Here is a 144179-nt window from a genome sequence, read left to right on the forward strand (position 1 = left end):
TTTTTTATATACCTTTATTCTTTTCTTTCTTTTTTTAAAAACATGAATCTTTCATCACATCACAAAATAACATAGTAACATAATAAAACATGTTCCATATTACTGCTATAAAAAATATTATGATTTGTCACCCAAACACCCACCCGCCACCCCGAGGAAGAGAGGGGGAGAGAGAGGAAGGACAAAAAAAAAAAAAAAAAATGCACCTAGTATGGCCATTTATTCCAAATCTCATCAAGTCCCGCTGGATTTTTAGTGTGGCACCCAGAAACCCGGTGGATTTTAATAAGATTTTCTACTGCTGCCCACCACTGTCCCACTGTAGACGGATCTTCTTTTATCCATTTCCTGAGTATAAGAAGTCTAGCCTGGAAAAGTACTTTACCCAAAACCAGTCGTACTTCCTTCTTTAATTTCAAATGTTCCATTGCTCCCAGTATACATATTACTGGATCTTCAATCCCCTGAACCTCCAAGAATACCGTAACAATGTCTGCAATCTCCTTCCAATATCTAAAAAGTCTGGGACATCTCCAAAAACAGTGAATTAGATCTGCCTCCCTTTCCCCACATTTTGGGCAATTATCCGACCTTCTGACCCCCATTCTCTTTAAGATCTTGGGGGAACTATGTAGTCTGTGTACTATAAAGAACTGTGATATTTTGTGTGAACCCCTATCTGAGACCGTTGGATAATTTCTGAGGGCATCTTGCCATTTCTCCTCGGAGAAAATAGGTTGGAGTTCTTCTTCCCATTTTTTGGGGGCCAATATTGTAATCCGTTCTTTCTTTCCTTCCATCAATATCCTATATCTTTTTTTGTCATACCACTTTTTTCTCCACTCCCAGTAAATTTATCTATTCGATCTGATTGTTCCTTTCTATATTTATCCAAATGTACCCCTGTCCTTAAAGCGTTCCTAAACTGGAAATATTTATAAATATCCTTTTGAGGGATCCCAAACTCCCTAACCAGTGTATTAAAATCCTTCAGTTTATCATCTTCAAATACTTGTGCTAGATATTTTATCCCCTTTTTTTCCCAATCAATGTAACTCCTGATCGTTTGTAACTCTTTCAAGTTTAAATTTTTCCAAATAGGTGTATATTGAAGAAAACCTTTTATCCCAAGTAATTTTTTAATCTGCCCCCAAATGTAATCCATTATATTCATAATATTATTTCCTATATTATTTTTGTCAAGTGTACCCGATTCCATTATTTCTAAGTGATTTAATTCCCCTCCCAAACCCATTTTATTTAATACGTGTCTTCCAACTAAACTGTTCAAACTATCTCTTATCTGACTATATTGTGTTATCAAATAATACATAAACCAGTTAGGAACCGCCAACCCACCCTCTCTCACTGGGAGCTGGAGCACTTCCATTTTTATCCTGGGGATGGAGCCCTTCCTTATAAATTCCCCCATTAGGCGATCAAGTAACTTAAATATCTTCTGCGGGAGTCTTATTGGGGCATTTTGTAACACATACAGTACTTTTGGTAGAAAGATCATTTTTATTAGATTTACCTGACCTTGAATAGAGAGTGGAAGTCTTTTCCAAATATGTATTTTGGTTCTAAGTTCTTTTATTACACGGAGTACGTTTAATTTTTCATAATCATCTATGTTACCGGAGAATTGTATACCCAAGTATTTAAAACTCTCATGTTTCTCAAGTACTTGAACTCTTAGATCTCTCCCTGGCTGCCCCTCCCCCAATACCATCATATGAGATTTTGCCCAGTTAATATTTAATCCAGAAAAAAAACCAAACTTATCTATTTTATCTAATACTCTACTAAACTGATCCCCTGTATTATGCATAAATAGCAAAATATCATAAGCGTACATTAATAATTTTTCATCTCCTCCCGAATATTGAAAACCTTTTATCTCCCTATCATTTCTTATTATGTTTGCTAATGGCTCAATCGCTATAGCAAATAATAGTGGAGAGAGAGGGCATCCCTGCCTGGTGCCCCGGTAAAGGGCAAGAGGCAGGGACAAGCTCCCATCCACCATCACTCTAGCCCTTGGGTTGGAATATATTAGCTGAATCCATTTTATAAATCCATCCCCTATACCGACCCTTTTTAAGACTGCCCATAGGTAGTCCCACTCGATGCAATCAAAAGCCTTTTGGGCATCCAATGAAAGTATTGCTTTATCACCGGGTTCTATTCGATTAGCCTCAATATTCAAGTACAACCTTCTTATATTTGAATATATTGTTCTACCTGGTATAAAACCGGTCTGATCTTCATGAATTATACCTTTAATCACCTTGGAGAGCCTCCCTGCCAAGACCTTTGCCAGGATTTTAACATCTGCATTCAGCAGAGATATTCGTCTATAGGAACCGGGGTATAATGGTTCTTTACCCTTCTTTGGAATCAATGTAATAATTGCCTCTTTCATAGAGTCTGGTAACTCCCCTGTCCTTTGCGCCTCCTTCAGTGTTGTTATTAATTCCGGTATTAAAACCCAGGCAAAGGTCTTATATATTTCAAAAGGAAGGCCGTCACACCCTGGTGTTTTTGCAGGTTTTACATTGCCCAAAACTTCGTAAATTTCGACAGTTGATATTTCTCTATCCAAATATTCCTTTTGGGCCTGGGATATCTTTCTCCAGGCAACCTGATCTAGATATAAATCCAGCTCTGGTCTTGAATATCGGACCCTAGTTGCATATAGTTCCTGGAAGTACTCCTTAAAAACCTTTTTAACACCTTCCGAGGAAGTAATTATTCTATCGTTGTTATCTCTAATCGCCCCCATCCAAGCTTTACCTCTTTGGTTTTTTACAATTCCTGCCAAAAATTTTCCCACTTTTTCTCCCTCTGATGCCAATCTGAACCCTTGGAAGAACAGTTCTTTCCTACTTTTCTCGAGCTGGTATATTTTTAGTTTTTCCTGTTCTTCCTCCCATTCCTTCCTTTTTTGTTCAGTGGGGTTAATCATATATGCCCTTCTTACTTCTTGTATTTTATTTTCCAGTAAGTTAACACTTTCCTTATTACACTTTTTCCAATAATTTACCTTTTTGAACAAAAGTCCTCTCAAGACTGCCTTGGCTGTGTCCCAAACTATTAATCTACTGGCAGAATTATTGTTCTCCTGGAAAAAAAGGATTATTTCCTCCATTATACTATCTGTATCTGGAATAAATGACAGCCAGTGGGCATTGAACTTAAACAAGGGAAAATTGTTCTTTCTACTCAATTCTAGTTCCATTACCACTGCACTGTGGTCTGACAGAACCATAGGTATGTACTTTATCTTAATCCTATTTTGAAGCATTAGGTTTTTATTCCCCAACACCATATCTATTCTTGACCAGGATTGGTGGGTTTTAGAATAGCAGGAATACATAATTTCCTCCGGGTTCTGCTGGCGCCACACATCTGTCCAGTTAAATTCCAAGGCCAGTTTAGACAAGTCCACGTTCTGTATTCTTCCCCCTCTGCTAGAGAGCCTATCCCTTAGTGGGTCCATTACCGCGTTGTAATCTCCTATCGCTATCATTATACATTCTTGTCTGTTCACCATAAATCTATGTAGTTCATACAAAACATCTGGCTTATATGGTGGTGGAATATATATATTTGCAATTACTACCTTAAAGGGCTTCTGTCACCCCACTAAAGTGATTTTTTTTTTTTGGGCTAGTGAAATTAGTTATATTGCGATATATGACAATATAATTGTGTTACTTACTTTGATCCAGCAGTTTCTGCAAAAAACGAAGTTTTAATATATGTAAATTCGGTCTCTACCAGCAAGTAGGGCGGCTACTTGCTGGTAGCTGCTGCAGAAATCCGCCCCCTCGTCGTGTTGATTGACAGGGCCAGCCGGGATCTCCTCCTCCGTCCAGCCCTGTCGGCATTTCAAAAATCGCGCGCCAGTGTTGATTCGGCGCAGGCGCTCTGAGATGAGGAGGCTCGTCTCCTCAGAACTCCCTCAGTGCGCCTGCGCCGATGACATCACCGAAATAGAAGACGTCATCGGCGCAGGCGCACTGAGGGAGTGCTGAGGAGACGAGCCTCCTCATCTCAGAGCGCCTGCGCCGAATCAACACAGGCGCGCGATTTTTGAAATGCCGACAGGGCTGGCCGGAGGAGGAGATCCCGGCTGGCCCTGTCAATCAACACGACTAGGGGGCGGATTTCTGCAGCAGCTACCAGCAAATAGCCGTCCTACTTGCTGGTAGAGACCGAATTTACATATATTAAAACTTCGTTTTTTGCAGAAACTGCTGGATCAAAGTAAGTAACACAATTATATTGTCATATATCGCAATATAACTAATTTCACTAGCCCAAAAAAAAAAATAATCACTTTAGTGGGGTGACAGAAGCCCTTTAACCCCATCTATATTACACTGCAAAAAGAGGTACCTGCCGCTGCCGTCTGCCTCATACGAAACACACTCAAATCTAATCCCGCGATGTACCAAAATTGACACCCCTCTAGAAAAGGTAGTGTATACCGAATGGTACCCAACGACTATCCATCGTTTCTCTAACCACCTTAACGATTCTGTATCCAAATGTGTTTCTTGGAGGCACACGACAGCCGGCAAGAACCTCTTCATCCACTCGAGGATAGCATATCTCTTTACTCTATCTCTTAAACCTCTCACATTCAATGAAAGGATCCTAACCATCTAGCAGAGAGGGAAGAGATAAAAAAAAGAAAAAGGGCCCTTTTTAGCCGTCCTCTCTCTCCCTCCCCTCCTACCTACCTCCCACCATCCCCCCCCCACCTGAGATAGCCCCCCTGACCGCACTTCGGCGGTTGGGGCGACTCCATTACTTTGCATATTGCTCCTTAACTCCCCCCCCCCCACACCTTGCCCTCTTAGACCCATCCCATCATTCATTAGCCTCCGATGGTGTCTGAAAAAATTCCAGCTTTCCTTTATGTTCAACCCTTAATTTTGCCGGAAAGAGTAAGCTATACTTCACGCCTACCTCCCTTAATCTCTTTTTGACACTTATATACTCTTTCCTACGAGCATTCGTATCGGCTGAGTAATCCGGGAAGAGTCTTATCTTTTCACCGTGCATCCGATATTTTTCGGAAGTACAGGCATCCGACAATATTCTATCCCGTTCCTTAGCCAGTAGGAATTTGATCAAAATGTGTCTAGGATATCCCCCTGGTGGCCCTTTTTTGTGGGAACCCTATGTGCTCTCTCCATGGCGAACAAGGGAGAAAGGGTGCCCTCTCTAACGTTGTCCCTTATCCATTTCTCCATGAAATCGATACAATTATCCCCTTCTGCCTGCGCTGGGATCCCAACACATCTTATATTCGTTCTCCTTGCTCTATCTTCTTGATTTGTCAATTTCTGTTCCATCTTAATATTCATCTGTTTTAGGGATAGGACCTGTTTCTCTAAATCATGAACTGAAACCTCCAGGGCGGGGATCCTTTTTTCCATCTCGTGCAATCTCTGCCTTATTTTCTCCATCTCATCCCTTATTAAACTAACATCCGTTTGCACTGCCCCGATCTGTACCACCATATTCCCCATTAATTTTTCCATCCTCGAGACAGTGCAAAATATGTCCTTTATCATTTTTGTATCTATTTCTGTGTTAACCCCCATTGCTCCCTGATCACCTACCGCACCCGGGGATCCGTTTTCTTGTGTTGCAACTTGAGACTCTACCACTGTATTTTTCTGCTTCTGTAGGGGGCTAGAACATGGAGAACTTGGGGCCAGAAATTTACTTAATCCCTGTTGTTTCGACCCAACCTCTAATCCTGTCCCTGACCTCCTACTGTTCGCTCCTGTAGGGGCACGTTGTTCGTCCTTTTTCTTTGGGGGCATCCTTCCTCCCGCTACTCCCCCCCCCCCCTCACTAACAGGTCTCTACCTCTACCCCCCACAACCGTTACACAAAAATACAAATAAATACAAATATGGGATCAAAACCTAGATACACAGTAAATAGAATCAGTAACCAGCAGATTCAACGGCCCCAAGTATCCTTGCAAAAGGAATGACCCCCTCGGGAGCAAATACGTCAATACCTAGTGAATACACAAGGGGGGAAGAGAGGGGCGGAAGGAAAAAAAAGACACAAGCTTCCCAAGTAACACATTGTAAGAATTATCAAAGAACCCAATATTTTTAAACATTAGATCCCATGCAGCAGTCTCCGGTCTCCAGGCGTCCAATTAACATTAACGTACGTCCGGGTTAGTTAGGGAAAGTTCAATAATATCATACAGGGTTATTCTTGTTAATATTCTATATGAGGAAAAAAAAAATCCACTCCAGTTATTATTCTTAAAATTCTCACAGACCACAAATATTGAAGCAGGATCTTATCTGGTACCGTTCTCTTGATATTAATCAGCAGGGGAAAAAAAGAAGGGGAGGGAAAGAAGGAAAAGACCCAGCTCCACCACAATGCAATCGCGCAACAGGTGCGGGGGAGGGTTATCATGCAGAGAGTTAATACTTAGTTAGTCCGCAACATAGGAGTTAGTTAGGGGAGTTAACCCCCAAAGGGCAATCCAGAAAACTTATGCCGGAATCAAAATCATATTGTAAGGCGATCTGCTGAATATTAGGCATTTTAATTAAGGTATACAATCACCAGCCACCAATCTTCACTCCTTATTCCTGATTCCTGCTTTTCCTTCCTCTCTGATTATTTCAGTTTCAACAAAGGTCACCACGTTGTAATTACATCTGATAGTTCAAGGCAACGCATCAACTCCAGTCTCTGCCCTTCAAACCCCCTCCTACCCACCATATACAATGGTAGCACAGCAGTAGCGGAACTTCTGCACTGTAAGACAACTTTGCCGCTCCAACACCCCGAGCTCACACCAGCAGTGGACTCATAGGAACGTAATTTAACAGCCCAGGAATCTCCGCAAGACCATTCGGACTCCAAACTTATTTTACACTCCTGAGAGTATCGTGCCAGAGGACAATGTAGACACTAGACCGTATCACGCTGCACAAGGTCGGCGCTCCGGTTCTCCTCTAGTCGAGGGCTCTCACCACTCCAGCGTCGATGTCGTCGTCCTCCTCGACTGATAGCGATCTTCCATTAGGCGGGCAGGAGCGTCCTCCATCGTAGTTCGCCGGTCACAGCGCGGCAGACAAGCCGGGGCTACACCGGACACAGCACGGCTGGCGGGCAGAGGCTGCACACCCCCACAGCGAGCGAGCGGGCCTAGAGGGCAGCGGGAGACGAGGGGGAAGGGCGGAGCATAGTGTCCTACGTCAGACGCTCAGACGCTCCCATGCTCCCTCAGTTGTGCTAGCGTCAGATGGAAGAGTCAAGAGATAATTAGTTACAGAGGAAAAATACGTGAGGATAGGTTACTACCTTCGTTTGTTTATACGATACCGATCCAGGGTTTCTGTCTTTAGCTAAAACCTTGGTATCTCTTCACTCCTCATCATCCGGTAATCCTTCCATTTGGCGAAGTTGTGACCTAGGGTGACAAACACGTAATTGTTTAATATGCACCCATTTCTCTATAAATCCATCCCCCTTAGGAATTTTGATCTTGTAGACGACAGGTGACAACTTGTCAATGACGAAATAGGGTCCCTTCCAGGAAGGCAGAAATTTCCTTTCCTTCACCTGATCCCGGGAAAAGTTCGAGATAAACCTTATCGGAAATCTGGTACTCATTTTGAGTAGCCTTCAGATCATAGTAGGTTTTGGCGCTTACTGCTGCTTTCTCTATATTCTTCTGGTCAGAAGCATGTTGAAGGTGCTTGCGTAGATTCTCCATATATTGATGAGCCGTTGAAGCATTTATCAAATTGTGGTCTGTTGTCCGGTAAAATAAATGCTGGGGTAACACCATCTTCCTGCCTGTGATCATTTTGAAGGGAGAAAGTTTTTTAAATCAGATAGTTTTTATTGTAACAGAAAGCGCCACATTTTGTATAATATCCAACATGTATCACACAGTAAAGTGCTATATAACAGTGTATAATCACCCATAATGTCTTAAATATTACAAAAGTTGACTTACAGGTGCATAGAATCATTCCAAATTAGATATAATAAACAATTTTATACCCCAATCTCCACCCTTCTACCCCTCCCTCCCCTGCCCCCTCTCCCCACCGGTTTCAGGAGCCAACAGCACTCCCGAGGGGAGAAAGTTTAGTTGCTGCGCTTGGGGTAGCCCTGATGGCCATGAGAATCAAAGGAAACTTTACAGTCTTTACCGGATTCATTGACAAATTTCTTTAGAATGTTGACAATTGTTTGGTTGTATAGCGTTCTACTCCACAACTAGAAGCTGGCCGATAAGCTATATGTAGATTTCTCTTTACCCCCAGCATCTCCCACATTTTCTCACTAGTGAAATGAATTCTGCGATCGGACTCGAAACGTTGGGGAAGATCAAACCTGGAAAATACGTGGTTAATGAGTAGAGACGTGCACACACTTGAACTGCATGTTCTGCAGGGCAAACATTCCACCCACTTTGTGAACCATCAAGTCACAGTTCACATATATCTGTTGCCTTTTGATGAAGTTGTTACTGGTCCAATAAAGCCAATCTGGATGTCTGACCATGGCATGGACATCCCCCTTTTCATCAGCAGTGCCAGATGAGTGGGTGCTTGTGGCTGGAATTGACGACAGATTAAACATCCTTAACAATATGTGCGAATGTCTTGCAACATATGAGGCCAATAAGCGTAATCCCGTAATAATTCATACATTAACTTCTCACCTCTATGACCAGCCTTTGGGGCGTCATGGGCGTGCTGTAGCATCAAACCTCAGAATGCCACGGGTACCACCCATTGTGAGATACCATTCTTCGAGGTTCTTACCAACAATCCATACTGTAACGAGTATTGGGACTTACCCTTCATCAAAATCAGTAACTATTCATTGTCTACACAGTCTCCCACAGTTATGGGACAATTCTGTGAATCTTCAATGTGTTTGTAAACAATACCAATGACTGGATCCCCCTTTTGACTCGCGATGAGATCCTCACTAGAGGAATCTTGGTTCCATTGCATAACATTGGCTTCGGCCTCCTTTTGGGCCTGTCTTCTTATCGTTGCCTCCACTTGAACAGTTCCCATAAGGTCATCAACATTCAGAAATTCTCCATTAATGGCTCCTTGTATGTGTCAAGGTCCCTCAGGTGACTGATGTCAGTAAATCAAGGAGATTGGCTGAGCGTGGAGAAATCTAACAGCCTCCTTGATTTCTCTTGATTTAGTGTTGATAGGGTTAATGACCACTTCCCTATTCTCAGCTGTTGCTCAGTGGTCATCACTTCTACCCTTAATAGTCTGACCTTACCCTTCTGACTATACAGTAGATAGCTTCGTTTGGGTTTGGCTGAGCTGGTGTGAGTTTGTCTCTGGTGTTCCTGCTCATCCGTCTCTACAGAAGTTAAGTGTCATGTTTATTTGTGTTTGTTATATTCCCTGTTCTTTGTATCTGGGCCTGAGACAGAGACTTCCATTCATCCATCTAGGGAGGAAAGGGTTGTATCTGGTCCTAACCTTTTCCAGGGCCTAATAGGGATATAAAGGTCTAGGTATCCTGCATATAAATATTCCTACCTTCCCTCCTGTGTTCAGTGTGGAGTTTCACCCCCAAACTGATCATGACATTATCTACCGCCAAATAAACCACCATTTCGTTCAGGTCATTGCAGCTATAGATCCTATGTATGTACAGGTCGAACAGCTGCTGGGACTGTCTTTGGAGGTAGCTGACCTCTGCGTGACAGTCTTACGGATTAAGAGACCAGAGGCGGATGGTTCAAATGGTGGGTACCAGGCCTGCCCTGAACCTAAGGTTGCCCTCCCGGACAGATTTTCTGGGGGTAGTGACCATTTCATTCGGTTCAGGGAATCGTGTAAGTTGTACTTTAAGCTGTGTCCATACTCTTCTGGGGATGAGTGTCAACGTGTGGGTATGATCATTTCTTTGCTTAAGGATGATGCAAAGTCTTGGGCTTTTTCTCTGCCGACTGAATCACCATCCCTCCAGTCGGTAGATTAATGTTTTAGAGCCATGGGTCTTATTTATGATGACCTGGATAGGATCTCTCAGGCTGAGACCAAGTTATGTGGTTTACGGCAGGGAGAACGCTCCGCGGGAATCTATTGTTCTGAATTTAGGAGTTGGGCTATGGATACAGAGTGGAATGATCCTGCTCTCCGTAGCCAGTTCTGTCAGGGTCTATCTGAGAGACTGCAGGACTCGTTGGCCTTTCAAGAAAAACCGGAGTCATTGGAAGCAGCTATGTCCCTTGCTGTATGTCTGGATAGATGCTTGAGGGGGAGATCTAAGGGTCCTCACCCTAAGGACATACTGTCAAATAAGGTGGCGGCTTCCTTTGACACTTATTGTAAAGAGACACCAGTGGTTACGCCTTGTGAGGAACCTATGCAGTTGTGGGGAGCTACAGTCCAAAACTGTGGAAATCGAAGTATTTATCGACAGTGGGGCTGGGGTAACCTGATTGATGGACAATTTGTTCATATTCATGGGTTGACTACTAGTGCACTAGAGAGAAGCATTTCTGTCTTTGCAATTCATTCTGCACCTCTTACCCAAAAATGCCTGTCGCAAGTGGTAAATGACATCCATTTCAGAGTGGGTGATTTCCATCAGGAATCTGTCTCATGTTATGTATTGGAGGGTCTGCCTGCTCCGATGGTTTTGGACTTACCATGGTTAAGCAAACATAACCCTACCATCGACTGGCAAGCGAGATAGATTCTTGATTGGAATGATTTTTGCATGGACAACTGTCTTAATGCGTCTTTCTCTGTGGTAACCACTAAAACTGTACCCTCGTACATTTCTGAATTTTCTGATGTGTTTTCTGAGAGTGGTAACCAGGAGTTACCCCCGCATGGGGAGTAGGATTGTCCCGTCAACCTTATTCCTGGAGCCAAACTGCCCAAATCTTTGTTGTATAATCTTTTGGAGCCCGAAAGAAAGTCTATGCGAGAGTATATCACCAAGAGTTTGGTTAAGGGTCATATCAGACCATCCAAATCCCCAGTGCCCAGTGGCTGCTGGGTTGTTCTTTGTAAAAAAAAAAAAAAAAAAAAGATGATACCCTTAGACCATGTCTGGACTTTCATGAGCTCAACCGTATTTCTTTCCATGATCCTTACCCCCTTCCTTTGATTCCGGATATGTTTAGTCAGATTGGTGGTGACAAGATATTCTCTAAATTGAATCTGAGGGGGGCATATAATCTGGTAAGGATCAGGGAGGGGGATGAGTGGAAGACCGCATTTAATACCCCTGAGGGTCATTTTGAAAACCTGGTCATGCCCTTTAGGTTAAACAATGCTCCAGCAGTTTTTCAACACTTTATCAATGACATCTTTCATTATCTGGTGGAGAGATTTGTTATTGTATATCTGGATGACATACAAATTTATTCTCCAGACATGGAGACTCATAAGGATCATGAGAGACAGGTGTTACAGATCCTAAGAGAGACTAAATTGTATGCAAAGATGGAAACATTTGTTTTTGCTGTTCAGGAAATGCAATTCCTGGGTTACCTGCTCTCGCCCACAGGTTTTTGTATGGATTCCGAGAAAGTCTGTGCGGTGTTGGACTGGGATGGACCCGAAAATCTGAAAGCGCTTATGCGTTTTTTGGGATTCACCAACTATTACTGTAAATTCATCTTGAACTTTTCAACTGTGGTTAAACCTTTAACAGACATGACTAGGAAGGGGGTTGATTTCTCTGTTTGGTCAGAGGCGGCATTACAAGCCTTTTCTGCTATGAAGGAATGTTTTGCTTCAGCCCCTATTCTGGTGCAACCGGACGTGTCTCAGCCATTCATTGTAGATGTTGACGCCTCCGAGGTAGGGGTGGGAGCAGTTTTTTCGCAAGGTCCTTCACCTAGTAAATGGCGCCCATTTGCTTTTTTTCTCTCAAAAAAACTGTTGACTGCTAAAAGAAATTATGACGTGGGTAATAGGGAATTGCTGGCCATTAAGTTGGCTTTTGAAGAATGGCGCCATTGGTTGAAAGGAGCAATTCATTCTATTATGGTAATTACTGATCACAAAAATATGGCTTAACTTGAGTCGGCTAATCGACTGAATCCAAGGCAGGCCAGATGGTCGCTGTTTTTCACCAGATTTAACTTCATTGTCACCTACCGCCCCGGGGTTAAAGGGAACCTGTCATGTGGATATTTGATTATAATCTAACTAATTATATACAATCATTAACTACTAAAAAGTACCTTAGATGTATTCACTTACTGGTGTGACAGATGGTTGCCTCATAATATACACACAAAGATGCCACATGCCGCATGCTAATGAGCTGATTTGAGTCCAGCGTGATGTCAGTGAGTCCAGCATTTATTTAATTCAGAGATATAGCCACTCCCCTGCCCACCTGCTGCTGATTCATATGGAAAAAAACTGTCAATCAGCAGCAGGTAGGCGGGAAGAGTCAGGAGCTCATAAATATTCATGACTCATCATTATCAGCTGGAGCTTTTCAATACAAAATGTTGGCAGATTCACTGGGTCAATTAAAGAAAGTGACCCAGCATTTTGCTAAGAGAATCAGTCACTTATTTATGTTGCCCTTAGTTAGGACACCATAAAACTGCTGACAGGTTCCCTTTAAGAACGCCAAGGCGGATGCTTTGTCGCGCAGCTTTCCTGGGGAGGTGATTATAAAGATCCTAGTCCTATTTTGTCTGAAGGGGTAGTTGAATCTGCCCTATATCCTGATCTAGAGGCTAAGGTGTTGGAGGCCCAAGAGGATGCACCAGACTCTTGTCCTCCAGGGAAATTGTTTGTTCCTTCAGACTTACGTCATAAGGTATTTGAGGAACATCACTGTACTGTCTTGGCTGGACACCCTGGGAGTAGATCCACTGTCGATCTCATCTCACGCAGATTTTGGTGGCCAGGGCTGCATAGGCCTTCTGGATCTCTTCTTCAGTTACATATCCCGTCCAGAAGTTGGACGCATTTATCCATGGACTTTATCGCAAATTTATCAAATTCTTTGGGAAAAAACGTGATCCTGGTGATAGTTGATCGGTTTAGCAAAATGGCGCATTTTATAGCATTGCATGCTCTATCTAATGCCAAATCTCTTGCACAGGTGTTTGTCGATAACATTGTGAAACTACATTGCATTCCCTTTGATGTGGTGTCTGATCGGGGGACTCAGTTTGTTTTCAAATTTTGGAAAGTGTTCTGTACTCGACTGGGGGTACAATTGTCCTTTTCTTCGGCTTTTTATCCTCAATCGATTGGACAGACGGAGGGCACCAATCCGAATCTGGAGACTTACTTAAGATGTTTTGTTTTGGAGATCCAGAAGGAGTGGTTTTCATTCTTGTCGTTAGCTGAATTTGCCATTAATAACCGTAGACAGGAGTCCACTGATAAGTCGCCATTTTTTGGGGCATATGGATTCCAGCCGAGGTTTGGCACATTTTCTGGTTCTCAAACTTCCGGCATTCCTGAGGAGGAACAATTTTCCTCTTCTTTGTCTTCGATCTGGTGGAAAATTCAAAATAACCTGAAAAAGATGGGCAACAGGTATAAGCGTGTGGATGACAGGAGACGTATGAATGGTCCGGACCTGAGAGTGGGTGACCACTTGCTGTCCACAAGAAAAATTAAGCTTAACGTACCTTCTTGGAAGTTGGGCCCAAGATTTATTGGTCCATAAAAGATCACTGCCATTGTTAACCCTGTAGCCTTCCGTCTTGAGCTTCCTCAAGATTTCAAAATTCATAACGTATTTCATAAGTCGCTGTTGAAGAACTCTGTCGAACCTGTTGAGCCATCCTCCTTGCCTCCTGGTCCTTCTTCTTTTTTATCATAGCAATTTGTAAATTTTATCTTATTTTTCTATGTCTTTTGGCATGTTGTAATTACTATGCATTCTATCTGTGAAGGATGTCATCAGGAGGTGTGTCCTGTACCTGATTGTGATCACCTGTGTTTGGTGGTTCACTATTTAGTCTCGACCTCACCTCCTACTGATGCACATCATGACTAAGGATCCGCATCTACAGTGATCCGAAACCGGTCGATTTTCTGCATTGCTGTATGTTGGTTTTTATCTGCGCGGGATTGAATAAAGCCTCAAGTATTTTTCAGTGAAGCTGGACCATCTTTCTTTCTTTTGGGATCCGTTGTGCGCCCAAGGTTCAGGGCGAGGTCCGGGCTCCTGGTTTTCTGTGGAAGAGCGCGGCATTTTCCAGTGTTGCTCCATAGTCTGTTTGAACCAGGTCAGTGCTCCCAAGGAGATTTACTAGGCGAACTATATCCCTCTATGTGCAGCAGGATTTTATAATACCAACTAAGCTAAAATGCAGCATTCTTCACTTAAAGCCATTGACGATTGCCAAGACAGATTGCTTAAAATGAATACTATATTTGATATGGATAACAAAGATATGCAGGATACTCTGAATTTGAGGATCCAAATGTCATCCTTTGAAAAATTGCTTACCAAGGAGATGAGAACCTGGTGGGATTTAACCAGCCTAACAAAGTATCTGGACAAACAGATGATACCGCGCGGCTTGCGCCTACGGAAAAAACCTACTACCATCTACTTTGATGACTTCACCAGCAAGTGGCAACTTATTTTATATGACTGTTCATTTAAACTTTTGGAACTTATTATTTCTCATGAGGAACAATCACTATCCACTTTGCGTGAGGAAATCAAGGTTACACAGGAATTGATAACCCCTCTGGCTAATACTGAGACATTCATAGAATTGGATCAGAAACTCCAAGAGAGTTTAAATACAGTGGAGGACCGTTTAATTCACATTAAGCAAGAGAAATACAATCGTGACATGCAGGACTACAGGTCTAATAATGTGTATAATTGGACTGATACGCATACCTATACACCTCGTTCTATCATGAAGCGACGCCAGCATTACAAAAAGAACAGCGGTATCAAAGTGGACTTTAGCTCCACTGATGCTGAATCCTCTGATTCTGCCCCAGAATCATCTGTGCTATTTTCTGCTAATCATTCGGGTATTGCACATGACACCAATCCCAACCCAAATACTATTACAAGGCCGACAAAAAACGCAGTGCAGGGCGGAAGCACACAAGGAGGAGGTCGCTATCCGTCACGTCACAGAAAGACTTAAGTAACATTCAAGTCATAGTATGTAGGATATGGTGGCTCTCTACCGCCTGTAACTATGAATGGGTGCTGCTAAGCCTATTTGACTCACCCAGTCAAGAAAAGGAAAATGCAAAATAGATAGAAAGGCTGAGCACTCTCTCAATGGACCACACAAAGACTATTCAAAAATATATTAAATTTATTACACCAATATATAGATCCAAACAATAAAAATATATATCCAAACAATAAGAATATATCAAAAATACACAATAAAATTAGCAATAAAATTTTCAATGTTAAAATCATTCAAACTGAGAGCATAAATGTTTAAATATGCAATGGCGTGCAAAACGACAAACTTTGTGCAACTTGGATAGGAAAATATGTCCTGATTAAAAGTAAAATCGATGACAATTCGATGTTAAAATAATCGGCAGTATAAGAATAAATCTTCGAATAATTGTCCGGACTGGAATTTGATATTTGCTTTCGATTATTTTATCGATTATAACAATATTCGGTCAATGTCCCCTGTATGGCAAAGCGAAAAAATACACTTGCAATTGCCGTTTGACTATAGCACACGGTGGAGTCCCACGTGGCTGATGGAGTCAGATTCGGCTGTACCTGTTAGTGACGGTTTCAACAGGAGCAGTGCGAACAATGTAGCCCTCCGTGTAGAGTTTCTTCGATGTAGAAGTTTTGAATGTAACTCTCTCAGTGTAAGGGTCAGAAGTATTCGCTATATGCCAAGAAAATTCATCAGGGTAAAAGCATCGATTTAAGTTGTTAAAGTCGGAACTTCCATTAGCTGATGTGCGGGTCTTTTGAAACCAGACGCGTTTCGGGGTCTTTTCCTAGCCCCTTCCCCAGGATGACAAATTTTCCGAAAAAGACCCAATACCCGAAACTATAGGGCGCATGGGGGGAGGGAATCTCTCTTTATGTATCTTGGGGAGGGAATGGAAGATGGGGACCACTGGATAAGAGACAAAAATATAATCAAATTGTTTTTGGTCCAAGTAACCACTATACAGTCCCTCCTCCAAGATACTCCTCAAAAGGGTTTGGAAAGGAGCGGTGGGATCCTGTGTCAACCTGGTATAGGTGGCGGAATCAGAGTGCATAAGCTCATTTTGTGCGGCATACACGGGTCTGTCCAGGATGACCACCGCTCCCCCCTTATCAGCTTTTCTCACAATTATATCAGACATACTCTTCAGTTCTTTTAACGCTTTGCGTTCACTGGCCATGAGATTATTTTTATTTTTACTGTCATTTATATCCGTACTCTGAAGCACCCTATCAAGTTCAACCAAATCACGTTCTACACTGTCTTGGAATTGATCGAGAGCGGGGGTGCGTGACTGGATGGGATAAAAGTCTCTGTTATAGGTGCGAAAATTGTTCGCAAAATCACTGTGCATCTGCAGCTCTGGATCAGTCCCAGAGAGAAAACGCATGGTCTGCATAGAGGCAATATGTGATAGTTCCTGAAAGGAAAAAGAAGACATCTGGTCAACAGAAAAATTTGACTGGATTGTATCAGCCTCTGCAGAACCTATACCAACATTATCTGTATCAGAAAATAGTTTTTTAATGGTAAGATTGCGTGCAAAACGGTTGACATCAAGTAAGGTGCGATATACATCAAAGTGCACTGTGGGAGAAAAAGATAAACCCTTGGCAAGTACATTAATTTGCAATTGTGAGAAGACCTTAGCTGATAGGTTTATGACTTGAATGTCCCAATGGACCACACAAGGACTATTCAAAAATATATTACATTTATTACACCAATATATAGATCCAAACAATAAAAATATATATCCAAACAATAAGAATATATCAAAAATACACAATAAAATTTTCAATAAAATTTTCAATGTTAAAATCATTCAAATTGAGAGCATAAATGTTTAAATATGCAATGGCGTGCAAAACGACAAACTTTGTGCAACTTGGATAGGAAAATATGTCCTGATTAAATTGCGATGGTTAATATTGTTATTACCTTTGCCAGAGATGAATTAAATGTGGCTGAAGCGCTGTGGCTTTGCTATTATACTTGGTTAGGCAATGCTGTGTAATAAAATACAGTTTAGGGTAATTAAAAAGGCAGTTTGTATATGATAAGAAAGTTATGATCATCTAATTAGATTAATATTCTTGTTACCTGTTGCGGTGGTGAGGCTGATGTAGCTGGGGTATTGAGACCCGGCTACTGCATGTGGTGCATGCTGTAAGGACACAGGGAGCAGTGAAGCGCTTGCTGGAGAGGGGGAGGCTATCGGAGTGTGGTGGGCGTGGCCAAGTAAGATGGGCATAGCCAAGTAAGGTGGGCGTGGCCAAGTAGTGCTAGTGTGCCGATTGCTCCACTGGGGATTCAGCAGCCCATACAATATTATGAATGGATTGAGGGCTGGTGGGCGGTTGTTTGAACAGGTGGTGGAGGAGTGAAGTAGTACGGGCTTGGGAGTGTGGTGGCATTATGGGGAGGGTAATGATTGTGTAAATGTGTTTATGGGGCCGGCTGGTTGATGGTCCTGATCTGAGATGATACTGCAAGAGGGGGAGGATTGAAATAACTCTGGGCCAGAAAGTATGTGAGAGATGAACAATGGAGGGGGGATAAAACAGCTGAAATTAATATCCAAGGGGCTAAGAGGGGGAGTTAAATATACATGTGAATTATATGAGGAGGGAACTGTAGAAAGGGGGAGGAGAAAAAAAAATATAATAAAAAAATGAATAAATAATAAATAAAATAAAAAAATAATAAATATATATAAAAAAAATAATAAATAAAAGAGGGGGTTGTTTGTGAGAGGAGATGGTGTGGGCCTCAAAAACATTTGTTCTCTAAGCTTACATTGAGCCCGTGTGGTTCCAATGTCTGTAATTTGAAAATCCAGAACATCTCCCTTCTCTGGAGTGTTCTATATCTATCCGAGCTGTTTTCTTCTCGCTCGCTAAAGAACATACTGGCCCCTAGCAAACTTAAACAAAAGACCTCTACCTCACTCTCAAAGGCCGGTTGGTACCCGGACCATGCGGGCAGTTATAAATGCAGCCATAGTCTATGCAAATGCTGTAATAACTCGTATCAAAACCTTCAAAAGCAACACCACAAATGAAGAATTTCGGATTAAGAACTTCGTCAACTGCTCTTCATCTTATGTACTTTACCTCTTGGAGTGTGGATGTGGACTACAATATGTTGGCCGCACCATCCAAGCACTTAGAGAGCGTTTGAACAAGCACCGGTCAAATATTGCAAAAGGCTATATCAAACATAGTGTTTCCTGGCACTTTCTTACCGCTCACGACAAAGATTCCAATAGGCTGACCATTACTCCTATCGAACAAATCGAAGAAAACTGCTCAGATAGATATAGAACTCTCCAGAGAAGGGAGATGTTCTGGATTTTCAAATTACAGACATTGGAACCACACGGGCTCAATGAAAGCTTAGAGAACAAATGTTTTTGAGGCCCACACCATCTCCACTCACAAACAACCCCCTATTTTATATATATATATATATATATATATATATACTAGGAAAAATGAGCGGCACTCCAGAAGTAAAAGTGGTGAACCCTTTATTCACACCAGTGGTGCAACGTTTCGGCTCAGATCGCGAGCCTTCCTCAAGCAAAGAAACAACTCAAATGACAGTGATTATATAAGGGATACAAGACATGTGATCACAACTAAGTGGGTGTGTCCAACAATTCATGAGATACATAAAAGATGATTAAATACACATCATATTGATCAATATAGCAAAAGTGGGAGGGCTGATCATCATTGGAGACAGTGATGAAGGTGAAATATAGAGCTATGCACGGATCAAGTACATAAACATAATCAAGTAATGTGCCAACATGTGATGTGAACATTATACATAAATATCTGGGGGAGGAGCAGGGGAGTAATGATGCAGAACATACCGATACAGTAAGGAGGCTCATGATGTGCCGTGGAGTCGGCGTTGTGAATGTCTTCATGCGCAGGCGTGGCTATACACCAATAGCAGGCGCTCAGCTGACCAGAGATGCTGTACGTCAGCACGATGCGCCGGCTGCCCCACGTCATTGCGGACGTCATCCAGAAGGCACACGATGTGTGATCCTGTGCGCATGCTCAGTAGAGAATCGAGCTGAATGCGCCATCTTGGTTGTTGGAGAGCTGCCCACAAAGCCACACTTTGCGAATCACACCCAACCAAAGACAAGAACGGGCATAAGGGGTTGAACAAGGGCACTGGGGATCCCAATTATACAGGATACCCATATACCGCCTCCTGGCAGTAAATCCATCGCAACTGCGGTAACCGCAGTATCTGCGAGGATAACGCCAGGTGTCTCTACCCCCCAACCTGCCCGAGAGGGATCTCCTCTGTATGGTTCACAGGTGCTGCAAAGGCGCGTGCAGACCAGCTCCCAATACCAAAAAAAAAAAAAGGGGGGGGGATAATGATGGGGTGTCAAAAATACGGTGTCTGCCATGCCTGCCAGTAACAAAACCAAACAAAACATAAACATAAAATATAAATATCATGAAGTGAACCCCTTCCGTGGTATGCTGCATATACTCCAACCATATGTTCCAGACCCCATAGTGCAGAGTAAAAGTGATCTAGAAAAAAGAGAAAAAATATTAGAATGAGAGAATCATGAGTTGTATAACTCTCAACGTGTGTACACAATGATGCATGACAATATCAGGCAATGGCGAGAGGGCAAACCAACCTCACATAACATCCCCAAAGTTGTAATCAGCGTTCAGGCCCTTAGGCTTCAAGCTATCCAGCTTGTGGATCCAACTCAATTCTCTGCGTTTCAGTATCCTGGATCTATCCCCCCCTCGCCGAGGCTGGGGTATATGATCCAGGATCCAACACCTCAAGTCTCCTTCTTTGTGTTTAGCCTCAGTGAAGTGTTTCGCTAAAGGCAAATCCAGCCGTTTTTTGCGTATACTGAGGCGGTGATTGTTGAGGCGGGTCTTCAATTCAGTTGTTGTCTCACCCACATACAGTAACTTGCATGGGCAAGACAACACATAGATGACATGATTAGAGTCATCTATGTGTTGTCTTGCCCATGCAAGTTACTGTATGTGGGTGAGACAACAACTGAATTGAAGACCCGCCTCAACAATCACCGCCTCAGTATACGCAAAAAACGGCTGGATTTGCCTTTAGCGAAACACTTCACTGAGGCTAAACACAAAGAAGGAGACTTGAGGTGTTGGATCCTGGATCATATACCCCAGCCTCGGCGAGGGGGGGATAGATCCAGGATACTGAAACGCAGAGAATTGAGTTGGATCCACAAGCTGGATAGCTTGAAGCCTAAGGGCCTGAACGCTGATTACAACTTTGGGGATGTTATGTGAGGTTGGTTTGCCCTCTCGCCATTGCCTGATATTGTCATGCATCATTGTGTACACACGTTGAGAGTTATACAACTCATGATTCTCTCATTCTAATATTTTTTCTCTTTTTTCTAGATCACTTTTACTCTGCACTATGGGGTCTGGAACATATGGTTGGAGTATATGCAGCATACCACGGAAGGGGTTCACTTCATGATATTTATATTTTATGTTTATGTTTTGTTTGGTTTTGTTACTGGCAGGCATGGCAGACACCGTATTTTTGACACCCCATCATTATCCCCCCCCCTTTTTTTTTTTTTGGTATTGGGAGCTGGTCTGCACGCGCCTTTGCAGCACCTGTGAACCATACAGAGGAGATCCCTCTCGGGCAGGTTGGGGGGTAGAGACACCTGGCGTTATCCTCGCAGATACTGCGGTTACCGCAGTTGCGATGGATTTACTGCCAGGAGGCGGTATATGGGTATCCTGTATAATTGGGATCCCCAGTGCCCTTGTTCAACCCCTTATGCCCGTTCTTGTCTTTGGTTGGGTGTGATTCGCAAAGTGTGGCTTTGTGGGCAGCTCTCCAACAACCAAGATGGCGCATTCAGCTCGATTCTCTACTGAGCATGCGCACAGGATCACACATCGTGTGCCTTCTGGATGACGTCCGCAATGACGTGGGGCAGCCGGCGCATCGTGCTGACGTACAGCATCTCTGGTCAGCTGAGCGCCTGCTATTGGTGTATAGCCACGCCTGCGCATGAAGACATTCACAACGCCGACTCCACGGCACATCATGAGCCTCCTTACTGTATCGGTATGTTCTGCATCATTACTCCCCTGCTCCTCCCCCAGATATTTATGTATAATGTTCACATCACATGTTGGCACATTACTTGATTATGTTTATGTACTTGATCCGTGCATAGCTCTATATTTCACCTTCATCACTGTCTCCAATGATGATCAGCCCTCCCACTTTTGCTATATTGATCAATATGATGTGTATTTAATCATCTTTTATGTATCTCATGAATTGTTGGACACACCCACTTAGTTGTGATCACATGTCTTGTATCCCTTATATAATCACTGTCATTTGAGTTGTTTCTTTGCTTGAGGAAGGCTCGCGATCTGAGCCGAAACGTTGCACCACTGGTGTGAATAAAGGGTTCACCACTTTTACTTCTGGAGTGCCGCTCATTTTTCCTAGAATATTCATCAGGGAAGTCAGTCCATTCCCTTTGGGACGTGCACCCGTTTTCTCACTTGGGAGCCAGTGCCGCCATTTTTCTTCATTTATATATATATATATATATACACATTCAATGAATGAAGAGGCAGCATTTCCAGCTTTTGGTGATAGGGTAACGACCCCAAACTTTATTCCCAGCAACGCTTCAGCCTTCTCAATGAGGCCTATGTCAGCTTGACAAAGGCCTCATTGAGAAGGCTGAAACGTTGCTGGGAATAAAGTTTGGGGTCGTTTCCCTATCACCAAAAGCTGGAAGTGCTGCCTCTTCAATCGTTGAATATATATCTTGGAGGAGAAGCCTGCCTCTGTGAGGAATTTTTGCACCCAGTACACGACTTCTGACTGTGCTGCTGCAATATTTGTGGTATTATATATATTTATTTATTTTTTCAATTATTATTATTATTTATTTATTTTATTATATTATTTTTATTTTTTATTATTTTTGTATTATTATTATTATTTTTTTTTCATTCTGTTTTTTATTGTTTATTTTATCCTTTTTTTTCCTCCTCCCCCTTTCTACAGTTCCCTCCTCATATAATTCACATGTATATTTAACTCCCCCTCTTAGCCCCTTGGATATTCATTTCAGCAGTTTTATCCCCCCTCCATTGTTCATCTCTCACATACTTTCTGGCCCAGAGTTATTTTAATCCTCCCCCTCTTGCAGTATCATCTCAGATCAGGACCATCAACCAGCCGGCCCCATAAACACATTTACACAATCATTACCCTCCCCACAATGCCACCACACTCCCAAGCCCGTACTACTTCACTCCTCCACCAGCTGTTCAAACAACCCCCCACCAGCCCTCAATCCATTCATAATATTGTATGGGCTGCTGAATCCCCAGTGGAGTGATCGGCACACTAGCACAACTTGGCCACGCCCACCTTACTTGGTCATGCCCACCTCACTCCGACATCCTCCCCACACTGTCACTACTTTCCCAAGCCCTTACGACTCCACTCCTCCACCAGCTGTTCTAACAAAATCCCCCCCAGCCCTCAGTCCTACTTGCAACGGACTAGATTAAAACAATTAATGAGCCGTTGGGGTATAAGGTACCTAGTGATTATGTAGAGCAAAAATTTGAATAATGGTCACCTTCAATAATTAACTTTTAATAATATTTATAATAAAATAGTTGCCCTAAGATGAGGTGCAGAAAAGCAAAAGAGAGGGGCGGGGATCCACCCTACTCGTGGTGAATGTACAATAATTCTAGGGAGGGAGGGAGGAAAGGGGGAAGGGGGGTGCTGGGTCTCAGCCTCTATTGTTACCCTGATGAAAGGGCCCTATTCCTACACTCCGCAACCTCCTAACAGAAACCCTCAATTATCCCTAAGCAGTGCTCTGACTGCCCAGCTTCGTCCTGAAAGGGGGAAAAGTGGGGGGGGAGGGATTCCCTAGAAGCAGATGAGGTGCACCACCTACAGATGCGCTCCCAGATCCCTGGTAGCGACTGTAAATAGTACACTAGACCTGTAAGGATCAGTGTCCTGAGAGAAATGGTGTGTGTGGGTGTCACAGGTTGATCACCCCACACATATACAATAATTCGTGCTGAGATGCTCAGTAACCATGATATGGCCCGACGCGTTTCTCTGTTGTGCTACAGTTCGTCAGGGGCCCAAAGGAATTGATGTCAGCAACAGTGGCGGCGGCCTGCCCTCTGGTTAGGACAGGTCACCAGATTACAACTAAACTGTGCTCAGCAATGGTTAATAACAACAGCTGATATGTATCATATCTCCTTCATACATCTCCCATAGTGTGGCAGTATAACATAAGCCGCAATCACAAGTGGGGGTGGAAGGAATACTACTTAGCTCGTCAGGAGTGACCGGTCAGTGGACCTGTTCCTACGATGCAGACTGGTTCCAGTTCCTCACCAGTCTGTGTGCTGGATCCCGCGTGTGGCAGTACAGCAAGAGACGCCGGCACCGCTGCACCATTTAAGCCGTCTGCGTCATCTGTGCTAAGATGGGGAGAATTTGACAGGGGGGTTATTGTGGTAAACGGGTGTGCTTGCAATATTCAAGTCACAGCCGCTAGCCCCCTATACTGGAGTCTCATTGGGGTAACTACAGTGTTGAGTCCCCATAGGACTGGAGCGGAGATATTGTGTGGGGATGCCCTACAGGGATAGGGGAGCCCCACACCGTAGTGGGATGAATGAAATTCCATATTCATTCGGATGGATGGTGCACCGCTGTCATCCACAAACCAAGTGGCGCAGCGTCACCTATTAGAGTATTTTGGCCGGTAGAGATCAGGGGGAAAAGACAAGAGATGCATACTTAGACTTAGTCACCTATGCACTTCAGGTACTGTTGCTTGATTCGCAGCAATGTCCCTGAAGTGTGTGATGTTATATTAAAAAAAAGTCACTAATGGCAGTACCTGACCCTAATTAAACCTAGGGTATGTTGCTGCGCAGGAGGTAGGGGATACACTCAGATAAAACAGCTGAATGAGAGTTGTTCATTTAGTCCCTGTGGGTGAACAGTTTTTAATTGGAAGATCCACCAGGTCTCTCTTTGTAGGATCTTTTGGTCCCAATTGCCTCCCCTATTTGGGGGTGGGACAGCCTCAATACCCATGAATCCGACTTGTGAGTAATCCCCGCCATGGAACATTGTCACATGGCGTGCCAGGGGGGTATCCTTATGATGACGTAGGTCCCCCAGATGTTCTCCTATCCTCCTGCGCAGCTCCCCGCTTGGTTTTGCCAATATATTCAAGGCCGCATATACATTGTGCACGATAAATCACACCTCTGCTGCCACAATTTATAAACTGTTTGATGGTATATGTGTGATTTGTCACATGACCAGTGAAGCTATGCCCCTGTTTGATGTAAGGGCAGGCAACGCACCCACTGCAGTGGTAGGAGCCATGTGGTGCTCTCAGCCATGCAGTCGACGCGGTGCCAGCACCCGAGTAATGGCTATGCACCACATGATCTTTGATGTTACGCCCCCTTCGATACGTGACTTGGGCATATGGGGCCACCATTTTTTCAATGTCTGGATCGAGCAGGAGAGTTCCCCAGTTTTTCTTCAGAATCTCCTTTAGCAGCGGTCAAATATTGCAAAAGGCTATATCAAACATAGTGTTTCCCGACACTTCCTTACCGCTCACGACAAAGATTCCAATAGGCTGACCATTACTCCTATCGAACAAATCGAAGAAAACTGTTATGATAGATATAGAACACTCCAGAGAAGGGAGATGTTCTGGATTTTCAAATTACAGACATTGGAACCACACGGGCTCAATGAAAGCTTAGAGAACAAATGTTTTTGAGGCCCACACCATCTCCACTCACAAACAACCCCCTCTTATATATATATATATATATATATATGTATATATATTCAGCGAATGAAGAGGCAGCATTTCCAGCTTTTGGTGATAGGGTAACGACCCCAAACTTTATTCCCAGCAACGTTTCAGCCTTCTCAATGAGGCCTATGTCAGCTTGACAAAGGCCTCATTGAGAAGGCTGAAACGTTGCTGGGAATAAAGTTTGGGGTCGTTTCCCTATCACCAAAAGCTGGAAGTGCTGCCTCTTCAATCATTGAATATATATCTTGGAGGAGAAGCCTGCCTCTGTGAGGAATTTTTGCACCCAGTACACGACTTCTGACTGTGCTGCTGCAATATTTGTGGTATTATATATATTTTTTTTATTTATTTAGTATTATTATTATTTATTTTATTATATTATTTTATTTTATTATTTTTGTATTATTATTTTTTCATTCTGTTTTTTATTGTTTATTTTATCCTTTTTTTTCCCTCCTCCCCCTTTCTACAGTTCCCTCCTCATATAATTCACATATATATTTAACTCCCCTTCTTAGCCCCTTGGATATTAATTTCAGCAGTTTTATCCCCCCTCCATTGTTCATCTCTCACATACTTTCTGGCCCAGAGTTATTTTAATCCTCCCCCTCTTGCAGTATCATCTCAGATCAGGACCATAAACCAGCCGGCCCCATAAACACATTTACACAATCATTACCCTCCCCACAATGCCACCACACTCCCAAGCCCATACTACTTCACTTCTCCACCAGCTGTTCAAACAACCCCCCACCAGCCCTCAATCCATTCATAATATTGTATGGGCTGCTGAATCCCCAGTGGAGCGATCGGCACACTAGCACAACTTGGCCACGCCCACCTTACTTGGTCATGCCCACCTCACTCCGACATCCTCCCCACACTGTCACTACTTTCCCAAGCCCTTACGACTCCACTCCTCCACCAGCTGTTCTAACAAAATCCCCAGTGGAGCAATCGGCACACTAGCACTACTTGGCCACGCCCACCTTATTTGGCTATGCCCATCTTACTTGGCCACGCCCACCACACTCCGAAATCCTCCCCCTCTCCAGCGTGAGCTTCTCTGCTCCCTGTGTCCTCACAGCACGCACCACATGCAGTAGCCGGGTCTCAATACCCCAGCTACATCAGCCTCACCACCGCAACAGGTAACAAGAATATTAATCTAATTAGATGATCATAACTTTCTTATCATATACAAACTGCCTTTTTAATTACCCTAAACTGTATTTTATTACACAGCATTGCCTAACCAAGTATAATAGCAAAGCCACAGCGCTTCAGCCACATCTAATTCATCTCTGGCAAAGGTAATAACAATATTAACCATTTCCCAACCACTACTCCTTTATCACTCACCCTTCACTTTTTAATAACTCCTAAACCATTTCTGCTACATTGTACTACATTGTCAGTAAAAGTGACCAGGGAGCATTAAACGAACAGCAAACATCCAGCTGCACCTGCAGCTGCAGCACACCAGGTAACAAACCCCCCCATCCAAAGTCCATACCCAGAGCCACATACATTTATTGCCATTTCCTCCAACCACCAAAATAATGCACTGACATCTACGTATGATGTCACCATTCATCACATACCGACCAATCACGTTCATCCACAGGAACTAGGTACCGCTCTTGACTCCATTATCTAATGTTATAAATCTATTTATCTTTTAAAAAAATATATAATATATATATATATAAAAAAAAATTGAAACACCAATTTTTATATTTTATTTTTTTCTTAAGAGATCATTTTATTCATTTATGTATTTATCTACCTAACAACTGATAACCACATCCAATCTTACCCATGTAATTTAACATGGCAATAAATGAGTTGACCGATGTCTTCTTTTTTTTATTTATTTATATATTTATGTATGAATTCAGGCTTAAATACACAATTTTATATGACGACATATGAGAACTGAATCTTTTTATCAAATTGTTGTGCTTTTGTGAACCATTAACGATACGCCTACACATTCATTTTCTTTGATGCCTATTCGTTATAGGCCTCTTCGATATAGTCTTTATCCAGAAGGCCATTATATATATATATATATATATATATATATATATTTATTTTTTGTTGTATTTTTCTCCTTTTCTAGATTTTGTCTTTTGAACATAGCACTTCTTATTCCATTCTACCAACTTAATTGAAAGATATTTTCACTCTTTATATTATTCTTATCCCTTACTTTCGACTATCGTTATTATGAATTTTATCAAACCTTCGCTTTTAATACCTACAAAAATCCCCCCCCCTTTGAGTACAAATTGTACATGTATATACTTTTTTGTTATTATTTATGTTTCTTGTAGACTTGATAAAGGGGTCATGCGCACCCCGAAACGCGTTGTCTCTCAATAAACCTGTACTTGTCAAAACTGGTTGTGATTTGCGCCTCACGTCCACGAGCTCGCCAGACCACAAAGGTCGTGACGGGCACTGTCAGTATTTCTAGTAATTAACGAAGTGGCGACTTGGCCCTCGCCCTTGGTTCCTTTGGACGCGGCAGCTCCAACCTGATACCTAGCTAATCCAGCGGACCTTCATCATGGTTGCACCTAATCGGTGCAACCTAAACAGGTGAGCAGCACATACTCATCTTAAATTGAAGAACGCTGTTTCATCTTTACCTATTTACCCTATGAGTGCCTTTCTCATCCTGTGGCCACATATCTCTTAAAAGGGGGAGGTGTCAGGAAAAAGCACTGCCTTATTCCTAGTTATGTTTGCTGTCATATTATATGTTTTATGGGTATATGTTGTAGTGCAACATAGTCCAGTGTGAATCATATTCATATACAGTATGTATTTATGTATTTGTATTGCCAAGCCAGCTGCCATTGATGAATTGGTTGAAGGCTGTATCTAGTGCTGAGATGTCTGCCTCATACCTGTGAAAACAAGAAAACTGCTCCACGGGGAGTTAGTTAGCAAATAGATGCTAACAAGGATGGGCTTGTTTGCTTGTCACACTTGGGACAGGGGGAAAAGCAGCCTTGTCTCAGCATGGGGGATTCCTAACCAGAGAGTGAACAATAATTAGTAATCCCTCATAAATTGTTCAGGAGGGATCGGATATTCCCAAAATTTTGCTTATCACCTCTGGTATGATGGGGGCATCGCATGGACATCAGACATGACATATCAACTCGCCTTTATCTTCTTAAAATAAGGATCTCATCTTCCGAGCGTCCTAAACGTGTCTCGTTTGATATGCTAGGACTCGAAACGATGAGATATGAATTATGAAGAAGGTCTGGGGTCTGTATACTAACCAGGGCAACTGGGAGAATATATTTTTGATATTTTCTTACCTGTTCCCTATATGGCCAGTGGGCCGGCTGCATGGGTAATGAAGCCCGGCCAGAGGGGCTGAGTCAAGGGTGGGAGGGAAAATCCCCCTCAGGCATAAACAGGCAATCCCTGGTTATTTGGGTGTCACAAAGTGGGAGATTTAATCAAATTGGTTTGTGCACCAGGATGGTTATGGTATAAGCGGTACCATAGACATCTTCCCCAGGCTTACCATTTTTCAGGATCGTGACATCCAGCGTCCGGTTGTTCCTAAAACGAACTTCGACAGAGTTAAGCCTTTCTTCAATCACATGACAACTATGTTGGAGTTGTGCATTGCAAGAATATTTATAGGCAATAGGTGCCTTTACCTGAGTCCAGATTGCTTCATTGATGAAGTCTACTATGGAACTCAATCTTTTCAGGAGGTCGATTCCTATGATCAGCCGATCATAGGGAAGGTCTACAATGAGTGTGGGATGTCTAATTACTTTCTTGCCTATTTTTTTTAACCATGTTGTACCTCTTACCTCTATCAACCCCTAATTGGACCGATAAGTTCATCTTGGAGATAAGAATCTACAAAATATATCGGCCTTCAACCTGAAACAAATCACATAAGAAACTTGAGGATTCAATCCTTTTGCAGCGGTGCGACTTCTGGAGAAACCCGGACATTCTTACTGCACGCGACAGCAGCCCCCACCCTTGAGGAAAACTGGATTATATCACAGCTCAAAGACGGCGGCTCACAGATTGACGCTGAGATGACAAGATCACTCATTGGAGAAGACACATTAGCGCACGCATCTACCTGGTTAGACTGCAAGATAGACACCTCCTCTTTGGCCTCAATTTTAGGGTCAAGAACGCTGCAAGGCAATATAGGATTAGGAATCACATTAGATTGCGTTGGCCTGATCTCTGACCTCGCCATGCCTGCTTTATAGGGCTGAGCTGGGGCCTGCAGCCACCCCTAAAAAAGGTTCAGGTTGTTTTTCTATGGACACCTGGGGCATCTTATTAACTATTTCAGTTAATTTAGCCACTTGATTTGACAAGTGATCAAACGATCATTTGATTTGTGCACAGTTTGGTTTTGTGGTGTACCCTTACTAGAGGTGGGAGACCGACTTCTAGGTGAAGTAGAGGGTTTAGGCCTACCTTCCTTCTGTTGTCTGGGCCTGTTATTGCAGCGCCTGTATCCCGGGGGACTTCTATTGTAATATTGGGGATGGTAGTTATTATTATCCCCCTCTGACCCGTTGGGGCTATGAGGCTTTGTTTGCTTGGGTCCTTCCTGTTGTCGCTAGGTTCATTGGAAAGGTCCTATAGACGGAGGGTACGTGTGTGGCTGAGTTTCAAATCTCAGGTTCGGGTTTATTTTAGCTTCTGCTATGTTTTGTTCTCGGTACCTTTTGGATCTTTTCTCACCTGTAGCATGGCACTCACTGATATTATACAGTGAAGTGGCAGCCGTCACAAATCTGTCCAAGGGAGCATTAAGATCGAAATCTCTAGCTAGGCTAAATTTAATTTGTATACGCATTGCATCATAGAACAGTTGTATGAATTACCCAGATTCCAAATTTGGGGACCTACTGTATACGCTAACACATAAGCATTTTTAAGGATAGAGAGAAATTCCCGGTGACTTTGATTGGGTCTACATGTGAGTTTATAAATATCACGTTTTGCAGCAGTAATCGTCCGGTAAGGACCGAATTCTAATTTCACCTCATGCAAAACATCCTGCCAATCCCAGATCCCCCTTTCTCTGAAGGAAATAAAGTAGTGGCGATACTTATTTTCAAATGCCCATTGTAGGAATCTGATCCTGTCCGCATCAAAATACAATTTTAAAGAATCCATAGTGGACTGGTACAGTTCTAAGTGGTCAGCAATTTCCGGAGAACCTCTCTTACACAATTTAGCTATAGTGGCATTTAGAAATGTAATGATACGCGAGGAACTCTGATCCCTTTCTGAACACTGAGCATTTTTCTTTCTAGAGACCACTTCAGCATATGACGGTCGCCTAGAACTCTCACCCCACTCGTGGGCAAACTCATGCCTGCGTGCTGGGGAATAAGCCACATGCTTCTCCACATCACTGTCATAATCACTCATACTCCGATCACTTCCATCGTACCCACTTGGCACAGGTGACTTAACCCTAACATCCCTCTCTAGGGGAAGGTGTGGGGGGACACTTCTGTGGCCTTTGGTGTCGCTAGCGCCTAGTAAGGCGGTTACAGCTTGAAATGCCTGACTTAATTGGGTTAATGCCTCCTGTGTAATCATGCCATCACCCTCAGGTGGCTTAGAGTCTCGGATGGATTCCACTTTAAGAGCATGTGATGATGACATATCAATATTTTGGGGTGTGAGAGCTGGAGGATCCAAAAATCAGACATATCACTTTCAACATTGACTATAGTATGGCTTGGTCTGTTTGCGGAAGTCTGCAATAATGGAGATTCAGCTCATCTGCCTCCCTTTTTAGTTGATGATAGGCAACATGGCTTATATCGAGCTCACGCTTTAAGTCCTTGATCTATGCTTTTGCAGATTCTAATTCTGTTTCTATATGGGATATATAGGCCTGCATGTCTGTTATATGCATATTTCTACTCTTTAAGAGGGTACTGACTTCTAATATTGCATACAGGACTGGTGGCAACATCTTTAAGACATGTTGGTCTTTACTGGCATTACTTTTAAGCATACTAAAATAGGTTAGATGTCTCCTGACTGTAACAAGTGATGTCCATACATCCACACATTCTCTCTTGGCTTCTGCCTGCAGCTCACTTAACCATGCAGCTATATCCTGATCCAAACCCAACCGTGAATTCACATAGTCAACAATGTCATGGATTAACTGTGCCAGGCTAGATGGACTACCTCCCGTAGTTTCACCAGAACCCGCTTCACTACTGGCTACGCTCATAATTATTACACAGATAGATGAACAATCTGGTTAGCCAAGAAAATTATGGAATGTTTTACTATTTGCACAAATAATTAATGAATTAACAATCTCAGCAGTGCCTCTAATTTATGTCAGGGATATAAAGCAAATGCTTTATATAAAAGAAAGGATCAAAGGAAATATTACAAAGGGAATTGATCCTAGAGGTGGACATATAAAACACCTCAAAAATAATTTGTTGTTAACTTAATTATGTTGTGCAATCATGGTACAAGCGTCTATGCAAAAATATAAATGATTTATTATACAATAACTTAAAATGCAATCAAAGCTTAATCCATATAAAACTTAATAATATGCAATAACACACCGTGATATGCAGTACCCCAAATTCGCCACTAGATGGCTCTAACACAAATACCAGCGTTCCATATTATCTCTCAAACATAAAATGTAATACAACCGTCTCAACAAAAATTATGAGAAATGTATCAGATAATAATATTCAGTAAACTCAACAATGATTAGGGTAGATACGAACCCTTGCTCTGATCAAACTATAACCAATCTCGGATATCGGGTAGTATTGCTACACAAATTATAAATGATCAAGCCTGATACAGACTATGGAATTCCAATCAGAGAGATTTTCTTGGTATCAATTTTAGATCTTTTATTCAGTGAAAATACAGTGTCTTGCAAATGTATTCACCCCCCCCCCCCCCTTGACTTTTTTCGTATTTTGGTGCCTCACAACCTGAAATTAACATGGATTGTTTAAGGATTTGCATAATTTAATTTACAGAACATGCCCACAACTTTGAAGATGTTTTTTTTTTTTTTATTGTGAAGCAAACAACAAATAGGACAAAATAACAGAAAAAGTAAATGTAAATAACTATTCACCCCCCTAAAGTTAATAATTTGTAGAGCCAACTTTTGCAGCAATTACAGCTCCAAGTCGCTTTGGATAAGTCTTTATGAGCTTGCCACATCTTACCACCTGAATTTTTGCCATTCCGCCTTGCAAAACTGCCCCAGCTTCTTCAAGTTGGATGGTTTGCGCTTGTGAACAGCAATCTTTAAATCTGACCACAGATTTTCTATTGGATTGAGATCTGGGCTTTGACTAGGCCATTCCAACACATTTACATGTTTCCCCTTAAACCACTCAAGTGTTGCTTTAGCAGTGTTGTTTGGGGTCATTGTCCTGCTGGAAGGTGAACCTCGATCCTAGCCTCAAATCACGCACCGAGTGGTACAGGTTTTGCAGAAGAATATCCTTGTATTTAGCACCATCCATCTTTCCCTCAACTCTGACCAGTTTCCCAGCCCCTGCTGTTGAAAAACATCCCCACAACATGATGCTGCCACCATCATGTGTCACTGTGGGGATGGTGATCTTTGGGTGATGTGATCTGTTGGGTTTGCTCCAGACATAGCGTTTTCTTTGATGGCTGAAAAGTTCAATTTTAGTCTCATCAGACCAAAGCACCTACCTCCATACATTTTGGGAGTCTCCCACATGCCTTTTCGCAAACTCACAACGTGCCTTTTTATTTTTAGCTGAAAGTAATTGCTTTCTCCTGGCCACTCTGCCATAAAGCCCAACTCTATGGAGTGTACGGCTTATTGTCGTCCTATGGACAGATACTCCAGTCTCTGCTGTGGAACTCTGCAGCTCCTCCAGGGTTACCTTAGATCTTTGTGCTGCCTCTCTGATTAATGCTGTCCTTGCCTGGTCTGTGAGTTTTGGTAGGCGGCCATCTCTTGGCAGGTTTGCTGTTGTGCCATGTTCTTTCCATTTGGTTATGATAGATTTGATGGTGCTCCTGGGGATTATCAAAGATTTGGATATTTTTTTATAACCTAACCCTAACTTGTACTTCTCAACAACATTGTCCCTTACTTGTTTGGAGAGTTCCTTAGTCTTCATGGAAGTGTTTTGTTAGTGATGCCTCTTGCTTAGGTGTTGCAGCCTTATATGTTACCCGAGAGTGCAGTTGATATGCAGAGTCTAATGGAAGTCAGCTCTAAAGTCTGTTCTCATCAATGGGATTTTCTCCTGGGGTGTGCTTCCTTTCTTTGTTTCTCTGTGTTTCTGTGTTTTCTGTTGCTCCCTGTTGTTATCCTCATGTGTGTGTGGTTTATGTTCACAAACTTATCAGTTAGACACACCTTCCTAACTTGGAGTTTTACAATCACTGTCGGTTAGCCGTGTACATATGATAATGACCATGATGTCACCCAGAATGCATTTTAGCTGTTGGCGCAATGTTGCCTATTCATACCGAGGTGGCACTAATACATAACCATTAATAGTGATGATGCTAGTAACTTAACTGTCTAAGTCTGATTTCTCTTACATTCTATACACATAATATATGGAATCCTAAATCAGAGCTAAGGGATTATTTTTGACACATAAACCAACTAAAACACAGACATTTGGGTACCATTTGAGACGTTTCTTAAGCTACTAAATTTACGGTATCGATAAGAATGTAATGGACCTTGTACTCTCTTAACGGTTGGTTGGTTGGTTGGTTGATTGCTTGTTAGTTAAAATAACACTCTCTCACTACAAAGTTTACTTAAAATTATTCTCATCATGCTTAGGCGTTCCTACTGAGAAATATATCAGATAATAAATGCATTGACGTCATAATATCCAATAATATAATACAATACATACGGTATGTAATACAATACATACAGTACAGACCAAAAGTTTGGACACACCTTCTCATGCAAAGAGTTTTCTTTATTTTCATGACTATGAAAATTGTAGATTCACACTGAAGGCATCAAAACTATGAATTAACACATGTGGAATTATATACATAACAAAAAAGTGTGAAACAACTGAAAATATGTCATATTCTAGGTTCTTCAAAGTAGCCACCTTTTGCTTTAATTACTGCTTTGCACACTCTTGGCATTCTCTTGATGAGCTTCAAGAGGTAGTCACCTGAAATGGTTTTCACTTCACAGGTGTGCCCTGTCAGGTTTAATAAGTGGGATTTCTTGCCTTATAAATGGGGTTGGGACCATCAGTTGCGTTGTGGAGAAGTCAGGTGGATACACAGCTGATAGTCCTACTGAATAGACTGTTAGAATTTGTATTATGGCAAGAAAAAAGCAGCTAAGTAAAGAAAAACGAGTGGCCATCATTACTTTAAGAATTGAAGGTCAGTCGGTCCGAAAAATTGGGCAACTTTGAAAGTGTCCCCAAGTGCAGTCACAAAAACCATCAAGAGCTACAAAGAAACTGGCTCACATGCGGACCGCCCCAGGAAAGGAAGACCAAGAGTCACCTCTACTGCGGAGGAGTAGTTCATCCGAGTCACCAGCCTCAAAAATCGCAGGTTAACAGCAGCTCAGATTAGAGACCAGGTCAATGCCACACAGAGTTCTAGCAGCAGACACATCTCTAGAACAACTGTTAAGAGGAGACTGTGTGAATCAGGCCTTCATGGTAGAATATCTGCTGGGAAACCACTGCTAAGGACAGGCAACAAGCAGAAGAGACTTGTTTGGGCTAAAGAACACAAGGAATGGACATTAGACCAGTGGAAATCTGTGCTTTGGTCTGATGAGTCCAAATTTGAGATCTTTGGTTCCAACCACTGTGTCTTTGTGCGATGCAGAAAAGGTGAACGGATGGACTCTACATGCCTGGTTCCCACCGTGAAGCATGGAGGAGGAGGTGTGATGGTGTGGGGGTGCTTTGCTGGTGACACTGTTGGGGATTTATTCAAAATTGAAAGCACACTGAACCAGCATGGCTACCACAGCATCTTGCAGCAGCATGCTATTCCATCCAGTTTGTGTTTAGTTGGACCATCATTTATTTTTCAACAGGACAATGACCCTAAACACACCTCCAGGCTGTGTAAGGGCTATTTGACCATGAAGGAGAGTGATGGGGTGCTGCGCCAGATGACCTGGCCTCCACAGTCACCAGACCTGAACCCAATCGAGATGGTTGACCGCAGAGTGAAGGCAAAAGGGCCAACAAGTGCTAAGCATCTCTGGGAACTCCTTCAAGACTGTTGGAAGACCATTTCAGGTGACTACCTCTTGAAGTTCATCAAGAGAATGCCAAGAGTGTGCAAAGCAGTAATCAAAGCAAAAGGTGGCTACTTTGAAGAACCTAGAATATGACATATTTTCAGTTGTTTCACACTTTTTTGTTATGTATATAATTCCACATGTGTTAATTCATAGTTTTGATGCCTTCAGTGTGAATCTACAACTTTCATAGTCATGAAAATAAAGAAAACTCTTTGAATGAGAAGGTGTGTCCAAACTTTTGGTCTGTACTGTATTTCCTATTGATTATCTTATACTAAAAACTAATGTTCATTATATGTGTACATGCATCACAGATTTTGTGCTTCATCAATAGACATTAAACAGTAGGGATAATGAGCACCAGAGAGTCTAGAGAATATCCATATCTCAGTATTAAATCTGTAAGGAGACATGAGTGACTCTTCTCAGACTGGCACATCTTATAGAAAAGAAACCTTATGAACCGTGTCCTTTCAATGAACCTCTTTCGGCCTACTTTAAAATACATACACAATGGTGAATATGACACAACATGGCCTATTATATATAAAATCCACTATAATAGGATATTTTGCTATAAATGTTATATACCTATGAAAAGGCACAACAGCCGACCTCCATATAAGGCGCCACATTGCGTCCGGGAGAGTTCTTCCCAAATATTCTTCCCAATGGACCATGTAAGAGTGCCTGGTAACCCGTTCTGGAAAGGGATTTAGCAGAATGGTGTAAATGTCAGATATTAATCCCCTCATATGTATTCCTTTTCTACAGAGGCGTTTAAATGCTTTCAGGAGTGAGACAGTTAACACAGAAGAGGCAAATTGGGCAAAATGTCTGACCTGAAGATAGAAGTAATTAGTCAAGGAGGGAAGGTTGTATTTAGCTTGAATAGCAGAGAAAGATAGTAGTGCCCTTATAAATGGGTCTACAATGTCCACATAGCGGAAGACACCTCGCTGAAACCACAGCCTTGTCGCTGACATGGTAAAACTAGCAGGGCGTAAGGGGGATATAGAAAGGAAGTCATGGAGGAATGGTGGGAAGCCATACGGATTTGGTGCAGAGCATTGAACCTAAGAGTTCCCTAGTAAATGGTGCACTATAAGGGCTTGACCATAGCAGAGAATTAGGCCAGCCAGAGTCTCTCTATTTGCATCCAGATGAAATAAGGCTGTAAAGATGCCCATGTCGGGATGCAGCGTAACTGGGCAGCCCAGTAGTCCAGATCCGGGACTCCCAAACTACACTGAGACTTGCCGGACAAGAGCACCGACCTAGGAATCCTGTGGTGTTTTTCGGGCCAAATGAATTTTAAGAGCTGTGACTGGATTGACCGCGGGTCTCTAAGAGGGATAGGGATGGGTAGGGTCTCAAACAAGTACAAAATCTTTGGCAGGATTGTCATCTTCACCGCTGCACTCCGGCCCATGAAGGATATAGGGAGTGTGTGCCATTTGATGAGCAGTGTGACAAAAACATCAAGACAAGCTGTTTGAAAATGTACAAATCTATAGGATCACGCGGGATCCCAACGACTCAAATTTCTGCAATTGAAACCACTTGAAAAATTGCTGCAAACTTCAAACTGTAATAAACTCTCCTTTCTGGGTCAACTTAGCCTGTCATATTATTGAAGCATATACACATATACTAACATACGAGAAGGGGGGGGGGGGGAGAGAGTGGGAATAGAAAAGAAGGGAGGGGAAAGATGAAGGGGTAATCTGAAAGAAAGATCTATGCTACTCCCAAGATACTAGGTGCGCATTCACACTTGAAGGTGCCACTCCCTCAAGCAAACACTACATAAACAAAAAAAAATCACAGAAACTAAGATAAAAACATCCTGCACGATATGATACAAATTTGCGGATGTCCCTGGCCATATTATTGCATCTGCTTTAATAAGTGCATTATTATCTTATTTCTGTGGGTTTCTTCAATAATATGGCCAGGGACATCCGCAAATTCCTATCATATCGTGCAGGATGTTTTTATCTTAGTTTCTGTGATTTTTTTGTTTATGTAGTGTTTGCTTGAGGGAGTGGCACATTCAAGTGTGAATGCGCACCTAGTATCTTGGGAGTAGCTTTCCTCTGCACTTTTGCCCCCCTCCCCTATCCAATGAGCGCCTTAATTAGGTGGTACATATGGCTGTGCTTGCTCCTCCTCCCATTGGTTGCTTGATGCACATGGAGGTTACTAGGAGCAGCACACCATATGTGCGGCGTCTGCGCTCCTGAACATAGAAGCCCAACGGCTTAGGTAGGTTTAGCGTAGGACCGGTCTCATCTGAGTCATCTCAAGTGTCAAAGCACCAACCATCAGCCAGAGCAAGAGAAGGTCCAGCGAGCTATGTGTCAGCATCTGCCTCATCGTCAAGTGCTACAGAGAATTCAGAGGAGTGAAGTTATTCAGAAAGAGGGTACCACCTACGGTCAAATCTTTTGAGATCAGCTCTTCCATTCTCAGTAACTACTTAAGTACCTTGGCCCATTCACGGAGAGAGGGTACTCTGATGGATTTCCAGTGTCTCGGGATCGTCATGCGAGCTGCTGTAAGAATCTTAGTGCATTTTTCTTTACTTGGTGCATATTTTTTTAAAAATCCGGGCACCAGCTAAAGAAGGGTCATTTTAGGAGTATTTAATACTTATTTCCCTGAGAAATTCCTGTAAACCCCTAGTCCCAGAACCTCTTGATCAGTGGGCAGGCCCACCAAATATGTAACAAAGTGCCTTCCTCTTTCTTGCATCTCCAACATAAAGATGGAAGGAAACATTTTATGAAGGATCGATAGACAATAGCACCATCTAGAAAGTATCTTAAAGTTATTTTCTTGAGCTGAAGTTGCTATAGACAATCCATGAGAGAACGTACACATCTTGGCAATCTCTTCGGGTAAGAAAGACAGTCGTTTCCCATTTCCGGAAATAGGACGCTAAATCATCATTGCATTGTTTTAGTAAGATTTTGTAAAGCTGTGAGAGCAGTTTGTAGTGTGTGTCAGGTTTGAGGAAGAGGGAATCAAAATCTGACACTACCAGACATGAGGAATGTACAAAAAGTCCTTCTAAAAATGCTTTCAACTGAGCTTATTCGAGCCAGCTACTCCCTTGTCTCACATCCGAGGGCACCAAAGCATCAAACTAAGTTAGTTTAGAGTCAGTCAGGACATCCCTAACTCTCAGGCACCCAGACTGGGAGCATTTCAGAAATCTATTCACTTGACAACCCGGGGAAAAAGCAGGGTTGCCCATAAGAGGAGTCATTGGACCTGGTCTATGTGATAATTGAGAGTTTTGGAGCCAGCTATCCCATTGAGTGAGGGTATGTTGCACTAAAAAGGGCCACTCCTCCATCGGGGGTCTATCTACAACCTTCACCCAGGGTGCTGTCTTTAACTCCAAAGGAGAGAGATCAAGCTCTATTTGGACCCAGAGCTTCACACCTGGCTCTTCAGACCAATTCAGGATCCGCATAATGCCGATGCATCATAAAGTTTAGGTCCGACATGCCCATGCCTCCTCTGTGCTTAGCTTTAGGCAATGTCCGATTGCTCAACCTAGGCTTGCTTGAACCCCACATGAAACGTGTCAAAGCTTTGGTCAGGGTGATAAAAAAAAATTCCCGGGTATACAAATGGGAATGGTTTCGAAGAGATAAAGGAATCTTGGAAGTATATCCATTTTAATTACGTTTATTCTACCAAACCACGATAGGGTCCTAAGAGAATATCTCCCCAAATCTGCTACCGTTCTACTTTGAAGAGGCAGATAATTAAGTGGATAGAGGAGATGAAGTTGTGCCAGGATTTGTAGACCCAAGTATGTAATGCTCGTGGTCCGCCATTTGAAACAGAAGTTGGACTGTATAGGTAAAGCCTTGCGTTCTGGTAGCGTGATATTCAACATTTCACTTTTATTGAGATTGATCTTAAAATTACTAAGACGTCCAAATTGTTGAAATTCTTTTAACACGGATGGGAGAGTAACATGAGGATTAGAAATATACATAAATAGATCATCCGCATATAACGCTAACTTATGCTGATGTCCTTTCGTATGTATCCCTAAAATATCCAGTTTTTTTCTCAAAGCATTGGCTAAATGCTCCATGACAGGACATAAAGTAATGGTGATAGGGGGCAACCTTGGCGGGTGCCATTTCGGATCTCGAAGGCCGGAGCAAGAATGCTGTTGACCCTAGCTGAGGGATGTGAGTAAAGGGCGCAGATCCGATTAACCAAGGTGGGGCCAAATCCAATTTGCCGCAGGGAAGCTACCATAAAACCCAAATGTACCCTTTTCCACGTCAACCGATAAGAGACACAAGGGATCCTTACGGCGTCTCGCTGTTGCTATCAGGTCGATGGTCCTAATGGTATTATCCCTAGCCTCCTTCCCAGGTATAAAGCCCACCTGGATCTCTATGAATGGTCTCCGGGATCACTGTGTTGAGGCGAGTTGCTATTAATTTGGAGTACAATTTAATGTTGCAGTTAAATAATGAAATAGGGCAATAGTTACTACAGACCGATGCATCTTGGTTGGGTTTCGGGATCAACACAATATGAGCTTCTAAAGCCTGTTTAGGGAATAAGGGGCATGTGGGAGAGATACTAATAAATGCCTTCACCAGTGGCGTAACTACTGGGGAAGCAGGGGAAGCGGCTTCTTCGGGGCCCGGCGCTTAGCAGTGTGTGACTGTCTCAGATGATTAATACAGGCTACAGCGGCGGCCCCTTCACATACATCAGAGGCCCCTTCACATGCAGCAGGGGCCCCGTCACAATTTACATACAGTGCGGCGCTTTCCCCCCCTCCAAGCATCTCGCTGGACTGGTCTAATTAGGCCCGCCTACTGACCTGACGAGGAGGAGGGAGCGGCAGGCAGGAGAAACAGGCAAGAGGAGCTCCACAGCAGGCAGTGCACATGTGAACATCAGTCCAGTGGGCTTTTGGGGGAGATACCTGAAAACTTTTCAGGTATGTCCCCATGTAGTGTTGTGCCTCAGGGCTAAGTAGCAGGCAGCTTGTGCCCTTTGTGGCTGAGCTGAGCACTATCTGCAGCCGGCCAGTCATCTGTCTGCAGTCAAAGAAGATCGTGTCTGTGAATTTGCAGACTTGCAGAATCCCTGCACCCTTTTTCCCTCAGCTTCTGTCTCCTGCCAACCTCCTGCTTAGGACTCTCTGCCAAAAATGGTCTGTGCCCCCTGCCATGTACTGTGCCCCCTGCTCTGTGCCACAAGCCCTGTGCCCCTGTACCCCCTGACCTGTAATGTGCCCCCTGCCCTGTGCCCCCAGCCCTGTACTGTGCCCCCAGCCCTGTACTGTGCCCCCTTCTCTATACTGCAGCCCCTGCCCTATACTGTGCCCCCTATGCTGTACTGTGCCCAATACCATGCATTTGTCCACCACCCCGTACTGTGCCCCCAGCCCTGTACTGTGCCCCCTTCTCTATACTGCGGCCCCAGCCCTGTACTGTGCACCCTATGCTATACTGGGCCCACTACCATGTATTTGTCCACCACCCTCTACTGTGCCCCCAGCCCTGTACTGTGCCCCCTCCCTTCTCTATACTGCGGCCCCTGCCCTGTACTGGGCCCACTACCATGTATTTGTCCACCACCCCGTACTGTTCCCCCAGCCCTGTACTGTTCCCCCTTCTCTATACTGCGTCCCCTGCCCTGTACTGTGCACCCTATGCTGTATTGTGCCCCCTGCCCTGTACTGGGCCCACTACCGTGTATTTGTCCACCACCCTGTACTGTGCCCCCTGCCCTGTGTCCTATTCCCTGCACTATGTCCCATTATAATACTGTGTAGGAGGCATATTACAGGAGTATAAGGAGATACCCCTGTACTTTGCCCTCTTATACTCTACACTGTGCCCCTGGTCATATATTGTACTGTGCCCCCTTATACTCTGTTATCCAGTCACTGTATGGCGGTGTTATCCAGTCATTGTATAGCGACATTATCCAGTCATTGTGTGGTGGCGTTATCCAGTCACTGTATGGTGGTGCTATCCAGTCACTTTATGTCCATGTTATCCAGTTACTGTATGCTGGTGTTCTCTAGTCATTGTATGGCAGTGTTATCCAGTCACTGTATGGCAGTGTTTTCTTCCAGAGGGAAGTGGAGATCTTGATGTTCCTCAACACCATAGTCATGATGAAGAACAGGCGGAGTAGTAAGTCTTAAAATTTTCATTATTAAATAGCATGTGTCAGCATGATCAACCCTAGTAAACCATATTGCCTGGTAGGGTTGATCATGCTGAGTACTAGGATCTGTATTTTATGTTTATGCTAATTAGGTTATCGGCCCTTGTCTGAGCCCCCCTGGCTTGTGCCCCCCTTGCGCCTGTCTGCGTTCCACTGGTCTAGATTGTGAGTAGCCAAAGGAGTGGGGTTTACACAGGAGGAGGGACTTGCAAAGCACCCGGGGGGCCCATACAAAAATTCGCTGTGGGGCCCAGTCACTTCTAGTTACGCCCCTGGCCTTCACCAAAAAAGGTACAAGGAGATCTTTAAATGTCTTAAAAAAGGGTACTGTGAAGGCATCCGGCCCAGGGCTTTTCCCCCCTTTTGGCTTAGATAAGATCTCCCTAATTTCAGTGTCTGAGAACTCGTCCTCCAATTTACCGTATTTTTCGCCCTATAAGACACACCCCCCCATAAAAGTGGAGGTGAAATGGCAGTGCGTCTTATGGGGCGAATGCTGCAGTTTACACTGATACACTGCCGACCGCATGCTGCACAGTGCGGCCGGAAGGGTGTATCAGTGGGGAGGGAGGAGGGGCCGGCGTCTGTTTTAGGAATGGCAGCGGACCCGATGCAGTCACTGTATTCTATTGCACCGGGCCCCGCTCACTGTAGTAATCCTATCTAAGTGTAGGCATTGTTTCACAATATAATTAATCTTCATTCCAGCAGCCTGTACTACCATACTTACTAACTTTCGTAGCAGGCTGGAGGCTGAGCGGCTGTAGCGTAACTCACTACGTCACATGCCTGCTCCTCCCACTTTATGAATGAAGCAGGCGGCGCCAGCGCGTGACGTAGTGAGTTAAGCTACAGCCGTCCGTCCTCCTGCCTGCTACAGAAGTTAGTAAGTATGGTAGTACAGGCTGCTGGAATGAAGATGAATTCTATTGTTAATCAATGCCTACACTTCGATAAGATTACTACAGTGAGCGGGGCCCAGTGCAATAGAATACAGTGACTGCACCGGGCACCGCTGCCATTACAAAACTAGATGCCGGCACCCAGCCCCTATATTGGGGGTCATTCACACTACACAGGGACACTGTTATGGGGGGGATCTGTGGATGCTATTTATGTGTCATCCACAGATCCCCGCATAGCAGTGTCATGCCATCCACAGATGCCCCCATAACAGTGACATCCACAGATCCTTGTGGACAGAGATCACTACCTAGATTTACATTGAGCTTGGTTAGGCTCTCTTCTTCCTTTCCTTTTCTCCCTCAACATCTTTTTGCTTTCCCTCGTACCTCCTTTTTCCTTTCCTTTTTCTCATGGGAATACTGTCTTTCCCATCTCTGTTTAGTTACCGTCTCCTCCCCCATGTGTCCCCCATTATCATGATACCCACAATTTGGATGGGAGTCATTTACATCAATCCACCATGATGGCTCCCCTCTCATTCTGCACTTATAATGCCAAGGGTCTTAATAAACCAGAGAAACTAAGCCAAATCTTATATCGTTTCCACAAGAAAAGGGTCATGTTGGCCATGTTTCAGGAAACTCATTTTAAAACGGCCTGTGTTCCCAAGTGCGGGTGTAGATATTATCCAGTGTAGTTCCACAGTCCCAATCCAAATAAAAAAGCAGGTGGGGTATCCATCGCTTTTCACAAGGACTTCCACCTCACGGTCCTATCCTCGGACATCAGCCCTAGTGGCAGGTTTGTTTTTCTTAAGCTCTCAGTCGATAACTCTGTTGTAACATTTGCCAATGTCTATTTTCCTAACCAGGGACAAACGACCTTTGGATTCAAAGTTCTGAAAAGATTAGCCAATTTTGCAGATGGTTCCTCCATCGTCTTGGGAGGCGACTTCAACATGGTAATGGACCCCTCCATAGACTCATTATCAGGTAGGTCCTCGGTCTCCCAGGACCCTCACGCGTGCTTAGGGCTGAGCTCGCTACACTTAGATTGGTAGATTTATGGCGGGTTCTACATCCAAGTGTCAGAGACTATAGCTTCCATTCCCTAGCACACAATAGCTATGGGAGACTTGACTACCTATTTGTCTCTCACAAGCTCCTAGATTTGGACCCTCGATGCTCCATGGACAACTTCCTATGGTCAGATCATGCACCAGTGTATGGTCTACTGTCCAGTTGCCCTTTAAGCCCACGATCATACACTTGGAGATTGAATGACAATCTCTTAAACAACCTTGTGTGCTCGGAGGATAGTACACTCTCCTACCGAGATAGCATCCGAATTTCAGAAATACTATGCTAACCTATACGACCTGAAAGCTAAAGGGGAGGCAAGTAACAGACCTGATTCAGAAGAATTCAGGTGCTATCTTAGCCAAAATGGCCCTACTCGTATCCCAGATGAATCATCTTCTAATATGGTAGAAGACTTTAGTGCTTTTGAGCTTCTGCCCATCATTAAAACTCTCAAAAACGGGAAGAGTCCCGGCCCTGATGGTCTAACCCCCCGCTTCTATAAAACCTTTGGAGACGAGCTCTCCCCAATATTATTGACGGCGGCGTTTAACTCAACCTTGAAAAACTGCCCTTTCCCATGCCAAATCCTACAAGCGCACATCACAGTAATCCCTAAACCAGGCAAGGATATTTCCTCTTGCGCCAGCTATAGGCCCATCTCTCTACTTAATGTAGATTTAAAGATATGCGCCAAACTCATTCCCTTGAGATTAACTCCGCACATCCCTAACTGTATTCACAGAGAACAAGTGGACTTTGGCCCTGGTAGAGAGGCACGTGACAACACACTAAAATCCATAGGTTTAATCTCCAGAGCTAAGATGCTAGGGACTCCTTTATGCCTACTCTCAGTCGATGCTGAAAAAGTTTTTTCGACAGTCAGCTAGGATTTTTTAGAACATTGGCTCATATTGGTCTAGGTACCAAAATGTTAGGATTATGGAACTCTATTCCTTCCCCTCAGCTCATGTTCGAGTTAACGGCTTAGTTTCGGATGCCTTTTGTGACGAAACCAACCTCGCCACGGTGTTTTGGAGGGGGCTGGTTGCTAGCCTCTTGCCTCAGGATTATGGCCCATACTAACTTTAAAGAACACAGGCCGGCCACACAGCTTAAATCTGTCTTTGGAATTGTATTTTATTATGTGGGGGTACCCAGATGGCTAGTTTAATTGTATTCGTGTGGTCTGAGTGCCATTCACCTAATGATATGCACTCAGACTTGAGCTATCTGGGAATATGTTAAATGTCTGTGGTTGCTGGGAGGGTGTGACATTGTGTGTTTAACTGGTGATTTCTGTCCTGTTGTCCCCGCATGTGTATTGGCGATCTCCCCTTTGTCCTGAGAGATAATTGGATTATCCCTCGGTTGTCTCTGGGGCAGAGAGGAGAAAACCATGATGCATTGTGGGGATGTGCTGTATCTGTTTGGTGTGTCGCAGTCTCCATTCTGGTCCCCTGGGGGCGTGTCCACCAGATATGGACCTGCATAAATACGGGCGAGTAGCCCTCAATAAAGTGTTCCTGTTTTATCCTTCATCATGCTGAGACTGGTGTTTGGATAACTGATCAAACTGGGGGATTGCTATACGCTGAAGATTTGCTATACTCCCCTGGCATAACTACTAGCTCTTGTAAGAGCTGTTCCTGCTCTCTGGCTGTAGGAGAGGCTCACCCACTGGAGCCTGGAGCCTTGTCGCAGGTCCAGCGTGGGTGGAGGACGGTGAGACCCCAACCAAGCTGCGGCGGTTCGTGGGGTCTGCAGGGCGTACGGTGTCAAGTGGAGTGCTTGGAGTCCTCGGAAAGCACTAGGAGCATCTATCGACGGAGGTACCCGGTCGGGGTGCGAGGCGTTCCGTTACACCTTTGCTATACGAAATGGGACACGACAGGGATGTCCTCTCTCGCCCTAAAAGCGAATCATTCCATTAAAGGCATTCAGATAGGAAACTCAGAGCATAAACTGTCTCTATTTGCTGATAATCTTCTTGTATATATGACTTCCCCCAGACTGGGTCTACCCTCTTAGAGAGTTCAAGACATTTGGGCGTCTTAGCAATTTCAAAGTAAAAATCAAAAAATCTGAATTATTAAAACATCACTCTCCCGCAACATGAAGTCACCCTACTTAGAGAAGCCTTCTCCTTCAGGTGGGCCTCACACTCCATTAGATACCTGGGAGTACACCTGTCAGCAGACCCTTCTCAGCTGTTTAAACTTAGCTACACACCCATCCTCAAGTCTGTTGGGGCGAGCCTCTTGAGATGGTCCTCTCTCCGGATATCTTGGTTTGGCAAAATCAATGCACTCAAAATGGACATTTTACCAAGATTACTATATCTATTCCAGACGATACCAGGTCAGATTCCGCAGGTATTCTTTATACATCTCAGGAGGCTTGCCACAAGATTTATATGGGGGGTTCGCGAGCTAGACTTAGCTATAGCCTAACACGATCAAAGGCGGCCGGAGGGGCTGGGGTACCCAACTTTCCCTCATATTATAAAGCGATAATCGCGAACTGTGTCCTTGATCTTCAGCATAATAGGCATACAAAACTGTGGGTTGAGACAGAACATGAATTAGCGCCACATTTGGCTATGGGTATATTTTGGCTCCCACTGAAGACTCAGACACACCTACCTGATTCCCTAACGTCTCCATTTCTCCTATCTTTGGCCAATAGATGGGGAAGATTTGCGTTGACACATGGTCTAGTGACTTCACCAAGATCCCTCACTATTCTATCAGGACATCCTAATCTACCTCCAGGTCTTAAAGCCCTCCCAGGGTTTGGATCTCAGACCATCTGCCCGGTTAGGCTTAGAGATTTATTTAACACTAATGGCTTCTGTACACTTAATGAACTGTCCCATCTTATTCCGCACACTTCTGGGCGCTGGTTTCTTTATTTTCAATTCTGTAATTTCACCAAGTCTCTGATGCCTGGATTGCGACTTTGTGCCTCCTTAACAGACTTTGAAAAGTTCTGTGTGGAGGACTCGGCCCCTGAGCATGCCCTCTCCCTTTTATATAAAATGATGGGTGTTGGGAGATCTGAGGACAGGGATTCTGAGACACCATCAGCAGGTTGTAATTTTATGCCTCCTTGGGAACAAGAATTAGGGATCATTCTATCACCAGCGCAGTGGAAGGCTTCCCGGTATAGAACTCCAGTAAAGCTCCATCGGTTTTATCCTCTTGTGTCAGAGGCCTGTTGGCGATGCTCGACGGGAATTGGCACAATGCTTCACATTTGGTGGGAATGCCCAGAAGTCGCTCTCTTGTGGAGAGAAGTCATCACCCTATACAATTCCCTTTACCGGTCACACCCTCAATGGCGCAAGTGCTAAGCATCTCTGGGAACTCCTTCAAGACTGTTGGAAGACCATTTCAGGTGACTACCTCTTGAAGCTCATCAAGAGAATGCCAAGAGTGTGCAAAGCAGTAATCAAAGCAAAAGGTGGTTACTTTGAAGAACCTAGAATATGACATATTTTCTGTTGTTTCACACTTTTTTGTTATGTATATAATTCCACATGTGTTAATTCATAGTTTTGATGCCTTCAATGTGAATCTACAATTTTCATAGTCATGAAAATAAAGAAAAACTCTTTGAATGAGAAGGTGTGTCCAAACTTTTGGTCTGTACTTTAGGTAATGCAACTCCAGCCTTCAGGGGGGGAATAAGTAGCCGAGTATGCGGTGGGATATTGGTGAGCTGCAGAGCGAAAGGAGCCAGCGTCGTCAAAGTGGGTTTCCTGGATTAACACTATGTCCGCTTTGAGGAATTTCAACCCTGAAAGCAAAAGTCTCCTCCTGGCATTGGAGTTGATTCCATTAACATTTAGGGTTACACATTGCACCATGTTGGTATAAAGGAAAATGCCACATAGGGACAATACAGCTCACTAATATATGCACGGTATGGTCCGGTACATTTGTCATCTGTTAACCGCTTAGCTACCAGCTGGATAAAGTTGGGATGCCGGAGGCCCAGGTATATGCGATGGCTGGAAGGAGAGAAGAAAACACAAGGGGGGGGGGGGGGGTAGACAACACAGAACATAACAAAAAACCAAAGAAATAAAGCTAATGATAAAACGGCAATTCCCAGGGATAGGTATCACTGCTGGGGGCACTAGCCAAGACCTCTACTGGGGTCACGGTGTCAGAGGGAGACTGACAAATGCTCCTGTAGGAGCGTGTACTAACCAAAGGGACCTATAGAGCTAATACTCGACTACACCGTGAGAGCAGAGACATGAAAAATAACAATATAATAACTGGCTAATTAGCAAATAAGTGTAGGCAACTAAGAACATTAGCGAGCAGGATGACCGTGATATCTGCTGACTGAGGCTCATTGGGAAGTCACAACGTTAGGACTGGATCCATCTTCCTCCATGCATAATGTAGGAGAGTTCAATCCGGCAAAAAATGCCCTGGAGATGAGGCAGCCCATGGAGACGAGGATGAACCCATAGTCGGTCCCACTCTCTGCCTCTGCCTGACCTGGGATCAGACACACGGTGGTATGGGGGGGGGGGGGGGGGTCAATCTCCCAGTCCGACATCATGGGCACCGGGATTCCTAAAATTTCACAAAAGGGCTGCAGGTCTGAGAAGGTGCGGAGGGTCACCAATTTGCAAAGTTTTGGTGTCCGTCAACTGAGCCATTCTGACACACAATGTAAGTCAATGGGGACGGATCAGTTTTCTATGACACAATCTGGCACAATAGAAAACTGATCTGTCCTCCATTGACTTTTAATGGTTTTCAAGACGGATCCGTCTTGGCTATGTTAAAGATAATACAAACGGATCCGTTCTGAACGGATGCAGATGGTTGCAGTTTTTAATATATATATACTGACTTCACATGTAGTTATACACTTGGTTTTTCCAATATTATTATTATGATCAATTTCGTATATATGTTATTGGGTATGGACAATCATGTATGTGCGATTGGGCATGTATAGCACAATCGTGTATTTTATTAATTGCGATGCAATTATAAATTTTTTGTGTGTATCATAATTGTGTAATGGATACACAATTCTGTATGACACATGTGATTGGGCATGTTTAAATTAATATTTTGTTTGGTATGGCACAATCATGTACTTTATTAATTGTGATGCAATCAAATTTTTATGTATGTATCATAACTATATAATAGACACAATTATGTATGATAAGATTAATTCTGGTATTTTTAAGTATTTATTATAATTTGTATAATATTGTATAATATATACACTAAATGCACTTTATCTGGATTATGCAGCAGGTCTATCATCTGTTGTATGGCACTTTCTCTTAGCTCATCATTGATATCCCTTCTTGGTTTAGGCACTGGCAACTCTGTTTCATAGAGTGGCTCTCTTACTTATAGACTGGGTGTTTTGTGTGTCACATGCGTTCCACTGGGTCGCGGACCTACACATGCGCTGTCTGGCCCCATCCCGGCGTGCTCTGTGGCGGTCATCACGTACACGCTGACGGATGGCACCGGCCATCATGGAGGCATCGCGCCCATCATGGTGTGAACGCAGGTGACTATTTTCCCAAAGTCTCCTCCCTATATATACCCTACAGGCTGGCATCAGGGGGATCTGTAAGAGCGGAAAACCCTCAGCCTTAAAAATACACCAATGTACAGTATCTATCAGTGTATTCTTTAGGAAGATGGGGGTTATGATCACATAAGTGTCATCCACAGGTCCTCCATAAGTGTCATCGACAGATTCCCCCATAACACTGCGTCATCCACAAAACAACAGTTAGTTCAAAACTCACCAAAAGCACACCTTTTGGTTAAAAATTTTTTTTCTTATTTTCCTCCTGAAAAACCTAGGTGCATCTTATAAAGCGGAAAAAAAAAAATGGTATATTACTTAATGACTTCATTGAGCTGCATTGGACCTACAATAATACTTTGACATCTAAGTGAAGAACCTATCAAATTCACATTCCCCCAAGACACCATTTAGTGTGTAGGAATGAAACACTACTAGCCTTATGTTGAGTTTTGTACTCATTTTGTACTTTTTCACAATTACAACTGTATCTTTGCTCCTAGGCCCATTTATTTTCAATAAAAATAATTTACAAAAAATAGAGCACATTTACCAAGACTAGCTTGTTACGCTAGTCTTAGTTTCCCCCCTTGCACTGTCGTTAGGTTTCTCTAATTTATTACAAGCTTTGCATCTTGTCATAAATAAGGCGCATCTGTGGCAGCTCTAGTTTTTTACTAACATTTATGCCTGTTTCTAGGTGTAAATGTTAGTAAATTTGCCGGGGATGGAGTGCTGGCCCACAACAAACCCCGCTCAACTAGACACAGCATAAATACCGTCACACGGCCGGTTAAAAAAAAAGGAGACTGGCGACCATTTTACACTAAAATAGTCACAAATCCGTAATTAAATGTAAAAACTCACTGAAAAAAGTGGCCTAAACAGGGGGGAAATGCTCCAAACCCAGACACTATAGCGTGTCTATAACCGGGGGAGAAATTCCTCCGCATGCGGTCCGCAGATAACAGCAAACCCCAGGAAAAAATGCGTACAATGGAGGATGCTGGGGCGGACCACATGCACCACAAGGACATCTTACACAAAATGATACATTGTGCAGATAAAAAAATATATACATACACAAATCACTGCCAAAAATGCACCAAAATGATACGCAACTGATAATACCAGCTAATTCCTCAGAACTTTGCCAATATCTTCCAGTCAGGAACATATCGGAGCCCCTCATGCACCACGTCACAGTGTCTTAGCACGCATGGGGTCCTACCACTAAACTACCTGTGGTGTGTGAACAGGGTCTGAACAATGCTAGAAACCAACTCACAGCCAGACTCTCACATGCCTCCATAGTGGTATCACCAATGCACTGTGAGGTAGAATAAAGCTGTGAGCCGCACCCACAACAGATCATGTGACAGAAGCTACCGGGTGCAAAAGAATGTTACCAACAAAATAAAGTAGCACATTCCATACACAAAGACAAAAACTCACTGAAGAAAGTGGCCTAAATGGGTGGAAAGGCTCCAAACCCAGACACTGTAGCGTGTCTATAACCGGGGATATAAGTGTGTCTATAACAACTTACCACCCAAATGAATTTTGCCTCCTTTTCTTCTCACTAAGGCCTCTTTCACACAGGCGTCATATTTTTGGCCTGGATAAGAGGTGGGTGCGTTGCGGGAAAATGCGCGATTTTTCTGCGCGAGTGCAAAACATTGTAATGCGTTTTGCACTCGCGTGAGAAAAATCGCGCATGTTTGGTACCCAAACCCGAACCTCTTCACAGAAGTTCGGGCTTGGGATTGATGTTCTAATGATTGTATTATTTTCCCAAGATCACATGCTCCAATCACGGTGATTTAGCATGTGATCTGACGTCACCACAGGTCCTTTAGCCCACAGCTCATCATTCAAGAAGTAAAGAGACTGGGAACTACACGATCAAGAGGAGAAGGTGAGTAAACTTTTTTTTATTTTTTTAACCCCTCCAGCACTATTATACTATGCATTCTGTATTCAGAATGCTATTTTCCCTTATAACCATGTTATATGGGAAAATAATACAGTGAATAGACTGTCACCTAGCAACCATGCGTGAAAAATCGCACCGCATCCGCACTTGCTTGCCGATGCTATGCGATTTTCACGCACCCCATTCACTTCTATGGGGCCTGCGTCGCGTGAAAAATCGCAAAATATAAAGCATGCTGCGATTTTCACTCAACGCACAAGTGATGCGTGAAAATCACCGCTCATGTGCACAGCCCCATAGAAATTAATGGGTCAGGATTCAGTGCGGGTGCAATACGTTCACCTCACACATTGCACCCGCACGGAAAACTCGCCCGTGTGAAAGGGGCCTAATAGAGCTTTCATTTGGTGGTATTTCATTGCTGCTGACATTTTTACTTTTTTTATATCGAAATGGACCGAAATTTTTGTGAAAAAAACGACATTTTTCACTTTCTGTTGTAAAATTCTTTTACACTTTCTGTTGTAAAATTCTACAATGCCCAGGCAGTAAAACTCCCCACAAATGACCCCATTTCGGAAAGTAGACACCCTAAGGTATTCACTGATGGGCATAGTGAGTTCATGGAAGTTTTTATTTTTTGTCACAAGTTAGCGGAAAATGTTTTTTCTTTTTTTTTCTTACAAAGTCTCATATTCCACTAACTTGTGACACAAAATAAAAACTTCCATGAACTCACTATACCCATCACGAAATACCTTGGGGTATCTTCTTTCCAAAATGGGGTCACTTGTGGGGTAGTTATACTGCCCTGGCTTTTTAGGGGCCCTAATGTGTGAGAAGTAGTCTGAAATCAAAATGTGTAAAAAATGCCCTGTGAAATCCTAAAGGTGCTCTTTGGAATGTGGGTCCCTTTGCCCACCTAGGCTGCAAAAAAGTGTCACACGTGGTATCGCCGTACTCAGGAGAAGTATCTCACCCAGCATGGGTATATGTAAAATGACACCCCAAAACATATTGCCCAACTTCTCCTGAGTACGGCGATACCACATGTGACACTTTTTTGCAGCCAAGGTGGGCAAAGGGGCACACATTCCAAAGAGCACCTTTAGGATTTCACAGGGCATTTTTTACACATTTGGATTTCAAACTACTTCTCACACATCAGGGCCCCTAAAAAGCCAGGGCAGTATAACTACCCCACAAGTGACCCCATTTTGGAAAGAAGACACCCCAAGGTATTCAATGAGGGGCATGGCGAGTGCATAGAAGATTATTTTTTTCGGCACAAGTTAGCGGAAATTGATTTTTTTTTGTTTTTTTCCTCACAAAGTCCCCCTTTCCGCTAACTTGGGACAAAAAGTTAAATCTTTTATGGACTCAATATGCCCCTCACGGAATACCTTGGGGTGTCTTCTTTCCGAAATGGGGTCACATGTGGGGTATTTATACTGCCCTGGCATTTTAGGGGCCCTAAAGCGTGAGAAGAAGTCTGGAATATAAATGTCTAAAAAATATTACGCATTTGGATTCCGTGAGGGGTATGGTGAGTTCATGTGAGATTTTATTTTTTTACACAAGTTAGTGGAATATGAGACTTTGTAAGAAAAATAAAATAAAAATCACTTGTGCTAACCTGTGCCCAAAAAATGTCTAAATGGAGCCTTAAAGGGGGGTGATCAAGGAGTCTATATGGGGTGATCAGGGGTTAATAAGTGACAGGGGGGGGGGGGTGTAGTGTAGTGGTGTTTGGTGCTACTTTACTGAGCTGCCTGTGTCCTCTGGTGGTCGATCCAAGCAAAAGGGACCACCAGAGGACCAGGTAGCAGGTATATATAATAAAATAAAATAAAAAAATTGCATCTACAACCTGCCAGCAAACGATCACCACTGGCAGGCTGTAGATCCACTCTCTTACCTTCCGATCCTGTGAACGCACGCGCCTGTGTGCGCGCATTCACAGGAAGTCTCGCGAGATGACACATAGATGTGTCACTCTGCCTGGGACAGCCGCCTCCGGACCGCGATCCTGCGTTAGGCGGTCCGCAGGCGGTTAAAATTGCTCCATCTATGGAAATACAAAAAAAATTAATAAATAGTTATGAGTGTCAGAATATGGGATACAGTTCTTTGTGTCTGTAAAATATTACAACACAGCAAAAACTAAGCGTGAACTGAAACGTAAAAAGGATATGGCTCTTGGGAGAGAGGAAGGAGAAAATGAAAATGATAATTGGCCTGGTTCTTAAATCTAGGAAGTTGAATCCACCAATTTTCTCTGTAAATACTATGTCTTGGCAAAGAGAGATTGTAGAGAGTTGGACTCTCAAGCTAGCACAGTCAGACAAGAGGCTACAAGCAAGCACGGTGTTCGTGATCTGACAGGGATGACGCTGACTTATGAGTCACAACATCAGAGGCCACTTTACAGACAGCTACCTGTAAAATAAGACATGTTAAACCTGCTAAACAACTGAAGCTGCCATTTTTCTGCACCCCGGTTCCAATGTTTTCTGGCATAGTTGAGTTGCTTGGCCTTGTTATACTCAACTATGCATAAAAATATAGAGCTTGGGTGCAGAAAAACTGCAGCAGGTGCTTGGCTATTTTCGGAAGTCCCACCGAAGTGAATAGAGAGCACAGCCACCTCATCATTCAGGGGTGCACTAGGAACTTAAAGAGGCCCAACACAAAATACCACGCTAGCAGAGTCAAACTGCCGCCGTCACCCCGGTACTAAACTGTATGGTGATACTATTGAGTTCAGGAAGACACCTGATGCCCCTACATTAATTAAGATCATTATTTACCAGTCCAGCGGCCGTGATGAAGGCTCGGGTGGCAACCTGGGCATCGACACATCGGGAAATTTCTCTGTAGGGTCTATGGCCAGTCTCCATTCACTGCTATGGGACTGACAACCACCCAGAATGGAGGTTGGCCGCATTTGCGCAGTGCACTCTCCATTCTGAAGATAGGTGCAGGTCCCATCGGTGAGACCCACCCCTATATGGCATTGGTGGCATATCCTAGCGATACTCCACCAATGTCCAAGATGGGAATACCCCTTTAAAGAAACAAATCTTGACCCAATTCAAGCATTTAAATAACCAGCAAACTAAAATATCCATAGGTTCTAATCTTTTTTTAGAATAAACACAGAATATAACAAGGAAAAATAATTGACTTTTTTTTTTTTTTTTTGAACGGCCGGATGTTAGAACTGTTCAGATCGGCTGTGTGAACGCAACAATGAAAACAATGCCCTTTCTGTCTTCAGACATACTGCTAGTCACAGCTTTATACATGGAACTATTAATATTCACTTCTTAATCTAACAAGGGGGAAAACGTGAAATGCGCGATTAGCATTGACCCATTAGCTGCTATAGAAGTCAGGCCGGCAGCTGAATGTGATGCATGTGAATGCTCCACCATCCAGGTTACATAAAGAGAAGATTATGCAGTGATTGCTCTTTGCTGACATCCATCTTCTGCTCTCTTTTATTCTCTTCCAGTCACATTAGCTGCTCTGAGCCCATACGTCACAAAATGGCTGTTAATGCTGACAAAATCATTCATCCGAGATGTAAACCTAGTTCACACTGTCTACGAGGCAGCATAAAGGAGGCACTGCCTCACAATACCGTGCCATTTCCCGGCCATGAATGACATTAGACCGCGGGAAAGAAAGATTTACTCGTCAGACGGACCAGGATATTATCTGACGTCTCCCTCGGGCTTTAGACAATACGTACAGAGGCGGGGGTCTTCCAGGGGGCTGAAAAATACATATATTATCTTATATCGATCACTTTATGAAATATATAGGTAAAAAAATTAAAATAACATTTTAAAAAAATATCTATTACTACAAAATTAGGTTATACCTCATGGAGCAAAATCTTCCCTCAGTCTCTGTCCACAAAACACAAAATAAATTAATATTAGTAAAATTCGACATTTTAGAAAAATGGCCACAAAATAAACCAACTCTAAATGACCTCTCCCGCAGCAGCGAATATTGATAAAATGCTATTTTCCTTGGTAAAAGCTCAAAAACACGCACAAAACTGCATAAATACTGTCACACACCTAACTCAGTGAACAAGAGTGAAAGCTGAAGTAAAAATAAAAAATAATTTTTTTTTGTTAAATTATAAGTTTTCTTTCTCAATCTCACAATATAATGTAATTATTTCCAGAAAAATTCTGCTTTAAAAAAAAGTTGTGAAAAGTTAAAAAAAAAAAAAAAGAAAGAAAACCCCCCTCCTAAAACCTTGACAAAATGTGCAAGTTTGAGCCCAAAATTCAGAAATGGCAGTGTGAATAATGTGACAGGGGAAAATGTCTGCGAAAGAAACCATAAAGAAAAAGAAAAGAAAAAAATCCCACATCTCTATTGAATTTTCGTCTGGAGCCCCCCAGGGTGAGGGTGGACTGGGGGTCTGTGGAGGGACATGGTGTCTGGAGTCTTCATTGCATTGTGGGTGTCAGTATAAGTGACGCCATATTTGCCGGTGCCGCCGCTGTAAACAACAAAAAGTGTCTGAGGGAGACCGACAAGAGACGCTTCAGTGGATTTCAGGACATTTTATTTGTTGTTGTGGGTGATTTGCTCTCCTCTCGGCAGTCATGTCTCTGGGAATGTCTTACAAGCCCAACCTGAACGCACAGCTCCACGGGAACCACGGGGCTCCGGGTAAGTGAGCGTTTAGAGTGGGTAAGTTAGTCAGGGGGAGACGGGGGCTCAGGCCCGGGTGACTGGGGAGGAGGGAGGTGGATGAAGATACCTGGGGAGAGCCCCAGCCTGGAGTTGATGTGCTGGCCGGTGGAATAAGGTCACATCCTGTCACTAGCGTGCTTCTCCGCCGGCTGGAGGACAGGCCGGAGAGCGCGGGAGTCTCGGAGCGGCTCTGGGGGGAAGACGGGCGGCCAGTCCGTGGCCCCGGTGACAGGCGCGGCATACATGGATCAGCAGGAGCCCTTTGATCAAGTCCGTTTCAGCTTCTCCATGATCGGCTCCCCAGGGCTGCTGATTGATCTGAAGCGAGCGAGCCTTGCTGAGCCCTCTGCTGGCCGAGCTTGGTATTGCAGGGCGCTGCTGGGAGGGGGAGGGGGGTGAAGCACAGTCAGTCCTGCCCATCATTATTATTATTATTAGCTGCTTCATTATTTATGGTGTGTGTATTCCTGGGGAGGTGTCATGAGGCTAACTGCTTAGTGTACATTTTATGACACAGACAAGGCACTATGTAAATGACTCTAATTACTGTAGCTTAGTATAGGCATGAGCATTTATGGAGGTGTCATGTCTGTCATAGTATTATGAGGTAACCGCCATATACAACCTGTAACTTTCAGAAACGACATGACTTTTTGGGGACCGTCGTATTGTAATGTTTATTGGTAAAAGGGAGGGAGTCTCACGGAGACCACTGTGTATCGCTGTTCACATGATGGTTCTACTTTGGGTGTGCAAGTTTGAACTGGGCCGCCAAAAGTATACCACAGACATATGCAACTGTATGCCTTGCCCCTCCTAAGAAAAATGATATATACTGTATGGGCAAAAGTATTAGGACACCTACAGGAGTCCCATTCTAAATCCATAGGTTGGTCCTGTCAACCATCCATTTGCAGGTAAGACATCTCCCACTCTTCTGGGAAGGCTTTATGGCTGTGGACATTTTGTCTGTTTATCCAGAAGAAGAGGTCAGATGAGAGGACATGGCTCACAACCCCCTGTTCTAGTTCAATCTATTCTAAAGTATATTATACAGTATATATGTAGTGGGGTTTTGCTCTGGTAGATAGGTTAAGCGGGCGCAGTACAGAGGCAAAATACAAGTTCTTAACTCAAAACGTCAGTGTTTTTTTTCACATTTGTGGCAATTGCACTAAACAGCACGTAACTTTGCAGTCTTGGTGTCAGTTCCATTAGTTCACACACAATGAAAAGTTTATATCACACAAGTTACCTTGCTGGCAGTTCTGCCTCCAGTAGTACAGTTAGCTTCAGGGCTAATTCACACGAACGTATGGGCAGACTAGATGGGCCGAATGGTTCTTATCTGCCGACACATTCTATGTTTCTATGTGTTCCGTTCCGTGCATTGGGTCCGCATCCCTCCATTCCGCAAAAAGATAGAACATATCCTATCTTTTTGCGGAACCCAACAGAAGCACTCCGTAGTGCTTCCGTAGGGTTCCGTTCCGTGCTTCCGCTCCGCATCTCTGGATCAAGTGAATGGGTCCGCATCCGTGATGCAGAATGCACACGGAACGGTGTACATTTTATTGCGGATGCGCATATGTGGTCTGAAATACGGAAACGGAACACATACGTTCATGTGAATAAGCCCTTAGGGGGCCTGTTTCCCCCGCATGCGGCTCTCAGCCCTCCAGCACGGCACAAAGCCTCAGATCCCAAAAACAGAGACATCTCTGCTGAGCCCAGCTGCCTGTTCAAGGACAGCCAGGTGCTGCCAAAACCCGGACCGGCACTTAAACTCCAGTCCAGTATTTGACCTCACCTGGCTCGAAACCAGCCCAGCCGCACATGCTGGGAGGCAAATATCTGCCTTGCCAGACACAACCCCTCACTTTGTCACATACCTTTCCCCCCCCCCCCCTTTGTTCAACCCTGAGGGGGTGGACACACGCCAGACAATACACCCGGGACAGGGCATCCGCGATTCCCTGCAACCAGCCTGCTCTGTGTTCTGCCGAGAACTTAAAGTTCTGCAGAGACAAGAACCATCTGGTGACCCAACATTTCTGTCTTTGGCCTGGCTCATCCACTTGAAAGGGGAGTGGTCGGTCACCAGGCGGAACTTTCTCCCCAACAAATAGTAGCAGAGAGACTCGAGTGCCCACTTGATAGCCAGGCACTCTCTCTCCACAATACTGTACCTGGTTTCGGCTGGGGTGAGCTTGCAGCTTAGGAAGACAATGGGATGCTCCTCCCTGTTGACTTCCTGAGACAGTACAGCACCGAGGCCTACTTCAGGAGCATCCGTTTGTACCACAAACTCCCTCTTGAAGTGGGGTGTCGCCAAAACCGGTGACCCACACAGGGCCGACTTCAAAGCGGAAAAAGCCTCTTCCGCCCAATCATCCCAGCGAACCATCACTGATTTTTGTCCCTTCAAGAGTCCTGTCAAGGGCGCGGCTAGAGTAGCAAAGTGGGGAACAAACTTCATGTAATAGCCCACCATTCCCAGGAATTACTTTATTTGCCTAGTGGTGACAGGTCGGGGCAAATTCTGTATCGCCTCTATTTTGTTCACTTGGGGTTTGATGACTCCGCACCCAATGACATACCCCAGGTCCTCAGTCTCTTCTAACCCTATCGCACATTTTTTTCCCATTTCACCACCATGATGGCATAGTATATGAGATTGACCCCTGACCTCTGTAGGGGCAGGAAACAGAGAAAGGTTAAATTGGCCCCTCCCACCTCAGTGTTTTCCTGCCCCTACAGTGGCCAGGACAGAGAAAATCCTATTTGCTTGTCAGTAGGTGAAAAAAAGGAACGTCTGGATACTATTTTATTATTTTCTATCATTGTACTCATCGGGTCTGGGGCCTTCCTTGAGTTTTAATTCCCTGTAACAGTTCACCTCGCCGGCGGTCACTTACCAATGCTGAGCAGGGGAAGTAATGCTGGCCTCGCGTCTGTTGATCGGACGCCTGTCCCCACTGGTTGCATCTCCATTCGCACCTTCCTTTCCCCTAGTGGGATTAAGCAGGTGCATGCCGGGAATACCGCACATGCACGGGCATCTGAAGTTAGTTCCGATCTCGTGGGACGCGCTGCGTTCCCGGAAGTATGATTACTGGATACCTGGTATAAAGCCAGCATGGAAGCCACGGTGAGCCTGATCTGAGGACTGATGATGTCGGCTCCTGAGTTGCCTAGAGAGCTTGATGCTCCAGCGCCAGTACTCGTAAGTACCATCATTATTCTCTGCAGCATGTTTTAAATCTTTGGGGGACATTAGGGCTTTTTTATGGTAAAAATTCCACCTCAATTGAGGGGTTAATACTTGTTCCTCTCTTACTATAAGTCTCTAAGGAGGCTCAAAGGAAACCTAAAAAGAATCTCAAATACATTTCTTGTTTTAAGAAACTACCTGAGAATTATTCTAAGAAGCTATGCAAAGACTGCATTGCATGTGTTGTGAGAGAGGAACAACCATCTACAGGTCCTTCTCAAAAAATTAGCATATTGTGATAAAGTTCATGATTTTCTGTAATGTACTGATAAACATTAGACTTTCATATATTTTAGATTCATTACACACCAACTGAAGTAGTTCAAGCCTTTTATTGCTGTAATATTGATGATTTGGGCATACAGCTCATGAAAACCCAAAATTCCTATCTCAAAAAATTAGCATATCATGAAAAGGTTCTTTAAATGAGTTTTTAACCTAATCATCTGAATCAACTAATTAACTCTAAACACCTGCAAAAGATTCCTGAGGCTCCCAGCCTGGCTCATTACTCAAAACCGCAATCATGGGTAAGACTGCCGACCTGACTGCTGTCCAGAAGGCCATCATTGACACCCTCAAGCAAGAGGGTAAGACACAGAAAGAAATTTCAGAACGAATAGGCTGTTCCCAGAGTGCTGTATCAAGGCACCTCAGTGGGAAGTCTGTGGGAAGGAAAAAGTGTGGCAGAAAACGCTGCACAACGAGAAGAGGTGACCGGACCCTGAGGAAGATTGTGGAGAAGGACCGATTCCAGACCTTGAGGGACCTGCGGAAGCAGTGGACTGAGTCTGGAGTAGAAACATCCAGAGCCACCGTGTACAGGCGTGTGCAGGAAATGGGCTACAGGTGCCTCATTCCCCAGGTCAAGCCACTTTTGAACCAGAAACAGCGGCAGAAGCGCCTGACCTGGGCTACAGAGAAGCAGCACTGGACTGTTGCATGTCATTCGGAAATCAAGGTGCCAGAGTCTGGAGGAAGACTAGGGAGAGGGAAATGCCAAAATGCCTGAAGTCCAGTGTCAAGTACCCACAGTCAGTGATGGTCTGGGGTGCCATGTCAGCTGCTGGTGTTGGTCCACTGTGTTTTATTAAGGGCAGGGTCAATGCAGCTAGCTATCAGGAGATTTTGGAGCACTTCCTGCTTCCATCTGCTGAAAAGCTTTATGGAGATGAAGATTTCATTTTTCAGCACGACCTGGCACCTGCTCACAGTGCCAAAACCACTGGTAAATGGTTTACTGACCATGGTATTACTGTGCTCAATTGGCCTGCCAACTCTCCTGACCTGAACCCCATAGAGAATCTGTGGGATATTGGGAAGAGAAAGTTCAGAGACTCAAGACCCGACACTCTGGATGAGCTTAAGGCCGCTATCGAAGCATCCTGGGCCTCCATAACACCTTAGCAGTGCCACAGGCTGATTGCCTCCATGCCACGCCGCATTGAAGCAGTCATTTCTGCAAAAGGATTCCTGACCAAGTATTGAGTGCATAACTGAACATAATTATTTGAAGGTTGACTTTTTTTGTATTAAAAACACTTTTCTTTTATTGGCCGGATGAAATATGCTAATTTTTTGAGATTGGAAATTTGGGTTTTCATGAGCTGTATGCCAAAATCATCAATATTAAAACAATAAAAGGCTTGAACTACTTCAGTTGGTGTGTAATGAATCTAAAATATATGAAAGTCTAATGTTTATCAGTACATTACAGAAAATAATGAACTTTATCACAATATGCTAATTTTTTTAAAAGGACCTGTATGTTAGAAGAATTAGGAACCATTTTACATGATGAGGTTAAATCTGCCCTGACTTCTCTTTTGTCCCCTAAAAGACAAAAGATGGAGGCTCCCTCCTCCTCAGACTCCGAAGATTTAGCGGACGAGGCAGCTCCCTCTAAACAGTGGAAGGATGATGATCTCCTCTCAGGAGAAATTGTTGAGGATGCGAAAAAATTGTATTTTACAACTGAGGAAATTGGGGATCTCTTGAAGGTGGTGAGAGCCACCATGGGTATTGAGGATGTCCAAAAACCTCAATCTATTCAAGAGGAAATGTTTGGTGGGTTAAGAACCAAACGCTCTAAGGTATTCCCTATAAATGAAAATATCAAGGAAATGATCATAGACGAATGGTCTGATCCAGAGAAGCGTCTGGGTATATCTAGGGAGTTCAAAAATCGCCTCTTATTTGATACCTCTGATCACAGGTATTTGACAATACATCAAAAATTGATGTACAGGTAGCGAACTAAACAAAAAGACCTCACTTCCACTTGAAGACTTCTCCCAGTTAAAAGATCCAATGGAGAGGAAGGCAGATAGTCTTTTACGCAAGTCCTGGGAGGCAGCTATGTATAGCGTTAAAACAAACATCACTGCAACATCTGTGGCAAGATCAATGTACTTGTAGTTAAATGAGTTGGAGAGTCATCTGAAAAATAAAACCACAAGGGAGGATATTATAGAGTCATTACCCCTACTAAAATCGGCTACTCCCTTCCTGGCAGACGCTGCGGCGGAAACAGTAAGGTTCTCTGCTAAAGATGCAGCCCTCTCTAATATGGCAAGGAGAGCCTTATGGATGAAGTCATAGTCGGGTGACAAAGCCTCAAAATTTTTATTGTGCTCCATCGCTTTCTCAGGAGAATATGTCTTCGGTTCTGTCCTCGACAAGATTCGAGAAAGCAACGGCTAAGAAAAAAGGATTTCCAGAGGAAAGACCCCAAAGAAGAAAAATTTCCTTTTTGTGCCTATGGGGGACAAGAAAGGTCATACAGGGGAAAAGGAAAGACAGGAAGGTGGAGCTAAACCAAGGGTGGTCGAGGTAGGGGGTTCCTTCTTGATCCCCAAAATAAAAGCGATAGACAATGACGCCAAAATTGTGGGAAGACTAAGAAAGTTCTCAGGTCAGTGGAAGGAAATAACATCAAATCCCTGGGTACAAAACTTAGTAGAGAAGGGATACAAAATAGAATTTTCCTCTCTTCCCCGAAACAAATATGTAGTCACTTCTTCCCTCGTCAAAAAGTCTGTCTCCAAAAATCTGGAAGGGTGTTCAAGACATGTTACCATTAGGAGCAGTTACGCAGGTTCCCTCAGCTTAAGAAAAGGAGGGTTTCTATTCAACCCTCTTTTTAGTATCCAAACCAGATGGATCCTTCTGTATCATCATAAATTTAAATCAGCTAAATAGAAATAGTCTGTACAAGAAGTTCAAGATGGAGTCTCTCTCATCCACGATTCCGTTAATAAGTGCTGATGTGCACTATCGATTTAAAGGGAACCTGTCGCCAGGATTTTGTGTATAGAGCTGAGGACATGGGTTGCTAGATGGCCGCTAGCACATCCGCAATATCCAGTCGCCATAGCTCTGTGTGCTTTTATTGTGAAATATTTTTTTTATACATATGCAAATTAACCTGAGATGAGTCCTGTCCCTAGATGAGTCAGGGACAGGACTCATCTCAGGTTAATTTGCATATGTATCAAATAGTTATTTTTACACAATAAAAGCACACAGATCTATGGGGACTGGGTATTGCTGATGTGCTAGCGGCCATCTAGCAGCCCGTCCTCAGCTCTATACACTAAATCCCGGTGACAGGTTCCCTTTAAAAGACGCTTATTATCACGTCCCAATTCAAGATCAGTGGCAAAAGTTCCTGAGATTCGCAGTAAAAGATCTAAAAGGGAAAATTTGTCATTTACAGTTTACAAGTTTCCCTTTCGGTTTCTCCGATCATAGTGGAGATGATAGCTCACCTCAGGAAACAAGGTCTAATAATAACACTATTTAGACGACTTCCTAATTCTGGCAGATTCAAAAGAACAGATGCAAAGCGACCTCCATGCCTTTCTGAGCCTATTAGAAGTCCTGGGTTGACTGTAAATTAAAAAAAATCCTGTGTTCCCCCTAAACAAGGATAACATTCTTGGGTATCCTCTTAGACTCAGTCAGGCAGTGAGACAGAAAATAAAAAAATCCCAAAACAAAATTTTTGCTCAGAGACATAATGAGGCTGTTGGGAGTTGTGATGTCGTGCATATCTTCAGTTCCTTGGGCACAGTTCCACTTCAGAACCTTCCAGAACTGGCTATTGAAGGTTTAGGACAAAAGACAGGTTTTGTTAGACGGGAAGGTCCGGATCCCGGTGTGGGTAAAATCATCCTTCACATGGTGGACAAGGTCCTCAAATCCCGACAAGGGCTTGGTCTGGCAGAAAATACCATGTATCCAAATTCAAACAGATGCAAGCAAATCAGGTTGGGGAGCATACATAGAAGGAAACTTCTTTCAAGGTCTCTGGCCAAAAAGAGCGTTGCAGAAAAACCATCAAACTACAGAGAGCTAAAAGCAGTTTGGGAAACGCTAAAAGCCACGTCAGGATGCTCAGAAGGTCATCATATAAAGATTCTGTCCGACAACATAACAACTGTATCTTATTTGAAACGACAAGTAGGAACGAGATCACAGGATCTGATGAGGCTGTCGGAAAAAATATTCTCTTGGGGAAAAAGAAACATAAAATCAATTTCCACATTTCACCTAAAAAGGGTTCCCAAAACCAAATGGGGGACTTCCTGAGCAGGAAAACTGTAGACCAGGGAGAATGTTCTCTGAATCAGGAAACATTCAACCTAATAGATCTATGCTTGGAGGGCATTTCCTATTTGCCTCAAAAACAAATGCAAAAACCTGCAAATTTTGCTCCCTAAATCCCAGGGACAACCCTTGGGCAATAGATGCCTTCTCCCACACCTGGGATTGGAATTTGGCGTATGCTTTCCCTGCATTTCAGCTGATCCCAAAAGTGGTTCAGAAAATCGTTCAGGACAGACCAAGTCTCATTTTGATAATAACCATGGTGGCCAAAGAGAAGCTGGTTCTCGGTTCTCAAAAGGTTGTCGATCCAAGACTCTTGCATCCTTCCCTACAGAAAGGATATTCTAACACAAGGCCCATTGATTCATCCACATCCCGAATTCTTTAGGCTATCAGCCTGGATCCTGAGTCAGAAATCCTAAAGTGACAAGGCTTGTCAGGCAAAGTGATCTCCACACTCAAAGCCTGTAGAAAAAGGGTCACTTCGGCAATTTACTTAAAGATCTGAAGAAAATTTTGCACCTGGTTGGGAGAGACAGATCCAAATCGGTCTCCTCCAAATATACAAAAAATCCTAGAATTCCTTCAACGGGGGTTAGACATGGGTCTTCGGCCATCGACCCTAAAAGTACAGATTGCGGCCCTAAGCGTATTTTTCTCCTCAAATTTATCGGAACATAGATGGATAAAAAGAATCTGTAGGGCAGCCACTCGTTTGAGGCCCCTTATCAGACCTCCTGTACCATCTTGGGATTTAAACATAGTTCTACAAGGCCTAACATCTAGCCTTTTTGAACCTCTGGATGACACCTCGGTTAAATTTCTCTCGCTCAATACAGTCTTTCTGGTATCCATTACCTCTGCTAGGAGATTAGGTGAAATTCAGGCCTTATCCATTAGACAACCCTATTTAACTATTAGGGACGATCGCATTATTTTTAAACCAGATCCTGGGTTCTTGCTGAAGGTAGTTTCTGAATTCCATAGAAATCAGGAAATAGTTCTTCCCTCATTCTGTAATAACCCAAAAAAATCAAAAACGGGAAAGTTTCTATTCCCTAGATGATAGACGTACTGTTTAAGTATATAGAAGTCTCTAGGGAGTTCAGAAGAGCTGACAATCTTCTAGTCCAGTTTGCGGGCAAAAATAAAGGGAAAGCAGCCTCCAAAAGCCTCCATTGCCAGGTGGATAAAACAGACGATCTGTCATTGTTATCGTGTCCAAAATCTTGCTTGCCCGGTAAAAATTAAAGGGAACCTGTCACCGGATTTTGTGTATAAAGCTGAGGACATGGGTTGCTAGATGGCTGCTAGCACATCTGCAATATCCAGTCCCTATAGCTCTGTGTGCTTTTATTGTGTAAAAAAAAAAAAAAAAGATTAGAAACATATGCAAATTAACCTGAGATGAGTCCTGTAAGTGAGATGAGTCAGGGACAGGACTCATCTCAGGTTAATTTGCATATGTATCAAATTGTTTTTTTTACACAATAAAAGCACACAGAGCTATGGGGACTGGATATTGCGGATGTGCTAGTAGCCATCTAGCAACCCATGTCCTCAGCTCTATACAAAAAATCCCGGTGACGGGTTCCCTTTAAGGCCAATTCTACCAGGGCAGTCTCTTCATCCTATGACGAAAAAGCGGGTGCATCTTTGGACCAGATATGCAAAGCCGCGACCTGGTCAAATGTGCATACATTCATTAAGCATTATAGGCTCGACTTGTCAGGATCTTCCAAATTATCCTTTGGTAGGAAGGTCCTCCAAGCCATAGCCCCCCCCCCTTAAAATTGTTGATCTGTTAGGTCCCATATACACTATGCCGTCATGGTGGTGAAATGGAAAAACTGAATTAGACTTACCGGTAAATCCTTTTCCATGAATCCACAATGACGGCACGGAATTCCCACCCAATAAAATGTTATATTACCTAGTATGAAGAAATACAAAAAAAAAAGGGGGGTGGGAGGGGGCAATTTAACCTCTGTTTCCTGCCCCTACAGAGGTCAGGGGTCGACTCGTATACTATGCCGTTATGATTGATTCATGGAAAAGGAATTACCGGTAAGTCAAATTCAGTTTTTTGGGTTAGCGGTTAGGCCAGCTTTCCGAAGGGAGTCCTGCTACAGCCTGCACTTTGGGTAGGTGACTTTGCCAGTCGGTACTGTGGATGACAATATCGTCCAGGTAAGCCGAAGCGTACTGATGATGTGGACGAATCACAATGTCCATTAGTCGCTGAAAAGTGGCGGGGGCGGGTAAGACCTTATATTGATACAGCCCCTCAGGCGTGATGAAGGCAGTTTTTTCTTTGGCAACCTTTTGTGAGGTCCAAAACAGAAAAATACCGGGCTTGTCCTAACCTCTTCCACCTGGGGAATCGGACACGCATCGAATTTGGAAACCTCGTTAAGTTTTTGAAAGTCGTTAAAAAATTGCAACGTCCCGTCCGGCTTGGGTATCAATACTATAGGATTGGCCCACTCACTTTTTGACTTCTCAATGAGGTCTAACTGCAACATTAGCTGCACCTCCTCCGATATGGCTTGTCGCCGAGCCTCGGGTATCCGGTATGGTTTTAATTAGACTTTTGCCTGAGGCTCAGTGACAATGTCATGCTGGATTATGGAAGTGCATCCAGGGAGGTCCGAGAACACATCCGTGTTCCGACTAACGAACTCTCTGGCCTCCTGAATCTGTTTAGAGGAGAGGCTGTCAGCAAGTTTTACTGTGGCAGCCGCCTCTCTTGCATCAGATAGAGGGGCCGGTACTTCTCCTAGAAAACCCCGCTGCGGGCTGTCTTCTGTACAGGTTTCCCTATCTTTCCACAGTCTGAGTTAATTCACATGGTAAACCTGCTTTGGCTTTCGCCGGCCTAGCTGGTGTATCTTGTAGTTTACATCTCCAATTTTCTCGAGTACCTCGTAGGGCCCCTGCCACCTAGCCAGGAACTTACTGTCCACGGTCGGCACCAGAACCAAAACCCGATCACCTGGGTTAAAAATCCAGACCCGAGCCTGCCCATTATAGACCTAACTCTGGGCTCCCTGAGCTGCCTCCATATGCTCCCTAACAAGAGGCAACACTGTCTCTATCTGATCTTGCATCTGGGTAAGGTACTCAATGACACTTTTATGTGGAGTGGGTTGTTGTTCCCATGCCTCTTTGGCCATGTCCAAGAGACCGTAAGGGTGTCTGCCATATAGCAGTTCGAAGGGCGAGAACCCAGTAGAGGCCTGGGGTACCTCTTTCACTGCGAACATGAGAGAGGGCATAAGGAGGTTCCAGTCCTTCCCTGCCTCCGGGTACCGAGTGGCCTAGTCTAGAATAACTAAGATGTGTTGATGCCCTCTGGCAGACTTCAGTACTGGGACTATGAGGTCCATAGCTATTCGGTCAAACGGTACTTCGATAATCGGGAGAGATACTAGGGGACTACGGAAATGTGGCTGGGGGCTAGTTATCTGGCAGGTCGAGCAAGACTTAGAAAACTCTTCCACTTCTTTGACTATGCTGGGCCAGTAAAACCGTTGTAGAATACAATCCTGAGTTTTATGCAGCCCCAGGTGACCCCCGAGAACATGTTGGTGGGCTAGATCTAACACAAGCTTGCGATAAGGCTTGGGGACCACCAACTGTTCAATAGGCTCACCCCGTAGTTGGTTTACCCGATACAACATATCCTGATGAACCACAAAACGGGGAAACACTGACTCTGCCCCACGTTGTTGTGGTGCATTATTTGGAGGAGCAGTGGCCTTCTGCTTCCCAGCAGATGTACAGCACAAACTGGGGTAAATTAAACCTCCACCAGTTAGAGAGTAGGTTCCTCTCAAACCAGAACCAGGGTGTGAAACGACATGCTTGATACATTTCCCGCAATATGAGTTTTATGTTATATCTTCCTGCAGGCCAAGAATTGTGACCATCTGCTCGAGAGTTGGAATGTGTGTGGGTGCATATTAAATATTCTGACACATAAGAGCCACATGGGCCTTAGAAAAAGTGGCTTTTTTGTCTTTAGTAACTAGTAAAAGTTTAGATTTTTTTTATACTGCACTCCCACTCCAACTCATCGGCTTTAGCTTGTTCAGCCTTTGAGTCTCCGTTGGAGTCTTCCTTCACTCTGTTAGCTTTCTCATTCTCCTCGGAGACCGCATCATATACTTGCATTCTTAACCCCTCCTCTTTCTCATCAAGGTTGGAGGTACTGGAGACACCGGGGTCCTCAGACTCTTCCTCTTCTGGCATTCCCTCCAGAGGGTCACCCAGGACATTGTTCTCCTTTCGGGCAGGCTCTAGGAGAGTCATCTCACAGTAGTAGACAACATCTGCATGCTGGCCATCTGTCTCCTCATATTTCTTCCCCAGCAGACTGTTGGCTTTCTGGAACACATTGACGGCAGAGGGGACATCTTTCATGACCCGTCCCTGGCTACTCACTGCCATGGATGTCTTGACTTCTACCTCCACATCAGCTTCATCAACTTGTTCAGAAGAAACTTCTTCCATCTTCTCTGCCTCAGCCGGCAGTGCAGTGCCACCATCTTCAGGCCCATTCCTAATAGGCTCTGACTTCTTGGCATCTTTCAGAGGATGCTCCTGTTCAGGTTTCTCATTTTCCTTTGATTGAGCCAATCTGTCATCTCGAGAAGCTCTTGCCTATAACTCGTCAAGCTTAGTCTTCAACCCATAGACCTTCTTCCCGACGTCATCCTTTGAGCTCATGAGATTCTCCATCTCTGCTCTGGGTTGCTTGTTCAGCCTCTCACATTCACCTCTCTCCTCAAGCGCTTCTTCAAGGGCTCTAACCAAGGAGAGGGCCTTGGTCTCCTTCACCCGAGCATCAGCCTCAGCTCGGTCACATTTTTCGGCATATCGGGCCGAGCCGTATTTCTCTATATGAGACTTAATTTGCCTCTGGTGGTCCAGGTCCACCATCAGATCATCCAATTCTCTCTGAAGTTTGTTCTTGGTTTTGCACACCATCGTAATGGAAGCGCCCCGCTCTTTGGCTTCCTGTTCCAGCTGCTCCCCGCTTTGCTCTGCTGCAGCAGCAGATGTAGTTGTACCACCATTCTCTTTTGGACACCCTGTGGGGGTTCTACCCAGAGTCTCTTTAAGCACATTGTCCATGCGCTACCGCAGTTTTCTGTGCTTCTTTGGAGCCTTTACTCTTCACCTGGATATCAGGGAGTAGATCCTTCAGCTCACTCATCTCTTTCTGATTGCAGCTGTACTGACACGTCTGGTCATCTACCACTGCCTGGGTATAGGTCTCAGTCACTAGGCTGACGTCTCCCCACTTAACTCTCGTCACGTCAGGTATAACTATTGTCTGGTCACTACTAGCAACTACTTTAATTTCGCAAAACCTTGACTGGGTAGCTTCTTTCTCTGAGTTGCTATTGGCTACGGCACATGCTTTACCTATATTACTTGTGTCATTATCAGTTCTGACCTCTAGGGGCACCGATGCGCTAATCCCCACATTGGACACTTCTCAAGCAACCATAAAACCCTGTGGGTACTGCATATCCACCCCTGGTATGTGTGGTACACCCTCTGGGCTCACAACATTAACCAGCATTTTTGTATCACATATATTTTTACCAGGAGGGGGCACTTCTCTCCTGATCACATCCTGAAAGGGAATAGGCATGTCAACATCATATACTTCACATGACCTCACATTTTAATTTTTCACTTCAACTACATCACTGTTTTCAATGGTCCTTTCCCTTACACGTTCACTTAAAGGGACAGGTACAAGTTCTGCAGGAGTTTTTGAACTCTTCAGAAGTGTCACCATTACTCCACAACTCCCAAAACAAGGGGAAATCACGGCCCAAAACTACATCATGCGCAAGCTTGTTTGCAACCCCAAACTTAAAGTCCCAGTTCCCACTGGAGTCTCACACTCAGTGAGAGCCACCGGATAGTCCTTACTATCCGCATGATTGTTCCGCACATAGTCCCCAGCTACCAAGCTGGCATGTACCAGGCTCATCTGGCACCTTGCGTCCAACAACGCCTGGACTAAACTGCCATTCACCACAATGTTGCATATTTTCGGCGCAGTCTCTAGTCCCCGTGTCTCAACACCTCCTGGCCCAGCATATAGCAATTGCCGCCGGCTCACACCACAGTTCACGGTCTCTGAGGTACCAGGGCCCCGGTCAGTCACATGCCCAACCTCCAGAGCCGTGCTCACTGTCACGTGGTCTGCTACACCAGCAATTACAGGAACGATCTTACCCATTGTCGCCTCGGGTTCGTCCCTCTCACGTGCGATACGTCCATCTCCACAGTAGACATCCTTTTCCAGGATGTTGGGAACCTCCCATCTTGGATTCCTGGTCATAGGACAACTAGGTGCACACCTTCCCACTTGGCGACATCTCCAGCAGCACTCTCTCTGTTGCCGGACAGCTGCATGCTGTCGAGGTTGGTTGCTCTTAGCAACAGCATTACGGCATCTTCGCACATCCTCTCTAGGACTCTGTACACCTTGGCAACTGCTCTCCATCTCACTTGGCAACGGCATACACGACCTCTGCATCCAACCGCATCCTGAGAACCTGCAGTTCTTGGCTCCTGGTCACAAGGTCACTGCCCAGTTCCTCCGCACAGCGGTTACAATGGGAAACGCCTTGGGTTAGGACGTCTCTTGGTTTGTCCAACCCGCACATGAGCTTTTCCTGCTCCTGTTGCCACATCATTTGCCTTTGGCTAGCCTTCAGATTGGCCCGCATCAGCTGCTTGGTGAAATCCTCCATCCACCCCATAGCAACAGATAGTCCTCTCTAGCAACACAGCAAAAGGAAAAAAAAATTCAAACAGGTCAGTCTCTTTTCTGGGCTTCTGGCCCTTTAAATCTCATTACCACAGCAAAAATAGTCCACAATAGCATGAGCAGCCCTTGCTCCACCGAATAAACAGGCTTCCAGCCCTTTAACTCCAGCACAGCAGGATTCAGCAGCACCTGCTCTTTCTCTTGTTGTTGCCCCTAGCAACCGACCGTTGCCCTTCTCTCATGGACAACTTGCCCGCATCCGACACCATATGTAAGGGATCGTCTCTTTTCAGGGGGTCACACCCACAGATATCTCACCAGACAACGGATTTTCATGTCCAAATTTGCATTTATTTTGACAGTCTTCTTATAAAGGATAGTTCAGTTATACATCACTGGGTGGGGTGAGGTTCCCGCACCACCAACACTTAAAACACAAATAAACTCCTGCCCGTCTAGGCGCTACCTAAACACAATACGTCCCTACCTCACTCATAGACCTCAGTTCACACATGGACAACATATGCAGCTTTCCTCAGCCAACATCAATACCTTTTGGGGGAGTGTGGCCCAGTAGTCCTCCTCGTTCTCTAGGTGTCGCTAGGTCCTCCAAACCTCAGGCTATTCAAAGCCTTGTGGCCCTTCAGTCCTCCTGACTGAGACCACACACAGAGCCTCTGCTTCACAAAACAGTCTTGCTCTCCCTCCTCAGACTGACCTACTCTGAGGCGCTTTATGCAAGCCTGATTACAGCAGGCCTCACCTGTGATCACCTCAGGTAGAAAGGAAAACCCGTACTGGAAGAGTGTGGACTGGGAACTCCCTCTACCAAGCCTAGCCACCAGTCCAAGTAAAATCCAGCCCAGAAAATGTATACAGAAATGTGTCCGTAAACTATGCTTTGCTGAGACTACTGCCACTCTCTGGATTTTACCCGTCTCACCCATCTGAGGTACCTGAAGTGGGACAACACACCTTCCAGCACTGTTCACATTACTACAGTTAGAATAATATCATTCTCTCTGAGTAAATCCCATTAGCCGAAAACCAAGTAAATGCTTTCCATATATCCTAAGAATACATTTTCTTTTAGTGGGATACACATGGCATTATATATATATATCTCAATACCTTGTTATAACATGTGCCAATATAGATTATATATATGATTTATCAATTATTTTATGCTAAAACTAAATAAATCCACTATATGTATACAAACGTTATACTTTTGATTATATGAATAAACATACACACCAGATGTCTCTCATGAAACAGTGCTACCTCCCTCATAGCCCTGTAATGAGGTAAGATCACTCCCTTCAGATAAACCTACATCTGTGGTAAAAACTTTTAATGAACAATGCTCTCTGTATTCAATATGAACCTTATACATACTGAACTTTCATTAACCTCTTTCGGCCATCTTTGAATAAATAGAAATATGGCCTTTTATAGATACAGATATGTATATAATCAAATCCAGTATAACTAGGATATATGGATAAATGTCTTGTCTTTAAACATAAATCTGTAAGGAAGCAAGTACTTCCTCGAACTGGTATAATTATAGAGAAAAATATAAGAATACACTTTAGGAACGTGTGGCCTTTCCATGAGCTCACATAAAATGGTGGACATATCACAAAATGGCAGATGCCACACTATTTAACATAGCAATTCATGTTTGAATCATTTTGGGCCTATAATTATCCCGACAGATTGCAGACTGTATGCCCACCGCATGCGGGCCGCAATACAGCCACGGGCACACAACGGTTGTGTGAACAAGCCCTTACACTGTGCCACAGACACAGCCTAATTGACTACCACCGTTACAGGGATAGGCGGTAATCCATTGGTATACAATGTATACCAGTGCATTATAAAAGTGATGTCTCCTAGTTAGAGTGAAAAAAAAGAATAAAGTTTACAAAAAAATATATATAATTTTTTCCCATAAAAAGTGATTTTATTTTGTAAAAGTGGTAAAACACACATATGATATCACAGTGTTTGCCGCAACCATTGCCTGTTTTGTGGTTCGCATACTGTGAATCAGAAAAACACGGATACCGGCAGTGTGCATTCTGCATTTTGTGGACTCACCGGCCTCTAATAGAACAGTCCGATCCTTGTCCGTGATGCAGACAAGAATAGGACATGTTCTAAATTTTAGTGGATGGTATGGAATGGACGTGAATTAGGGCTCATGCACACGACCGTATGTATTTTGCGATCCCCAAAAAACGAATCCGCAAAAAACACGAATGACGTCCGTGTGCAATCCGTATTTTGCGGAACAGAAAAGCTGACTCCTAATAGAACAGTACTATCCTTGTCCATAATGTGGACAATAATAGGACATGTTTTATTCTTTTGCGGAACGGACACACGGAGTAACTTCAGTTTTTTTTTAAATTGAAATGAAGGTTCTGTATATGGTCTACAAAAAAAAAACAGAACGGACACAGAAAATACGTGTGCATGAGGCCTTATTTAAACCTTCCTGTGAACAATATTTAAAAAAATGCAAATTTAAATGGAATAGTTTTTTTTTCCTATTCCCAGTAACATGTTAGTTATGCGCACAGTAAACGTCGTAAGTGCAAAAAAACTATTGCGGAACAGCTTTTTTCCCCCCATTACCACCCCAAGGTGTAAAAAAATTAACCCCTTCAGCGCACATATATATATATTATAATTTTTTTTGTTTTTGTTTTTACACCCAGCCATAACATTTTTACGTTCACATAGCCGTGTGAGAATTTGTTTTTGGTGGGACAAGTTGTACTTTCTAATGGCACCATTTAATATTGCATACAATGTAGTAGGAAGCTAGAATTTCTTTTTCCAAATGGCTTGAAATTGCAATAACCCAAAAGGAAAGATTCATCAGTGTCACATAGGACAGGGGACCATTTGGAATTGTTGGTCTCCTCACCAAAGGAAAACAAAAACTTAAAGGGGACCTTTCATGGGTCCAGACTTTATAAACTAAGTATCAGGGTATGTAGGGCATAGTGCAGTGGAGAGCGTCACTGCCAGGGAGAAGGCGATTTATTTATTTATTTTTTTTTTTTTTCTGGCTGTGACGCTCTCTGCTGTGATTGGACAGCGCTACAGCCAGGGAAAAGGAATGCCCATTGTGAAACAGGGCAGTCTCCTCCTCCCTGTACCGATGCGAAAATTAGCATATCAGGGCGGGATCATACAACGGCAGCCACAGGGGGCGAATAGAGCGCACCCAGAAAAAATAGTAAGTGCAGTTAGATCCCTGCACTATGCCCTCCATATCCTGATACTTAGTTGATAAAGTCTGGACCCATAAAAGGTCCTCTTTAATGACAGCTGTATTAATGGGCTCCTGAAAGAAGTCCCTCATCTAAAGAAAAAGAAAACTACAATATAGTTCTCATCTTACTTGCATATTGGTAATAGGATTTTTTTTTGTCATAGGTGTTCAGTGAGGGCAACATTTCTCAGCTCTGTCCATGCTCATTAAACCATTGCCTAAGGCTGGGTTCACACCTGAGCGTTTTACAGCGCGTTCAAACGCGCTGTAAAACGCTCAACACATGAAAACCAATGCTTCCCTATGGGAATGGTTCACACCTGGGCGTTTTACAGTGCGTACGATCGCGCTGTAAAACGCCCGACGCTCAAACAAGTACTTGAGCTTCTTTGGGGCGTTTTGACGCGCGTTTGTGGCCATAGGACACTGCAGTCAATCACACAAACGAGCGTCAAACGCGCGTTTACTATTACAAAAAACGCGCGACAAAAACGCGCGTTTGAGAAACGCTCAGGTGTGAACCCAGGGTAAGGCCTGATTCACACGACCTCGCTCGGTGTGGGAAACAGTCAGGGCTGTGGAGTCAGTACACCAAAGGTCTGACTCCAGCTCCAACTCCTTCATAAATGGCAAATAAAATTGTAATATTGGGCTTTTTCCCACCATTATATCAATAATCAGGCTGCTTATACAGAACATAAAGCAGATTTGTTGGAATACAATTTCTGAACAAATAACAAAATGAACAAATAACTTAAAGGGAAAGTGTCACCTAGAAAACACATAGCAAACTGGTGACAAGGCTGCAAAGGGATGAAGACAGTGAGAATATATATTGTACTTGTCAATGCTCGGTCAAAGAGGTGTGAATAAGGCACTTAAGGGGCTATTCCAATATTCAAAAACATGGCCGCAGGGCTCTCGCCTGCCTCTTTCTCCCAACCTGGGGACACCAGGAGGCCGGAGAAAGCCGAAGTGGCAGAGTTATGTAGTTTGGTAGCTCCCATTGACTAGAATGGGAGTTGCGCAAATGGCAGAAGCCCCGGAAGCTAAGCTGTTTACATAACTCTCAATGTCCTCCTGGCGTCCCTGGGGACAAAAAGGCTGGAGAGAGCCCAGCAGACATGTTTTTTCAAAATGGGAATACCTCTTTAAGTGCCCCAGCCCAACACCTCTCTCGGCTCTGCTGCACCACCCTCTCCATATTCTCTCTTCATGATTGATAGATAAAGCTCTCCCAGTCCTGCTAAAAACCTGTGCATGCACCATCAGAGAATTACAGCTTACTTGTCAGTGACTGTGCACTGTAAGGCCTCTTTCACACGAGCATGATGGATTAGGTCTGGATGCGTTCAGTGAAATTCGCACCATTTTGCAAGCAAGTTTGCGTTCAGTTTTTTCCGCACGGGTGCAATGTGTTTTGATACGTTTTTCACGTGCGTGATAAAAAACTGAAGGTTTACAAACAACCATCAGTGAAAAATGCATTGCATCCGCACTTGCTTGCGGATGCGATGCGTTTTTAACACAGCGCCATTCACTTCTTAGGCCTCTTTCAGACGGGCGTTGCGGGAAAATGTGCGGGTGCGTTTGCGGGAACACCCGCGATTTTTCCGCGCAAGTGTAAAACATTGTAATGCGTTTTGCACTCGCGTGAGAAAAATCACGCATGTTTGGTACCCGGTACCAAACATGCGTGATTTTTCTCACGCGAGTGCAAAACGCATTACAATGTTTTGGGATCTGTGTTCTGTAGATTGTATTATTTTCCCTTATAGCATGGTTAGAAGGGAAAATAATAGCATTCTGAATACAGAATGCATAGTAAAATAGCGCTGGAGGGGTTAAAAAAACAAACAAACATTTTTTAACTCACCTTAGTCCACTTGATCGTGTAGCCCGGCATCTCTTCTGTCTCCTTTGCTGAACAGGACCTGTGGTGAGAATTTATTGCAGGAACAGGACCTGTGGTGACGTCACTCCGGTCATCACATGATCCATCACCATGGTAAAAGATCATGTGATGGAACATGTGATGACCGGAGTGACGTCACCACAGGTCCTGTTCAGCAAAGGAGACAGACGAGATGCCGGGCAGCGCGATCAAGTGGACTAAGGTGAGTTAAATTATTTATTTCTTTTTTTAACCCCTCCAGCGCTATTGTACTATGCATTCTATATTCAGAATGCTATTATTTTCCCTTATAACCATGTTATAAGGGAAAATAATAATGATCGGGTCTCCATCCCGATCGTCTCCTAGCAACCATGCGTGAAAATCGCACCGCATCCGCACTTTCTTGCGGATGCTTGCGATTTTCACGCAACCCCATTCATTTCTATGGGGCCTGCGTTACGTGAAAAACGCACAGAATAGAGCATGCTGCGATTTTCACGCAATGCATAAGTGATGCGTGAAAATCACAGCTCATGTGAACAGCCCCGTAGAAATTAATGGGTCGGTATTCAGGGCGGGTGCAATGCGTTCAACTCACACATCGCATCCGCTCGGAATACTCGCCCGTGTGAAAGGGGCCAGGGCTGCGTGAAAAACGCTGACTATAAAACATGCTGTGTTTTTTACACAACGCAGAACTGATGCGTGAAATGAATGGCTCAGGATTCAGTGCGGGTGCTATGCGTTCATGTCACGCATTGCACCCGAGCGGAAAATTCACTCGTCTGAAAAAAGCCTAAGAGCGGGTCTCTGTCACTGATGGCACCTGTATGGGTTTCAGCAGAGCTCAGGGAGCGGAGAGACATAGTGCAGGCCGGGGCACTTCAGTGCCTCATTCATGCCTCTTTGAACCTTCACAGTGACAATACAAAGCATTTTTCAGAAGGCTGTAGCCATGGACAAGTACAATAGAGGTATGGATAGACTCACTGCTTCTGTAGCTATGTAGCCATGTCAAGAGTTTTGTACGTGTTTTCTAGGTGACAATTTCCCTTTAAATTCCTGTAAGTAAATATGCAATAACTAGAAAACTTTGTTATGCTTTTAAAGGGGTTATCCACCCCCTATAATGACCCCCCCCCCCCCCCCCCAATGCCCAGGCCACTCATATAGGGTATACTTACCCCGCTCCCTGGCACCATCGTTGCTTCTAATCCCTGCACGGCCCCCGCTGCTTCTCCCTGTCACTCGGATCAAAACATCCGTGGACAGAGTAAGCAGCCAATAGTAGGCCGTGATGGGGACGAGCCTCCCTAGTGTCGCCTGCAATTAATTTGTCTTCAGAAAAAGTATTGCCTTAGGGCTCATTCACACGACTGTGGTTTGGTTCTGCATTCACTTCAATAGGGCCGCAAAAAATGCGGACAGCACACAAAGTGCTCCGTTCCGTGGCCCCCCAAAAATTATAGATAATGTCCTATTCTTGTCCGTTTTGCGGACAAGAATAGACATTTCTATGATGGGCCATCTATTCCGTTCCGCAAATTGCGGAAGGCACACGAGCGGCATCCGTGTTTGGCGGATCCACATTTTGCAGATCGCAAAACACGGCACGGTCGTGTTAATGAGCCCTTAGTTAGACCCTCCTTCATGGATGCCCCGAGAGCAGAGAAAACCTCTCTACTACTCTGTTGGTGGCAAACCAGTGACCACATGGGCAACATCTCTGACAATAAAATAAGAGCCTTAGGGCTCTTTCACACTTGCGTTGTCCAGATCCGTCGTGTACGCCACTTGCCAGAATTACACGCCGGATCCGGAAAAACGCAAGTGAACTGAAAGCATTTGAAGACGGATCCGTCTTCAAAATGCGTTCAGTGTTACTATGGCAGCCAGGACGCTATTAAAGTCCTGGTTGCCATAGTAGTAGTGGGCAGCGGGGGAGCAGCATACTTAGCGTCCGTGCGGCTCCCGGGGCGCTCCAGAATGACGTTAGAGCGCCCCATGAGCATGGATGACGTGCCATGCGATCACGTCATCCATGTGCGTGGGGCGCCCTGACGTCACTCTGAAGCGCCCCGGGAGCCGCACGGACGGTAAGTACTGCTCCCGCTCCCCACTACACTTTACCATGGCTGCCGGGACTTTAGCGTCCCGGCAGCCATGGTAACCATTCAGAAAAAGCTCTAAACGTCGGATCCGGCAATGCGCCGAAACAACGTTTAGCTTAAGGCCGGATCCGGATTAATGCCTTTCAATGGGCATTAATTCCGGATCCGGCCTTGCGGCAAGTGTTCAGGATTTTTGGCCGGAGCAAAAAGCGCAGCATGCTACGGTATTTTCTCCGGCCAAAAAACGTTCCGGTTCTGAACTGAAGACATCCTGATGCATCCTGAACGGATTTCTCTCCATTCAGAATGCATTAGGATAAAACTGATCAGGATTCTTCCGGCATAGAGCCCCGACGACGGAACTCTATGCCGGAAGAAAAGAACGTGAAAGAGCCCTTAGATTGATAAAAGATAAATATATCTTATTATTAACATGTCTAAACTTCCTAAGAAAGTTAAATTAATTATACAAGATTATTAAGAGATTTTTTTTAAGCAGGAGTTGGTACTTTTTTTTCTGACTCACCGCGGTTCCCCTGACTCAAACTGGCTGTATCATAGTGATTTATGATGTAGTCAGTTCCTATTTGATAGTTGCTCTATTGTACTGTACTCACAAATGAACCCATAATCAGATAGGAACTGACTGTATCATAAAGTTAGGGCTCATGCACACAAACGTATTCTCTTTCTGCTTCCATTCCTGTTTGTTTGTTTTTTTGCGGACCGTATGCGGGACCTTTCACTTCAATGGGCCCGCAAAAACAATGGTGGCCGTGTGCATTCTGTTTCCATATTTCCATTCCACAAAAAAGTAGTGCATGCACTATTATTGTCCGCAAATCACGGTCCAAGGCCCCATTCAAGTCAATGGGTCCACAATAAATACGGAACGCGCACAGATACATCCGTATGTCATCCGTATTTTGCGGATCCATACAGTAGAAATGCTATGCCCATCCCATATTGCTCATGTTTTTGGTGATTAATAAGTTACTGTTTCCGATCCGCAAAAAAAATGATAAAATACGGAAACCATACAGATATGTTTTGTGCAATAACGGAACTGAAGAGAACTTAAATCAGAGAAAAAAAATACATCAGATACTGAACAACGGATCCGTGAAAAACGGACCGCAAAACAACAGTGGTCGTGTGCATGAGCCCTTACTATGAATGCAGCCAGTCTGGGTCAGGGCATCCGAGTTCAGCCCAGTAGATGGGTAGGAAAAAACAAGCCGTGCTTCCCACACTGAGTACAGTCGTGTGAATCAGGCCTAAGTGTGTAAGACTAGGTTCACACAGTACAGCTTTATTCAATGGCATCGTTTTTTTCAAAGAAGACAGTAGGGAAAATAATGGCTAAACATGTCAGAAAATGATTACCTTTAGGGCATTTTGCAAGTGCACTGGGCAGATTTACTGTGCCTATAGATGGTGTAAACTTAAAGGAGTTTTGCCACTTCAGCAAATGGCATTTATTATGCAGAGAACATTTCCATGGTTACGACCACCCTGCAGTCCAGCTTGTACGCTAGAGAGAAAAGCACCAGCTTACGTGAACTCCCATGGTCCCGGCCACCAGAGAGGCTGGCATTTTTTCTAATGGATTGCAGAGTGGTTGTAACCATGGATACGAGCAGTGTATAATGTTATGGAAAAATGAATCCAGCCAGCAAAGGAATCAATATGGACAATCACAATACATTAGTAAGTGCCTTGCATTAACTTTCTCTACATAATAAATGGATGTGGACAGCACACTTATTCGTGTACTGTCCACATTTTTTGCGGCCCCATAGCAATGAATGGGTCCACTTTTGATCCAAAAATGCAAACCAAAAATACGTTCATGTGCATGAGGCCTAAGTGTGTATACATATGTACATAGCTTAATCACTGACAGTTGACTGGGGGCGGTCTTAAATGGCTGTCTCACTTCAGCAAGTGGCATTTGTCATGTAGAGAAAGTTAATACAAGGCACCTACTAATGTATTGTGATTGTCTATATTGCTTCTTTTGCTGGCTGGATTCATTTTTCTATCACATTATACACTGCTCCTTTCCATGGTTACAGCCACCCTGTAATCTATCAGTGGTGGCCGTGCTTGTACACTATAGGATAAAATGCCAGCCTCTCTGGTGGACGGGACCATGGGAGCTCACGTAAGCTGGTGCTTTTCTCTATAGTGTACAAGCACAGCCACAGCTGCTGGACTGCAGGGTGGTCGTAACCATGGAAACTTTCTCTGAATAATAAATGCTATTTCCTGAAGTGGCAAAACCCCTTTAAGGCCCATTTTCATGGGCCAACAATTGGGGCAGTTATCAAGAAACAGCGTTCCTAGAAATACTCGTTCCCGATAATTGCCTCGAGTAACGGTGCCACCGATTGCCTGATGAACAAGAAAATGCTGTTCATTCAGTGAAGGAATTGCTGCTGTGGACACCTAGATCCTCACTTCTGGAAAGCACACCCTGCTCTGTAAACATGGATCTGCTGACCAGAAACAATAAGGCTAGGTCTACACGACGACATTTGTCGCGCCAATGTCGCGCGACAATTTTTATAATGGCAGTCTATGGTGTCGCACTGCAACATGCGACATGCTGCGACTGCGACGCGAGAGTCTCAGAAAATCCATTCAAGATGGATTTTTCTGCGACTGTCGCGTCGCAGTCGCAACATGTCGCATGTTGCAGTGCGACACCATAGACTGCCATTATAAAAATTGTTGCGCGACATTAGTGCAACAAAATGTCGCGCGACAACTGTTGCGCCCTATCTGTCGCGCGACTTTTTGTCGCGCGACAAATGTCGTTGTGTAGACCTAGCCTAACTCTGTATAGACATGAGCTATCGCAGCAGCGATTCCTCCTCTCCATACAGCGGCGGTGATTTGCTGCATAGCAATCATTGGGAATTAATGATTCATCCTCAAAGCAAGCTTATTAATCAGGACCTCTGCCTTAGGCCTCATGCACACGAACGTTGTTTTGGTCTGCATCCGAGCCGCAGTTTTTGCGGCTCGGATGCGTACCCATTCACTTCAATGGGGCCTCAAAAGATGCAGACAGCACTCCGTGTGCTGTCTGTATCTGTTGCTCCATTCTGTGGTCCGGAAAAAAATATAACCTGTCCTATTCTTGTCCGTTTTGCGGACAAGAATAGGCAGTTATATCAATGGCTGTCCGTGCCGTTCCGCAAATTGAGGACTGCAAAACACACGGACGTGTGCTTAAGGCCTTAGGCTACTTTCACACTTGCGCTTGATCGGATCCGATCTGAACGGATCCGATCATATTAATGCAGACGGAGGCTCCGTTCAGTACGGATCCGTCTGCATTAATAACTTAGAAAAATTTCTGCAAGATGCCTGAGTGCGCAAGATGCCTGAGCGGATCCGTTCAGACTTTCAATGTAAAGTCAATGGGGGACGGATCCGCTTGAAGATTGAGCCATATGGTGTCATCTTCAAGCGGATCCGTCCCCATTGACTTACATTGTAAGTCTGAACGGATCCACTCGCCTCCGCACGGCCAGGCGGACAGCTGAATGCTGCAAGCAGCGTTCAGCTGTCCGCCTGTCCGTGCGGAGGCGAGCGGAGCGGAGGCTGAACGCCGCCAGACTGATGCAGTCTGAGCGGATCCGCTCCATTCAGACTGCATCAGGGCTGGACGGAGGCGTTTGGGTCCGCTCGTGAGCTCCTTCAAACGGAGCTCACGAGCGGACCGACGAACGCTAGTGTGAAAGTAGCCTTAGAGAATGTTTGCACATTGGATTTTGACTCCTGCCCTCCACTGAATGGAGCTAAACCGCAAGCAGACTCCCACTGTGATTTTCTGAGGTGTCTGCAAGGTAACAGCACCATGAATGCATGTCTGTAAAACTGCACATGAAAAATTGCATAATCTACAGAGCGGCCTCTCACTGAAAACAATTGAGGCAGTTTCAGCACAGATTTCGCACCAAATCTGCATTGAAACCCATGCCAAAAATCCATTATGTGAACATACCCTTGATAGGTAATCAACAAAGACATTAATATCTTGGTTATCACAGTCTGGTTAACAGGTGGTAAAGGGGTATTTCCAACTTAGAAAGTTATGGCTCAATCATTTTCTAATCATAGGGGTTGTCTGGTTTCAGAAGGAATGCACCTGCCAATCAGGTTCTTCCGGCCAGACGCTATTTACGCTATTGCGGCAGTGATATCGCAATGATAACACTTGACTGCTGCAGTTACTCGCTGGCCTTAGCAGTGCACCTGACGTGGCCATTGACTGCAGTGGACATGTGTTGTCAACTGGGTAGAAGAACTGGAGCGTAGACCTGCGATCGGTCAGGTAAGTACTTACCTGATCTTTATTTCACGTGGATCCCAAGGGTTATCTTGTTTGTTCCTAACACCAGACAACCACTTTAAGGATTATCAATTTTAATCCAATTTTTTTCTCCTTTGCTTTTTGCCCATAACTTTAAAAACATTTTTTGGGGTTGATGCAGATGTGGGCAGAAGTAATCTGCTGCCTATAAACAATAAATCTGTAGACAAGCAATCGCTAGCAGTAGCTCGTCTCCATACAGTGGGTCATTGCTGCCTGTAAATACAACTCTCACCTCTGGTCATAATCTGGCAATTATCAGGAATGATAATAAGGGAAATAAGAGCCTCAGAACAGAACCATGAAGCAATGGAAGAAGATGACCTGACAACTCTCGTCACTTAGGCTACTTTCACACTGGGGTTTTGAATTCCGTTTGTGAGATCTGTTTCAGGGATCTCACAAACGGTTCAAAACGGATCAGTTCAGCCCCAATGCATTCTGAATGGATAAGGATCTGATCAGAATGCATTAGTTTGTCTCCGTTCCGCCTCCATTCCGCTCTGGATGCGGACACCAAAACGCTACTTGCAGCCTTTTGGTATCCGCCTGGTGATGCGGAGCCAAACGGATCCGTCCTGACTTACAATGTAAGTCAATGGGGACGGATCAATTTTCACTGACACAATATGGTCCAAGTTGAAAACGGATCCGTCCCCCATTGACTTTCAATGTAAGTCAGGACGGATCCGTTTTGACTTAGGCTCCTTTCACACGAGCGAGTTTTCCACGCGGGTGCAATGCGTGACGTGAACGCATAGCACCAGCACTGAATCCTGACCCATTCATTTCAATGTACATGAGCGCTGTTTTTCACGCATCAGTTCTGCGTTGCATAAAAATCACAGCATGTTCTATATTCAGCATTTTTCACGCAGCCCTGGCCCCAAAGAAGTGAATGGGGCTGCGTGAAAAACGCATTGCATCCGCAAGCAAGTGCGGGTGCGATGTGTTTTTCACTGATGGTTGCTAAGAGTTGTTTGTAAACCTTCAGTTTTTTATCACGCGCGTGCAAAACGCATTGCACCCGCGCGGAAAAAACTGAACGCAATCGCAGACAAAACTGACTGAACTTGCTTGCCAAATAGTGCGAGTTTCACTGAACGCACCCTGAACTAATCCGTCATGCTCGTAAGAAAGGGGCCTTAGGCTGGGTTCACATGGGCATCACGTTTTGGCTCAGGATGCGTCCCGGGTGCATTGCAGCAAACCCGCGTGACTAGGTATCCAATTTCAGTCAGTTTTGACTGTGATTATGTTACGTAGTTCATTTTTTATCGTGCAGGTGCAATGCGTTTTGCACGTGCGTGATAAAAAACTGAATGTGGTACCCAGACCCGAACTTCTTCACTGAAGTTCAGGTTTGGGTTAGGTGTTGTGTAGACCTCCGGCAGACTGTTCCGTCGGGTGAACAGCCTGTCGGATCCGTCCTGCCGCTGTACTATTTTTGTTATAAGGGAAAATAATAGCATTCTTTAATACAGAATGCTTAGTACAAGGTTAATTGAGGGTTAAAAAAATAAAATTAACCCACCTCCTCCAATTGATCGCGTAGCTGCCGGTCTCCTGTTCTTTCTCCAGGACCTGTGGTGACGTCACTGAGCTCATCACATGATCCATCACCACAGTGATGGACCATGTGATTGGACCATGTGATGTGACGTCACTACAGGTCCTTTTAGCCGGCAGCTCATGATTAAAGAAGTAAGAAGAGATCAGCAACTACGCGATCAAGAGGAGAATTCTGTATTCAAGAATGCTATTATTTTCCCTTATAACCATGTTATAAGGGAAAAAATTACAGTGACCAGACTGTCATCTTAGCAACCATACGTGAAAATCGCACCGCATCCGCACTTGCTTGCGGATGCTTGCGATTTTCACGCAGCCCCATTCACTTCTATGATAAACTTGTGATAAACACACAATATAAAGCATGCTGTGATTTTCCCGCAACGCACAAGTGATGCGTGAAAATCACCGCTCATGTGCACAGCCCCATAGATGTGAATGGGTCCGGATTCAGTGCGGGTGCAATGCGTTCACCTCACGCATTGCACCCGCGCGGAAATCTCGCCCGTGTGAACCCAGCCTTAGACCCAGCCTTTTTTTTTTTAAGAATAATGCAAACGGATCCGTTCTGAACAGATACAAGCGTTTGCATTATAGGTGCGGATCCGTCTGTGCAGATACCAGACGGATCAGCACCTAACGCAGGTGTGAAAGAAGCCTTACCTGGGGAAGAGATGGCACCAAGATGGGAAGAGAGGCAGCCAGTGGAGGCAGTGTGATGCTCTGGACAATGTTCTGCTGGGAAAGCTTTGGTACTGACATTTATGTGAATATTACTTTGATACATGCCACCTTTCTAAACATTGTTGCAGGCCAGATGGGACCATCCCTTTAATGAGCAAATACAGTTCAACAGTTTTGTTATGTGCACAGATTTACCACCTATAACATTTTTCATGCATTACGCCACCTGAATCATTCATATTGTTATGTGTATGCTCTGATTCACTCCCTGTGCTTTGTATATTTTTCAGCAGCTGTAAGTGCACATTCTCCTTCTACTAGCATGGCATCATCTGCACAATACAGACAGCTGGTGAACGATTATGGTCCTCCATCTTTAGGATATACCCAGGTAAAATGCAACCTAGACTAAGAAAAATTATTCAAAGTGGACAACCCTATGTCACATGATTTTTACCAATAACATATGTTAGACATTATTACACAGTGACACCGTATTTTAGAGGAGGAAAATAAAAAAAAAATATTTTTCATCATATCAGACCCCCATATCAGATCTTTAGATCAGATCCCCATGAAACCTCTATGCCATACCCCCATCAGACCTCAGATCACACTTCCGTGCCAGACCTCTATCAGAGATGAAATAAAGAACTTTACTTACCTCTCCTTCTCCACCGCTCCGCTCCAGGTCCCGCAATCGCTCCTCCAGTCACACTCCTTTGTCTTCTCTGGCCCACGCTGCACTGTGACCTGACTGCATGCAGCGTTGGGTCATAGTGCGCTCACTATGTCCAGATGCTGTACGTGGTCAGGGCATGTAGTGCAGCGCGGCCCCACAGAAGAAGACAAGGGAGGGCGAGTACTGGCAGCGCCTCAGCTGCTCCCTGCACCTAATGTATACTAGTGAGCACTTCCATAAATGAAGCAGTCACTAGTATTTGCTTTATAACACACCCAGCCATTTTCCCCTCACTTTTGAGGGAAAACAGCTATTTTCACACTAGCGGCACGGACCTCCGGCAGACTGTTCCGTCGGGTGAACAGCCTGTCGGATTCGTCCTGCCGCTAGTGAACGTGTGCCCCCGGACTGCCGCTCTATCCCCATTGACTATAATAGGGGCGGGGCTGAGGCACGGCAGCGCATGGCGAGAGACTTCCGGAATAAATGTCGGCTATGTCGTAATTTTATTCTCGCTGTGCGCTCCCGGAACTCCGCCCCCGCCCCATTATAGTCAATGGGGACCGTGCGACAGTCTAGGGGGACACACGTTCACTAGCGGCAGGACGAATCCAACAGGCTGTTCACCCAACGGAAAAGCCTGCCACAGGTCGGTGGCGCTATTGTGAAATTAGCCTTATAAGGCGAAAAATGCAGTAAAAAAAAAAAAAACATTCACTCTGAAGTCCTCAGACTCTGACATGTGGGTTCTTCATTGTGCACCAAGACCCCTTTCTAAGCAGTGTTGTTCCATATTTTTTTTATTAACCTTTTATTAACCTCATCCTGATTACCTCTGTGGTCATGTTCCTGAGGCCTGCACACCTTCTTTTTGTTATTTGGCAGTTTGCCTATATGCTATGTTACTGAGGCCCGCACACCTCCTTTTCACCATTTGGCATTTTGTCTATATACTATGTGATTCCAAATCATGGAACCTTTAACAAAAAGAGATTTTAAAAAATTCACTCTAGAGCTCCAAGGGGCATATGTTAAAAAGGAAAAGTTCACTAGATCCGACTGTCCACCCTTCTCCTAATCTCTTAAATGGATTTTATGGAATAGTTGTTGCTCCACATTTTTTTGTCCTCTTGATTGGTACACCGCCAGTAGCACACAGACTCCTTCACTATCCACAGTGAGAAACCATCCGAGCCAGTTACAAACAAGTCGTTTTATACTCCACACTCACCAGAATGACATAAAAAAGCACTTTAAAAAAATCACACATGCATAGCTAATATGTTTGTCTGGATTGGCTGAGCCTGCATATTTATCTCAGTGGGAAGAGCGTAGAATTTGTGGTAGAATTTGTGTCCCAGGAAATCCAACACAACCAACGCTCCCTTCTTCCAGCATGAGATGTCAGCCCCTATACACATTCGACTGTTGGCTTATTGAATAGAAACTGGCAGGTATGGGCATCTTTAGCGGTGGCTGTGTAGAAACATTTCAAGGAAATCTGTTATCCCGATTTGGGACTATTATCTACAGTTATACCTGCATACTACTGTAGATATGGAGTCCAGATCACTATTTATTTTTTTCCCACTACCTCCCGTTCCCCGTGGTCAGCATTGAAAGCTGCACTGAAATACACAGTCTGGACTGCTGTGCTGTTCTAACATAATGGAGAGGACTCGTGCGCATGCACGGCAGTCCTGACCATGTATTTCAATGCACCTCTGAGCAGTGACAGCGGGGGAATGAGGGGCGTAGTAGGAAAATAAAAATTGTGATCTGGACTCCATATCCTCAGTACTACTCATGTATTACTGTAGATAATGGTCCAAGGTTTTGTGTGATTTTACAATGATGATAGGCTATAATGGCATCTGTTTAATGGATACATCATAAAAAGCCCATGACATATGCTTAACGGATTCCATTACTGCCTATGGCTACTTTTACACTAGGCAGAGGAACAGCCTGCTGGAGTTGTCTGGATCCAGCCTAGCCAGATACTGCGCGCAATGATATTTGTCCGACTGTGTCCGGTAGAAATGCCGGATTCCCACAGGATCCCATTACAGTCTATGGGGTCCGACAGGCATGCAGCACTATCCGTCTATGCTGGATCCAGAGAACTCCGGCAAGCTCTTCCTCTGCCCATACTAATCTATCTGTGATGCATGCCACCGCTAGGTATACATCACAGCCTATATAACATATACGTCTAGAGTTTTTCTCAGCTTATATGTCAAACAGAGAAAAATAACGCAATGTGCACAGGGCCTAATAATGTTAAAAACCAACAGCCACTAACCACGTTGTGGATCCATTGGCATCAGCCGCTTGCATAATAAATAACCCCCAACATATCCAGGTCACTGAATAGCATGATAACTCATTTTTCCAAATGTCTATGTCCGTATTTCACTATTGCTTCATATGGTTGATAGTAAAAACCTAATTCTGCATTTGTGTTAGCATTATTCAAACTTTGCTCTTCTTTCAATTCCTATTTTATTGCAGGGCACTTCTATTAATCAGGCACCTCAAAGCAAGTATGCTGAACTCCTTGCCATCATAGAGGAGCTAGGTAAAGAAATTAGACCAACGTATGCTGGCAGTAAAAGTGCCATGGAGAGATTAAAACGAGGTAAGAATGTGTTTGACTTATAGTTAAGGCAAGATCTATTAAATATAGCAATTTTAGACTGCAACACCAATGTCTTGCTCCTATACTACCGCTACTGGCAGTAGCAAACAAATGCGTGTATATGAATAACAATAAGCTGGGGCTGTGGTGCACAAAATGGCTGGAGCACTTGTTGAGAATCACTACCAGCTGGTGCTTTTCAGGGGGATTAATAACTCTTCATTACCAATTTACTTGCTCCCGCTTTGCCTCCCAACACTCTCAAGTTTGAGCCTATGGGCACCAGGTCTCTTTCAAGTGCCTTTCCAAAATAGCACTGGCTCCATTTCCCAGACAACTCTTACCACTCCTCCTCAGGGAATCTCTCAACTCCAATGAGTGAGGTCCCTGTTCCCCTGAAGTTATCCTGGCCTTCAGACAGATATACTGCTCTCCCAGATGCAGGGGCTACTGTAGAAAGAACTGACTAAGGTCTTTGCAAGCATCACTGCTGAGCTCCCTAGAGACGTCAGAGACATAGGCCAACACATGGAGCACTAGAAGAAAATGCCCTTAAACTATTACAAGGTGGCATACGTTATGGTATCTGGAAATCCTGCAACAGCAGATTTGATAACAATGGGGATTCACCTTCAACCTAATATTCACCTACCAGGACACAGACCATGCTATCCTATCTCCAGAGAGAGCCTAACACTGCTTTGACTGCCTGCCCTTCATCAACCATCTTCACATCCAAAATATCATGCAGTGTCTCCATCCCTATATCTTCTTCAGCCAAGTCACTCCTCGACAGCAATTTCTGATCTTGCAGTGATCTCTAGTAGCATCTCTCTTGAACGCTGTTTTCTATTTTGATTATTTCTCCCATAACCCCTTCCACCGATTTATTTTACTCTATTGTAGGGCAGCCAAACTTAACTCCTCTGGAATATAGCCCTAGCTGCCATATCAAATGGCTCTGAAAATTGTGTCCTATTCAGGGCTTCAATTCCCCCAACTGGTTCTGGTGACCATTATTACCTACTAAGCCCCTGGAGAGATCCATTCTTAGTTGAAACATGAGGAAACCAACAGGGTGGCCACTGTGATTATGTGAGAAAGTTCCATGTGCGTTGTGAACTCACGCTTGGCCAAAATTTCTACATCTTTCTCACCATCCTTAGCACCTTACAGCATTTGTGGAGCGGGTCCACCACCATCTAACTGAAGCCTCGCACAAGGTCAATCCTTCTAAAGATTATGCAATACTTCTCAGCGTACCATTTGCTCTATACTAGAATACACCATATAATGTCCTCATTCTCCCTACCATATCAGATCACAACGTATAAACTTCTGTCTACGCCTCAAACCACATCTTAAAGCAATAACCTCTCCTTGATTTAGTATACTCAACCAGTTTGGGGTGTGTCCTTGCACAGTCTACCACTGGCAGCACTGATTGGCCCATCCCCCAACTGGTAACACCCAGCTGGACCGTCACTACCATTAATAGAAGAATGGTACAACACAGAGTTGTAAGAATAGATGCTCCAGAATTATTACACGGGGAATGCAAGTAGTTACTAAAACAGACATGACAGGTCTTCTTTGAGTCATACAAAAAAGGTAAAGTAGAGCTCCAAGTAAACTGTTAACACTTAGAGTATTTTTCTATATATTGGGGCTCATTTAATAAAGACTGGTGTATCACACAGTAAAACCCCCTGCATGAGTAAAATACATCTAATGTATTAATAGGTAAATGTCTCAAATTATTTATCTGTGATGTTCGTGTGGAAGAATCTGAACCTACACCACTTATGACTGATGCCAGGTTCCTTGTGTAAATTATTGTAAATGTATCGGCCCATGGTGGCCCTTTCCAAAAAAAAATGGCAAGAACAGCAGTGAAAGGCAAAAATTCACAAATTTGCATCTATTGTAACCAGAAAACTGGTGTACAGCCTTTGTAAATTTTCCCCATTTCTTCTTCCTCAGGAATCATCCATGCAAGAGGTTTGGTACGAGAATGTTTAGCTGAGACAGAGCGAAACGCCAGGTCCTAGCCATGCAAATGCCTGCCTCTCTGAAGCATACAAAGCTAATTCTGGATTCTTTTTTTTTTTTTAAACTTCAGGGCAGTCTTTCTGAATATTTAGCCAGTGGGGTTCACTAACTCTGGGGATCCCTGTAATGTACTGTAAAGCTGCTAAACACAAGATGCAATTTTTACCTAGCAGACAGAATTTCCATGTACAGTAAAGTATTTAAGGCTCTCTGGTTCTTTTTCTAAGAGTCCAAGGAAATTCATGATTCCTTGGAACATAAGCTACCATACAGGTGAAACTCAAAAAATTTGAATATCATGCAAAGTTCATTTATTTCAGTAATACAACTTAAAATGTGAAACGAACATATGAGATAGACTTTACATACTAAGTGAGATATTTCGAACCTTTATTTGTTATAATTTGGATGATTATGGCTTACAGCTTATGAAACCCCAAAGTCACAAATTACCCTTTGCTTAGGTGGTATGGATTCAGGGCCGTCTTTAATATTGATTGGACCCTCTGCAAAAATTTACTTGGGCCCCCTGGATCCCGCCTTCCCACACCTTAGCAGGCAATCACGCCCTCCACCGCAACACACACACAAAAAAAACACACATCTGGTAGAGTGCAGTGAATGACTGTAAATACTTCCAGTACTGAAGACTCCAGCGGCTCAGGATCAGTGTTCTGGGCAGCTGGGCTCAGGCTGGAAGTGGGCACCGCTCTGCAGGAAGGAGACCAGGGCTCGGCTCACCCTAGTGTTACAGTGCACCCCAGCACACCACAGTATGCAGTATAGCACCCTATAGTATACAGCACCACACAGTATGCAGTATAGCACCCCACACTATACAGTACCCCACAGTATACAGGGAGTGCAGAATTATTAGGCAAGTTGTATTTTTGAGGATTAATTTTATTATTGAACAACAACCATGTTCTCAATGAACCCAAAAAACTCATTAATATCAAAGCTGAATATTTTTGGAAGTAGTTTTTAGTTTTAGCTATTTTAGGGGGATATCTGTGTGTGCAGGTGACTATTACTGTGCATAATTATTAGGCAACTTAACAAAAAACTAATATATACCCATTTCAATTATTTATTTTTACCAGTGAAACCAATATAACATCTCAACATTCACAAATATACATTTCTGACATTCAAAAACAAAACAAAAACAAATCAGTGACCAATATAGCCACCTTTCTTTGCAAAGACACTCAAAAGCCTGCCATCCATGGATTCTGTCAGTGTTTTGATCTGTTCACCATCAACATTGCGTGCAGCAGCAACCACAGCCTCCCTGACACTGTTCAGAGAGGTGTACTGTTTTCCCTCCTTGTAAATCTCACATTTGATGATGGACCACAGGTTCTCAATGGGGTTCAGATCAGGTGAACAAGGAGGCCATGTCATTAGATTTTCTTCTTTTATACCCTTTCTTGCCAGCCACGCTGTGGAGTACTTGGACGCGTGTGATGGAGCATTGTCCTGCATGAAAATCATGTTTTTCTTGAAGGATGCAGACTTCTTCCTGTACCACTGCTTGAAGAAGGTGTCTTCCAGAAACTGGCAGTAGGACTGGGAGTTGAGCTTGACTCCATCCTCAACCCGAAAAGGCCCCACAAGCTCATCTTTGATGATACCAGCCCAAACCAGTACTCCACCTCCACCTTGCTGGCGTCTGAGTCGGACTGGAGCTCTCTGCCCTTTACCAATCCAGCCACGGGCCCATCCATCTGGCCCATCAAGACTCACTCTCATTTCATCAGTCCATAAAACCTTAGAAAAATCAGTCTTGAGATATTTCTTGGCCCAGTCTTGACGTTTCAGCTTGTGTGTCTTGTTCAGTGGTGGTCGTCTTTCAGCCTTTCTTACCTTGGCCATGTCTCTGAGTATTGCACACCTTGTGCTTTTGGGCACTCCAGTGATGTTGCAGCTCTGAAATATGGCCAAACTGGTGGCAAGTGGCATCTTGGCAGCTGCACGCTTGACTTTTCTCAGTTCATGGGCAGTTATTTTGCGCCTTGGTTTTTCCACACGCTTCTTGCGACCCTGTTGACTATTTTGAATGAAACGCTTGATTGTTCGATGATCACGCTTCAGAAGCTTTGCAATTTTAAAAGTGCTGCATCCCTCTGCAAGATATCTCACAATTTTTGACTTTTCTGAGCCTGTCAAGTCCTTCTTTTGACCCATTTTGCCAAAGGAAAGGAAGTTGCCTAATAATTATGCACACCTGATATAGGGTGTTGATGTCATTAGACCACACCCCTTCTCATTACAGAGATGCACATCACCTAATATGCTTAATTGGTAATAGGCTTTCGAGCCTATACAGCTTGGAGTAAGACAACATGCATAAAGAGGATGATGTGGTCAAAATACTCATTTGCCTAATAATTCTGCACTCCCTGTATAGTAGAGCAGTATAGCACCTCACCGTATACAGCACCCCAAACTATAGACGATACAGCCACCCACACTATACAGTACAGCAGTATAGCACTCCACACTATACAGTACCCACAGTATACAGTACAGCAGTATAGCACTCCACAATATACAGCCCCCCCCAGTACACAGCCCCCCACACTATAAAGGGCCCCCCCACAGTATACAGCCCCCCCCCCCCCCCCCCCCACAGTATACAGGCCCCCACACAGTATACAGTCCCACACAGTATACAGGCCCCCACACAGTATACAGCACCCCACTATACAGTAGTATACAGTATATTAACATAACAGCCCCTATCACCTTTTTCTGATGTAATCTTCACACAAAAAAGCTCCACAGTTAACTTCTGCAACACTCCTGGTAGGACCTGTGATGACCTCATAGCCATGTGACCAGTAATATTGCTAGGTTACTGGTCACATGGTGATGATGTCATCTAAGGTCCTAGATCACAGCTCTAACACAGTACGATACCTGGAGCATGGCAGCACCCCCTGTGTAGCTGACAGCCTGACACCCGGGGCAGTGGCTAGCAGGGCTCAAGAGGCAGCTGCCTTGGGCCCCCCAGGAGCAACTGGGCCTGGGGCAGCTGCCCCTTTTGCCCCTTGGTAGAGACGGCCCTGTATGGATTAATTATCTGATTAGAGTGTGGCACTTTGAGCCTAGAATATTGAACCTTTTCACAAAATTCTAATTTTAAGCTACATTAATGCAATTCCTTTTAGTTTGCAGGCCGAACTGGATGGACAAATGTCTTTTTTTTGGCCTTATGTACTATGTTACTATGTATTACTGAAATAAATGGACATTTGCAAAATATTCAAATTTTTTCGAGTTTCACCTGTATATTTTAACTTTCCTGCTTATTAATATTCAGGTTCTAACAACTTTTATGCATAATTAGATGCTTTTTTTAACTTGCGCTGGTCTTACGAGAACATTGCATGTTTTCTTTGTAAATACGTTTTTATGTTTGCTGTATTGACCACCATCTTTGATCTTTAGACAAAGCAACAGTATTAAGATGGACTTCTGTGTTTTCATTTTTAAAATCTGGATTGAACAAGCAGTTTGTCTGGGGCCCAAGACGATCCGAAAAGTCATAAAACACTTTCCCCAAATTCTATGGATATATTCTAAGGGTACTCTTGCTGAACATTTGGCTATTCTGGACTTGTCCAGGCATACACAAGGAGCATTTCCAGTTTGAACAGAGGCTAAGAGTGATACATGCAGTTGTATGCAATAGTTTCGCAAACATTTGTTTTCTTTTCATCTTTGTCAAAGTACATATTCTTTTAAGATAGACTTTGCAGGAAAGAAACAAATATATCTTAAAAATTTAAAGGGGTTTTCCAACACCCTAATTACTCATATGCCTGAGAAAGACTCCACTATACTTAACGCCTCAAAGTAGAGTGGATGGCCCTGCAGGAACCCAGTCACGAGATACTTTCTGAAAATCCTGTTCCTGCCAAGGTTACATCATTTAGCGGGTTTCTGGTTTGGTTGATGGGTGAGGATATCGCTTCGGCAGCCCAGGGCAGGGGAGGCTCTGTGGATGGAGCCAGAAGTGTTCCTCTACCTGGTACATGTGCAAATGAGGTGGTTTCAGGAGTTTGCACATGTGCCAGGGACAGGAATAGTTTTGGCTCTGTCCACAGAGTGACGTCTCCATCCATTGACCAGATTGGAAACCTGGTAAAGGATGTGACGTTGGCAGAAGCAAGATTTTCAGAAGAGGAGATTGGGATCCCAAGCACCTGATCCATGTAACTTCAAGACAGTAAGTATATTAGAATTTTTTTCCACAGGCAAGATATGAGTAATTTGAAGTGGATTTGTGGGGCCTGCAGACGCTCCAGATCACTGTTAGATGAGGAGATCAGGAGATGATTTTACATGCAGAACCTCTATTGTATGGGGACAAGCGATCAATATGATTGCTCGTCTCCATAGAAAATCATTGCGCCAGTGCAGCAGATCATTGTTTTATACACCACGTTCTCCTGCATAGGAACGATGATTTTCAGTGCCATCCAAACAACGTAATCACCTGATAAACAAGCATTTCCTTGTTCATCGGGTGATTGCTGGCACCTTTTACACTGGTAGATTATCTAGAACGAGTGTTTATACACTCACCCTCGACAATCTGACAGATCAACGGTCTGTGTAAAAGATCCCTAAGGATAAGCTGTTAATATAGAAACCTCTGAGAACCCATTCAAGTTTCAGCCCTTTTATGTGTTCCTCCAGAAAAGCCCTTTAAGGCTTCACAAAAAAATATATTAAATCAACTGGTCCACTGCAATCAGCAAATAATCAGAACAAGAGGTCTCAAAATATTTGTATAAAATACTACAAACGTGTCTACACATGGACATTGATGAGTCGGTTAAAAACTTTAGGGACCATTTATTTGAAGCATTACCAGGTTAGGAAGATAAGGGTGTTGCTTTTAGTTTTGAGTGTTTTTTTGTATTAGTCTTACATTATTATAGGCATTATATACATTTAATTTTAGCTTTTTTGTTAGGTTTGTATCTTTGACCTGTGCATCAGCATGTCAACGCTTTGCTAACCATTCAACATGCATGTGTTCCTTAACCCGAAAGAGGGCGGAAAAACTTTTCTATAGGTAGATTTAAAGATCTATCTTATGGTTATTATTGCATATTCACATTAGGCTGTGAGAGAAAAAGTCTTAACGATTTGCATCTTTGTATGTATTTATTACTTGATGTAATAAAGCTTATTTTCACTAAGGATCTGAATGGTGTACATTTGTTTTACAAATATTTCTATGTTTATATATCAGAAAACTCATCCAGAATAACATGTCTGGACTAAGAGTATAAAATTCTTTGAAAACTGCATCTCCTCTATTTTATCCCCTGTTGTATGAGGAGTGTAAAGGCTCATGCACACGAACATATTTTCTTTCCGCTTCCGTTCCATTTTTTTTGTGGACTGTATGCGGAACCATTCACTTCAATGGGTCAGCAAAAACAACGGAACTCTGTGTTCATTCCATTTCCGTTCCGCAAAAAAGTAGTGCGTGTCCTATTATTGTCTTCAAATCACGGTTCGAGGCCCCATTCAAGTCAATGGGTCCGCAAAAAATACAGAACGCACACGGAATACATCTGTATGTCATCCGTATTTTGCGGATCCATATTGTAGAAATGCTATGCCCAGCCCATATTGCTAGGGTGCATGAGCCCTAAGGCTGGGATTTTATGCAGCAGCCGCTGGGTAGTAGTTTAATCGCGTTTTCTGCAAGTGCAGGTGAAGTGTATAAAAATCACGTATTTCACTTCTATTTGCCAAGTAAGTCGGCAATGTGTGATAAACTACTGCTCTACAGTTGCTGCATGAAACCCAGCCTAAGGGCTCATGCACACAACCATTGTTTTGCGGTCCGTTTTTCCATATTTTAACTCTCTGATTTAAGTCCTCTTTTATTCCGTTATTCCACAAAACATATTCGTATGGTTTCTGTATGCGATCTATTTTTTGCGGATTGGAAACAGAAACAGTAACTTATTAGTCGCCAAACACATGAGCAATATATTGGCTGGGAATAGCATTTCTATAGTAAGCATCCGCAAAATACGGATGACATACGGAAGTGTTCCCCGTGTGCGTTCCATATTTTTTGCGGACCCATTGACTTGAATGGGGCCTCAGACCGTGCTTGGCGGACAATAATAGGACATGCACTACTTTCTTGCGGAACTGAAATACGGAAAAGGAATGCACCTTCCGTTGTTTTTACGGACCCATTGAAGTGAATGGTTCCGCACATGGTCCGCCAAAAAAACGGAACGGTAGTGGAAAGAAAATACGTTCTTGTGCACGAGCCCTAATAGGAAGGGTACATCCACAAGAGAAGAAAATAAATCATGATTTTTGTTTTACGGATGTGGGGGGTACTATCTCTTCTTGGGGAGAGCACCTTAATCGGCGTGAGGAGACTTATAGGCCATACATGTTCCTCTGGAATTCTGGGAAGAAAGGGATGTAAATAAGTTCTTAACAATGACTTATAGGATAGCTGCCTTACATCTGGTGGCATTAGAGGCAAAGTTTGTTTGCATCCCTTTCTTCTCAGATTTTTTTATGCAAGTTCTTCAATGTATGCTCTGCCAAATCAGCATGTTTTATTTGCAAATTTACAGTGGATTTCACTTTATGCACTGAAAAAGATTAAATCAGCAGTGAAAATCCACAGAAAAAAAATCACATGCTGCAGATTTGAAATCATGTGCATAATATTCATAATGATTGCATTAACATTGCTGGTACTGTACTATACTGTGGATTTTCGGACCACAAATTTGGGAAGAAATGCAGCATTTCCACTATGCATGGAGTTACGGAAGCAGCAGAGCTTGCTCACCTATGCTGTTTGCATATCCTTTGTTTTTCCTACTGAAAATGTAGGAATTGACAATTGGGCATTCCAAATTCCCCTTTCAGTGGAGTCACCCTACACAGTCTGACACTGTCGGCCGGCAATGAATGGACAATGTCAGAGTGTGTTGAGTTGTCCAAGAATGAGAGGAAAGGTGATAAGTGTCTGTTTGGTGGGGGTCCCATGAGTTGGACTCCAACCAAATGTGGTCAAGTTTTCCCCCAAATAGGCCCAACGGAGCGGTTCATCCTATTTAGGGTACGTATTTTCTTTCCATGTCCGTTCAGTTTTTTTTACGGACCGTATGCGGAACCATTCACTTCAATGGGTCTGCAAAAAAAAAAAAAAAAGTTACTCCGTGTGCATTCCGTTTCCGTTCCACAAAAAAATAGAACTTGTCCTATTATTGTCCGCATTATGGACAAGGATAGTACTGTTCTAATAGGGGGCCAGCTGTTCCGTTCTGCAAAATACAGAATGCACACGGACGTCCTACGTATTTTTTGCAGATCCGTTTTTTGTGGACTGCAAAATACACACGGTCGTGTGCATGAGGCCTTAAGACTTCATTTGACTGCCCATAATTGCCGAGATCATGTATCACAAAAGCACTTGCTCCATTCACACGTCCGTAGTGTATTGCGGATCCGCAATGCACCTGTCCAGCACCCCCATAGAACTGCCTATTCTTGTCCGCTATTGCGGACAAGAATAAGACATGTTCTAATTTTTTTCCGGAGACGTGGACCGGAGGTTCGGGGCCGCGCTGCGGAAATGCGGATAGCACACTGTGTGCTATCCGCACCCGTTCCTGATAATTGCGGAACGGGTGCGGACACATTCTATGGACGTCTGAATGGAGCCAGTGTGAAGTTAATAGTATGTTGGTCGCTTAATTGCTTCAGCAGTAATGAGTTTCACAAAAATCGATTCATCTATACACATTTATTGCTTTCCAAATTTACGCAATACAAATCTTTAACCAGTCCCGCTGTTTAGTGTGGCAGCAAGATTAAGGCTTGTTTGCCGACAGATAGTTCATACAGCACATAAAATCATCATCTGTCTGCAGCATATCTCCCCATGACAAACAATGATACTGTATGGGATGAACAATTATAATAACGATTCTTCATCCTCATACAGCAACGATCACTGCTGCATGTAAAGGCAGCTAAGGGGCCATCGACATGGGTCAATACTCAAGGCAATGATTAGGAGCAAACCGTTTGTTCCCGATCATTGCCCACTTGTGCATACTGCATTTATATGCAGCAAATGTTTCCTATGTATGAGAATGAACAATCACTACTACGATCATCTGTACCTATACAGATTCACAGTTTGCTCGCAGCACATTCCTGGGAGATTGTTGATTTAAGATGCTGCATAAATGAGTGGGTCAATTAACAAACTAGCATTTTGCTTTTCCGAGCGATCAAGGCAGTTATCGTGACTGAGCGTTTTAGAGTAACATTTGTACCTGATAACTAGCCCGATCCTTGGTCCACATATATTGGCCTTAAAGGGGGCGTGCCAAATTTGAAAGTTATTTATAAGATATTTCATAAGCCGACACTAACAGTTCCATAAACTGATCACTGAGGTCTGGATGTTGGGAGCCCCACAGATCCAGAGAATGGAGGTCCCATTCTTCCATCCCATAAGGTCGAGTATGTGACATGACACTCCATTCATTCTCTATGGGACTACAGGAAATAGTTGAGCTTCTACTTGGCCATCACCAGCAGCCCTGCTGCTCTATCAGAACCAGGCAACAGAACACACTTTCTCAGGACTGGTGGGGTTCCTACAGTTGGACCCCCACAGATGAGTTAGTTTCCCTTATCCTGTGGAACGATATAAGGACATTACCCAGCACAACACTAGTCCTTGATTTCTGAGTTCTGCATCTCTTTGAAATGTTTTTTCTTTTCCAAATTATCTTTGGCTTTTTTCCTTTTCTCTTGTTTTTTTCTTTCTGATTCTTCTTTTTGCTTGAAGATATCACTGCTTTCTCCTTTATAGAAAAGATCAACTTTTTCCTGAAGTATTCTTCTAGCTCTTATCCTATTAACCTCCGTGGACCTGGTTTGGTGGCACTAGTAAAAAAACATAGAGGGAAGTCTTCTGAGATGAAGATTTTATACAAAACTTTAGATAGTTTGGAGATGAGGTATGTCATCTTTATCATTAACAGAGACCATGTGCATATTGAAAGAGGTTATCCCACAAAAAAAACAAAAACATTTTTTTATCAACGCTGGGGACCCAACCACTTGCTAAAACAGGGGTTTCAATCCCGCTGCTCATAAATGTACCCTGGCGCTCTATTCAATATTTATGGGACTGATGGAGATAACCAAGCACTGGACTCTGCTATCTCCATCAGTCTCCGGCTCTGAATGTAGCAGTAGTGGCAATGTGTGATCAGTGGTGCTTGAGAAAGACCCCTGCAAGAGTCCTAATCTTGTACTATGCATGTTAGAGGAATAAAGGCTCTTTCATCCGGATGCTCCACTGCTCCATTCAGTCTGCTCTGTTCACACCTTCATCACCTATTTAGTGGGTAGGTGATAAATGTTTTTCTTTGGATAACCCCTTTAAATATATTTAATGATCTGACACAAAAAAATCATTATCAAAGGGTCTAAAACTCAAAGGGTACAATTCAATGTAAATACCAGAAGGCTTGCTGGAACTAAACACTGTGCAAATGTGAACATAACCTTAAAAACAGACATGCTCTTCTTATTGGGCGATTTCTTTTTTTTTACTGAAATGAAATGAATTTTTTTTTTTATATATATATATATATATATATATATATAAATACACACAATTAAAAAAACTATTTTACAATATGGCAATGCTGGAGGGTGTTATATGCTGTCATCAAAGTTCCTTCCTTTACATACAGAAGCTCCAGATCCTTTTCTGTCTGACAGAGTTGATGTTGATGTTGTGTTCACTATATCTGTTAGACGAATTTGTGCAACTGACGGACTGTCAAAAGGGACGAGTAGTAGGACTTTGAAAAGCTGGGTGGTTGAGCCGTCAAATCTCTGAAAAGGTTGGGGGAGAGGTGTCCGTAGTGCATCAGTGGTGTCAAAACTGGCCAGAGGAGGGCACTCACAGAAGTACAGAGGGTTATGGACAGTCCAGACAAACAGATGCAAGGCAAGATCACTGTATAAGAAGAGCTGCTGTATCTCCTGCAGTGCCCAGCTGGACCATAGAAAACCATCTACTTGAGGCATGGCTGCATTCACGCACTACACTAACTCTTTCGCCACTGACCTCTCATCAATGCCAATGCATGATTGGCAAACAAAAGTGTGATGGGTGCATAACAGTTTGCAGGAGGGTTGGAGAGGGGATATCTGGGAATCCTTTGTGAGCTCTGCTGCTTCTTCCTAAGCCATGTGACATCACTGTACATCAGTCACATGGCCTAGTTGAAGCTCAGCCACATTTAAGTAAATGGGTCTGAGCTGCAATACCAAGCACTGCCACTATACTATGTACCTTGCTATCCTTGAAAATCTGCCTGGAGCTGGCTGCGCTCAGAGGCTCCCTGAAACAGCTGGTTTCCATATCAGCTGGAACTTAGACCCCCCACCAATGAGATAATAATGATCTATCTTTAGGAAAGGTCATCATTATTCATTTCTGGATAACCCCTTTAATGCCATTATGCATAGTGCAGAGACACACAGGACCAACACCAGGAGTCATGCTGTGAGCCACCATTAGCTACCATGGCCATTCCAATCTGGTATTTGTGAAGGGAACACTGACCAGCCTTTGGTATGTCCAGAACATTGTGGTACCTACTGCCTCCAACAAGACTCCCGCCCACACACTGCCAGTGCAACACAACATGCTCTTCAGGGTATACAGCTGCTTGCCTAGCCAGCCCAATCGCCAGAGCTCTGCCCCATGTCTGGCAGCGGATGGGGTGACAGATCTTCTGTGCACAGCAGCCAACAACCACCTTGGCTGAACTACGGGTCCAAGTTTAAAGAATGCTTGGAATGACTTACCACAGGAGGATATCCAGCATCTGTATGACTGTTTCCATGCCAGAGGAGATGCCACCCAGTATTGATGTGACCCTGCCTCAATATGCATCCTGCTGCCGAACCCAAAATAAAGGGTGCCCCACCTTGGTTGTGAGATCATTGACCAAACACCAGTAGCAGTTTATACTTTGTCGATCTCAGCTCAATCGCATTAAGTTTTCCAGGTGTTTTTTTTCCCGCTAGTGTGTGTATATATACAGACGTGGACAAAATTGTTGGTACCCTTTGGTCAATGAAAGAAAAAGTCACAATGGTCACAGAAATAACTTTAATCTGACAAAAGTAATAATAAATTAAAATTCTATAAATGTTAACCAATGAAAGTCAGACATTGTTTTTCAACCATGCTTCAACAGAATTATGTAAAAAAATAAACTCATGAAACAGGCATGGACAAAAATGATGGTACCCCTAGAAAACACAGAACATAATGTGACCAAAGGGACATGTTAATTCAAGGTGTGTCCACTAATTAGCATCACAGGTGTCTACAACCTTGTAATCAGCCATTGGGCCTATATATATGGCTCCAGGTAATCACTGTGTTGTTTGGTGATATGGTGTGTACCACACTCGACATGGACCAGAGGAAGCAAAGGAAAGAGCTGTCTCAAGAGATCAGAAAGAAAATTATAGACAAGCATGTTAAAGGTAAAGGCTATAAGACCATCTCCAAGCAACTAGATGTTCCTGTGAGTACAGTTGCACATATTATTCATAAGTTTAAGATCCATGGGACTGTAGCCAACCTCCCTGGACGTGGCCGCAGGAGGAAAATTGATGACAAATCTAAGAGACGGATAATCCGAATGGTAACAAAAGAGCCTAGAAAGACTTCTAAAGAGATTCAAGGTGAACTTCATGCTCAAGGAACATCAGTGTCAGATCGCACCATCCGTCGTTGTTTGAGCCAAAGTGGACTACATGGGAGACGACCAAGGAGGACACCATTGTTGAAAACGAATCATAAAAAAGCAAGACTGGAATATGCCAAACTACATGTTGACAAGCCACAAAGCTTCTGGGAGAATGTCCTGTGGACAGATGAGACAAAAATCGAAGTTTTTGCCAAGGCACATCAGCTGTATGTTCACAGACGAAAAAATGAAGCATATCAAGAAAAGAACACTGTCCCTACTGTGAAACATGGAGGAGGCTCTGTTATGTTCTGGGGCTGCTTTGCTGCGTCTGGCACAGGGTGTCTTGAATCTGTGCAGGGTACAATGAAATCTCAAGACTATCAAGGAATTCTAGAGAGAAATGTACTAGCCAGTGTCAGAAAGCTTGGTCTCAGTCGCAGGTCATGGGTCTTGCAACAGGACAATGACCCAAAACACACCGCTAAAAACACCCAAGAATGGCTAAGAGGAAAAAATTGGACTATTCTAAAGTGGCCTTCTATGAGCCCTGACCTCAATCCTATTGAGCATCTTTGGAAGGAGCTGAAACATGCAGTCTGGAAAAGGCACCCTTCAAACCGGACACAACTGGAGCAGTTTGCTCATGAGGAGTGGGCCAAAATACCTGCTGAGAGGTGCAGATGTCTCATTGACAGTTACAGGAAGCGTTTGATTGCAGTGATTGCCTCAAAAGGTTGCGCAACAAAATATTAAGTTAGGGGTACCATCATTTTTGTCCATGCCTGTTTCATGAGTTTATTTTTTTACATAATTCTGTTGAAGCATGGTTGAAAAACAATGTCTGACTTTCATTGGTTAACATTTATAGAATTTTAATTTATTATTACTTTTGTCAGATTAAAGTTATTTCTGTGACCATTGTGACTTTTTCTTTCATTGACCAAAGGGTACCAACAATTTTGTCCACGTCTGTATATATATATATAAACTGAAACTGTCTAACTTTAAAAGACTATCCCTTTAACGTCTATTAATCTGTTGATGTCGATATTACCTAATAATGCATAGTTCTTTGTCACTCTCAGCTCATTTGTATTAATGGGGTAACCGAGATTTTGATATTTAAAACCTATCCTCTAACAGCTGATTGGTGCGGATGTCAGGAGGCAAACCCCCACTGACCAGATACTCATGACCTATGCTGAGGATAGATCATTAGTATGGAACACTCACACAAGCCCTTTAAGTGTTCCGATGTGTATATGTCAAAGCTAGAGGATTCTGTGATTTCTAAAAAAGCATGACATGCTATGAAAAAAGAGAACTACCACTATCTAGAAATTGCAGAAACAAGCCCTATCTGAACTATCATTTTCACGTTTCTGCTTGTCATACCTTAACTACTATACCAGAAGGAATGTGCTTCAATACAACACAGTTATTAGTTTTGTTTGTAGCCTGTCCTCCAGGGCCATGTCCTCGGACAAACTGTTCATCCAGGTCCTTCTCATTGAGTTCTAGTAATTCAGATGATGGCTCTTTTGTCAGCACTCTTTGGGTTAATATCCCCACAGTCCCTGGTTTTAAGAATTGGAGCTGCCTCCCAGGAATCCATGGTTTCCAAGACAGCAGGTTAGACAAACAATAGATGACGGAGGACGACATGGACTGGGAACATCTGTACAGAGACAAATACTATTAATAGGAAATATCTTCTAAAACACTACAATTCAGAAAATGCTTCATTGCTCTATTATTAGCATACTTAGAATTTTAACCCCTTAAAGAGGTTGTGCCAAGTTATGAAATCGTCTATCTCCGGCAGTGTGCATGCATGACCTGCCACTCAACTGGTTTCTCGTGATCAGTGGGGGTCCCAGCGATCATTTGCTAATCCCCTATGTAGTGGATAGCAGATGAGGATAGGTCATCAGTATAAGATCCTCAGGATAGGTCATCAATCCAGGATCTGTGGGGGTCTGACACCTGGGACCCCACTGGAAGAAGCCGGACGCTCAGTGACCATTGCAGCCTTTTCCTAGGCCATGTGACGTCACCATGCATCGGTCACGTGGCCTAGTAGCAGCTCGGCCCCATTCAAGTCAATATCATGCTCAGCTGCTATATGATGTAAGGCGCTGCACTTGGAAAGCTGACGGGAGCTCCTGAAACAGGTGATCAACGGGGGTGCCGAGACTCGGACCTCTGCAGATGTGGTAATGGAGACCTATTCTGAGGATAGGTCATCATTATCTTTTCCAGGATAACCGATTTAAGGGCTCGTTCACATGAACGTGTGATGCCCGTTGCCATATTGCGGACCGCGTTTGCAGATCCGCAATACACGGACACCGTTCTGTGGCCGTTCTGCATCACAGATGCGGACCCATTCATTTCAATGGGTCTGCAAATCCGGAGATGCGGAACGAACACTATGGAAGCACTACGGAGTGCTTTCTGGGGTTCCGTTCTTCCGCACCGCAAAAGGATAGAACTTGCTTTATCTTTTTGCGGAATGGAAGGATTGCGGACCCATTCGGGGTCTGTGATCCCCATGCACCTGCCCCACGGACGTTGCCTGTGGATTGCGGACCGCAATTTGCGGTCTACAGCATGGGCTTCACACGTTGCTGTGAACGAGCCCTAAGGCTGAGGGTAAGTTCATGGTGGGAAGTCTGTCTGTGGTTAATGGGGCTAATATGTGAGTGCTCATTCTTTGTGGGTTCCACAAGGAAGCCATGCCAAATATATAATTTTTAAGTTTTTTTTTTTTTCTACTATGGTGTGGATTTTCAATATAATGAATGACAACGTTTGGCATTTTTTCCCCACTAATTTTGTCACAGAAAACATGGTGAAACCCACAACAAAGAAAAGCCATGTTCAGTCTGGGACAGGCTGCCATCCTGTACTCACACAAAGCTTACAGTACAGTAGGCCGGGGTCAGGCAGGAACTCCCAGCACTGTAAATCATAAGGTCAGAGGAGGATGTGTGGGCATCACACAGAGCGTCTTTCCAAGACTGAACATGCTCGTGTGAATGAGCGCAAGGCAGACAGGGATGTAGGATACGGTTAGTCCGGGTTATTAGACCTGCAGTCAGGTAGGGGGTTAATACACTTGGATGAAACTAGCCTTATGGCAGCACATTCTGCTAGCACCACTTTTGATATATCTCCCCTTTCTACAGGCAGTAGATAGGACTCCGCAGTGACAGCACGGCGCCTCAGATAACGAGGTCGTTTATAATAAGAGTAGTTCCTATCCGTGCATGTACATACCGCACGTAGGTGACCGTCCCCGCGCATGCGCTAAGTGCTGCGTTCAGTCTTTTATACAGGAAAAGAAACACACGTGTCTATAGAGGCGACTACCGGCGGCCATATTATCGAGGACCAAACTGCATCGAGTTCTACGCAATGTAACTTCACAAAATGGCTCCTGCAAGGCGACATTCTTGCTGTAAGGAAGGATTAGCCCTCTTGCGACCTTTGCGGACACGTTTAAAACCATCCACTGTTTCCTATTGAAAATCCTGACTGAATAACCTTTTCTTGTGACTTCTTTAATCTTCTTGTATATATTTACCAAAATCCTGACTTTTTAGTGTAAAGAAATTCCAAACATGCAGTCGGGAAAGTTTCCCATGCTTAGATCTGTCAGAAGCCAAATATCAATGCTCAATATAATGCAAGTAAGGCCTCTTGCACACAAACGTTTTTTTTTTTGCGTTTCATTTTTGCGGATTCCATTTGCGGTCCGTATGCGGAACCAATCATTTTGATAGAGATGTGTGAATATTTTTCTTTCATTTTTTAATGTAACTAGATTGATTTTAGGCCGAGTTCACACGAACGTGTGTGACCCGTGCTCGTGCTGCGGCCTGCAAATAGCGGGCCGCAATGCACGATCGCCGGCCGTAGGTCAGCCGCATCGGATCGCGGACCCATTCACTTTAATGGGTCCCCGATCTGCCCGTTACGCTAAAAGATAGGACATGTTCTATCTTTTTGCGGGACAGAGGAACGGGACGTAACCCCAGGAAGCACTCCGTAGTGCTTCCGAGGGGTCCCGTCTCGTGCGGCCGTTCCGCGATTCTGGATTTGCGGACCCATTGAAGCAATACGGCCGACAGATCATAAGCCTTATTCTGTAGTTACTTTAAGCTGCTTCTTCCTTATCTAAGCAGTGCCTTCCTCTCCCCCCTTTGCTCCAAGCTGCCTGTATCTCAGCAGTAAGGGTTCTTTCACACTAGCGGTTTTCTTTTCCTGGACTGAGTTCCGTCACAGGGGCTCTATACCGGAAAATAACTGATCAGTTTTATCCCCATGCATTCTGAATGGAGAAGAAATCTGTTCAGGATGCATCAGGATGTCTTCAGTTCAGTCACTGAACGGCTTTTTGGACGGAGGAAATACCGCAGCATGCTGCTGCAATAATGCCTCTTGTACATCGTCTTATTATCTTTTGGGAGACACCTATGTCATTTCCTGTCAAAAAATTACTTGGTTGAATAAAAGTAACTTTAAGTCAAAATTTGCCTGGGGTATGAATAATTATGGGCAGCACTGTATATATTCAGTGCCTATAAAAAAAAAAAAAGCACCTACTTAAAGTGTCATATATGACGTAAGCAGTATTAATGTTAGTAAGACGCCATGCACAGAATGGCGCCGATGCACAGATGTTTACATTAACTCACATACCAAAGTTTGTAAGTGCACAATGCGCAGACTCCAAGTGTTATCTCTTTTCTTCTTATCTCTTTTTTCCTTCTTATTAGCCAATGAAATAATGGCATGAGCCTGAGAGGGGGGGCGTCCCCCCTCTGAAGATGTAAAACGTCTTTACTCATTGTAATAAAGAAAGAGATTGTCTTTGACCAGCTTGTGTCAGTGTCTTTCTGCCACGCGTGGATATTAACCCCTTGGTGTGCCCTGATTTGGAGCACCAGAGTGTATCTTAAATGCTTTAATTAAAGCAACTTCAACAATTTCAATGGTTCTGCAAAAAACAAACAACAAAAAAACGGAATGTACTCCGTATGCATTCCATTTCCATATTTCCGTTTCGCTAAAAGATAGAACTTGTCCTATTATTGCCTGCAAATAACAATCCGTGGCTCCATTCAAGTCAATGGGTCTGCAAAAAATACGGAATGCATACGGAACACATCCGTTTGTCATCCATTTTTTGCCGATCCATGCCCACTTTGCCCATGTGTATGCTGTTAAAACACATTACTGTACATTACATTAATGATTAAAAATGTTATGTTTCTGTTTGAGATCCGCAAACAACGGATCGGATACGGAAACCATACAGAGATTTTTTTGCGGAACTATGAAACGTAAACACAATGGAAACAAAAAAACTGAACAACGGATCCGTTAAAAAACGGACTGCAAAATACTGAAAAAGCCATACGGTCATGTGCAAGAGGCCTAAGGGTACGACCATACAGCGATTTTGGGTGCGACGTGTCACACTCCCAAAGATCACGGTGTAGATGGGTTGCTATAGAACTGATTAGGGGTCTCAGTTCAACTCGCACTTTTGCTGTGACTGCGACAAGTTAATTACAAAAAATCCAACACTGCGAGTCCATTTATTCCTAAGCCAGTCCTATTACACTGCGATATTAGGGAGCACAGCATTCAAATCACCATGTACCTGTACCCTAATGTGTAAGCGGTTGTTTCACAAAACATTTTCCAAACCAGCACCTGGATCAGAATTTTTTTGTAATTGCATATAATTAAAAATTTTGTATAGCCACGGAGTATAATCGTCCTATAGGTGGATGTATATCTCTGGATGGACATTCTGGAAGTCCATTCAGAGATGGCAGCTGTACGCTAATCATGCAGCTGCTGAGCCCAGTGACAGCAATGCAACCCAGAGAGAAGGCAGGTACAGTTCCCAGGTGTCCCTGCCTTCTAGATCGCTGTATACACATCGCTGAACGAGCGATGTGTGGACATATCAGGAAGAGCTATGCTGCTCCCTGTCCTGGCCAGGTGGTCATGTGACCACCGATGCCAGGAGAGTGCAGGAGCTGTCGGGTCTTCCACAGACCTCCATCAGCCCTGCAATGAGGCTGTACAGCATGGGTGTCAAACATGCGGCCCGCAATGAATATCTTTGCGGCCCGGCAGTCTAGTATCTCTGAACATGAGCGCGCTGCTATCGGCGCGCTCATGTTCTCTCAGCAGCATGGGGAGAAGGAAGCTGTCCTCCCTCCCCCTGTGCTGCTGCCGCTGCCACCAATGAGAAGAGAGGGGGGAGGAGGGGCGGGCGCACTGCGCCACCAATGAGGAGAGAGTGGCGGAGGAGGGGCGGGCGCACTGAGCCACCAATGATAGGACTATTCCCATTTCCCACACAGAGCGGCGCCCAGCGATGTCTCAGCACTCACCATTAGTCCTGGGCGCCGCTCCGTTCGCCCGCAGTGCCCCATTACTGTCTCCTCTCCTGCTCCACATGCTGCTGATTACTATCGGAGCGATGGGAGTAGACATCAGCTTCACTAGTGGGCGTTCCTTCTCCCTGCGCTGCGATTGGACAGCGCTACAGCCAGGAAGAAGGAACGCCCATTAGTGAAGCTGATGTCTCCTCCCATCGCTCCGATAGTAATCAGCAGCATGTGGAGCAGGAGAGGAGACAGTAATGGAGCACTGCGGGCGAACGGAGCGGCGCCCAGGACTAATGGTGAGTGCTGAGACATCGCTGGGCGCCGCTCTGTGTGGCCTGATAGTGAAAGTCAGTCTTTAACACAATACAGGAGGCGGGTGCCGGCAGCAGAATCGCATTGCCGGCACCCTGCCGCTGACAGGGAGCTGCGATCAGAGGCAGTTAACCCTTTAGGTGCCGCACCTGAGGGGTTAACTGCTGATCTGCCAGTACCAGCCTCCTGTATAAAGGGGTAATTTATCATTGGTGGTGCAGTGTGCCCCCCCCCCTCAACCCCCCATCCCATTAAAATCATTGGTGGCACAGTGCGCCAGCCCCTCTCAACCCCCCCAGTATTAAAATCATTGGTGGCAGTGGCCACAGGGACCTCTCCCCTCCCCCTCATTGGTGGTGCAGTGGCAGCTTCTGATCGGAGCCCCAGCTGTGTAAGCCAGGGGCTCCGATCAGTTACCATGGCAGCCAGGACGCTACAGAAGCCCTGGTTGCCATGGTAACATCCCTGATGCTGTGTGCACAAGGCACAGAGCAGCAGGGACAGTGTGAAGTCCTATTCACCCTGATAGAGCTGAATAGGACAAGGTATGAAAGATCCCAGGTTCTCGCCCCTAAGGCTACTTTCACACTTGCGTTCAGAGCGGATCCGTCTGCATTATATTGTAAAAAAAATATATATTTTTTTTGATGCGGCCCACATAAACTTAAATTTTGTTTTTTTGGCCCATGTTAGCCTTTGAGTTTGACATGCTTGCTGTACAGCCTCTCTGGGGGGTATATTTCCCCTGTAAGGCTACTTTCACACTAGCGTTCGATCGGATCCGTTCTGAACGGATCCGATCATAATAATGCAGACAGAGGCTCCGTTCAGAACGGATCCGTCTGCATTATATTAGCAAAAAAAAGCTAAGTGTGAAATTAGCCTGAGCGGATCCGTCCAGACATTTACATTAAAAGTCAATGGGGGACGGATCCGCTTGAAGATTGAGCCATATTGTGGCATCTTCAAACGGATCCGTCCCCATTGACTTACATTGTAAGTCTGGACGGATCCGCACGCCTCCGCATGGCCAGGCGGACACCCGAACGCTGCAAGCAGCGTTCAGGTGTCCATGTAAAAACACAAAATGCAATCGCACACTGCAACCAGCACTCTGCCCTGCCTTTATGCTGGATGTCGAATAAGGCATTGGTGTACATTTTGGCCAAAGCGTAATAAGCCACTCACCACGTCAAGGTCGCCTTCATGAGTGGTCCCTAACACTAGTTCCTACCTTTTATGGGCCATGACAGCCACATAAAGTCCAGGGAGCGCAGGCACAGCATGCACGCCAAGCACACTTTGCTTTTAACCCCGTCCGGTGCCATTACAGCTTTCAACGGATCCAGGGATGCAAGTACTCACATGCATGCTGAGCCCACTATATACTTCTCCTGGAGCCTAATGGCTACTGGTAGGTGCTGTATAAGCAGACTCAGTTTTATACTGACTTTAAAACCAGCCTCCAGGGGGCAGATTAACTGGACAGGTGTGCTTGACTGCTTGGAGATCGCCACGCCTCCAATACGTTCAGGTTTCCGCCTGCTGAGTGGAGCGGAGGCTGAACGCCGCCAGACTGATGCAGTCTGAGCGGATCCGCCTCCATTCAGACTGCATCAGGGCTGGACGGAAGCGTTCGGGTCCGCTCGTGAGCCCCTTCAAACGGAGCTCACGAGCGGACAGCCGAACGCTAGTGTGAAACTAGCCTAACTGGGGCTAATGTGTCAGGAGAAATCTATAGTGAAAAAAAAAGAAGAGTAAAGATAAATGCCCCCCAGAGGTCTTGTATGACCTTATGCGAGACGCAAAGTGTAAAAAATAAAAATAAAAATTGTGTTTCAAAAAAAGTTTCACATGTAAAAAAAAAAATATAGAAAAAAATAAATAAAATAGACATATTTGGTATTGCCGCGTCCGTAACGACCGGCTCTATAAATATATCACATGATCCACCCCGTCCGATAAACACCATAAAAAAAAACAAGAACATTTTTTTTGTCACCTTAAATCACAAAATGTGCAACTCTAAGTAATAAAAAAAGGCATATGTCCCACAAAATGGTACCAATAAAACCGTCACCTCATCCCGTAAAATATGAGCCCCTACATTGGTCAAAAAATAAAATAAAAACTATAGCTCTCAGAACTATTAAAACATTTTTTTTTGTTTCAAAAATTCTATTCTTGTGTTAAAGTAAAAATAAATTAAAAAAGTATACATATTAGGTATTGCCGCGTCTGTAACAACCAGCTCTATAAAAATATCACATGACCTAACCCGTCAGATGAACACAATAAAAAAAACTGCCCAAAAAAGCAATTTTTTGTCACCTTACATCACAAAAATTGCAACACCAAGCGATCAAAAACCAAGCATTTAAAAAGGCGTATGCCCTTTAACCACTTCAACCCCCCTAGCTGAAACCCCCTTAATGACCAGGCCACTTTTTACACTTCAGCACTACACTACTTTCACCGTTTATTGCTCGGTCATGCAACTTACCACCCAAATGAATTTTACCTCCTTTTCTTCTTACTAATAGAGCTTTCATTTGGTGGTATTTCATTGCTGCTGACATTTTTACTTTTTTTGTTATTAATCGAAATTTAACAATTTTTTTGCAAAAAAATAACATTTTTCACTTTCAGTTGTAAAATTTAGCAAAAAAAACGACATCCATATATAAATTTTTCGCTAAATTTATTGTTCTACATGTCTTTGATAAAAAAAAAATGTTTGGGTAAAAAAAAATGGTTTGGGTAAAAGTTAAAGCGTTTACAAACTATGGTACAAAAATGTGAATTTCCGCTTTTTGAAGCAGCTCGGACTTTCTGAGCACCTGTCATGTTTCCTGAGGTTCTACAATGCCCAGACAGTACAAACACCCCACAAATGACCCCATTTCGGAAAGTAGACACCCTAAGGTATTCACTGATGGGCATAGTGAGTTCATAGAACTTTTTATTTTTTGTCACAAGTTAGCGGAAAATGATGATTTAAATTTTTTTTTTTTCTTACAAAGTCTCATATTCCACTAACTTGTGACAAAAATTAAAAACTTCCATGAACTCACTATGCCCATCACAAAATACCTTGGGGTGTCTTCTTTCCAAAATGGGGTCACTTGTGTTGTGCCTGCAAGACGTAACAGCCAAACCAAATAAAAATCGGAGTTAAAAACGTAAACCTGGATGACGTTACAGATCGCATATTCAAGATAAAAAACGTAAGCCTGAAGATATAGCAGGCAACAGGAAAAAAGCATACATGGGAGTTTAAAGACATAAGCCTGGCCGACACTGCAGGCAACCAAATAAATGCATTGCGCATTTAAACGTAGGGCTTGGACAACGTGACAGGCAGCAATCTAGCGGCCGTGTGCGACTGGCTTAAAGGAAAATGGACTGACGGTTTGAAGACTGGCTGAGGTGTGTATGCACCCTTTTTATTTTTTATTTTTTCGGGACCCCTTTAAATTGGGTATGTATTTTTTGTTTGTTTTTTAAACTTGTTTGTTCCCCTCTTGTTACTTTACACTTTCCAGGTTTTTTTTTAGAATTTTAAAAAATTTTTAAATCTTTATTCTCCCTAGTGTATATAAGATTTCCCAGTGTTTTTTTTTTTTTTAACTTTATTTGTCCTCCTCGTGTAACTTATGACTGTCCTGGATTGTGTTGTTTTTGTTTTTTTAAACTTTATTGTTTCCCTCGTGTTTCCCTGCTGCAAGCCTGTGGAGGACTCAGTGAACAGCCGCAGAAGTGAGGGGAACGCAGGAGACCGGAATTAGACATTTGGCCGGACAGAACGGGAGGTGGTGCTGAGCTATCGCGGGATTTGCGGCACACATGAGGGAGAGCGAGGGACGCTGCGACGGGGGAGACTGAGCCTGGTAAGGGAGCGGACGGGCAAACACCGCCAATGAGCCCAAGCGTGCAGCGCTGTGAGGAAGCAGACCGTGGCCAGGTATGGAGTGCAGCAGACAGGGAAAAGTAATACAAGAAGCCGGAACGGGTCGGCCCTGTTACCTGAGGAGCGTTTGGCTGAAGCGCTCCAGAGCTGCTTGTCAGTTGTAGGGAGCGCGAAGGTACAGGGACGGAGAGTGGTTTAACCTGTTGAGGACACAGGGCATACTGATCGGAACTGGGTGATCGGAACTGGATGACTGCTGAAATCAATCAGCAGGCGCCCTGGGTCAATGTCCTGTAACCCCCCGTATCGGCGATTGCTGCAAACCACAGGTTAATTCAGATCTGCGGTTTGCAGTGCTTTTGGAAGTTTCTGATCCCCGCGATCAGAAACTTCAAAATGACTTTTTTTAATGTTTAAAAAAAGGGGGGCCCCCTGCAGCCCTCTTTGTTATATGCTGGTGGGCGCAGGGGGGGGGGGGGGGGTCGGGCAGTGCGGCAGTGCGGGCGGACGGTGTTGGGGGGGGGCGGGCGCGCGATCATCCGCCCTCCCTCTCATTTTCAGTATGGCCAAGGGGATAGCAAGCAGAGTGTCGGCACATTGCTGACACTCTGCTTGAAACGGCTGACATCATCACACAGATGTCAGCCGTTTAACCCCTACCATGCCACGGTCCGTAGGGACCGCTGTATGGAAGAGGTTAACAGGGAGGGAGCTCCCTCCCTCTCCCATCGGGGGCTGCCATGCCTTTTCAGCCCCTGATTCTTGACGGGATCACAGGGGGAAGGGGCCCCTCCCTCCTCATCACCCGCTGCTCTTTTGTGGCAGCGAGTGATGGTTACCATGACAACCGGACACCTTTCCAGGCTTCTGGCTGTCCATGGTGCTGATCAGACTTCTGCTAAAGGCAGAAGTCTGATCAGACTTTGTAAAGTGAAAATACAGTACAGTACACTATTATTTAGTTTAGTGTACTGTATTATACAGACATCAGACCCACTGGATCTTCAAGAACCAAGTGGGTCTGGGTAAAAAAAAAGTAAAAAAATAAAGTAAAAAAATAAATAAATTTAAATAAAAAATCACTGATTAAAAAATAAATAAAAATAATTCCCGCACGGTGAACAGCATAAAAAATAAAATATAAAAACTATGATGTAATTTAAATTTTGCCCATCTTACTTCCCAAAAAAGTAATAAAAGTGATTAAAAAAGTCGTATGTATGTAGTGTCCCACTAGGTAGGAGTGGGCACTACACAAGGGTCAATTGGGTAGCGTGTACTTCTGCTCACAAGGGACAGTGATATTGTATTGATCTATGCATTTAATGTATTTCATATGTGTTTTTGCATTGGTATATTTCCCCTGTCATATGTTTATCAGGCCTAGTTGGGTGTAGTTTAGCCTCCCAGACACTAGAGGGAGATAGGGAGCCCCTAGTATAAATGTCCAGGCCCAGACAGGGAGGGGGGAGGTCATAGTCAGGAGTCTGTGGAGACAGAAGTGAGAAGGCACCAGCCCAGGATATGCTGAGAGCCTCCTCCTGACATGCAGCTGGACAGTCCTGGTTTCTAGCTGTACCAAGAGGCTAGAAGGAGTAAAGCCTGCTTGGAGACCGAGTGTATTCCAGGGGACTAGAGGAGTTACCTTGTCAGCCTGAAGCTCCTGAGACTAAGGATAGCTCAGTTGAGATACCCCAGTAGTAGGCACCTCCTGGGAGAAACCTGCAGCCACCTTTCCCATCAAGCAGTGAGACAGCTAGGAAACAAAGGTATTGTAACCTTAAGCAAGTGCCAATACTGGAGGAAGGAATTTATACCAAGGATTTAAGCCAGCAATAAGGCATCCGGGCCTTGGGATCCAGCCAGCTAGAATAGCTGTGGGGATAGAGCAGCATTGCACTGCAAAGCATTAACTATATACCCTCCAAGTATCTTGCAAGATTGAAACCTGCTGTGCATTTGGAACTGTAAAGGACTGCATTAACATCTTCTGTAACTGCATGTACAAAGTTGGACTGTTTTCATCAAGTAAAGTAACGTTTGGTTCAACAACTGCGTACTCATTTAATCCTCCTGCAAACCGGTGTGCCACAGTTACAGGCACTGGCGTCACGATCCTTAACCCCTTAAGGACACATGACGTACCGGTACGGCATGTTTCCCGAGTCCTTAAGGACACATGACGTACCGGTACGTCATGGCTTTAAATAGCGATGCCAGCGCCGCGGGGGTTAATCGGAACGGGATGCCGGCTGAAATCATTCAGCCGGCATCCTGTAACAATGCAGGGGGGGGTCATTTGACCCCCCCGCATCGACGATCGCAGAAAACCGCAGGTCAATTCAGACCTGCGGTTTTCTGCGTTTCCGGTCCATTCGGGTGTCCTGTGACCCGATGAACCGGAAAAAGACTGCGATCGGTGGCGTAATTATACACCACCTATCGCAGTCCGAGGATTTGCAGAGGCGGAGCTGGCCCTGGTTGTCCAGGGTGCTGATTGGTGCAGGGGAGAGAGGCGCGAGATTCAAACTTCCTGCGCTCCTCTCTCCCCTCCTCTTCCTGTCCAGCACCCTGACCGTGCAGCATCGTCCAGCACCAGCTCCTGTGTCCCCCTAATCGGCATCCATCACCCTCCTGCACCCATCGCCACCCAGGTAGGTTAGGGTCAGTGAGGGAGAGGCACCTTTAGGCAGGGATAGAAGGGAAAAGTTAAAAAAAAAAAAAAAAAAAAAAAGCACATTTATTCTAAACTTTTTTGTTTCAGCTTTCAGACCCCAGACCCCCCTGCCACTTGCCCCCCCCCCCCCCCCCCCCCGTTTGTAAACCCAGTTTTGAATACCTTGAGGGGTGTACTTTCTTAGATGGAGTCACTTTTTTGAAATTTTTATTCTAGGGGTACAACAGGGGGCTTCAAATGGGACATGGTATAAACAAAACCAGTCCTGCCAAATCTGCCTTCCAAAACCCATATGGTGTTCCCCTCCTTCTATGTCCTCCCGTTCGGCCAAACAGTAGTTTACGACCACATATGGGGTGTTTTTGCAAACTACAGAATCAGGGCAACCCATTTTGAGTTTTGTTTGGCAGTTAACCCTTGTTTTACTCCTGGAAAAAATTGATTATATTGGAAAATTTTCCAAAAAATAGAAATTTCTAAGTTGTTTCTCCATCTGCCAATAACTCTTGTGGAACACCTAAAGGGTTAACAAAGTTTGTAAACACAGTTTTGAATACCTTGAGGGGTGTACTTTCTTAGATGGAGTCACTTTTTTGAAATTTCTATTCTAGGGGTGCAACAGGGGGCTTCAAATGGGACATGGTATAAACAAAACCAGTCCTGCAAAATCTGCCTTCCAAAACCCATATGGCGTTCCCCTCTTTCTACGTGCTCCCGTTTGGCCAAACAGTAGTTTACGACCACATATGGGGTGTTTCTGCAAACTACAGAATCAGGGCAACCCATTTTGAGTTTTGTTTGGCAGTTAACCCTTGTTTTTTTCCTGGAAAAAATTTATTATATTGGAAAATTTTCCAAAAAATCTAAATTCTAAAAATGTATGTCCATTTGCCATGAAGTGTTGTGGAAGACCTAAAGGGTTAACAAAGTTTGTAAAAACAGTTTTGAATACCTTGAGGGGTGTAGTTTCTAGAATGGGGTCATTTTTGGGTGGTTTCTATTATGTAAGCCTCACAAAGTGACTTCAAACCTGAACTGGTCCATAAAAAGTGGGATTTTGAAGATTTCTGAAAATTTCAAAATTTGCTTCTAAACTTCTAAGCCTTGTAACATCCCCAAAAAATAAAATATCATTCCCAAAATGCTACACACATGAAGTAGACATATGGGGAATGTAAAGTCATCACAATTTTTGGGGGTATTACTATGTATTACAGAAGTAGAGAAACTGAAACTTTGAAATTTGCAAATTGTTCAAATTTTTTGGTAAATATGGTATTTTTTATGCAAAAAAATTAACTTTTTTGACCCAATTTTAGCAGTGTCATGAAGTACAATATGTGACGAAAAAACAATCTCAGAACGGCCTGGGTAAGTCAAAGCGTTTTAAAGTTATCAGCACTTAAAGTGACAGTGGTCAGATTTGCAAAAAATGGCCTGGTCCTTAAGGTGAAATAGGGCTGTGTCCTTAAGGGGTTAAAGGGACCTTACCTAAGGCACTCAAAACACCTATAACATCCAGGGCACCTCACATACCATCAGGCCTGGTCCCTATCTACAGAGTGTGCCCCAGAGGAACTAGTGTCTGCCTCTCTTTCACTGTCGCATGCCTGCCCAGGGTTCTCCTCAGGAAAGTGAGTAACCCTCGAATGCCCATACCGTGACCTCACTGTCGCTATACCCTGCAGGTCTGGCGTGCTGCATGTACATGTCACAACCAGACATCTGAGAAGCTCTGACAGATGCCTTTCAGAACCTCCTCCTTGAGCTTTCTTTGTTTTGGTTTTCAGTTCCTCATCTCGTTAGCCTCTCTCAGCTGTCTTGTAGTTGGACTGATTGCATCCCTTTAAATTCCTCCCCATAATGCATTAGTGTGCGGTTTATACAACTTCCTGGAGTGTGTGTGCATGCTGATCCTATTTCCCAGTCTTCTACAAGATAAGTGTTGTACATTCATTTGTGATTTTATGTTTGCTGGATCCCAGGTGACCCTGACTCCCTCCGTGTCTAGTGTAGGGAGCCGGTGGTCGTGTCCCCTCACTATTATAGGGTGTTCAGGTGTTATACAGTCGAGGTACGAGGATATGCGATCATCTACCATTGGGATGTTCGCATAGGCTGAGCAGTCAGGGAGAGTGCCAGGTCTGATGCAGGGGTCTCCCTTTTTGTTCCTTAGTTTTGGATCCAGTGAGTCATATATTCATTTTGTATTGTCTTGTTTCCTGTACACCTTCCGTGACATTATAAACCGCCAAAACCGTCTCAAACATGGATCCAGTTTCACTTTTGACTGAGCGCTTTCAGGGTCTTTCATTGGAGGTAGCTGATCTCCGTAAGACTCTTTCTCAGTTTCTAGTGACCGGTTCAGCTTGCGTTCATGGAGTTTGTTCTGAGCCTAAGATCTCGCTCCCGGATACGTTCTCCGGGGGTAGTGAGAATTTTGTGCGTTTTAGAGAGGCTTGCAAACTCCATTTTCGCCTTCTTCCCCATTCCTCTGGTGATGAGGAACGGAGGGTGGGGATCATTATATCGCTGCTCAGGGGTAACGCTCAGTCGTGGGCCTTCTCGCTGCCGGTGGGGGCACGGCCCCTCCGTTCAGTGGATGAATTCTTTTTAGCCCTGGGTCAGATATATGATGATCCGGATCGTATTGCTTTGGCTGAGTCTAGACTACGTCTCTTATGCCAGGGTAAAAAATCCGCAGAGATATACTGCTCAGAATTTCAGAGATGGGCAGCTGATACTGGTTGGAATGATGCTGCACTCCGAAGTCAATTTTGCCATGGTCTTTCAGAGGGATTGAAAGATGCATTTGCCTTTCATGAGAGGCCTATCTCCTTGGACTCTGCTATGTCTCAGGCCGTTCGTATTGACAGGCGTCTTAGAGAGAGAGGAGAGATCACTCCTTCCTGTCATACTCAATCCCAGGACAGTGCAGCGGTCTCATTCTGTGCGCAGGGGTCTCAGTCGCTGTCAGCCCCTTCTGAGCAGGAGTCCATGCAGCTGGGGTTGATTGCCTCTGACAATAGAAGATTCAGCCCGCATGGGAAGGTTTGTTTTTGTTGTGGAGGTATAAATCATTTGGCAAATGTTTGTCCCTCTAGGAGATTCAGGCAGTTTTTTGGGAGTAATAAAGAAACAAAAAGGAAAAAATCTTTTAAAAATGTTCCATCTGTTACTATTGGCAGGGTTGAGGCGGAAATTGAAGGTTTTCCATTTGCTTGTAGTTCCCGTTTTGTCCTGCCTGCCAGGGTGGCGCTAGAGAGCAAGAACATTTTTTGTGAGATTTTTGTAAATAGTGGAGCAGCTATCAATCTCATTGATAATCAATTTGCGATAACTCATGGCTTCCAGGTATGCACTTTGGGAAAGGATATTCCTGTTTTTGCTATTGATTCCGCTCCACTTTCTCAGAAATCATTAAAGGGCATAGTTCACAATATCCGTTTAATTGTGAGTGATGCTCATGTTGAGGATGTGTCATGTTTCGTCCTTAGCGGATTACCTACTCCTCTTGTGTTGGGGCTACCCTGGCTCACTAAACATAACCCCACCATTGATTGGCAAGCGAGGCAAATAAATGGTTGGAGTGACTTTTGCAGAGAGAATTGCCTCACGACATCTGTTTCTGAGGTTTCTACTAAGACTGTACCACCTTTTCTCTCTGAATTTTCGGATGTCTTCTCTGAGAGTGGAGTTCAGGATTTGCCCCCGCACAGGGAGTACGATTGCCCTATTAATCTCATCCCAGGCGCCAAGCTGCCTAAATCTCGTTTATACAATCTTTCCCAACCTGAAAGGGTCGCTATGCGTGCTTATATCTCTGAGAGTCTGAGAAAAGGACACATACGACCCTCGAAGTCACCTGTTGGCGTGTCACGAGGGTGTCAAGAGCCACGCCTGACTCCGTTGTACCCGGGGTCAGGAGGTCGCAGCGGTTGGCTGCACGCTCTATGTAAGATAGGAATGTTTCCTTATTGTAGCTTTCTGGGTTTGCTTTGCAAACCCTTTTGGCTCACTCAGGGATCCGTAGCTCCTTCTCTCAGCTGTTCCTTGTCCAGCACTCCCAATCCTCCTTATATTCCCCTCTCAACACAGCTCTGGTTGCCAGATATAGAGCTTCCTGCCTGGACATCTATTCTGACCCACTGGAGCTGTGTTGCTGCGTTCTCTGATTGTTGCTTTAGAACGCTACCCTCCGGATCCCTGTTGGACCTTTGTGGACAGTTGTTGTCGTCCACCTGGGTGTTTGTGTTTGTCTGTGTTTGTCTGTCCTCTCCCTGGTGTTTCCTCTTAGTGCAGTGGTGAGGACTAGCGATCCCACCGGCCCGTTCATTATCTAGGGTTCATTTCAGGGAAAGCCAGGGTTTAGGCACGTGATCGCCGCACGGGTGAGGAACCCGTCTAGTGACGTCAGGGCAGTCAGGTGCCAGCCGCAAGGAGAGTTAGGGGTCACCACCTTTCCCTCTCCCTTGGGCAGGACTTTCCCTTTTTCCTCCCTGTGCGTGTTGCCGGTCATTACATGCCGCTGGTTTTTTCTTTGTTAAGAAAAAAGATGGTTCTTTAAGGCCTTGTCTGGATTTCAGGGAGCTGAACAGTATCACTATTCGTGACCCGTATCCGCTTCCTCTGATCCCGGACCTGTTTAACCAGATTGTTGGGGCTAAAGTCTTTTCCAAATTAGATCTAAGAGGGGCATACAACCTGGTCAGGGTCAGAGAAGGAGACGAATGGAAGACGGCCTTCAATACCCCTGAGGGCCATTTTGAGAATTTGGTTATGCCTTTTGGTTTGATGAATGCCCCAGCCGTTTTTCAGCATTTCATGAACAGCATTTTTTATCATTTAATGGGAAAATTTGTATTAGTGTATTTGGATGACATTTTGATTTTTTCTCCTGATTTCAAAACTCATAAGGAACACTTACATCAGGTCTTGCTCATCCTGCGGGAGAATAAATTATACGTGAAACTGGAAAAATGTGTGTTTGCGGTTCCAGAAATTCAATTTCTGGGGTTTCTTCTCTCCGCTTCTAGTTTTCGCATTGACCCCGAGAAGGTCCACGCTGTGCTTGAGTGGGAGCTTCCTGAGAATCAGAAGGCGCTGATGCGTTTTTTGGGCTTTGCCAATTATTACAGGAAGTTTATTTTGAATTATTCCTCTGTTGTTAAACCACTCACTGATATGACCAGAAAGGGGGTAGATTTTTCTTCCTGGTCGGTAGAGGCGCGTAAGGCCTTTTCTAATGTCAAGGAGAGTTTTGCTTCCGCTCCCATCTTGGTACAACCTGATATTTCTCTACCCTTCATAGTTGAGGTTGATGCTTCTGAGGTGGGTGTGGGTGCGGTCTTGTCTCAGGGTTCCTCTCCTGCTAAATGGCGACCTTGTGCCTTTTTCTCGAAGAAACTCTCCTCCGCAGAGAGAAATTATGATGTGGGAGATAGGGAGTTGTTGGCCATCAAATTGGCTTTTGAGGAATGGCGCCATTGGCTAGAGGGAGCCAGACACCCTATTACCGTGTTTACTGACCATAAAAATCTGGCCTACTTGGAGTCATGAAAGACAGACATGCAATGTGACAATGCAGTGCAGTGCATTGTCACATTGCATGTCTGTCTTTCATGTTATTTCCCTGCCTCAGCAATGTGCTCCTGCGGTTGTTATGTGACTGAGCCCCTTTTTTGGTTTCCCTTGTAGTTTGTAATTGAGGTGTGGCTGCCTCCTCAGTCTCACATTTCTGACCACCCTGTCTGCTCTATTGGCTGATTTTAATTAGTGTCAGTGCATAGTCAGGCCTGCTCCACTTCATTCACTGTAGCCACAGCACCAGGACTCGCACTGCGGTCCTTGGTGGCTTTTAGGCGCCGGTGGTGTTGTGGAGTGGGCCTGCTGTGCAGCCTGCATTTCCCTGAAGTGGATGGTAGCCGTCATGGCACCCAACAGGTAGGTTACAATGCAGGCACGTGGAACCTATACTCCCTGAAGTGTATGGTAGCCGTTATGGCACCTAACAGGTAGAATTTAGCGTAGGAACCCGTCTAACCGAGAACGCCTTGACGCTTGGCAGACGGGCTCAAATAATTTTGTACAAAATAATTTGCCAAGTATCTCGCACTTATAGTGTAGCACTTGTTATTTCCATGCAATTTTTGTACTATATATTGCAGTGCATTGTCACATTGCATGTCTGTCTTTCATGTTATTTCCCTGCCTCAGCAATGTGCTCCTGCGGTTGTTATGTGACTGAGCCCCTTTTTTGGTTTCCCTTGTAGTTTGTAATTGAGGTGTGGCTGCCTCCTCAGTCTCACATTTCTGACCACCCTGTCTGCTCTATTGGCTGATTTTAATTAGTGTCAGTGCATAGTCAGGCCTGCTCCACTTCATTCACTGTAGCCACAGCACCAGGACTCGCACTGCGGTCCTTGGTGGCTTTTAGGCACCGGTGGTGTTGTGGAGTGGGCCTGCTGTGCAGCCTGCATTTCCCTGAAGTGGATGGTAGCCGTCATGGCACCCAACAGGTAGGTTACAATGCAGGCACGTGGAACCTATACTCCCTGAAGTGTATGGTAGCCGTTATGGCACCTAACAGGTAGAATTTAGCGTAGGAACCCGTCTAACAGAGAACGCCTTGACGCTTGGCAGACGGGCTCAAATAATTTTGTACAAAATAATTTGCCAAGTATCTCGCACTTATAGTGTAGCACTTGTTATTTCCATGCAATTTTTGTACTATATATTGCAGTGCATTGTCACATTGCATGTCTGTCTTTCATGTTATTTCCCTGCCTCAGCAATGTGCTCCTGCGGTTGTTATGTGACTGAGCCCCTTTTTTGGTTTCCCTTGTAGTTTGTAATTGAGGTGTGGCTGCCTCCTCAGTCTCACATTTCTGACCACCCTGTCTGCTCTATTGGCTGATTTTAATTAGTGTCAGTGCATAGTCAGGCCTGCTCCACTTCATTCACTGTAGCCACAGCACCAGGACTCGCACTGCGGTCCTTGGTGGCTTTTAGGCGCCGGTGGTGTTGTGGAGTGGGCCTGCTGTGCAGCCTGCATTTCCCTGAAGTGGATGGTAGCCGTCATGGCACCCAACAGGTAGGTTACAATGCAGGCACGTGGAACCTATACTCCCTGAAGTGTATGGTAGCCGTTATGGCACCTAACAGGTAGAATTTAGCGTAGGAACCCGTCTAACAGAGAACGCCTTGACGCTTGGCAGACGGGCTCAAATAATTTTGTACAAAATAATTTGCCAAGTATCTCGCACTTATAGTGTAGCACTTGTTATTTCCATGCAATTTTTGTACTATATATTGCAGTGCATTGTCACATTGCATGTCTGTCTTTCATGTTATTTCCCTGCCTCAGCAATGTGCTCCTGCGGTTGTTATGTGACTGAGCCCCCTTTTTTGGTTTCCCTACTTGGAGTCAGCCAAGCGTCTGAACCCGAGACAGGCCAGATGGTCTTTGTTCTTTTCAAGGTTTAATTTTGTTGTCACGTTCCGCCCTGGGGTTAAGAATGTGAAGGCAGATGCCCTGTCACGTTGTTTCCCGGGAGGTCGGAATTTTGAAGACCCGGGTCCCATTTTGGCTGAAGGTGTGGTGGTCTCTGCTCTTTTTCCTGAATTGGAGGCAGAAGTGCAGGTAGCCCAGTCAGGGGCTCCTGATCTTTGTCCTCCTGGGAGGTTGTTTGTGCCTCTCGCTTTAAGACACAAGATTTTTAAGGAACACCACGATACTGTCCTTGCTGGGCACCCGCGGGCAAGAGCCACAGTGGATCTCATCGCTCGGAGATTCTGGTGGCCTGCGCTTCGTAAGTCGGTTGAGGGTTTTGTGGCTGCCTGCGAGACTTGCGCTCGTGCCAAAGTCCCTCATTCACGGCCATCAGGTCCTCTCCTTCCCTTACCCATTCCTTCCCGTCCTTGGACACATCTGTCCATGGACTTCATAACGGACCTGCCTCGTTCCTCGGGGAAGACTGTGATTCTGGTGGTGGTGGACCGTTTTAGCAAAATGGTGCATTTCATCCCTTTTCCTGGTTTGCCCAATGCTAAGACGCTGGCGCAGGCATTTATTGATCACATTGTCAAATTGCATGATATTCCTTCAGACATAGTCTCTGATAGGGGCACGCAGTTTGTTTCCAGATTCTGGAAGGCTTTCTGTTCTCGCTTGGGGGTTCGGTTGTCATTCTCTTCTGCTTTCCACCCGCAGTCGAATGGCCAGACAGAGCGCGTCAATCAGAATCTGGAGACATATCTGCGCTGTTTTGTGGCAGAGAATCAGGAGGATTGGTGTTCTTTTTTGTCCCTTGCTGAGTTTGCTTTAAATAACCGTCGTCAGGAGTCCTCTGATAAGTCACCATTTTTTGGTGCATATGGGTTTAATCCGCAGTTTGGGACATTCTCGGGAGAGGGGTCTTCTGGTTTACCTGATGAGGACAGATTCTCCTCATCTTTGTCATCGATTTGGCAAAAGATTCAGGATAATCTAAAGAGCATGAGTGAGAGATATAAGCGTGTGGCAGATAAGAGACGTGTGCCTGGTCCGGACCTGAATGTTGGTGATCTGGTGTGGTTGTCTACCAAGAATATCAAATTGAAGGTTCCCTCCTGGAAGTTGGGTCCTAAGTTTATTGGGCCTTACAAAATCCTGTCTGTCATCAATCCTGTTGCCTACCGTCTTGATCTTCCTCAGACTTGGAAGATCCATAATGTTTTTCATAAGTCCTTATTAAAACCTTATGTTCAACCCATTGTACCCTCGCCTTTGCCTCCTCCTCCGATTATGGTTGATGGCAATCTTGAATTTCAGGTCTCTAGGATTTTGGATTCTCGTGTTGTCCGCGGTTCTCTCCAGTACCTCGTTCATTGGGAGGGTTATGGTCCTGAGGAGAGGATGTGGATCCCAGTGACGGACATTAAGGCCACTCGTCTCATCAGGGCTTTCCATAGGTCCCATCCTGAGAAGGTGGGCTCTGAGTGTCCGGAGTCCACTCATAGAGGGAGGGGTACTGTCACAACCAGATATCTGAGAAGCTCTGACAGATGCCTTTCAGAACCTCCGCCTTGAGCTTTCTTTGTTTTGGTTTTCAGTTCCTCATCTCGTTAGCCTCTCTCAGCTGTCTTGTAGTTGGACTGATTGCATCCCTTTAAATTCCTCCCCATAATGCATTAGTGTGCGGTTTATACAACTTCCTGGAGTGTGTGTGCATGCTGATCCTATTTCCCAGTCTTCTACAAGATAAGTGTTGTACATTCATTTGTGATTTTATGTTTGCTGGATCCCAGGTGACCCTGACTCCCTCCGTGTCTAGTGTAGGGAGCCGGTGGTCGTGTCCCCTCACAATTATAGGGTGTTCAGGTGTTATACAGTCGAGGTACGAGGATATGCGATCATCTACCATTGGGATGTTCGCATAGGCTGAGCAGTCAGGGAGAGTGCCAGGTCTTATGCAGGGGTCTCCCTTTTTGTTCCTTAGTTTTGGATCCAGTGAGTCATATATTCATTTTGTATTGTCTTGTTTCCTGTACACCTTCCGTGACAGTACGCCAAAATAGTACCAATCAAACCGTTACCTCATCCCACAAAAAAGGAGCCCCTACATGAGACAATGACCCAAAAAATATTTAAAAAAATGGCTCTCAGACTAAAACATGATTTTTTTTGTTTCAAAAATGCTTTTTTATGTTAAACGTAAAAAAAAAAAAAATTGACATGTTAGGTATCGCTGCGTCCTTAACCACTTCAACCCCGCTAGCTGAAACCCCCTTAATGACCAGGCCACTTTTTATACTTCTGCACTACACTACTTTCACCGTTTATTGCTTGGTCATGCAACTTACCACCCAAATGAATTTTACCTCCTTTTCTTCTCACTAATAGAGCTTTCATTTGGTGGTATTTCATTGCTGCTGACATTTTTACTTTTTTTGTTATTAAACGAAATTTAACGATTTTTTTGCAAAAAAATGAAATTTTGCACTTTCAGTTGTAAAATTTAGCAAAAAAAATGACATTCATATATAAATTTTTCGCTAAATTTATTGTTCTACATGTCTTTGATAAAAAAAAATGTTTGGGTAAAAAAAAAATGGTTTGGGTAAAAGTTATAGCATTTACAAACTATGGTACAAAAATGTGAATTTCCGCTTTTTGAAGCAGCTCTGACTTTCTGAGCACCTGTCATGTTTCCTGAGGTTCTACAATGCCCAGACAGTACAAACACCCCACAAATGACCCCATTTCGGAAAGTAGACACCCTAAGGTATTCACTGATGGGCATAGTGAGTTCATAGAACTTTTTATTTTTTGTCACAAGTTAGCGGAAAATGATAATTATTTTTTTTTTTCTTACAAAGTCTAATATTCCACTAACTTGTGACAAAAAATAAAAACTTCCATGAACTCACTATGCCCATCACAAAATACCTTGGGGTGTCTTCTTTCCAAAATGGGGTCACTTGTGGGGTAGTTATACTGCCCTGGCATTCTAGGGACCCAGATGTGTGAGAAGAAGTTTGCAATCAAAATCTGTAAAAAATGACAGGTGAAATCCGAAAGGTGCACTTTGGAATGTGTGCCCCTTTGCCCACCTAGGCTGCAAAAAAGTGTCACACATCTGGTATCGCCGTACTCAGGAGAAGTTGGGGAATGTGTTTTGGGGTGTCATTTTACATATACCCAGCATGGGTATATGTAAAATGACACCCCAAAACACATTCCCCAACTTCTCCTGAGTACGGCGATACCACACGTGTGACACTTTTTTGCAGCCTAGATGCGCAAAGCGGCCCAAATTCCTTTTAGGAGGGCATTTTTAGACATTTGGATCCCAGACTTCTTCTCACGCTTTAGGGCCCCTAAAAAGCCAGGGCAGTATAAATACCCCACATATGACCCCACTTTGGAAAGAAGACACCCCAAGGTATTCAATGAGGGGCCTGGCGAGTTCATAGAATATATTTTTTTTGGCATAAGTTAGCGGAAATAGATTTTTTATTAGTTTTTTCTCACAAAGTCTCACTTTCCGCTAACTTAGGACAAAAATTTCAATCTTTCATGGACTCAATATGCCCCTCACGGAATACCTTGGGGTGTCTTCTTTCCAAAATGGGGTCATTTGTGGGGTGTTTGTACTGCCCTGGCATTTGAGGGTCTCCGCAATCGATACTTGTATGGCCAGCATTAGGAGTTTCTGCTATTCTCCTTATATTGAGCATACAGGTAATGAGATTTTTTTTTTCCGTTTAGCCTCTGGGCTGAAAGAAAAAAAATGAACTGCACAGATTTCTTCATTCGCATCGATCAATGTGGATGAAAAAATCTCAGCCCAAAAAAAACAAAGGAGGGGAAAGGCATCTGCCAGGACATAGGAGCTCCGCCCAACATCCATACCCACTTAGCTCGTATGCCCTGGCAAACCAGATTTCTCCATTCACATCAATTGATGTGGATGAATAAATCATTGCCAGGATTTTTTTTTTATATACAAAGTGTTTGCCAAAGCATAGGAACACCGCCACCTCCTCAGCTCATTTGCCTCGGCAAACTTATCTTTTACTGCAGAGGAGAAATCTCGTCTTGCAGCGCCGCATACACCGACTTGTGTGTAATCTGACAGCAGCGCAATGCTTCTGTCAGAATGCACATCAGTGCTGCAGCTAGTCGATCGGTTGGTCCACCTGGAAGGTAAAAAAAAAAGAAAAAACCAGGCCGCAACGCAACAATTTTATTAACTTTTGAACAGAACATATAAACTTTAACTTTTTGAACTGAACAACCTTTTTGCTTACTGGTGATTTTTTTTTGTTTTTTACCTTTATAGGACAAACCTCTCCTTCCCCATGGGACAATGTGCAAAGCGCAAATCGCCAAAGATGTGGCGAAGTACATTATGCACTTTATCCCAGGTGAAAGGAGAGGTTTGCAGCAGCTGTATGTGAATGGGCCCTAATAGCCCTGTGTGCCTGTCCTGGTGAGATGTGATCCCTATGCTAGGTGTACCTGTGTGTGGTACTTCCGGAAACACTCCCCTAAGCATAGGGCAGGGTGGTCAGGACAGTCAGGACAGAAATAGTGGGTGTCACGCCTTATTCCACTCCTGCTACAGACACAGAATCTTTTTCGGGGTGACTGTTGGGTTGAGGTACCGGCAACGACATTGGGGAAATGTCGCTCGTGTAGACGGCTAACTACACTGGTGGATGGGGCCACGGAACCTCCTGGGTACAGGAGGTTCTTGATGATCTCTTCCTGAAATTTGAGGAAGGATCGTGTTCTCCCAGCCTTACTGTAGAGAACAAAACTATTATACAGAGCCAATTGAATCAAATATACAGACACCTTCTTATACCAGCGTCTGGTTCTCCGGGACACTAAATACGGAGACAACATCTGGTCATTGAAGTCCACCCCTCCCATGTGAAGGTTATAATCGTGGACTGAGAGGGGCTTTTCAATGACACGGGTTGCTCGCTCAATTTGTATTGTCGTGTCTGCGTGAATGGAGGAGAGCATGTAAACGTCACGCTTGTCTCTCCATTTCACCGCGAGCAGTTCTTCGTTACACAAGGCAGCCCTCTCCCCCCTTGCAAGACGGGTGGTAACGAGCCGTTGGGGGAAGCCCGCGCGACTAGTTCGCGCGGTGCCACAGGCGCCAATCTGTTCTAGAAACAAATGCCTAAAGAGGGCCACACTTGTGTAGAAATTGTCCACATAAAGATGGTACCCCTTGCCGAATAAGGGTGACACCATGTCCCACTGCTCCCCAGGTAGTCAGGGCAACCGACCGGCTCCAGGGTCTGATCTTTTCCCTCATAGACACGAAATTTGTGGGTATAGCCTGTGGCCCTTTCACAGAGCTTATACAATTTGACCCCATACTGGGCGCGCTTGCTTGGGATGTATTGTTTGAAGCCAAGGCGCCTGGTAAAATGTGTTAGGGACTCGTCTACGCAGATGGGGTATACAAATCTGCAAATTTATGGTTGAAATGGTCTATGAGGGGCCGAATTTTGTGGAGCCGGTCAAAAGCTGGGTGGCCTCTGGGACGGGAGGTGGTGTTGTCGCTAAAGTGCAGGAAACGCAGGATGGTCTCAAATCGTGTCCTGGACATAGCAGCAGAGAACATGGGCATGTGATGAATTGGGTTTGTGGACCAATATGACCGCAATTCATGCTTTTTAGTTAGACCCATGTTGAGGAGAAGGCCCAGAAAAATTTTAATTTCGGAAACTTGGACTGGTTTCCACCGGAAAGGCTGGGCATAAAAGCTTCCCGGGTTGGCGGTTATAAATTGTGTGGCATACCGATTTGTTTCTGCCACAACTAAGTCTAAGAGCTCCGCAGTCAAGAACAGCTCAAAAAATCCCAGGGCCGAACCGATCTGAGCTGTCTCAACCTGAACTCCAGACTGGGCGGTGAAAGGGGGAACTACAGGTGCGGCTGAAGTTGGGGACTGCCAATCAGGGTTTGCCAGCACCTCAGGGATTCTAGGGGCTCTACGGGCCCGTCTTTGCGGTGGCTGCGACGGGGTAACTACTGCACGTGCCACCGTACCAGCTTCAACTGCCCTTCTGGTGCTCGCCACTTCACCATGTTGTACGGCAGTGCTGGTACTAGGTCCAGGAAGGGCTGCGCTGCTGGTGTATGCCTCACCACGTAATCCAACAGCGCCAGCCCCACTCTGCTGCTCTTGAAGCGGATCCTGCGCAACCTGTGGTCTAGCGACACAGGGCCGTGTATGCCTGGTGCTATCAGGGACCTCAGCCTCCTCGTCCGAACTTTGGGTCAGAGTGCCACTGCTTTCTACAGGTTCATATTCTGACCCGCTAGATTCATCAGATGAGGGTTCCCATTCCTCACCTGACTGGGTCAGAAGCCTGTAGGCCTCTTCAGAAGAATACCCCCTGTTTGACATTTGGGCAACTAAATTTAGGGGTATTCCCTGAGACTACCCAAGAAAAAAAGCAAGCCTGTCTTACAAATGGGAGGCGAGCGAAGTACCGGAGGCCGCTGCGGTTGATAAAAAATATCAAAACTGATTTTTTTTATCGCCGCAGCGCGTGTAAAGTGAATGTGCAGTGATAAAAAAAAACAATTTTTGGTCACTGCGGTGGGGCGGGCGTGGGTGAACGCACGTGTGGGCGACCGATCAGGCCTGATCAGGCAAACACTGCGTTTTGGGTGGAGGGCGAACTGAAGTGACACTAATACTATTATAGATCTGACTGTGATCAGTTTTGATCACTTACAGATACTATAAAAGTACAAATGCTGATTAGCGATACGCTAATCAGCGAATAAGGGACTGCGGTGCGGTGGGCTGGGCGCTAACTGATCCCTAAACTACCTAACCAAGGGGCCTAAACTATCCCTAAAACCTAACAGTCAATACCAGTGAAAAAAAAAGTGACAGTTTACACTGATCACTTTTTTCCTTTCACTAGTGATTGACAGGGGCAATCAAAAGGGTGATCAAAGGGTTAATTGGGGTGCAGGGGGTGATCTGGGGCTAAAGTGTAGTGTTAGTGCTACTCACTGTGAAGCCTGCCCCTCTGCTGGATCCAACCGACGAAAAGGACCAGCAGAGGAGCAGGGAAGCCATATAACAGATCATATTTACTAATATGATCTGTTATCTGGCTTCTGATTCGATTTTTAAAAAATCAGCAACCTGCCAGCGACGATCATTGGCTGGCAGGTTGCTGACGAAATACTCCTTTAACTTTTGCCGGCTCTGACCGAAATGGATGCGTCCAGGAGGAATGAATCAACCACCTTCTGGACGCATCCGTGCGTTAGGCGGTCCGGAGGTGGTTAAGAACCTGCTCTATAAAAATACCACATGACCTAAACCCTGAGGTAAACACCTTAAAAACAAAACAATAACCGGTGTAGTAGAAAGCGATCAAAACGTTGTATGCACCCCAAAATAGTGCCAATCTAACTATTATCTCATCCCACAAAAATTATATTCTACCTAAGACATTCGCCCAAAAACTGAAAAAACTATGACTCTCAGATTATGGAGACACTAAAACATGATTTTTTTTTGTTTCAAAAATGATATTATTGTGTAAAACTTAAAAAAAATAAAAGAAAGTATACATATTAGGTTTTACCACGTCCCTAACGACCGTCTCTATAAAAATATCATATGACATAACCCCTCAGGTGAACACTGTAAAAAAATAAAAATAAAACTGTGCTAAAAAACATTTGTTTTGACACCTTACGTCACTAAAAGTGATCAAGCGATCAAAAAGGCGTATGCCCCCCACAATTGGCCAATCTAACCGTTACCTCATCCCGCAAAAAGCGATACCCCACATAAGACAATTGCCCAAAAAAAATATGGCTCTCAGACTATGGAGACACTAATACATGTTTTTATTTGTTTCAAAAAATATTTTATTGTGTAAAACCTAAATAAAAAAAATAAAAAAGGTATACATATTAGGTATTGCCACATCCGTAAGAACCTGCTCTATAAAATTACCACATGACCTAACCCCTCAGGTGAACACTGTAAAAAAAAAAAAAGTGTTAAAAGTCATATGCACCCCAAAATAGTGCCAATCTAACTGTCATCTCATCCAGCAAAAATGATACTCAACCTAAAACAATCGCCTAAAAACTGAAAAAAACTATGGCTCTCAGACTATAGAGACACTAAAACATGATTTTTTAGTTTTAAAAAAAATGATAATTTTGTGTAAAACCTAAATAAATAAAAAAAGGTATATATATTAGGTATCGCCGCGCCCGTAAGAACCTGCTCTATCAAATATAAAATCTAACCTGTCAGATGAACGTTGTAAATAATAGAAAATAAAAACTGTGCCAAAACAGCTATTTTTGGGCAAATTTTCAATTTGAATCCATTTTTTTCCCGTAAAAAAGCAAGGGCTAACAGCCAAACAAAACTCAATATTTATTGCCCTGATTCTGTAGTTTACATAAATGCCCCATATGTGGTCTCAAACTGCTGTATGGCCACACGGCAGGGCGCAGAAGGAAAGGAACACCATATGGATTTTGGAAGGCAGTTTTTGCTGGACTGTTTTTTTGACAATATGTCCCATTTGAAGCCCCCCTGATGCACCCCTAGAGTAGAAACTCCAAAAAGTGACCCCATTTAAGAAACTACACCCCTCAAGGTATTCAAAACTGATTTTACAAACTTTGTTAAACGCTTTAAGTGTTCCACAAGAGTTAATGGCAAATGGAGATGACATTTCAGAATTTCTATTTTTTGTTACTTTGCCTCACAAAAAGTGTAATATAGAGCAACCAAAAATCATATGTATCCTAAAATAGTACCAGCAAAACTGCCCCTTATCCCGCAGTTTCCAAAATGGGGTAATTTTTTGGGAGTTTCTACTCTAGGGGTGCATCAGGGGGCTTCAAATGGGACATGGTGTCTAAAAACCAATCCAGCAAAATCTGCCTTCCAGAAACCATATGGTGTTCCTTTCCTTCTGCACCCTGCCGTGTGCCTGTACAGTACTTTACGACCACATATGGGGTTTCTATAAACTACAGAATCAGGGCAATAAATATTGAATTTTGTTTGGCTATCAACCCTTGCTTTGTTACTGGAAAAAAATTGATTAAAATTCTGAAATTTCATCTCCATTTGCCAATAACTCTTGTGGAACACCTAAAGGGTTAACAAAGTTTGTAAAATCAGTTTTCAATACCTTGAGCGGTGTAGTTTCCAAAATGGGGTCATTTTTGGATGGTTTCTATTATGTAGGCCTCACAAAGTGACTTCAGACCTGAACTGGTCCTTAAAAAGTGGGTTTTGGAAAATTTCAGAAAAATTTCAAGATTTGCTTCTAAACTTCTGTAACATCCCCAAAAAATAAAATGGCATTCCCAAAATGATCCAAATGTGAAGTAGACATATGGGGAATGTAAATTAATAACTATTTTTGGAAGTATTACTATGTATTATAGGAGTAGAGAAATTTAAACTTGGAAATTTGCAATTATTCTTTTTTTTATAAATAAAATATATATATATATTTTTTATTTTACCAGTGTCATGAAGTACAATATGTGACGAAAAAACAATCTCAGAATGGCCTGGATAAGTAAAAGCGTTTTAAAGTTATATTCACACATAAAGTGACACTGGTCAGATATGCAAAAAAATTGCCTGGTTTTTAAGGTGAAAAGAAGCCCGGTCCCGGTCAAGGATTTGGAACAGCTGCAAATGAAGAGAAAAAAATCAGTGCAGCAATTCCAGATGTTCTTATTTCAGCAGGAAAGTGTTAAAGCGCATTGGTGGTGCACCACAAGTCCCAGCAAGCCAAAAGCAGTACAGAACCTCTCTGCATGGAGTCACCAGCTAGACTGGCTGCATGCAGGGAGGTTCAGCCCTTTCTTGTGCAGCTATAGTTCTGCCATTGGCTGGAGCGTTGTTCCTGCCAGTCGCAGCGCTGGCAGGGGAACCCAAACACTGGTGTCCCCTGCCTCACCTCGGAGGAGACCGGTGCAGACCGGCTCAGCACCGGTCACCTCCCCCTGACCCGCCCCAAAGCTTCTTACAGCTTCCGGCGCTGCGATGTGCCAGTCTTCATTGACCGGCCAATCGCAGCGCTTGGAGCTGCAGGGGGGCGGTGCTGCACCATGCTGCCCTTACCTGGCATGGCTGCCTGCCGGTAAGAGCAGCCATGGTGCCTCGATTCCCCCGCGATTCCCCCCCAGCGCTCGGCGGACTTTGTGCCATACATGTACGTCACTGGTGCTTAAGTCACGTCCAGATGTGACGTACATGTACGACTAGGGTCCTTAAGGGGTTAAAGCATTTATGGGTGTTCAATTAAAGCAAGCTCAGTGTCTGCTATAAAAAGTGGCAGTCCTTCTTTCTTGATAAACAGTACTGACGGTGTCAGTATAAACTGTAAATGTAAAATTTGGGATACCAGAAGCATCATATTTTTACATTTGAGTAAGGCCTCATGCACACGGCCGTTGTTTTGGTCCACATTCACTTCAATGGGGCCGCAAAAGATGCAGACAGCACTCCGTGTGCTGTCCGCATCCATTACTCCGTTCCGTGGCCCCGCCCAAAAAATATAACATGTCCTATTCTTGTTTGCGCTTTGCGGACAAGAATAGGCAGTTATATTAAAGGCTGTCCATGCCGTTCCGCAAATTGCGGAACGCACAAGGACGCCATCTGTGTTTTGCGGATCCGCGGTTTGCGGACCGCAAAAAAGGGAACTGTTGTGGGCATGTAGCCTAAGTCTACACATAACCAGTCTATGGAATTGTGGATTTTACTAGTTTCCCGACGTAAAGTCATGATTTTATTAAAGACACGGAGGCGAGTATTGCATTCTCTTTCTTTACTGAAAACTCTAGCAGCAAAACAGGACAGGAGGAGAAAACTAGTGACCTAGGCAACAGGCCTCTTCCCCTGTTACAGCCGGTATAATAACCAGCCACTCCTCACAATCCTCCTCTTTCTTTGTAATAATGCCATGCGAACAGGCAGACAATGAACTGGAATCACAGGACTCCGAAACGAACACCCAACAGGAACTCAAACCAACTGAAACTGGAACTTGAAGCACACCGGTGTAACCTCAGAACTGCAAGCCCCTCAGCGCACGGATAGAACGAACGAGAATCCAGACAGTCGGATCATTGAAGAATCAACCTAAAATATGCAAAATCAATGCCGCCCTACTAAACATGGGAAAGAATATCCTGCATAGCTGGAAAAACATATGCAAATACAACGGAAGATACAATCAACCATTTCCCCTGAGATTTCATACTTACCATACCCCAGGAGGAAGCATGGGTGGGAGTTGCAAACCGGGTGGGTCAATACTCGCCTCTGTGTCTATAATAAAATCATTACTTTACGTCGTGAAACTAGTAAAATCCTCAATTTTATGGCAGACACGGAGGCTTTGTATTGCAAGTTCAAAGTTGCATGACCACAGTGGAGAAAACATGAGGTGACGGGCGAAAGTAGAAGTCCCGAAAGGTGGATTCACGCGACCAGTCGTCCGCTTTCAAGATGTCTTGTAATCGTGCCCCCGAAACCATCATAGAAGTCGCTGACGCACTACAGGTGGAATGTGCAGTAAAGACAGAAGTGTCCACCCCAGCAAGCGACAGTACCCATTTGACCCAACGCGCCAAGGTGGCGCTAGACACCGGAGCAAAAGGAGGGCGATACGAGGGGAAAAGATTGGAAGAGGCAAAAGATCGGTAGACCGCCGTCCTTTCCTCATATTCTCGTAGGCAGGAAACCGGACACAAGGCTGGCCTAGCCGGGAAACTCGGGAACGAGACACAGTCTAGGTCACCCCTTCCGGAGTAAAAGACCTGGCGGAAAAATCCAAGGCCTGCACGTCGGAGACCCGTTTGCAGGACACCAGACACAAAAGGGAAACCAACTTGGCCGATAGTTGGTGCAGGGAGAGATCCGCGTTAGAGGGCCAGGAGGAAAAAAGAGACAGAATACAGGAGACATCCCAGGTAGCCGCATACCTGGGCCTAGGAGGGCGCGCAAGGCAAGAACCCTTAAGCAGTCGGCACACCAAAGGGTGTTGCCCTGCAGGGCATTCGTTAAAACCTTGGTGAGCCGAGGATATGGCTGATCTGTAAACATTGATGGTGCAATAAGCCCGACCGGCCTCGAATAAGGACGTCAAGAACTGAAGAATGGCCGTCACAGGGGCTGAAACAGGATTTAAGTCCCGTCCCACGCACCAACTAGCCCAAGCCTTCCATGCGGACCGATATGAGCGTCTAGAGCCGGGGGCCCAACACTTCAACCAATAAGCGTCGAGTTGAGATTGGAAGTCCCTGGAAATCCCAGGGGTCCCCGAAATCCTCCAAGCTAACAGGGGTAATGAGCCCTCCAGTAGAAGGGGGGACACTGACTGAGGGGTCCCGACAAGAGATCCGGAAGCGCCGGCAACAGCCTGTCAACTCCAGAAGCTGGGGAAACCACACCTGAGACCTCCAAAACGGGGTCAGCAGAACCAGTTCAGCACCTTGGCGTCTGACCTGAAGAAGGACTCTGGGAATGAGGGCAAACGGAGGGAACGCATAAAGCAGCGAGGTGGACCAGTCCTGGAGAAACGCATCCACAGCCTCTGGTGCGGGATCCGTGCGCCAGCTGTAAAAGCGCGGGAGTTGGGCGTTGAGCCAGGATGCAAAGAGGTCGATGGCAAAGGGACCACAAAGAGAAGATATAGCGGAGAATACCTCCACCTTCAACTTCCAGTCGCCTCTGTCCGACCAGTGGCGAGAATTCCAGTCCTCCTGGGTATTGTGGAGACCGGGGAGATAGTCTGCCTAGACGAGCAGATTCCTGGAAAAACAGTAATTCCAAAAATCCTTCACCAATCGAGCCAGCAACGCGGAACGAGTGTTGCCCATGTGGTTGACATAGCGTACAGCGGACACGTTGTCCATGCGGAGTCGTATGCAAGCATCCACGGTGTCGTTTGTGAAGCTCCAGATTGCAAAGGAGGCGGCTAGCGACAGATTGTGGATCCACCACGTCAATTCATCCCATGTCTCCACATCCAGTGACACCATATCTGAATATGAGGCCCCCCTGCGAAGATGGGCTATCTTCAGGCGCTGGAGAGCCCGATAATGAAGGGGGGCTGGGAAGACTGCCTGAATGGAGGACGAAAGGAGGCCGCTAATGCGGGCCAGGTGGCGCAATGACAGCTGAAGGCGTGTCAACACACGCCGTAACTCCTTGCGAATCGAGCGCACCTTTGCCGAGGGGAGACTGAGGGATTCCGCTTCCGAATCCACTAGAAAATGGAGAAACTCCATGCGTCTGGACGGGGACAGGCATGATACTTTATTAGGGACTAAGGGCCTAGGACATTCCGCTTTGAGCTTGTTACGGGCCCCTTTGCTAAGCGGGTGGCGGACCCAGGTCTCCAGGTATTTGGATACGTGGTCAAATAAAGGTTCCCCAAAGGGATCCGTGATCGCGCTGTCCGCAGTAGCGGGGGGGGATCGTTGTGGGCGCCCAAAGGGAGGACCTTAGGTGGTGCCGAAGTAGAAGGACCCGGGTCTTGCATCTCCATACTGTCCTCTAAATCATGAACGGACTCATCCTCAGCCTCCTCACCTGACCCGATTTCGGAGTTGCTCTCGGGTTGTGCTCTAGCACATTTCCATTGCCACGCCCATTCTGCCTGGCGTGGAAAGGCTCTTTTGCGTGTTTGAAACACGCTATCCTGGGGGTGAGATACTTTACCGATCACATGTATTCTGGAGGCCTGAGCATAGAGCTTAGAACGCACCGAGCATACACTATGCGCCGCGCCCTGGGTGCCAGAGGAGTGCGCCAGGAGAGCTTGTGAGAGACTGTGGGAGATGGTAGCAGAAACGGATCCCATGGCCGTGGCAATGGCATCTGCCACTGACTTTTGAAAGGCCAAAGGGTCCTCTTGTATTGGGCCTAAGGTGGGAATGGGGGATAATTGGCGCGGTAGTGCCTGAGAATTGGTCTGTGCCTGAGGGGAGTCAGTGTCCCCCGAGGGGTGAGATGGGGTGGCTGGGTTAAGCATGGTGGGGCAGGACACAGCCACAATAAAAAAAATGCGACCTGGCCTGGCCAGTTGATACTGGGGACTGCGGCACTGAAGGGGGGAAGAAACCCCCCCCCCCCCAGGGAAAAGAAGGTGCGCAGCAGGGGCCGGGTTCTCCAGAGCTCGGCAGATGAGAAGCGGCGCGCGGTATTAGCAAGATGGCAGCCGAAGTCACACGAGATTTCCGGCACACGGAGGACAAAGCGGGACGCGCTCGCCTCCGAGATCTCGCGAGATTTCCGGCGTCATGGCCGGAGAGGGGAAGAGAGAAGCCGACGGGAAGCGCAATACAGGCAGGGGTAAGAGGAGCAGTGAACCACTCTGAGAGGAGACTGGACGAGGCAGGGAGCCGGAAAAAAGGTCAGATGGTTAGGGAAAATAACAAGAGGTAATAACATGGAAAAAACTTGTGACAATTATAAATCAGCCCAAGAGCAAACCATATACACTCACCTAAAGAATTATTAGGAACACCATACTAATTCGGTGTTGGACCCCCTTTTGCCTTCAGAACTGCCTTATTTCTACATGGCATTGATTCAACAAGGTGCTGATAGCATTCTTTAGAAATGTTGGCCCATATTGATAGGATAGCATCTTGCAGTTGATGGAGATTTGAGGGATGCACATTCAGGGCATGAAGCTCCCGTTCCACCACATCCCAAAGATGCTCTATTGGGTTGAGATCTGGTGATTGTGGGGGCCATTTTAGTACAGTAAACTCATTGTCATGTTCAAGAAACCAATTTGAAATGATTCGAGCTTTGTGACATGGTGCATTATCCTGCTGGAAGTAGCCATCAGAGGATGGGTACATGGTGGTCATGAAGGGATGGACATGGTCAGAAACAATGCTCAGGTAGCCCGTGGCATTTAAACGATGGCCAATTGGCACTAAGGGGCCTAAAGTGTGCCCAGAAAACATCCCCCACAGCATTACACTACCACCACCAGCCTGCACAGTGGTAACAAGGCATGATGGATACATGTTCTCATTCTGTTTACGCCAAATTCGGACTTTACCATTTTAATGTCTCAACAGAAATCGAGACTCATCAGACCAGGCAACATTTTTCCAGTCTTCAACAGTCCAATTTTGGTGAGCTTGTGCAAATTGTAGCCTCTTTTTCCTATTTGTAGTGGAGATGAGTGGTACCCGGTGGTGACTTCTGCTGTTGTAGCCCACCTTTCTTTCCCATTCTGACATTCAGTTTGGAGTTCAGGAGATTGTCTTGACCAGGACCACAACCCTACATGCATTGACGCAACTGCCATGTGATTGGTTGACTAGATAATCGCATTAATGAGAAATAGAACAGGTGTTCCTAATAATTCTTTAGGTGAGTGTACTTATCTCCTCCTGTGAGCAGCAAAGAAAGAGGAGGATTGTGAGGAGTGGCTGGTTATTATAGCGGCTGTAACAGGGGAGAGGCCTGTTGCCTAGGTCACTCGTTTTCTCTTCCTGTCCTGTTTTGCTGCTAGAGTTTTGAGTAAAGAAAGAGAATGCAATACGAAGCCTCCGTGTCTGCCATAAAATCATTGGCATCACTGAATGATCCCAGAGAGACTGGATGACACAGATTTGCTTACTCTTGCCTTAGCCACATGTGTCTGCAACAATTTGTGCCTTTGATATATGTATTGCATTTCAATGATTTTATCATAATAAACGATTTTGTTAATTTTATACATTACTGAAAACAATAAGGTCCAATATATGGGGCTGTGCTTTAAACATCTGGAGGAAAGAAGGTTTGTACACAAACATAGAAGAGGATTCTTTACGGTAAGAGCAGTGAGACTATGGAACTCTCTGCCTGAGGAGGTGGTGATGGTGAGTTCACTAAAAGAGAGGCCTGGATGTATTTCTGGAGGGTAATAATATTACAGGTTAGGCCTCATGCACACGGCCGTTGTGCGGCTGTTCCGTGCATTGGGGACTGCAATTGTGATCCCCAATGCACGGACAACATCCGTGCAGCGGCCCGGACCCATTCAACTTAAATGGGTCCTTGGTCTGTCCGCACCGCAAAAAAAATGACATGTCATATTTATTTGCAGTGCGGAACAACGGAAAGAAGCACCACTGAAGCACTCTGTAGTGCTTCCGGTGTTCTGTTCCGTGACTCCATTCCGCATCTCCGGAATTGCGGACCTATTCAAGGGAATGGCACCGCATCCGTAATGCAAGGTGCCTTATGGTTACTAGAGATGGGTCATTGATCCAGCGAGTTATCTTGATTGGAGTCGGGAAGAATTTTTAGCCCCCTAAAGTGAAGAAAATTGGCTTATACCTCACAGGGGTCTTTTTGATTTCCTCTGGATCAACTTGCAGGATAACAGGCTGAACTGGATGGACAGATGTCTTTTTTCAGCCTTATAAACTATCTTACTATGGGGCTGTCAGTCAAGGCTGTCGTCAGCACCCGACATACCCGGGCAAGTGCCGGGGCCCACAGCTCCTGCGGGGGCACATTGCACAGCTGATTATAATTGTGAAGCAGGGCAGTGGCGTGCTAAGGGGGAAGGGGGGCTTTCTGCCCTAGGTTCCTGCTCTCAGGGGGGTGCCCACTCTCAGAGGGTGCCAGAACTCATAAGCAATAAGCGCTTACATCAATACAGATAGAAGCCCTTATTGCTGGAGCGCAGGGAGCTTGGTCCTGTTACTCAACTCTCAGCTCTGAGAGCTTCTTCCCTCCTAGTGGCCGGCAGCGCTCTGAATGGTGAAGCAGGGAGACTTCTCACCGCTCCGCCATTCAGCCTGCAGGCACAGGTCGCATTGCCAGCCTGTGGGTGGAGCCTGCAGCCCAGAAATCTGCATAAGCTCTGCCTACACAGTGCTGCAGAGCAATCTGTGTCTGCAGGGGAGAGAGGTATGCGAGCTTCAGGAACGGGACAAGGTGAGTAGTTACTGTGTTTATTTATTTATTTTAATATGGAGGGGGCACAGAGGGTATTTCTACTATGGAGGGGGCACAGAGGACTTTATTACTATGGAGGGGGCACAGAGGGCTTTATAACTATGGAGGGGGCACAGAGGGCTTTATAACTATGGAGGGGGCACAGAGGGCTTTATAACTATGGAGGGGGCACAGAGGGCTTTATTACTATGGAGGAGCACAGAGGAATTTATTACTATGGAAGGGGCACAGAGGGCATTACTAATGTGAAGGGGGCACAATGGGCATTTCTACTATGAAGGGGGCACAGAGCCAGAGGGCATTACTACAATAATGGAGGCACATTGTGCATTATTACTGTGAAGGGGGGACAATGGGGATTTCTACTATGGAGGGGGCACAGAGGGCATTACTACTATTAAGGGGGCACAATGGACATTATTACAGTGAAGGGTGCTCAGAGGGCATTACTACTATTAAGAAGCACAATGGGCATAATTACTGTGAAGGGGGCACAATGGGGATTATTACTATGAAGGGGCACAATGGGGATTATTATTGTGAAGTGGCACAGATAGGGCATTACAACTGTGATAGGGGCACAGAGAGGGCATAACTACTGTGAAGGGGCACACATCTGTACAAAACTACTGTGAAGGGGAATGAGGGGAATGCTACTGTGATTTTTTTTAAGTCTTAGGGGAGGGGGGGGGCAGAGAAAGGACCCGCCCCAGGTGCCAAACACCCTAGGCATGCCACTGAAGCAGGGAACTATTCGCTCCCCGCTCCAACATTGAGCTGCCAGTGCTCCCCAGCAGCAGCAGCAGCACGATGTTCTCACACATCATCCTGCTGATCTGTGTAGGAGGAGGAGCAAGGCAGGCTAGGAATCAGCCTCTGCTCCTCCTACAGAACAGCGCAATGTTTTCACAGTTTCCTGCTGCTGCTGATGGGGAGCGCAGATCATGGGAGGAGCCAGGTGATTGAGGCGAGGGGTATTGTTTGTTTGCTTTTTTCACTTCCTGTAAAGGGGGCACATCTGGGCATAACCACTGTAAAGGGGGCACTGGGCACATATCTCGGCATATCTACTGTGAAGGGGCACACATCTTGGCATATCAACTGTGAGGGGGCACATATTTGGGGATATCCTCTGTGAAGGGGGCACATATGTTGGCATATCTACTGTGAGGGGGCACATAACTTTGCATATCTACTGTGAGGTGGCACATATCTGTGAGTAGACCTGAGGGACTGAAACACTGGGTAGAAAATAAAAGTACGCACATAAGGACTGATTCACATATATCAACTCTGTAGCATGCTCTGTGTAAGGTATTTAATCTATAATACATGCAGTTTAATTACTGTAAGCGCCGTGCAAAATGCTACAAGGTGGCCCACTGAGACTTTATCGCCCAAGAGCCCACATGAACCTGGAGCTGGCCCTGCTGCCAGTGATGCTGCTCACATGCTTGACCTCCGCTCAATTCACACATTGGACTCAGGGTCACCCATTCACAGCGTCAGACCCAACACTATCCACTATCCTGTGGGTGGGTGATAAGTTTCTGTCTTGGGTCAACCCCTTTAATACACTTAGTCTTATGCCAAGTTCACACATCAGTTATTGTGAGCCAAAACCAGTAGTGAAGCCTACTCAGAGATAAGGTGTATGATACCGGCCTGGATTTCTTCTGAGTGCAGAAGTGCACGGCGTCATTGGTTGCTATAACGCCGTGCGCTTCCATACCAGTGTATTACTGTACTGCGGCAGCAGGAAGCGCACGGCGTCATAGCAACCAATGACGCCGTGCGCTTCTGCACTCAGAAGAAATGCAGGCTGGCATCACACGGACCGTGTTCCACGGACTTGTGAATCCAGCCTTAGGCTTCATGCACACAGTCTTATTATTAATCCGTGTGCTTTATGCATTTTTTGGGGGATAGCACACTGACCTATTCATCTCTATGGGGCTATGCACACATCCATATTTTTGCGGATTTGTTTGGCAATCTCACAACTTATAGAACATATCCTATAGTTGTCTGTATTGTGAATAAAAATAGCCCTTTCTTTTGATGAGAATAAGAAAAATGAAGAATGCACATGGAAGGCATTCGGTTTCGTTGTTTGTGGACTGAAATACGGACACGACTGTGTGCATGAGTCCTCAAGCGGACAGTTTTAAAAAAAAAAAAAAAAAAGAGCAATGCGGTGATATAATGATAACAATAATTAATAAATAAATCACCTCATTCAGCACAGAAGCCCCAGCGGTCCTCCCATTCTTAATTTACAGGCTGTGACACACTGTATGGGCTCATGCACACAGACATATTTTTGGCCCGCATTTTTTGCGGGTCAAATGAGTACCCATTCACTTCAATGGGGCCGCAAAAGACGTGGACAGCACACACAGTGTTCCATTCTATGCCGTCTGCATAATTACAAAACATTTCCTATTCTTGTCTGCATTACAGACAAGGATAGGACTGTTCTATTAGGGACCAGATTTTCATTTCCGCAAAATGCGGAATGCACATGGGCAGTATCCATGTTTTGCGGATCTGCAATTTAAGGACTGTTGTGTGCATGAGCCCTAATTGTCCACTGCAACCAGCCATGCTTACTGCTGACTCCTTTAAAGAGATTGTCCAGTTTTCCTAAATTGATGACCTATCCTCAGGTATATCCTATGACTTAGATCGGCAGGTGTCTTAGCAACTCCGCCGTTCAGCTATTTGAAGAGTTCACAGTGCTTGTGCGAGAGGGCTGTGTTCCCTTCACTATTTACCTGCTCACTGTTGACATTGCAGCAGCGGTACAGTGTAATTATAGCTGCTCCGTTGCATTTACTTGAATGGGACGGAGTAGTTGTAGTTGCACTGTACTGCTGCTGCACTTTCAACGGCGTGCAGGTAAACAGTGAAGAGAACGCACCAGCATCGCAGTCTTGTCAAACGGCTAATCGGCAGTTGTGCCGGAAGTCGGACCCCCACTGATCTGATATTGATGACCTATCCTGAGGACAACCAGGCTTCTCCTAATTTGAGCAGAACTACTTCCATGGAAAAATACATTGCGTCAGTGGGATTGAAGTTTTTACTTGCGTATTTTGTGCCACATTTCCGCACATTCAAAATAAAAGCTAAAACTTCCAAAGGGATATGAATAGACAAGTTTACCAATCAGAAAAGTTAACTCACTGAGACTACTGCAGCACACCCTGTGTTGACTAAGAAATTAACTTGAGCTGCACTGCAGAATGCCAGGACGGGAAATTTTATGACTAGAAAATGCTGCATTTTAAACATGAATAGGCAATTAGAGAAGTGGCATATTGCCAGAGAATTACTATATGTACTCATATAGTGAATCAATATTAAAGAGCATCTGTCACCTGACAGTGCTCTACGTTTAGGACATTTAGAAACCTTGGCGCGCTGCTCGGGCTCAGACATGTTCTACACCGTAGGACATGTTGGCTAATCTCTCAATTTTAAAATCAGTTTGAGGGTTTAGTAAGACTGCAGAGTGCACCTGTCTTTGCTATTGTTATATTGATTATCACATCCACATAATTGCTATCTTGTGTAGGATGTCTATTGTGGTACTTGTGGTTCGCTGCGGGCATCCTCCACTGTATGCATTTTTGCTGGGGATCGTCATTAGCAACGGGCCACAAGTGCAGGATTTGCTCCCCTGTATATATATATGCACAACTGCATGTGGGTTTGAGCACTTCCTGCCTGTTTAATACCGCGCCATTCTTTTCAGTTTGTATATATAGAGATGTCTAGAGGTGTATAAACTCCAATTTAAATGTGCCTGTTTTCCATCTACAGGCTACAAGTAGGTGCACCTGCGAGGCCTGGGCCATATCAGCCAGTCTTGAGTGGGACTCGCAGACTCCTCCCTTCTCCCATTGCTAGCATGGTTACATGTTGGAGGTAACCAGTGAGTTGGCCTCATGCTCCTGTAATTTGCCCACTGGCTCCTGGTATTGCCCACATGGCACAGGTAGGTGAGTGCTAGGTCCTGAGCTACTTGAGAAACCTTGGCACGGTGCTTGGGCTCAGACATGTTGGCTAATCTCTCAATTTTAAAATCAGTTTAGTAAGACCGCAGAGTGCACCTGTCTTTGCTATTATTTTGTTATATAGCATTTATAAGGCCTCATGCACACGACCATATGTATTTTGCCGTCCGCAAGAAATACGGATGATGTCCGTGTGCATTCCGTATTTTGCGGAATGGAACAGCTGGCCCCTAATAGGACAGTAGTATCCTTGTCCGTAATGCGGCTAATAATAGGACATGTTCTATTTTTTTTTTGCGGAACGGAAATACAGAAATGGAATGCACACCTTCTGTTTGTTTGGCGCACCCATTAAAATGAATGGTTCCGCATACGGTCCACAAAATAACCGGAACGGAAAGAAAATAAGTTCGCGTGCATGAGGCCTAATGCCTCATGCAGACGTCCGTGTCAGTTTTGGATCAGTGGTAACACTGGCCCTGTTCAATCCGTGTTTTCTCCCGTGGCAGATCCGTAGGTCAGTTTTTTGCTGTCCGTGTTGCATCCGTGTTTCACT

General features: G+C 44.5%; 2 protein-coding genes across 4 annotated transcripts; one reads left to right on the top strand and one right to left on the bottom strand.

Annotated features, from left to right (window-relative positions):
- The first annotated feature begins 55517 nt into the window (after nucleotides 1–55517).
- Nucleotides 55518–90546, top strand: CDK2AP1 (cyclin dependent kinase 2 associated protein 1). Of its 2 annotated transcripts, none has more exons than XM_044290316.1 (4): nucleotides 55518–55926; nucleotides 84874–84971; nucleotides 87777–87903; nucleotides 89887–90546. In XM_044290316.1, exons 1-4 carry the CDS (start codon nucleotides 55860–55862, stop codon nucleotides 89952–89954), a joined length of 360 nt encoding a protein of 119 aa, XP_044146251.1. In that variant the 5' UTR covers nucleotides 55518–55859; the 3' UTR covers nucleotides 89955–90546. The 2 variants fall into 2 exon arrangements, with proteins under 2 accessions (XP_044146251.1, XP_044146242.1); XM_044290307.1 differs by having other exon boundaries at nucleotides 55521–55926; nucleotides 84871–84971.
- Nucleotides 90547–97752: 7206 nt separating this feature from the next.
- MTRFR (mitochondrial translation release factor in rescue) lies at nucleotides 97753–105088 on the bottom strand. Of its 2 annotated transcripts, none has more exons than XM_044290336.1 (3): nucleotides 105054–105088; nucleotides 103167–103449; nucleotides 97753–98928 (listed from the first exon to the last, which is right to left on the bottom strand). In XM_044290336.1, the coding sequence occupies exons 2-3, from the start codon at nucleotides 103434–103436 to the stop codon at nucleotides 98713–98715; spliced, it is 486 nt and encodes a 161-aa protein (XP_044146271.1). In that variant the 5' UTR covers nucleotides 103437–103449; nucleotides 105054–105088; the 3' UTR covers nucleotides 97753–98712. The 2 variants fall into 2 exon arrangements, with proteins under 2 accessions (XP_044146271.1, XP_044146261.1); XM_044290326.1 differs by lacking the exon at nucleotides 105054–105088 and adding an exon at nucleotides 104908–105037.
- Between the last annotated feature and the right edge of the window lie 39091 nt (nucleotides 105089–144179).

The sequence above is a fragment of the Bufo gargarizans genome, chromosome 1 (assembly GCF_014858855.1).
Source record: "Bufo gargarizans isolate SCDJY-AF-19 chromosome 1, ASM1485885v1, whole genome shotgun sequence".
Taxonomy (NCBI): Eukaryota; Metazoa; Chordata; class Amphibia; order Anura; family Bufonidae; genus Bufo; species Bufo gargarizans.

Excerpts from the sequence above, each read along its gene's own strand:
- CDK2AP1 (XM_044290307.1), top strand. The coding sequence starts at position 55,860 with ATGTCTCTGGGAATGTCTTACAAGCCCAACCTGAACGCACAGCTCCAC. Across the intron at positions 55,927-84,870 it reads CGGGAACCACGGGGCTCCGG|CAGCTGTAAGTGCACATTCT; the intron begins GTAAGTGAGCGT and ends TATATTTTTCAG. Across the intron at positions 84,972-87,776 it reads CATCTTTAGGATATACCCAG|GGCACTTCTATTAATCAGGC; the intron begins GTAAAATGCAAC and ends ATTTTATTGCAG.
- MTRFR (XM_044290336.1), bottom strand. The coding sequence starts at position 103,436 with ATGTCGTCCTCCGTCATCTATTGTTTGTCTAACCTGCTGTCTTGGAAA. Across the intron at positions 98,929-103,166 it reads CTTCTGGTATAGTAGTTAAG|TGCCACCAAACCAGGTCCAC; the intron begins GTATGACAAGCA and ends TTTTTTTACTAG.